This window comes from Tachyglossus aculeatus, chromosome X2 (genome assembly GCF_015852505.1).
Source record: "Tachyglossus aculeatus isolate mTacAcu1 chromosome X2, mTacAcu1.pri, whole genome shotgun sequence".
NCBI lineage: Eukaryota > Metazoa > Chordata > Mammalia > Monotremata > Tachyglossidae > Tachyglossus > Tachyglossus aculeatus.
In genome coordinates this window covers 29,332,763-29,460,911 of record NC_052100.1, presented here as the reverse complement: position 1 = coordinate 29,460,911, position 128,149 = coordinate 29,332,763, and the positions used below count along the sequence as shown (strand labels likewise).

General features: G+C 47.6%; 3 protein-coding genes and 1 non-coding gene across 5 annotated transcripts in view; 2 read left to right on the top strand and 2 right to left on the bottom strand.

Annotated features, from left to right (window-relative positions):
- MRS2 (magnesium transporter MRS2) overlaps positions 1-502 on the bottom strand; it is a 17,510-nt gene extending 17,008 nt beyond the window's left edge. The window contains exon 1 of the mRNA XM_038771081.1: positions 290-502. Coding sequence (XP_038627009.1) covers positions 290-425 — 136 coding nt within the window. The 5' untranslated portion in view covers positions 426-502. The remainder of the gene's footprint in view (positions 1-289) is intronic.
- Positions 503-7,028: 6,526 nt separating this feature from the next.
- DCDC2 (doublecortin domain containing 2) lies at positions 7,029-67,821 on the top strand. Of its 2 annotated transcripts, XM_038771546.1 has the most exons (12): positions 7,029-7,142; positions 12,963-13,369; positions 21,339-21,396; positions 43,502-43,516; positions 47,266-47,342; positions 47,645-47,776; positions 51,990-52,136; positions 56,191-56,245; positions 57,079-57,238; positions 60,452-60,552; positions 64,226-64,675; positions 67,268-67,821. In XM_038771546.1, the coding sequence occupies exons 2-12, from the start codon at positions 13,083-13,085 to the stop codon at positions 67,370-67,372; spliced, it is 1,587 nt and encodes a 528-aa protein (XP_038627474.1). In that variant the 5' UTR covers positions 7,029-7,142; positions 12,963-13,082; the 3' UTR covers positions 67,373-67,821. The 2 variants fall into 2 exon arrangements, with proteins under 2 accessions (XP_038627474.1, XP_038627475.1); XM_038771547.1 differs by lacking the exon at positions 43,502-43,516.
- On the top strand, positions 30,096-30,202 carry LOC119949748. The gene has a single exon (XR_005457286.1). It is a non-coding gene; the product is annotated as a U6 spliceosomal RNA (small nuclear RNA).
- A 3,652-nt stretch (positions 67,822-71,473) lies between the features above and the next one.
- NRSN1 (neurensin 1) lies at positions 71,474-79,417 on the bottom strand. Its single transcript, XM_038771561.1, has 4 exons — positions 79,308-79,417; positions 76,979-77,060; positions 75,599-75,796; positions 71,474-72,943 (listed from the first exon to the last, which is right to left on the bottom strand). Exons 3-4 carry the CDS (start codon positions 75,785-75,787, stop codon positions 72,545-72,547), a joined length of 588 nt encoding a protein of 195 aa, XP_038627489.1. The 5' UTR covers positions 75,788-75,796; positions 76,979-77,060; positions 79,308-79,417; the 3' UTR covers positions 71,474-72,544.
- Between the last annotated feature and the right edge of the window lie 48,732 nt (positions 79,418-128,149).

The following is a 128,149-nucleotide window of genomic DNA, read 5'->3' as shown; positions in this document are numbered from 1 at the left end:
GTCCAAGTTGGCAACATCTAGGGACAGTCCCTACCCCACAGTGGGCTTACAGTCTAGAAGGTTGCCAACTTGGACTTCCCAAGCGCTTAGTCCAGTGCTCTGCACTCAGTAATTGCTCAATAAATACGACTGAATGAATGATGAATTGATTGATTGATTGATGGCATTTGTTTAGCGCTTACAATGTGCGAAGCACTGTTGTGAAAGAGGGGTTAAAAGCCGTGACCTTGTGACCCCTAGGCCACACTGCCCCCCCACCCGGTGGTGGCCAATGGGAGGCCGGACTCACTCGTCACGTGGGGCCGCCGTGCGTCCGTGCGTGCCGTGCGTGCGCTCAGCGTCGCCCCCCACAGGCCGCGCACGGGACCCCCGACGTTGGGGGGCCCCCGCAGCAGGAGCAGGAGCAGCCCCGCCACGCTCCCCATAGCTCCCCCGGCCCACTGCGCAGGCGCCGCCGGCGGGGGCCTCAACGCCCTGTCTACTGCGCAGGCGCCACCAGGCGACCTTCTCCCCACTGCGCTTGCGCCGGCTCCCAGAACGCAACGCCATGCACCCCCCCCCCACCGCGCATGCGCTGACGGCACCCTTCCACTGCGCACGTGCCGGCGGCCCTCGGAACCCAACGTCGTACACTCCCCCCCCCCCCACCGCGCATGCGCTGCCGGCCCCCTTCCACTTCGCACGTACCGGCGGCCCAACAATCAATCAATCGTATTTATTGAGCGCTTACTGTGTGCAGAGCACTGTACTAAGCGCTTGGGAAATACAAGTTGGCAACATATAGAGACAGTCCCTACCCAACAGTGGGCTCACAGTCTAAAAGGGGGAGACAGAGAACACCACACTAACAAAATTAATAGAATAGAAATGTACAAGTAAAATAAATAGAGTAATCAATCAATCGTATTTACTGAGCGCTTCCTGTGTGCAGAGCACTGGACTAAGCGCTTGGGAAGTACAAGTTGGCAACATATAGAGACGGTCCCTACCCAACAGTGGGCTCGCAGTCTAAAAGGGGGAGACAGAGAACAAAACCAAACATACTAACAGAATAAATAGAATAGATATGTACAAGTAAAATAAATAGAGTAATCAATCAATCAGTCGTATTTATTGAGCACTTACTGTGTGCAGAGCACTGTACTAAGCACTTGTGAAGTACCAAGTTGGCAACATATAGAGACAGTCCCTACCCAACAGTGGGCTCACAGTCTAAAAGGGGGAGACAGAGAACAACACCAAACTTACTAACAAAATAAAATAAATAGAATAGACACGTACAAGTAAAATAGAGTAATCAATCAATCAGTCAATCGTATTTATTGAGTGCTTACGGTGTGCAGAGCACTGGACTAAGCGCTTGGGAAGTACAAGTTGGCAACATCTGGAGCCAGTCCCTACCCAACAGTGGGCTCACAGTCTAAAAGGGGGAGACAGAGAACAACACCAAACACACTAACAAAATAAAATAAATAGAACAGATATGTACATGTAAAATAAATAAATACAGTAATCAATCAATCAATCGTATTTATTGAGCACTTCCTGTGTGCAGAGCACTGTACTAAGCACTTGGGAAGTACCAAGTTGGCAACATACAGAGACAGTCCCTACCCAACAGTGGGCTCACAGTCTAAAAGGGGGAGACAGAGAACAAAACCAATCAATCAATCGTATTTATTGAGCGCTTACTGTGTGCTGAGCACTGTACTGAGCGCTTGGGAAGTACAAGTCGGCAACATATAGAGACAGCCCCCACCCATCAGTGGGCTCGCAGTCTAAAAGGGGGAGACAGAGAACAAAACCAAACATACTAACAAAATAAAATAAATAGAATAGCTATGTACAAGTAAAATAAATAAATAGAGTAATAAATATGTACAAACATATATACAGGTGCTGTGGGGAAGGGAAGGAGGTAAGATGGGGGGATAATGAGGTGGAACACAACAGCACTACACTGCAGTCCCCCTCCACTGCAGCCCCGCCCACCGCGCATGCGCCAACCCCTTCCGCTACAGCCCCGCCCACCACGCATGCGCTAACCCTTTCCACTACAGCCCCGCCCACCGCACATACACCGACGGGCCCCCTCCACTCCAGCCCCGCATACCGCGCATGCGCCGACGGGCCACCTCAACCCTCCACGCATGCGCCGGCATCCCGCCGCCACCCCCCACCAACGCCCGCCCACTGCGCATGCGCTCCAAGCCGGTTTTCAGCCTGGCCTGGGCCACGTGATCCAATCAATCATTCATCGTATTTATTGAGCGCCTACTGCGTGCAGAGCACTGTACTAAGCGCTTGGAAAGCACAATTCAGCAACAGATGGAGACAGCCCCTACCCAACAACGGGCTCACAGTCTAGAAGGGGGAGACAGACAACAAGACAAATAGGTGTCAATACCATCAAAATAATTAGAATTATAGCTCTAAACACATCATCAATAAAATAAATGGAGTAATAAACACCTACAAATAGACACAAGCGCTGTGGGGAGGGAGTGGGGGCGATGGGGAGGGGAGGAGGACCAGAGGGAAAGGGGGGGCTTAGTCTGGGAAGGCCTCCTGGAGGAGGTGGGCCTTCAGGAGGGCTTTGAAGCTGGGGGAGTGTGATTGTTCACCAACAGATTTTTGAAGATCAGACCAGAATCAATCAATCAATCAATCAATCGTATTTATTGAGCACTTACTGTGTGCAGAGCACTGTACTAAGCGCTTGGGAAGTACAAGTTGGCAACATATAGAGACAGTCCCTACCCAACAGGGGGAACACTGTTCCTTTGCTTCGAAGTTTTTAAAAATCCTGGGGTCGCTCCTTTCCCCCTCAGATGAATTTAGTCAAGGTGTTTCCATGAAATATCATCTATAGCTCACCCCCTTCTGGTCCATCCATCACTCTGTCAATCAACCAATGGAATGTATTCAATCAATCAATCGTATTTATTGAGCTCTTACTGTGTGCAGAGCACTGTACTAAGCACTTGAGAAGTCCAAGTTGGCAACATATAGAGATGGTCCCTACCCAATAGTGTGCTCACAGTTTAGAAGGGGGAGAAAGAGAACAAAACAAAACATATTAACAAAATAATGTATTGATCATTTACTACATGCCGAGCACTGTTCTAAGCACTTGGGAGAGTACCTCAGAATTTGCGGGCACATTCTCTGCCCACAATGAGTTTACAGTCTAGAGGGGGAGACAGACATTAATATGAGGTCGTGGGTTCTAATCCCTGCTCCGTCACTGTCAGATGCGTGACTTCGGGGAAGTCACTTCACTTCTCTGGGCCTCAGTTCCCTCATCTGGAAAACGGGGATGAAGACTGTGAACCTGATTACCTTGTATCTACCTCGGCACTTAGAACAGTCTTGGCACATAGTAAGCGCTTAATAAATGCCATTATTATTCTCTGGGCCTCAGTTGCCTCATCTGTAAAACGGGGATGAAGACTGTGAACCTGATCACCTTGTAACCTCCCCAGCACTTAGAACAGTGCTTGACACATAGTAAGCGCTTAATAAATGCCATCATTATTATTATTATTATACTCTGTGCCTCAGTTCCCTCATCTGTAGAATGGGGATTGAGACCGTGAGCCCCTCGTGGGACAGGGACTGTGTCCAACCCGATTTGCCTGTATCCACCCTAGTGCTTAGAACAGTGCCTGGCACATAGTAAGTGCTTAACAAATACCATTATTATTAATATAAATAAATTATGGTTATGGACATAAGTGCTGTGGGAGCTTGGGGGAGGTGAGTGAATAAAGGGAGCAAATAAGGGTGACGCAGAAGGGAGTGGGAGAAAAGGAAATGAGGGCTTATCAATCAATCAATCAATCGTATTTATTGAGCGCTTACTGTGTGCAGAGCACTGTGCTAAGCGCTTGGGAAGTACAAGCTGGCAACATATAGAGACAGTCCCTACCCAACAGTGGGCTCACAGTCTAGAAGGGGGAGACAGAGAACAAAACCAAACATACTAACAAAATAAAATAAATAGTAGGGAATATAGTAATAGTAAGGGAAGGCCTCTTGGAGGAGTTGGGCCTTCAGTAAGGCTTCGAAGGTGTGACTTCTGGGTTGGATTTAGCGGAAAGATTCAAAAAATATAAATCCAGAATTGGTAATCTCCCTCCCCATCTGTGAGTGAACCCCATGTGGAACAGAGACTCTGTCTGATCTGAGCAGATTATATCTATCCCAATTCTTAGCCCAGTGCTTGGCAATTAGTATTTAACAAACACTACAATTCTGTGTGTAGGGGTGGGGGAGCATCGTGATTGAGAAAACCCACCATTGGGCAAATTTAGAAACTTCTTTGGGGGTCTACAGATTATCCACCCGTGATGCCCAGGGTACCGTCAGGATCAGGGGGAGAAACTCGCGCCATTCTTAATTTTTCAGCCCCTGTCCACCTGCAGATGCTGGTTAATCATTAGAAGTGATTGCGGATGCAGGCGAGATGATAAATTACAGGATAAGTTGATCCGGTTGATTAATTTCAGAAACTGAAGGACCTGTTAATCAATAACCTCGGGATCAATGACATCATTTCCTTCCAAATCGCTCTCCTATTATTCATTCATTCCTTCATTTATTTCCGCATATTTGTTGAGCACTTGCTTTGTGCAGCACACTGTACTAAGCGCTTGGGATTGTACGACGCAACAATAAACGGACCCATTCCCTAACCACAAGGAGTTTACAGTCTAGAGGAATGAAATAATAATAATAATGATAGCATTTATTAAGCGCTTACTATGTGCAAAGCGCTGTTCTAAGCGCTGGGGAGGTTACAAGGTGGTCGGGTTGTCCCACGTGGGGGCTCACAGTCTTCATCCCCATTTTGCTGATGAGGTAACTGAGGCCCAGAGAAGTTAAGCGGTTTGCCCAACGTCCCACAGCTGACAATTGGAGGAGTGGGATTTGAACCCATGACCCACAAACCCGTACGATTGAATGACCTCTGACTCCGAAGCCCATGCTCTTTCCCCTAAGCCACGCTGCTTCTCCATATACCCATTATTAATAAAAGAACTGAGGCCCAGAGAAGTGAAGTGACTTGCCCAAAGTCACACAGTTGATAAGTGGCGGAGTCTGGATTAGAACCCATGACCTTTGGTTGCCAAGCCCGGGCTATTTCCACTAAGCCACACTGCTTCTCATAGGGCAGGGACCATATCTACCATCTGAGGATTCTGGCAGGGGATAACTAGGTTCTTCAAAGCTTGCATTGACCACCCTCATTTCATTCATTCAATCGTATTTATTGAGCGCTTACTGTGTGCAGAGCACTGTACTAAGCGCTTAGGAAGTGCAAGTCGGCAACATCTAGAGACGGTCCCTCCCCAACAACGGGCTCACAGTCTAGAAGGGGGGAGACAGATGACAAAACAAAACAGGTGGACAGGTGTCAAGTCGCCAGAACAAATAGAATTAAAGCTAAATGCACGTCGCTAACAAAATAAATAGAATAGTAAATATGTACAAGTAAAATAGATAATCTGTACATACATATATACATATATGGAGAAGCAGCGTGGCTCAGTGGAAAGAGCCCGGGCTTTGGAGTCAGAGTTCATGGGTTCAAATCCCCGCTCCACCAATTGTCAGCTGGGTGACTTTGGGCAAGTCACTTCACTTCTCCGAGCCTCAGTTCCCCCATCTGTAAAATGGGGATGAAGACTGTGAGCCCCTCATGGGACAACCTGATTGCCTTGTAACCTCCTCAACACTTAGAACAGTGCTTTGCACATAGTAAGCGCTTAATAAATGCCATCATTATAATTCATTCATTCATTCAATCGCATTTATTGAGCACTTACTGTGTGCAGAGCACTGTACTAAGCGCTTGGGAAGTACAAGTTGGCAACATATAGAGACGGTCCCTACCCAACAGTGGGCTCACAGGGGAACTGAGGCACAGAGAAGTGAAGTGACTTGCCTAAAGTCACACAGCTGACAGTTGGCAGAGCCGGGATTTGAACCCATGAATTCTGACTCCAAAGCCTGAGCTCTTTCCACTGAGACACGCTGCTTCTCCAATAATAACGATAGCATTTGTTAAGCGCTTACTATGTGCCAAGCACTGTTCTAAGCACGGGGGGGGGGGGGGGAGGGGCGGATACAGTGTAATCAGGTTGTCCCACACGGGACTCACAGTCTTCATCCCCATTTTACAGATGAGAAAACTGAGGCCTAGAGCAGTTAAGTGACTGGCCCAAGGTCACACAGCAAAGTGGCAGAACTGGGATTCGAACTCACTACCTCTGACTCTGAAGCCCGGGCTCTTTCCACTGAGCCACGCCACTTTCATTCATTCATCCAATCGTATTTATTGAGCGCTTACTGTGTGCAGAGCACTGGGCTAAGCGCTTGGGAAGTCCAAGTTGGCAACATCTAGAGACGGTCCCTACCCAACAATCAATCAATCAATCAATCGTATTTATTGAGCGCTTACTGTGTGCAGAGCCCTGGGCTAAGCGCTTGGGAAGTCCAAGTTGGCCACATCTAGAGACGGTCCCTACCCAACAATCAATCAATCAATCAATCGTATTTATTGAGCGCTTACTGTGTGCTTGGACTAAGCGCTTGGGAAGTCCAAGTTGGCCACATCTAGAGACGGTCTCTACCCAACAGCGGGCTCACAGTCTAGAAGGGGGAGACGGAGAACAAAACAAAACATATTAACGGACTAAAATAAAAAGAATAAATATGGACAAGTGAAATAAATAGAGTGATAAATACGTACAAACATATATACATGTATACAGGTGCTGTGGGGAGGGGAAGGAGGTAGAGTGGGGAGGAGAAAGGGGGCTCAGTCTGGGAAGGGGAAGTGAGCGCTCAGTACAGTGCTGAGCACAGAGTAAGGGTCCAATAAATGGGATTGATTGGTGGATTGAGGGCTTAGTGGGAGCAGGGCCGGGTGGCAGCCCCGGCTGGGCCTGCCCTCCTGGGCGGGCACGGTTGCCGGGCCAACGGAGAACGCTAACAACGCGGTTGGCTACAACGCCGGGGGAGGCCGGCCGGCCGGCCACCCCGGCCAATCTGCACGGCCTCCCCGCCCGGGACAGGGACAGGGACAGTCTCACCTGTTGTCGCTGCTGCCGCTGCCGCAGCCACCGCCGGGACAGGTGAGAAACCCCGTGCCCCCCTCTCTGCCCCCTGGACCCAACCGGCCAGCTCCCCCAGACGGGCCAGGGCAAGGGGCTCTCCCTCCTTCCCTCTCTCCCACCCAGCCGCCCTCTCTGTCCAGTGCAAAAAGGCCTCCCTTCCTCCCTCTTTCCTAGCCAGCTGCCCTCTCCGTCCAGGGCAAAGGGATCTCTCCCACCCAACTAGACAGTCCAAGGCAAGGGGCTCTCCCTCCTTCCCTCTTTCGACTCAGCAGCCCTCTCTGTTCAGTGTAAAAAGGTCTCCCTCCCTCCCTCTCTCCTATCAGCTGCCTTCTCTGTCCAGGGCAAAGGGGTCTTCGTCCCTCCCTCTCTCCCACCCAACTGCCCTGTCTGTCCAGGGCAAAGGGGTCTCCGTCCCTCCCTCTCTCCCATCCAACTGCCCTCTCTGTCCAGGACAAGGGGGGTCTCCCTCCTTCCCTCTCTCCCACTCAGCTGCTCTCTCTGTCCAGTGCAAAAAGGTCTCCCTCCCTTCCTCCCTCCCAAATACTCAGTTACCTTCTCTGTCCAGTGTAAAGGGGTCTCCTTCCCTCCCTCTCTCCCACCCAACTAGACAGTCCAAGGCAAGGGGCTCTCCCTCCTTCCCTCTCTCGACTCAGCAGCCCTCTCTGTCCAGTGCAAAAAGGTCCCCCTCCCTCCCACTTTCCTACTCAGCTGCCCTCTCTGTCCAGGGCAAAGGGGTCTCCGTCCCTCCCTCTCTCCCACCCAACTAGACAGTCCAAGGCAAGGGGCTCTCCCTCCTTCCCTCTCTCGACTCAGCAGCCCTCTCTGTCCAGTGCAAAACAGTCTCCCTCCCTCCCTCTCTCCTACTCAGCTGCCTTCTCTGTCCAGGGCAAAGGGGTCTCCGTCCCTCCCTCTCTCCCACTCAACTGCCCTCTCCGTCCAGGGCAAAGGGGTCTCCGTCCCTCCCTATCTCCCACCCAACTAGACAGTCCAAGGCAAGGGGCTCTCCCTCCTTCCCTCTCTCAACTAAGCCGCCCTGTCTGTCCAGTGCAAAAAGGTCTCCCTCCCTCCCTCTCTCCTACTCAGCTGCCTTCTCTGTCCAGGGCAAAGGGGTCTCCGTTCCTCCCTTTCTCCCACCCAACTTGACAGTCCAAGGCAAGAGGCTCTCCCTCGTTCCCTCTCTCGACTCAGCAGCCCTGTCTGTCCAGTGCAAAAAGGTCTCCCTCCCTCCCTCTCTCCCACCTAACTGCTCTCTGTCAAGGGCAAAGGGGTCTCCCTCCTTCCCTCTCTCCCACTCAGCTGCTCTCTCTGTCCAGGGCAAGAGAGTCTCCCAGCTGCTTTCTCTGTCCAGGGCAAAGGGGTTTCCCTCCCTCCCTCTCTCCCACCCAACTGCCCTTTCTGTCCAGGGCAAGAGGGTCTCCCTCCCCCCTCCCTCTCTCCTAGCCAGCTGTCCTCTCTGTCTAGGGCAAAGGGGTCTCCCTCCTTCCCTGTCTCCCACCCAGCTGCCCTCTCTGTCCCGGGCAAAGGGGTCTCCCTCCCCCCCTCCCTTCCTCTCACCCACTCAGTTGCCCTCTGTTTCTAGGGCAAGAGGGTCTCCCTTCCTCTCACCCAGCAGCTCTCTCTGTCCAGGGCAAAAAGGTCTCTCTCCCTCCCTCTCTCCCACCCAACTGCCCTCTCTGTCCAGGGCACGAGGGTCTCCCTCCCTCCCTCCCTCCCTCATCATCATCAATCGTATTTATTGAGCACTTACTATGTGCAGAGCACTGTACTAAGCGCTTGGGAAGTACAAATTGGCAACATATAGAGACAGTCCCTACCCAACAGTGGGCTCACAGTCTAAAAGACTGGACTCCCTCCCTCTCACCCAGCTGCCCTCTCTGCCCAGGGCAAAATGATCTCCCTCCCTCCCTCTCTCCCACCCAACTGCCCTCTCTGTCCAGGGCAAGAGGGTCTCCCTCCTTCTCACCCAGCTGCCCTCTCTGTCCAGGACAAAAAGGTATCCCTCCCTCCCTCTCTCCGACCCAGCTACTCTCTCTGTCCAGGGCAAAAAGTTCTCCTTCTCTCCCTTCTTCCCACCCAGTTGCCCTCTCCCTTCCCCACTTTACCAGCTCCGGACTTCTAAAATGATACATCTGGCCCACTGCAAAAGCCGAGGAGAAAGAGGAAGGGGTGACACTTTACAACCCCCCACCCCGGCCAAAACCCACCTCTCACCTCCCCCTTTCTCCCTTCTTCCTGCCACTTATCCTTCAGGCTGTCCTTTTTTTCCCTTCCTCTCTCACCCATTTTCTACCCCCTTAGTAACAATGATAGTATTCGTTAAGTGCCTACTATGTGCCAAGCGCAACTTTAGGTGCTGGGGGAGATCCAAAGAAATCAGGCTGTCCCACGTGGGGCTCACAGTCTTCATCTCCATTTTACAGATGAGGGAAATGAGGCACAGACTTGCCCAAGGTCACCCAGCAGATTAGTGGCGGAGCCGGGATTAGAACCCACGTCCTCTGACTCCCAAGCCCGTGTACTTTCCACTAAGCCACGTCTCCCTTCTTTCTCTTTTCTTTTTTCCTTTCCCACTCCCATCCTTAGTTTTAATCATTTCCCCCTTTTAGACTGTGAGCCCACTGTTGGGTAGGGACTGTCCCTATATGTTGCCAACTTGTACTTCCCAAGCGCTTAGTACAGTGCTCTGCACACAGTAAGCACTCAATAAATACGATTGATTGATTGATTGATTAATCCAGGCTCTGCCACCTGTATATACGTATATATGTTTGTACGTATTTATTACTCTATTTTACTTGTACATATTTATTCTATTGATTTTATTTTGTTAATATGTTTTGTTGTCCGTCTCCCCCTTCTAGACTGTGAGCCCGCTTTTGGGTCAGGACCGTCTCTATATATTGCCAACTTGGACTTCCCAAGCGCTTAGTACAGTGCTCTGCACACAGTAAGCGCTCACTAAATACAATTGAATGAATGAATGAATGTCCACTGTGTGACTTGACTTCTCTGGGCCTCAGTTCCCTCATTTGTAAAATGGGGATTGAGCCCCTGAGCCCCATGTGGGACAGTGACTGTGTACGACCTTGCGTCTACCCCAGTGCTTAGATCAGTGTTTGGCACAGAATAAGTTCTTAACATTCATTCAATCGTATTTATCTTTTAGACTGTGAGCCCACTGTTGGGTAGGGACTGTCTCTATATGTTGCCAATTTGTACTTCCCAAGCGCTTAGTACAGTGCTCTGCACATAGTAAGCGCTCAATAAATACGATTGATGATGATGATGATTGAGTGCTTTCTGAGAGCTCACCTCCTCCAGACTGAGCCCCCTCCTTCCTCTCCCCCTCCCCATCCATCCCCGCCGCCCTCCCTCCTTTCCCTCCCCACAGCACCCGTATATATGTTTGTACAGATTTATTACTCCATTTATTTTACTTGGACCTATTTACAATTCTATTTATTTTGTTACTGATGTGCATCTAGCTTTATTTCTATTTGTTCTGACGACTTGACACCAGTCCACGTGTTGTGTTTTGTTGTCTGCCTCCCCCTTCTAGACTGTGAGCCCGTTGTTGGGTCGGGGCCGTCTCTAGATGTTGCCAACTTGGACTTCCCAAGCGCTTAGTACAGTGCTCTGCATACAGTAAGCGCTCAATAAATACGATTGAATGAATGAATGCAGGGCGCTGCACTAAGCTCTTAGGAAGTACAAGAGCGACAGTCATCATCATCATCATCATCATCAATCGTATTTATTGAGTGCTTACTATGTGCAGAGCACTGTACTAAGCGCTTGGGAAGTACAAATTGGCAAGCCTTGAAGTCCCACGATTATTATTATTATTATATAATAATAATATAATTACATATAATTTTAATTATTTTAAATTATAATTACATTTTTATATAAAAATAATAATATGTAAATAGTATATAGCTATATATTATTATATCATACATAATATATATTATATATTACATATCATATATCATATATTATTTACATATATTATTATATATAATAATATATAAATATGCTTAATTGCAATCACATCACTATCTAATTATACAATAATTATATAATAATTAAATTAATTATTAAATATAATAATTAATATAATAATAGTAATAATGATAATTATTATTATTTTATTACTTTTTCCTCTTCCCATCCACCTCCCTGGTTAGTTTGTCTGGGAAAGGGAGGCCACGGGGGCTCCGGAGTCCTGAGACAGGAGGAAGCAGGGAGGGAGTGGGGAGTTGTGGTTTCTAGACAGTCCCCAGGTGCCCCCAACATCCCCTCCCTCCCCTGCCGTGAAGCAGCGTGGCTCAGTGGAAAGAGCCCGGGCTTTGGAGTCAGAGGTCACGGGTTCAAATCCCGCCTCCGCCAGGTGTCAGCTGTGTGACTTTGGGCAAGTCGCTTCACTTCTCTGGGCCTCGGTGACCTCGTCTGGAAAAGGAGGATGAAGACTGTGAGCCCCCCGTGGGACCACCTGATCACCTTGCAACCTCCCCATCACTTAGAACAGTGCTTGGCACACAGTAGGCGCATAATAAATGCCATCCTTGTTATTATTTAAGGGCTCTACCCTATTTGCCAGGTAATAATAATTATTATTATTCTATTTGTTAAGTGCTTACTATGTGCCAAGCACTGTTCTAGGTAGATACAAGGTAATCGGTTTGGACACGGTGCTTGGCATGGCCTAGTCTGGGCTGAGATAGGATGCCCAGTGTGGCTCAGTGGAAGGAGCCCGGGCTTGGGAGTCAGAGGTCATGGGTTCGAATCCTGGCTCCGCCACTTGTCAGCTGTGTGACCTTGGGCAAGTCACAACTTCTCTGGGCCTCAGTTTCCTCATCTGTAAAATGGGGACTAAGACCGTGAGCCCCACGTGGGACAACCTTGATTACCTTGTATCCCCTCCCAGCGCTTAGAAGGGTGCTTGGCACATAGTAAGCGCTTAATAAATGCCATCCTTATTATTATTTAAGGGCTCTACCCCGTTTCCCAGGTAATAATAATAATAATAATCATTATCCTATTTGTTAAGCGCTTACTATGTGCCGAGCACTGTTCTAGGTAGATACAAGGTAATAATAACAATAATAATAATAATGAAGGCATTTACTAAGTGCTTACTATGTGCAAAGCACTGCTCTAAGCGCTGGGGAGGTTACAAGGTGATCAGGTTGTCCCACGGGGGGCTCACAACCTTCAGTCTTCTAGACTGTGAGCCCACTGTTGGGTAGGGACCGTCTCTATACGTTGCCAACTTGTACTTCCCAAGCGCTTAGTGCAGTGCTCTGCAATCAATCAATCAATCAATCGTATTTACTGAGCGCTTACTGTGTGCAGAGCACTGTAGTACAAGTTGGCAACACAGTAAACCCTCAATAAATACGATTGATTGATCGATCCAGCCCCATTTTCCAGATGAGGGAACGGAGGCCCTGGGAAGTGAAGTGACTTGCCCGAAGTCACACAGTTGATTCAGCCCCATTTTCCAGAGGAGGGAACTGAGGCCCAGGGAAGTGAAGTAACTTGCCCGAAGTCACACAGTGGCGGAGCCGGGATTTGAACCCGTGACCTCCGACTCCAAAGCCCGGGCTCTTTTCCCTGAGCCACGCCGCTCGGACGCAGTGCTTGGCATGGGCCGAGATAGGCGCCGGGGCGGATGCCCACTGGGCAAGGGGGCAGAAGCCACGGTGACGGAATCGACCCGCCACGTGCGGCGGGAGTTGGGCGGCGGGCACGGTCACCGGCAGCTGTCTAGACGGGTCAGACTTTCCTCCATCCACCTCCCACCCCGGTGTTGGACCCCCTGTGTGTTGACAGAAAGAGCCCTGGGATCGCGGGCGGTGCCAGTCCTCGGGAACCACCGTCCTCCAGCCGGGCCGGAGGGGACGGGAAGAAGAAGAAGAGGAGGAGGAGGAGGAGGAAGTGGACTGTACTATCATGAGCGGCACTAGGCCCAACTGCCTGTCGCAGCCCGTGGTGAAGAATGTCCTGGTCTACCGCAACGGGGACCCCTTTTTCGCCGGCCGCCGCCTGGTCATCCACGAGAAGAAGGTGTCCAGCTTCGACGTCTTCCTGAAGGAGGTGACCGGAGGGGTGCAGGCCCCCTTCGGCGCCGTCCGCAACATCTACACCCCCCGGGCCGGCCACCGCATCCGGAAACTGGAGCAGCTTCAGAGCGGGGAGCAGTACGTAGCCGGGGGCCGGGAGGCCTTCAAGAAACTCAAGTGAGTCCCGTCCCCCCGGGGGGCCCGAGGAGGCTGTGAGCCCACTGTTGGGTAGGGACTGTCTCTATATGTTGCCAATTTGTACTTCCCAAGCGCTTAGTACAGTGCTCTGCACATAGTAAGCGCTCAATAAATACGATTGATGATGATGATGATACAAGGTAATAATAATAATGACGGCGTTTATTAAGTGCTTAATATGTGCAAAGCACTGTTCTAAGGTGATCAGGTTGTCCCTCGGGGGGCAACTATATGTTGCCAACTTCATTCATTCATTCAATCGTATTTATTGTGTGCTCACCGTGTGCAGAGCACTGGACTAAGCGCTTGGGAAGTCCAAGTCGGCCACATCTATCTATTCTATTTATTTTGTTTTGTTAGTATGTTTGGTTCTGTTCTCCGTCTCCCCCTTTTAGACTGTGAGCCCACTGTTGGGTAGGGACTGTCTCTATATGTTGCCAATTTGTACTTCCCAAGCGCTTAGTACAGTGCTCTGCACATAGTAAGCGCTCAATAAATACGATTGATGATGATGATGATACAAGGTAATAATAATAATGACGGCGTTTATTAAGTGCTTAATAATAATAATAATAATGTGGGCATTTGTTAAGCGCTTACTATGTGCAAAGCACCGTTCCAAGCGCTGGGAGGGTACAAGGTGATCAGGTTGCCCCACGTGGGGCTCACAGTCTTCATCCCCATTTTACAGATGAGGTAACTGAGGCTCAGAGAAGTTAAGCGACTTACCCAAGGTCACACAGCAGACATGTGGCAGAGCCGGGATTCGAACCCATGACCTCTGACTCCAAAGCCCGGGCTCTTTCCACTGAGCCACACTGCTTCTTCTTAATATGTGCAAAGCACTGTTCTAAGGTGATCAGGTTGTCCCACGGGGGGCAACTATATGTTGCCAACTATACGTTGCCAACTTCATTCATTCATTCAATCGTATTTATTGAGCGCTTACCGTGTGCAGAGCACTGGACTAAGCGCTTGGGAAGTCCAAGTCGGCAACATCTATCTATTCTATTTATTTTATTTTGTTAGTATGTTTGGTTTTGTTCTCTGTCTCCCCCTTTTAGACTGTGAGCCCACTGTTGGGTAGGGACTGTCTCTATGTGTTGCCAATTTGTACTTCCCAAGCGCTTAGTACAGTGCTCTGCACATAGTAAGCGCTCAATAAATACGATTGATGATGATGATGATACAAGGTAGTAATAATAATGACGGCATTTATTAAGTGCTTAATAATAATAATAATGTGGGCATTTGTTAAGTGCTTACTATGTGCAAAGCACTGTTCTAAGCGCTGGGAGGGTACAAGGTGATCAGGCTCACAGTCTTCATCCCCATTTTACAGATGAGGTAACTGAGGCTCAGAGAAGTTAAGTGACTTACCCAAGGTCACACAGCAGACATGTGGCAGAGCCGGGATTCGAACCCATGACCTCTGACTCCAAAGCCCGGGCTCTTTCCACTGAGCCACACTGCTTCTTCTTAATATGTGCAGAGCACTGTTCTAAGGTGATCAGGTTGTCCCACGGGGGGCAACTATATGTTGCCAACTATATGTTGCCAACTTCATTCATTCATTCAATCGTATTTATTGAGCGCTTACTGTGTGCAGAGCACTGGACTAAGCGCTTGGGAAGGCCAAGTCGGCCACATCTATCTATTCTATTTATTTTATTTTGTTAGTATGTTTGGTTTTGTTCTCTGTCCCCCTTTTAGACTGTGAGCCCACTGTTGGGTAGGGATTGTCTCTATGTGTTGTCAACGATTGATTGATTGATTACTCTATTTATTTTACTTGTACATATCTATTCTATTTATTTTATTTTGTTAGTATGTTTAGTTTTGTTCTCTGTCTCCCCCTTTTAGACTGTGAGCCCACTGTTGGGTAGGGATTGTCTCTATATGTTGCCGACTTGGACTTCCCAAGCGCTTAGTCCAGTGCTCTGCACACAGTAAGCGCTCAATAAATATGATTGATTGATTGATTGATCTAGAGACGGTCCCTACCCAACAGCGGGCTCACAGTCGAGAAGGGGGAGACGGACAACAAACCATATTAACAAAATAAAATAAACAGAATAAATATGTACAAATAAAATAGAGTAATAAATCCGTACAAACATATATACAGGTGCTGTGGGGAGGGGAAGGAGATGGGGAGGGGAAGGAGATGGGGAGGGGAAGGAGATGGGGGGGTTCATTCAATTGTTTTTATTGAGCACTTACTGTGTGCTGAGCACTGGACTAAGCGCTTGGGGAGACCAAGTCGGCAACATCTAGAGACGATCCCTGCCCAACAGTGGGCTCTCAGTCTAGAAGGGGGAGACAGACAACAAAACAAAACATATTAACAAAATAAAATAAATAGAATAAATATGTACAAATAAAATAGAGTAATAAATCCGTACAAACATATATACATATATACAGGTGCTGTGGGGAGGGGAAGGAGGTAAGGCGAGTGGGAGAGGAAGGAGGGGTCTCAGTCTGTCTCTATATGTTGCCAACTTGTACTTCCCAAGCGCTTAGTACAGTGCTCTGCACACAGTAAGCGCTCAATAAATACGATTGAAGAAGAAGAAGGAAGGGTTCTGCAGCCTGTTACTGGGTGTCCTTGGGCAAGTTCATTCATTCATTCATTCATTCAATCGTATTTATTGAGCGCTCACTGTGTGCAGAGCACTGTACTAAGCGCTTGGGAAGTACAAGTTGGCAGTCCCTACCTCAGTTTCCTCATCTGTAAAATGGGGATTCATTCATTCATTCATCCAGTCGTATTTATTGAGCGCTTACTGTGTGCAGAGCTCTGCACTAAGCGCTTGGGAAGCACAAGTTCAAGAGAAGCAGCGTGGCTCAGTGGAAAGAGCCCGGGCTTTGGAGGCAGAGGTCATGGGTTCAAATCCTGGCTCCACCAATTGTCAGCTGTGTGACTTTGGGCAAGCCACTTCACTTCTCTGGGCCTCAGTTCCCTCATCTGTAAAATGGGGGTTAAGACGTGAGCCCCACGTGGGACAACCTGATCACCTTGTAACCTCCCCAGCGCTTAGAACAGTGCTTTGCACATAGTAAGTGCTTAATAAATGCCATCATTATTAAAATGGGGATTCATTCATTCGATCGTATTTATTGAGCGCTTACTGTGTGCAGAGCACTGGACTAAGCGCTTGGGAAGTACAAGTACAAGAGAAGAAGCATGGCTCAGTGGAAAGAGCCCGGGCTTTGGAGTCAGAGGTCATGGGTTCAAATCCTGACTCCGCCGATTGTCAGCTGTGTGACTTTGGGCAAGTCACTTCACTTCTCTGGCCCTCAGTGACCTCATCTGTAAAATGGGGATTTAGACTGTGAGCCTCAACCTGATCACCCTGTAACCTCCCCAGCACTTCGAACAGTGCTTGGCACATAGTAAGCGCTTAATAAATGCCATAAAAATACTACAATTATTAATATTACGTATGACAGGTGGTCGGGAGCAGCAGTTTAGTCAGTGACACAGAGGGGAGACAAAATCATCTGCCCCTGATTTTAGTCTGGACCTCCTTCTCTGACTCTTTCTGAATATATACGCTTAATGTGTATCCAATAATTCATCCTGATAATAATTATAATAATAGTAATAATGTGTGTCAAGCACTGTTCTCAATACTGGGGTAGAAACAAGTTAATCAGGTCAAATAAAGTCTCTGTCCCACACGGGTCTCCCGGATTGAGAAGCGGTGTGGCTTAGCGGCAAGATCACGGGCTCGGGAGTGAGAGGACGTGGGTTCTAATCCCGGCTCCGCCACCCGTCTGCTGTGCATCCCTGAGGAAATCACTTAACTTCTCTGGGCCTCTGGGCCTCAGTGACCCGATCTGTAAAATGGTGAGCCCCGCCTGGGACAACCTGATGACCTCGTTTGTTCATTGCATCCTAAGAGCTGGATTGATGAGTGGTCTTCCTTATCATCAGATGTGAAAATTTGAAAAACTCTCCATATAACAGTTTATTTCTCGTGTCCCATATGAGAATGAAAGCTTTCATAACCACACATACCAATTTTCCCAGGCACTGCCAGACAAAACCAACATAGCTATTATATGAAAGTGCATCTATTTTCCCAATTTATTAGCAGCGCTTAGAACAGTGCTTTGCACATAGTAACTGCTTAACAAATGCCATTATTATTATTTTTATTAGAAGCCTTCCTGTTGCTTGAAGGCCTCTCATTGCAAGCGCAAAATATGGTCTATTTCAGTCAGACATCCTAGGGTAACTGAGAGGGGTTCTCTCAATAATAATAATTGTTATTATTATCATCATCATCATCAATCGTATTTATTGAGTGCTTACTATGTGGAGAGCACTGCACTAAGCGCTTGGGAAGTACAATAATAATATTATTATATTATATTATATTATATTATATTATATTATATTATATCATATCATATTATATTAATTATATTATATTATATTATATTATATCATATTATATTATTATATTATTAATCACATACATTATATATTATTATATTATATTATTATATACTATATTATTATTATATCATAATTATAATATATTATCATATTATATTATATATTATATTGCATACATGATATATTATTATATTATATTATATTATTATATCAGTATATTATAATTATAATATATATTATATATTATTATATTATATTATATTATTATTATATTATAGTAATATTATTATTATTATTATTATTCTGTATGGTACATGCTACACCCCCAAAAAATTGCCAGTTGGGACAAGACTAAACACTCTGTAATGTGGTATCAGATGTGTTGAATTGAACCAGGGAACAGTTCATACATTTAGTGGGGAAAATTAAAGCACATTTGTGATGGCTTGTGCAATGGACAAATGGTAAAAAAAACAACACATAGAAACCCCTCAGTAAAGCCCATTATTGTCAGGAAAGTATGTGTTTTTCTCAAGTGGCTCATCTGGGAGATTTTTCAAGATGCTAAGTGACGTTGTAAGTTTAGGCTACATTTTTTAAGAGAGTCCAGGCCACTTCTGTGAGATTTTTCAAGACGCTAAGTGACGTTGTAAGTTTAGACTACATTTTTTTAAGAGAGTCCGGGCCACTTCTGAGAGCTCGTGGGCATAGAGTTTGGATTCAACTTGTACTTCCCAAGCGCTTAGTACAGTGCACTGCACACGGTAAGCGCTCGATAAATACGACTGAATGAATGAATGAAAAATCTTAGAACAGCGCTCCGCACGTAGTAACGCTGAACAAATACCATCATGAGAAGGAGGAGGGAGAACAGGTATTGCCTGTCCATTTTACAGTTGAGGTAACTGAGGGCCAGGGAAGTTGCGACTTGCCTAAATTCACCCAGCAGCCACGTCCTCTGGTTCCCAGGCGTGGTCTCTCTCCACTGGGATTCCCTGCTGGATTTTAAGCTTTTCCGCTAAAGGAATATTTGCTCCCCTGGTCCTCTGGTTCCCAGGCGTGGTCTCTCTCCACTGGGCTTCCCTGCTGGATTTTAAGCATTTCCGCTAAAGGGATATTTGCTTCCCTGGTAACATTCAACACTTTGGCATTTCCCGGGCGAGTTATCCTTCACCTGGCTCCGTTGGCCATGCTGATGTTGGACTTGTTTGGCTTCCACGTGCTTCATTTCAAGGACTTGGAGATCAAAAATGGAGAGGGCGGACCGCTTCACATTTCTTCTACGGTGCGTGCTCTTGGCCCTACGTGATGGTGGATTCATCTTTTGGCTCCCCTATCCCTCCATCCCTACCATCAAGCACTGTGGGGAAAATGAGAAGCGGCAGCGGGTCCCCGTGGGGAAGAGTACAGGCCTCAGAGTCCAAGGAACTGAATTCGAATCCTGGCTCTGCCAGTTGCCCGCTGTGGGATCTTGGGCAAGGAACTTCACTTCTCTGTGCCTCAGTTACCTCATCTAGTAATCATGATAATAATAATGATGGTATTGTTAAGCGCTTACTGATTCTAAGCTCTAGGGTTTTTTAAAATCACGCTTTACCAGTTGCCTGCTGTGTGATCTTGGGCAAGGAACTTCACTTCTCTGTGCCCCAGTTACCTCATCTAGTAATCATCATCATCATCATCAATCGTATTTATTGAGCGCTTGCTATGTGCAGAGCACTGTACTAAGCGCTTGGGAAGTACAAATTGGCAACATATAGAGACAGTCCCTACCCAACAGTGGGCTCACAGTCTAAAAGGGGGAGACAGAGAACAAAACCAAACATACTAACAAAATAAAATAAATAAAATAAAATAAAAGTAATCATGATAATAATAATGATGGTATTTTTTCAGCACTTACTGATTCTAAGCTCTGGGTTTTTTTTAAATCACGCTTTACCAGTTGCCTGCTGTGTGATCTTGGGCAAGGAACTTCACTTCTCTGTGCCTCAGTTACCTCATCTAGTAATCATGATGATAATAATGATGGTATTTGTTCAGCGCTTACTGATTCTAAGCTCTGGGTTTTTTTTAAATCACACTTTACAAGTTGCCTGCTGTGTGATCTTGGGCAAGGAACTTCACTTCTCTGTGCCTCAGTTACCTCATCTAGTAATCATGACAATAATAATGATGGTATTTGTTCAGCGCTTATTGATTCTAAGCTCTGGGTTTTTTTTAAATCATGCTTTACCAGTTGCCTGCTGTGTGATCTTGGGCAAGGAACTTCACTTCTCTGTGCCTCAGTTACCTCATCTAATAATCATGATAATAATAATGACGGTATTTGTTCAGCGCTTACTGATTCTAAGCTCTGGGGTTTTTTTAAATCATGCTTTACTAGTTGTCCGCTGTGTGATCTTGGGCAAGGAACTTCACTTCTCTGTGCCTCAGTTGCCTCATCTAGTAATCACGATAATAATAATGATGGTATTTGTTAAGCGCTTACTGATTCTAAGCTCTGGGGTTTTTAAAAATCACGCTTTACCAGTTTGCCCGCTGTGTGATCTTGGGCAAGAAACTACACTTCTCTGTGCCTCAGTTACCTCATCGAGTAATCATGATAATAATAATGATGGTATTTGTTAAGTGCTTACTGATTCTAAGCTCTGGTTTTTTTTTAAATCACGCTTTTTTAAATCCCCATTTTACAGATGAGGTAACTGAGGCCCAGAGAAGTGAAGTGACTTGCCCAAGGTCACACAGCAGACAAGTGGCAGAGTCCGGATTAGAACCCAGGTCCTCCTGAATCCCGGGCCCGTGCTCTCTCCACTAGGCCATGGGACATCAAGCTTTAGGTGGAATCAAAGTGTATTTGAATATTCCCCCTTCTCGTTCTCCATTTGTGTTTTTCCTTTTTTTTAAAAAAATTGGTATTTGTGAAGCATTTACTACGTGCCAGACACTGTACTACTAGACTGAGCCCCTCTTTCCTCTCCCCCTCCTCCCCCTCTCCTTACCTCCTTCCCCTCCCCACAGCACCTGTATATATGTATATATGTTTGTACATATTTATTACTCTATTTATTTTATTGGCACATATTCTATTTATTTTATTTTGTTAATATGTTCTGTTGTCTGTCTCCCCCTTCTAGACTGTGAGCCCGCCGTTGGGTCGGGACCATCTCTATATGTTGCCGGCTTGGACTTCCCAAGCGCTTAGTACAGTGCTCTGCCCACAGTAAGCGCTCAACAAATACGATTGAATGAATGAATGAATCAGGTTGGACACGGTCCATCTCCCACAGAGGGCTTACAGTCTCCCCCCCCCCCCGCCATTTTACAGATGAGGTCCCTGAAGCCCGGAGAAGAGAAGTGACTTGCTCAAGGTCACACGGCAGCACGTGGTGGGGCCGGGATTAGAACACAGATCTAATTTGAATCAATTCAAATTGTATTTTGTAGTCAAATTTGTAGTTTGAATGCCCCACGTGGGACGGCCGTCGCGTGGCTGAACCGTTCTCACGGCTGTCTTCATCCCTCTTTTCCTTTCAGCTACCTGGACATCGGGGAAACCAAGAAGAAGCTTCATGGAGACTCCGCCAATGCTGAGGTAATGGAACGCCATCCAAAATGTCAATCAATCAATCAATCAATCGTATTTATCGAGCGCTTACTGTGTGCAGAGCACTGGACTAAGCGCTTGGGAAGTACAAGTTGGCAACATATAGAGGCAGTCCCTACTCCTAAAAGTTTCAGGGGGTGTTTCAGGCCTTACTCTGACCAGGACAGCTTTTGCACATAGTAAGTGCTTAATAAATGCCATTATTATTATTAGTATTAGTATTATCCAGATGCCATTCCCTCAGTTTTGCTCTTTTCGAGAACGGAAGGCTTAGGTTGACGGCGTCCTTGGTGCCCCGGAGCGTCTGCTGACAAATCAATGACAGGTTGATAAAACCATACAATCACAGAGCTCAATTTGTACTTCCCAAGCGCTAAGTACAGTGCTCTGCGCATAGTAAGCGCTCAATAAATACAATTGATGATGATGATGATGTTGACGGTGCCCTTTGACTGTGTTCTAAGGTGACACGGAGCTAATGTTGACAAAACCCTACAAAATCAGGTCGGCGACGAGGAGCGTTTGTGGGCAATCCTCTTCACTAAGGGAAGGTCCCGGGTTCTAATCCTGGCTCCGGCACTTAATAAATAATAATAATGGCATCTGTTAAGCGCTTACTATGTGCAGAGCACTGTTCTAGGCGCTGAGGGGGAATACAAGGTGATCAAGTTGCCCCGATCAAGTTGCCCCACGTGGGGCTCACAGTCTTAATCCCCATTTTACAGGTGAGGGAACTGAGGCTCAGAGAAGTTAAGTGCCTTGCCCAAGGTCACACAGCACACATGTGGCAGAGTCGGGATTCAAACCCTTGACCTCTGACTCCAAAGCCCGTGCTCTTTCCACTGAGCCTCGCTGCTTCTCTGTCTGTTGGGTGACCCTGGGCGAGTCACTTCACTTCTCTGTACCTCTTCTGTAAATTGGGGATTGAGACTACTCTATTTATTTATTTATTTACTCTATTTATTTATCTATCTACTCTATTTATTACTCTATTTTATTTGTACATATTTATTCTATTTATTTTATTTTGTTAATATGTTTTGTTTTGTTCTCTGTCTCCCCCTTCTAGACTGTGAGCCCGCTGTTGGGTAGGGACCGTCTCTATATGTTCCCAAGCGCTTAGTACAGTGCTCTGTAAGCGCTCAATAAATACGATTGAATGAATGAATGAATGAATGAATGGGGGACAAGGCCTGTGTCCAACCTGATTTGGTTTATATACTTCGTTGTCTGTCTCCCCCTTCTAGACTGTGAGCCCGCTGTTGGGTAGGGACCGTCTCTATATGTTGCTAACTTGTACTTCCCAAGCGCTTAGTACAGTGCTCTGCACACAGTACGCGCTCAATAAATACGATTGAATGAATGCATGAATGAATTTGCTTGTATCCACCCCAGAGCTTAGTACAGTGCCTGGCACTTAATAAGTGCGTAACAAACGTCACAATTATTATTATTGGTTCTATCCTACAGTGACACAGAGCTTATGTTGGCAAAGCCCTAACAGATAATAATAATAATGATGGCATTTATTAAGTGCTTACTATGTGCAAAGCACTGTTCTAAGCGCTGGAGAGGTTCCAAGGTGATCAGGTTGTCCCACGGGGGGCTCCCAGCCTTAATCGCCATTTTACAGATGAGGGAACTGAGGCACAGAGAAGTGAAGTGACTTGACCAAAGTCACACAGCTGACAAGTGGCGGAGCCGGGATTTGAACCCATGACCTCTGACCCCAAAGCCCGGGCTCACAATGACGGAGTTGGTTGACAATACCCTTCAGGAACAAATCAATGACACAGAGTTGGTTGACTGTAGCCTGCAGCGAGATGGAGCTTATGTTGACAGTGCCCTGCTCTGACATAGACTGTGAACTCACTGTTGCATAGGGACCGTCTCTATATGTTGCCAACTTGTACTTCCCAAGCGCTTAGTACAGTGCTCTGCACCCAGTAAGCGCTCAATAAATACGAATGAATGAATGAATGACATGGAAGGCCAAATATTCGACTGTGGAGAGTTATAGCAATCTTTTTTTTTTAATATTCATATCTAAAACGCACGAGCTACCAGGCGAGCAGAACTTCGTCAGAACCGCGAGGGCCCTTTCCGAACATCCCTCCCCTGAGCTCTCGACCATAGTAGAGTCTGTTCGATACCGTTAGTCTTCACTGATGCGATCAATGACAAGCGCAAGGCTTGGAACAGTCCCCTTGTGCACCCAAGTTGTTTTTTCACCTTTTTTATTACTGCAGAAAAATCCTTGCTTTCGGATGGCTACGCTTCACCGCTGTTGTCCCCGCAGAATTCACTCTCTTATCAGTTGTTTTGCTCAATGGGTCGTTCTTATTCATTCTAACTCAAGAATTTGTACTATGTGGCCCCCACGCATATAGATTTCTGGTCACGTGGCCTATTATTAGTAAAAATTTGGGCAGCCCAGACCTACAAGGGCCAATGTGATCTGGTGGGTCTCCAGACGGCCCCCCGCCTTTGGCCATTCCACTTCCAAAATGGTAGACCCTGATGGGGAGGAGGCTGGATACCTTTTTCCTTGAGCACACCGGAATCCAGGGGTCATTCTTGCTTTCTAGAAAAGCTCTGGCAGCCTTCGTTAATAACGAAGTGCCTCTATCCAGGCCACTAAGCAGTAGTTATTTTTAAAATGATGCTGTACCCACCCACATACGCTCCAGGGTACAAGCCCAGGGGGAATTTTGAAAGAGAGAGAGAGCCAAATCCCCAAGGGATTCGGGAAACAGTTGGCTGAAGTATAGAGTTTTATTTCCACTCCTCAATAGCCTAAAACTCAAGAATCACATCCCTTCTGATACAGGCTTGGGGATATTTTTTGAGCATCAAAAAATGGGGTGAAGGCCCCATCCCCTGTCCATTCTAAGTTTCTGGGGGTGATCACTCCTCCCCACCTCCCGCCGTGTGGGTACCTTTGTGTTTTTGTTCAAGAATGATGTCCCTAGTGTCTTGTGCCCCAAGTAGAGGTTGCCGGCCTGAAATAGGTTTGAAGGGACTCAATCTGGCATTTCAGAAAAGCCCACCTAAATGGCAGACTGTCTTCCTCCTCTACCTCTTTGTACTTTTTGCAAGAAGAGACAATCAGCGGTGTGATAGTCTGATAAATAATAATAATAATAATGGCATTTATTAAGCACTTAATATGAGCAAAGCACTGTTCTAAACATTTCCTGTCTCTGTCCTGGCCCTTTTGAATTGATTTCAGAATTAATTAGTGGAAGCAACTTGTAATTTCTGGGCGTTTTAAATGATGTGTATGTAGGGAGGCAAAAAAGGGTGCCTTTTTCACTTTGTTGAGCAATATCTAAACATTCTGGAAGAGATAAGACCCGCTTTTCAAGTTTTTGTTGAGCAATGCTTTGGCTCTCTGGAATCAATCTATTAGTCAGTTGTATTTATCGAGCGCTTACTACGTGCCGTATTAAGCGCTTGGGAGAGTATAATAAAGCAGAATTAGCAGGTACGTTCCCTGATAGAGCAAAACCTGCCACGGGGCAGCCGAAATGTGAGCTTTCCGATTTAGTACCGGTAGTTGTGGCAAGATGGGATTTAAGCGCATGTTAGGGAGGGGTGCCAAGCGCTGTGCTAAGCGCTGGGGGTAGACGCAGGAAAATAAGGCTGGTAAACCAGCCTTGTATTCAGCTGGGCAAAGTGGCCTGGTTGTTGCTACGGTAGTGCTTTGGGTTGCAAGGCTTTTAATTGAGCACTTATGAAGAGGGGAGGTTTAAAAGCAGCGTGGCTTTGTGAGTAGAGCGTGGGCCTGGGACCTAGGTTCAAATCCCAGCTCTGCTTCTCGCCCGCCGTGTGCCTTGGGGCAGTCACTTCACTTCTCCGGGCCTCAGTTTCCACATCTGTAAGCCCCATATGGAACAGGGGCCTGATTAGACGGTGAGCCCACTGTTGGGTCGGGACCGTCTCTATATGTTGCCAACTTGTACTTCCCAAGCGCTTAGTATAGTGCACACAGTAAGCACTCAATAAATACGATTGAATGAATGATTAGCTTGTATCCACCGCAGCGCTTAGTAGAGCGCCTGACACATAGTAAGCACCTAATAACTACCATAGAAAAGGGGTCAGGACCCGATGGGGATGAGGTGGACAATGAACTCTATAAATCGGGTGGTCACCAGGACCTCTGAATTTCACTAGATCCAGGTAGTGACGACACCACTACGGTGATGATTCAGGCTTGCTCTGTCAGTCAATTGCATTTATTGAGCGTTTACTGTGTGCGGAGCGCTGTACTAAGCGCTTGGGAGAGTTCAATACAACAATAAACAGACACATTCCTTGCCCACAAGGAGATTACCCTCTAGAGCTTACAGTCTAGAGCCTTGGGTAGATTCATCCGTCATTGGATAGGGACCATCTCTGTTTATTGCCAAATTGTACTTTCCAAGTGCTTAGTACAGTGTTCTGCACAGCGTAAGCGCTCAATAAATACGGGTGAATGAATGAATTCAGGTGCGAAAGAGATATTTTCACTGGACACACATCCTTTCCAGAAACACAGTCTTCCCCTGAGGGCCGAGTCCGTCAGCCCCGCGGAGGATCATCAAGGATTGGTAGTGTTGGGAACTGCATTAGCGGAGAAGGGGACGTTCTGAAAATCAACTTTTTTTTCAATAAATAGTATTTACTGAGCGTTTGGATTGTCAGAGCGCTCTACTCGGTGCTTGGAAGGGTGAGTAGACATGATCCCTGCCCTCGAGGGGCTCTTCCGTGGACTGTGGAATTGGGATTTGAAACCTGAGCGTCGTAGGGACCGTCTCTATACGTTGCCAACCTGTACTTCCCAAGCGCTCAGTACAGTGCTCTGCACACAGTAAGCGCTCAATAAATACGATTGAATGAATGAATGCATGAGAGGTGGACTAATCTAAAATGGTAATATAATTCCCTTTCTCGGGTTCTTATTGGGGCAGCGTGGCTTAGCGGAAAGAGCCCGGGCTTGGGAGTCAGAGGACGTGGGTTCTAATCCCACCTCTGCCGCTTGCCTGCTGCGTGACCTTGAACACGCCGCTTAACTTCTCTGTGCCTCAGTTCCCTCATGTGTAAAATGGGGATTAAGACCGTGAGCCCCACGTGGGACAACCCAATCAACCCCAGTGCTTAGAACAGTGCTCGGCACATAGTAAACGCTTAACAGATGCCATCATTTTTATTAGGATCATTTGGAATATCCTGATTTTTTTTTCTGCTGCCCCTCTCCCTGCCCGTGCCGGAGAATTCCCGGAGCCCGCTGGAGAGGAGGGCCTTTTTGGCCCTCCCTCACGCTCCCCACCGCCCCTGAGGATTCTGGAAATTCACCAAAGCCCTGGTTCCCGCAGGAATTCCGGGAACCCCCGAGTGACAGCCCTTCTTGCTCCCCTTAAGGGATACCGGGAACCCACCAGAGAGGAAGAAGAAGCGTGGAGAAGGGGGAGGCCGGTCCCCCTCCGAAATCTCAGAATCTGGCTTTAACCTCACATCCTGGGCTTGTTGGCTGGGCAGGAGTCCAGTGGCCTCCAAAGCTCCATATTAAAATTCCTCCGAAGTTCAACGTGAGCTCAACGATTCCCCTAAAATGGAGCTCCCACGGCGGGGGGCGGACTGGGAACAGGAGGGCTTTCTTTTGGGAACTGGGCTCGGGGTAATCATTAAACTGGCCTGGGGAGACGTGGGAGACCGGAGAGATTTTGCACACTAATCTAGCTCAGGAATTCCGGGTTCAGGGGGATAATTGGAAGTTCAACACTTCCGTAAAGCGAAGCCTCCATCCCGCACGGCCAAGGTTTCCCGTAGTTTGGGCTTTTATGGCCACCGCTGCTTAAAAAATGATGGGAAAAAAGAACTCGAAAACCCCCCTCCAATTATTAACTTCGTTGATATCCCTCCACCTTTAGCAGTCAACAAGAACGCATTTTTTCCAAGGCCGGTGGGGAAGAGGGGGGAGGCGGCCATGACCTTGGGTCAGACCAGACCTCATCTAGCTGGAATTTACACTAAAACGTAACTGATTTGGTTACAGCTGAGCAGGAAAAGGGGGAAAATGTAACGTAGTAGTAGTAGTAATAGCATTTATTAAGTGCTTACTGCGCAGAACACTGTACTAAGCACCGGGAGGGAATAAACAGGTGGGAATTAGAGGTGGTCTCGGCCCCTTGAGGGGGGTGGCTCACAATTGGAGATAATAAGAGGAGTCTGACTTTGGAGAGTGGCCCTCGGCGGTGGGTCACGATGCCACTTTGCCACTTTTCGCTGCGGGCACCGCTTCAGCCGGGGGCTCGGGGTTGTCGATCCGACGCCGGCGAGGGGTGACGGACAAGTCGACGGGCTCTCGGTGGTCCTGAATCGACGAGCCCAAGTTGATAAGAATACATTCCCTGGCTTTCTAGACTGTGAGCCCACTGTTGGGTCTCTATACGTTGCCAACTTGGACTTCCCAAGCGCTCAGTCCAGTGCTCTGCACACAGTAAGGGCTCGATAAATACGATTAATTGATTGCTTGATTGGCTTTCCGTCGTCTTGGCAGGGAGTCGGACGACGTGGATTCTAATAATAATAATAATGATGGCGTTTATTAAGCGCTTACTATGTGCAGAGCACTGTTCTAAGCGCTGGGAAGGTTACAAGGCTGCTGTGTGACCTCGGGCAAGTCACTTAACTTCTCTGAGCCTCAGTTCCCTCATCTGGAAAATGGGGATTAAGACTGGGAGCCCCACGTGGGACAACTTGATCGCCTTGTATCCCCCCCAGCGCTTAGAACAGTGCTCTGCACATAGTAAGTGCTTAATAAATGCCATTATTATTATTATTATGAACCCCAAGAGGGGCAGAAACTGTGACCAGTCTGTCACTGTATTATATCTACCTGAGGGCTTGGCACATACTGAACACTTAACAAATACTGTTACTATTATTCATTTGATGACGATGCCATCATCAATTCTGAGCTCCATCGCCCTTTTTTTTTTAATGACACTTGTTAAACTTTTACTATGTGCCAGGCACTGTACTAAGCCCTGGGGTAGATACAAGTTAATCAGATTGGACACAGTCCATGTCCCAAGGGGAAGCAGCGTGGCTCAGTGGAAAGAGCCCGGGCTTCGGAGTCAGAGGTCATGGGTTCAAATCCTGCCTCCGCCAGTTGTCAGCTGTGTGACTTTGGGCAAGTCACTTCACTTCTCTGGGCCTCAGTTCCCTCATCTGGAAAGTGGGGATTAAGATTGTGAGCCCCACATGGGACAACCTGATCACCTTGTATCCTCCCCAGCGCTTAGAACGGTGCTTTGCACATAGTAAGCGCTTAGCAAATGCCAAAATTATTATTATTATTATGATGTCCCATTTGGGGCTCGCAGTCTCAAACCCCATTTTCCAGATGAGATAACTGAGGCCCAGAGAAGTGACGTGACCTGCACAAGTCTGTAATTCGTTTATTTATATTAACGCCAGTCTCCCACGTTGGACTGTAAGCTCATCGTGGGCAGGGAAGGTCGGTTTATTGTTATACGGTACTCTCTCAAGCGCTTCTCACAGAGAAGCCGCGTGGCTCAGTGGAAAGAGCCCGGGCTTTGGAGTCAGAGGTCATGGGTTCAAATCCTGGCTCCGCCAACTGTCAGCTGTGTGACTCTGGGTTAGTCACTTCACTTCTCTGTGCCTCAGTTCCCTCATCTGGAAAATGGGGATGAAGATTGTGAGCCCCACATGGGACAACCTGATCACCTTATATCCTCCCCAGCGCTTAGAACAGTGCTTTGCACATAGTAAGCGCTTAGCAAATACCAAAATAATAATTATTATTATTATGTCCCATTTGGGGCCCGCAGTCTTAATCCCCATTTTCCAGATGAGATAACTGAGGCCCAGAGAAGTGAAGTGACCTGCACAAGTCTGCAATTCGTTTATTTATATTAACGTCAGTCTCCCACGTTGGACTGTAAGCTCATCGTGGGCAGGGAAGGTCGGTTTATTGTTATACGGTACTCTCTCAAGCGCTTCTCACAGAGAAGCCGCGTGGCTCAGTGGAAAGAGCCCGGGCTTTGGAGTCAGAGGTCATGGGTTCAAATCCTGGCTCTGCCAACTTTCAGCTGTGTGACTCGGGGCAAGTCACTTCACTTCTCTGGGCCTCAGTTTCCTCATCTGGCAAATGGAGATTAATCAATCAATCAGTCAATCAATCGTATTTATTGAGCGCTTACTGTGTGCACAGCACTGTACTAAGCACTTGGGAAGTACAAGTTGGCAACATCTAGAGACAGTCCCTACCCAACAGTGGGCTCACAGTCTAAAAGGGGGAGACAGAGAACGAAACCAAACATACTAACAAAATAAAATAAATAGATTAGATATGTACAAATAAAATAAATAAATAGAGTAACAAATATGCACAAACATATATACATATATACAGGTGCTGTGGGGAAGGGAAGGAGGTAAGATGGGGGGATGGAGAGGGGGGCAAGGGGGAGAAGAAGGAAGGGGCTCAGTCTGGGAAGGCCTCCTGGAGGAGGTGATTCATTCATTCATTCATTCATTCATTCAATCGTATTTATTGAGCACTTCCTGTGTGCAGAGCACTGTACTAAGCGCTTGGGAAGTCCAAGTCGGCAACGTAGCCTTATGCGAGACAACCTGAATAGCTTGTATCTACCGCAGCGCTTAGAACGGTGCTTGCGCTCGCTTCGGCAGCACATATACTAAAATTGGAACGATACAGAGTAGATTAGCATGGCCCCTGCGCAAGGATGACACGCAAATTCGTGAAGTGTTCCATATTTTTTATATATGTATATATGTTGGTACATATTTATTACTCTATTTATTTATTTATTTTACTTGTACATATCTATTCTATTTATTTTATTTTGTTGGTATCTTTGGTTTTGTCTCCCCCTTTTAGACTGTGAGCCCACTGTTGGGTAGGGACTGTCTCTATATGTTGCCAATTTGTACTTCCCAAGCGCTTAGTACAGTGCTCTGCACACAGTAAGCGCTCAATAAATACAATTGATGATGATGATTTTGTTAGTATGTTTGGTTTTGTTCTCTGTCTCCCCCTTTTAGACTGTGAGCCCGCTGTTGGGTAGGGGCTGTCTCTATATGTTGCCAATTTGGACTTCCCAAGCGCTCAGAACAGTGCTCTGCACACAGTAAGCGCTCAATAAATACGATTGATGATGATGATGATGATTTTGTTAGTATGTTTGGTTTTGTTCTCTGTCTCCCCCTTTTAGACTGTGAGCCCACTGTTGGGTAGGGACCGTCTCTAGATGTTGCCAATTTGTACTTCCCAAGCGCTTAGTACAGTGCTCTGCACATAGTAAGCGCTCAATAAATACGATTGATGATGATGATGATGATTTTGGTAGTATGTTTGGTTTTGTTCTCTGTTTCCCCCTTTTAGACTGTGAGCCCACTGTTGGGTAGGGACTGTCTCTATATGTTGCCGACTTGTACTTCCCAAGCACTTAGTACAGTGCTCTGCACATAGTAAGCGCTCAATAAATACGATTGATGATGATGATGACGATGATGATGATTATCCCCCTCCAGCCCCAAACATGCACTAAAACGCGGCCCACCCTGAGAGCAACGATTCTATCGTTGCTTCGAGGCGTCAGGGCCTCAGTTTCCAGTTCGGCCCCCATCCCGACAGCTTTTCGAGCGAGCGCGGATGTTCCCGACGGGTCACCTCTTTGGAATGTTTGGCTTGCCCAAATCCCGTTCACCTCCCCGCTCCGGGCCGCTTACGGAAAAGGGCAAAAATGCTGGGGAGTGGGCCGGTTGGGTGAGAATTCCTAAGGCGGCTAATATTTAACCGGGATCATTTCTCTCTAGGAAACGTATTTCCCGTCACCCATCCTTAGCTCTGCCGCTCCTCTCCGTCCGGAATTTATTTTAACGCCCGTCTCTCCCAGACTGTACGCTCCTTGCGGACAGAGATCGGATCTCAGTGGTGTGGCTTAGTGGGAAGAGGCCGGGCTTGGGATTCAGAGGTTGTGGGTTCAAATCCCGCCTCCGCCCCTTGGCAGCTGGGTGACTTGGGGCCAGTCACTTGACTTCTCTGGGCCTCCGTTCCCTCATCTGTAAAATGGGGATTGACTGCCTTGTAATAATAATAATAATAATAGAATAAGCGCTTACTATGTTCAAAGCATTGTAGCGCTTAGAACAGTGCTTGGCACATAGTAAGCGCTTAACAAATACCAATCAATCAATCGTATTTATTGAGCGCTTACTGTGGGCAGAGCACTGTACTAAGCGCTTGGGAAGTACAAGTTGGCAACATATACAGTCAATCAATCAATCGTATTTATTGAGCGCTTACTGTGTGCAGAGCACTGTACTAAGCGCTTGGGAAGTACACGTTGGCAACATTATACAGTCAATCAATCAATCAATCAATCAGTCAATCGTATTTATTGAGCACTTATTGTGTGCAGAGCACTGTACTAAGCGCTTGGGAAGCCCAAGTTGGCAACATATAGAGACGGTCCCTACCCAAAAGTGGGCTCACAGTCTAGAAGGGGGAGAGTAACAATACCATTATTGTTATTATTGGAGAAGCAGCGTGGCTCAGCGGAAAGAGCCTGGGCTTTGGACTCAGAGGTCATGGGTTTGAATCCCGCTCCACCACGTGTCTGCTGTGTGACCTTGGGCAAGTCACTTAACTTCTCTGAGCCTCAGTTCCCTCATCTGTAAAATGGGGATTAAGACTGTGAGCCCCCCGTGGGACAACTTGATCACCTTGTAACCCCCCCAGCGCTTAGAACAGTGCTCTGTACATAGTAAGCGCTTAACAAATGCCATTATTATTATTATTATCATTACTATTATTATTGAATAATCACAAGCGCTGTTTCTGGCTCCTGCTCAATAAATACCATCAATGGATTGATCATTTTCTTCTTTTAGAGAAGCAGCGTGGCTCAATGGAAAAGACCATGGGCTTTGGAGTCAGAGGTTATGGATTCAAATCCCAGCTCCACCAATTGTCAGCTGTGTGACTTTGGGCAAGTCACTTAACTTCTCTGTGCCTCAGTGACCTCATCTGTAAAATGGGGATTAAGACTGTGAGCCCCACGTGGGACACCTGATCACCTTGTAACCTCCCAGTGCTTAGAACAGTGCTTTGCACATAGTAAGCGCTTAATAAATGCCATTATTATTATTATTATTATTTTCTCGGCAGTAATTAATTTTGTTGGGGATTTGCAAACCTCATGGACCAAGCCATACGATCAGTAGGGCCAACTGATTCAACCTAATGTAACTGAGCTGCCCAGTTATCCTGTTTGAGAAATGGAAAAAAAAAACATGGATTCTCAATTCATTCATTCGTTCAATCGTATTTATTGAGCGCTTACTGTGTGCAGAGCACTGTACTAAGTGCTTGGCACTGTACTAAGCGCTTGATTATCATTGCTCTGGAAATCAGTGGAAAGCAGGTTAAAGTGACGACTCAGAACTCGGCTGATCTCCCGGCTCTGGTCTAGAGAATTGGTTCTGGGTTGAGAGAAATAATAATAATAATAATGATTGCATTTATTAAGCGCGTACTACGTGCAAAGCACTGTTCTAAGCGCTGGGGAGGGCACAAGGTGATCAGGTTGTCCCACTGGGGGCTCACAGCCTTGATCCCCATTTTACAGATGAGGTAACTGAGGCACAGAGAAGTAAAGTGACTTACCCAAAGTCACACAACTGACAGTGGGCGGAGCCAGGATTTGAACCCATGACCTCGGACTCCAAAGCCCAGCCTCTTTCCACTGAGCCACTCCGCTTCTCACATCCGCCCACATCCCGTCTCCTGATGTGTATTTTTCCCAGTCTTGTTGGATTCCAAACCCGCTGTTGGGTAGGGACCGTCTCTATGCGTTGCCGACTTGTACTTCCCAAGCGCTTAGTACAGTGCTCTGCACACAGGAAGCGCTCAATAAATACGATTGGTTGATCGATCGATCGATCCGCCAAAAGCCTTTGGAGGAATTTACCGAGGTGGGAAACTCTGATGGACAGTGGCGGACGCCGGCAGTAGCGCTTGGCCTTAGTCATCATCATCATCATCATCGATCGTATTTATTGAGCGCTTCCTGTGTGCAGAGCACTGGACTAAGCGCTTGGGAAGTACAAATTGGCAACATATAGAGACAGTCCCTACCCAACAGTGGGCTCACAGTCTAAAAGGGGGGGGGGGGGATGTCGATTTATTTATAGTATTTTATATGATTTATTTGTGTTATATGATTTATTTATCGAGCGCTTATCGTGAGCTCGGCGCTCGGGAGCGTCCAGTACAGCGATAAACAGAGTGGAGCCCCGCTGGCCTCCGCCGGAGGGGCTGATGGAAAGTCCCAGGCTGACTCGGTGGGCCTCCTCCAGCTCGTCGGGCCGATGCCGTCTATTTCGAGCGCTCTCGGCATTCGGCGCGATGGCTTCGCCTTTGTAATAAATCTCTGGGGAGCCGGGCCTAGTACGGCTCCTAATTGTTTGCGGCAGCCCCAGCTTGATCAATCATCACTGCGATATTTGTTAGGCGCTTACTAGGTGCCAGGTGCTCTGAGGTAGATGCCAACCAAGCGGGTTGGACACGGCTGCTGCTTCACCCGGGGCTCGCAGTTTCAACCCCCGTTTTACAGATGAGGGAACTGAGGCCCGGGGAAATGAAGGGACATGCATAACTTACACTTCCCAAGTGCTTAGTACAGTGCTCTGCACGCAGTCAGCGCTCGATAAATCCGGTTGATTGACTGATTGATTGACCTGCCTGAGGTTGGACACGAGGTAGGACTCTTCAGTCTATAAAGATGCAAACTGATAGGGGAGATGATGGAAGTCTTTAAAATAATCAAAATATGAACAAGGCCAACATCATCATCATCATCAATCGTATTTATTGAGCGCTTACTACGTGCAGAGCACTGTACTAAGCGCTTGGGAAGTACAAACTGGCAACATTGAGCGCTTACTATGTGCAGAGCACAAACTGGCAACATATAGAGACAGTCCCTACCCAACATTGGGCTCACAGTCTAAAAGGGGGAGACAGAGAACAAAACCAAACATACTAACAAAATAAAATAAATAGAATAGATATGGACAAGTCAAATAAATAAATAGAGTAATAAATCTGTACAAACATATATACATATATACAGGTGCTGTGGGGAAGGGAAGGAGGTAAGATGGGGGGGTGCACCATATCCCCCCAAACCAAGATGAGGTGGCACCTGCTAATATTACTCTATTTATTTATTTATTACTCTATTTATTATTACTCTATTTTACTTGTACATATCTATTCTATTTATTTGGTTTTGTTTTGTTCTCCGTCTCCCCCTTCTCGACCGTGAGCCCACTGTTGGGTGGGGACCGTCTCTAGATGTTGCCAACTTGGACTTCCCAAGCGCTTAGTACAGTGCTCTGCACGCAGTAAGCGCTCGATAAACCCGATTGATTGACTGATTGATTGACCTGCCTGAGGTTGGACACGAGGTAGGACTCTTCAGTCTATAAAGATGCAAACTGATAGGAGGGATGATGGAAGTCTTTAAAATAATAAAAATATGAACAAGGCGAACATCATCATCATCATCAATCGTATTTATTGAGCGCTTACTATGTGCAGAGCACTGTACTAAGCGCTTGGGAAGTACAAACTGGCAACATGTAGAGACAGTCCCTACCCAACATTGGGCTCACAGTCTAAAAGGGGGAGACAGAGAACAAAACCAAACATACTAACAAAATAAAATAAATAGAATAGATATGTGCAAGTAAAATAAATGAATAAGTAGAGTAATAAATATGTACAAACATATATACATATATACAGGTGCTGTGGGGAAGGGAAGGAGGTAAGATGGGGGGTGCACCATATCCCCCCAAACCAAGATGAGGTGGCACCTGCTAATATTACTCTATTTATTTATTTATTACTCTATTTATTGTTACTCTATTTTACTTGTACATATCTATTCTATTTATTTGGTTTTGTTTTGTTCTCCGTCTCCCCCTTCTCGACCGTGAGCCCACTGTTGGGTAGGGACCGTCTCTAGATGTTGCCAACTTGGACTTCCCAAGCGCTTAGTACAGTGCTCTGCACACAGTAAGCGCTCAATAAATCCGACTGATTGACTGATTGATTGACATGCCTGAGGTTGGACACGAGGTAGGACTCTTCAGTCTATAAAGATGCAAACTGATAGGGGATATGATGGAAGTCTTTAAAATAATCAAAGTATGAACAAGGCCAACATCATCATCATCATCATCATCATCAATTGTATTTATTGAGCGCTTACTATGTGCAGAGCACTGTACTAAGCGCTTGGGAAGTACAAACTGGCAACATGTAGAGACAGTCCCTACCCAACATTGGGCTCACAGTCTAAAAGGGGGAGACAGAGAACAAAACCAAACATACTAACAAAATAAAATAAATAGAATAGATATGTGCAAGTAAAATAAATGAATAAGTAGAGTAATAAATATGTACAAACATATATACATATATACAGGTGCTGTGGGGAAGGGAAGGAGGTAAGATGGGGGGTGCACCATATCCCCCCAAACCAAGATAAGGTGGCACCTGCTAATATTACTCTATTTATTTATTTATTACTCTATTTATTGTTACTCTATTTTACTTGTACATATCTATTCTATTTATTTGGTTTTGTTTTGTTCTCCGTCTCCCCCTTCTCGACCGTGAGCCCACTGTTGGGTGGGGACCGTCTCTAGATGTTGCCAACTTGGACTTCCCAAGCGCTTAGTACAGTGCTCTGCACGCAGTAAGTGCTCAATAAATACGATTGATTGATTGATCCTTATCCTACATGAGGCCCACAGTCTTAATCACCGTTTTACAACTGAAGGAACAGTGCTCAGCGCTTAGAACAGTGCTTTGCACATAGTAAGCGCTTAATAAATGCTATTAAAAAAAAAAAACTGACACCAGAGAGGTGAGGCGACCCGCCCCGGCAGGCCCGTGTCGGAGCCGGAATTCGAACCCAGGTCCCCTTCTTCCCAGGCCCGTGCTCTAGACGCTAGGCCACGCTGCTCCTCAACCGGGGCGAACGACGCTCCAGGTTTTCCGTTTCTGGAAAATCGTTTTCTTTCTAAATGCAAGGGAGCGGCCTATGATACAAGCCAATTGCAGTGTCTACATGAGGGTGATAATTCTTTTTCGGCGGGTGACCGGGGGGCAAATTAAAAATAATCTTTTCCCCTGGTGAAGAAGTTTTGTCTGTGTCACATTAGAGAAGCAGCGTGGCTCAGTGGGAAGAGCCCAGGCTTTGGAGTCCGAGGTCATGGGTTCAAATCCCGGCTCCGCCAACTGTCAGCTGGGTGACTTGGGGCAAGTCACTTCACTTCTCTGGGCCTCAGTTCCCTCATCTGGAAAATGGGGATGAAGACTGGGAGCCCCCCGGGGGACAACCTGATCACCTTGTATCCTCCCCAGCGCTTAGGACAGTGCTTTGCACATAGTAAGCGCTTAATGAATGCCATTATTATTATTAGAATGCGAGCTCCTAGAGGGCAGGGATCATGTCCACCGACTCGATTCAGTTGTACTCCGCAAAGCGCTTAGTACAGTGCTCGATACTCAGTAGGCAGCAGCGTGGCTCAGTGGAAAGAGCCTGGGCTTTGGAGTCAGAGGTCATGGGTTCAAATCCCCGCTTGTCAGCTGCGTGACTTTGGGCAAGTCACTTCACTTCTCTGGGCCTCAGTTACCTCATCTGTAAAATGGGGATTAAGATTGTGAGCCCCACATGGGACAACCTGATCACCTTGTATCCTCCCCTGCGCTTAGAACAGTGCTTTGCGCATAGTAAGCACTTAACAAATACCAACATTATTATAATTATTATTAGCACATAGTAAGCACTTTTAACAAATACCAACATTATTATTATTATTATTATTAGGCGCTCATTCAATACCTTTGTTAATGGAAGTGGTGATGGAGAAGAGATGAGACTTTTCACACGCCGAAGGGGGGTCCAGAAGGCAGGTGGCTGGTTGCTTTCTTTATCCATTAATGCATTAATTCCCCCTCTAGACTGTAAGCTTGATGTGGGCAGGGAAGGTCTCTGTGATTATTGTTTTATTGTCCTCTCCCAAGCACTTAGTACAGTGCTTTGCACGCATTAGGCGCTCAATAAATACGATTGAATGAATGAATGAATGAATGAGGCAGCTCGATAAATACGACTGAATGAATGAATGAGTCTAATGACGGTATTTTTCAGCGCTTACCATGTGCCAAGCACTGTTCTACTGAGGACGGGGCAGGGAATGTCTCTGTGATTATTGTTATATTGTCCTCTCCCAAGCACTTAGTACAGTGCTTTGCACGCATTAGGCGCTCAATAAATACGATTGAATGAATGAATGAATGAATTAGGCAGCTCGATAAATACGACTGAATGAATGAATGAGTCTAATGACGGTATTTTTCAGCGCTTACTATGTGCCAAGCACTGTTCTACTGAGGATGGGGCAGGAGGAGGGATTTAGGTTAGAGGAGAGGAGGCTGTCCCTGGACTGTTCTAAGTCTCTGGTCATTAAGAATATCTACCAACTAGGCTATATTGAATTCACCCAAGTGCTTAGCACAGTGCTGTGCACATAGTAAACCCTCAAGTAAGATTTGGTTTGGGGCCAGTGCTCTGGCCCTGAAATCAGGAGACCTGGGTTCTGTCGCTGGCCCACTGGGTGACCTTGGGCAAGCCACATAGCACACCTGGGCCTCAGTTTCCTCATCTGTAAAATGGGGGTGACACTTCCTGCCACCCCCCGTCTCTCAGGGACAGTGTGAGAATGAGATGGAGTAAGAAGGGAAGCAGTATGGTCTAGTGGAAAGATCCTGGGGCTGGCGATTAGGAACCCGGGTTCTAGTCCCGGCTCTGCCACTGGCTAGCCGTATGACCGCTTAGCCTCTCTGGGCCTCGGTTTCCTCATCTGTAAAATGGGGGTGAGATAGACTGTGATCCCTGTGTGGGCCCGGGGGACTGCGTGTCTGATCGAAGAACCTTTTATCTGCTTCATGAGAAGCGGCGTGGCTCAGTGGAAAGAGCCCGGGCTATGGAGTCAGAGGTCATGGGTTCAAATCCCGGCTCTGCCAATTGTCAGCTGGGTGACTTTGGGCATGTCACTTAACTTCTCTGTGCCTCAGTTCCCTCATCTGGAAAATGGGGATTGACTGTGAGCCTCCCGTGGGACAACCTGATCACCTTGTAACCTCCCCAGCACTTAGAACAGTGATTTGCACTTAGTAAGCGCTTAATAAATGCCATTATTATTATTATTCATCCAATGCTTGGCACATAGGAGGAGCTTAAGAGATGCCCCGAGCATTAATTTGGGGAAAAAGGAGGACCCTCCAAACCCACACGTGGTCATTCAGGCTTCCCTCAAGGCCGATGGCTGAACTCCAGTCCTCCCCGGCCCCCAAAGGGGTCACGCAGAGGTTCGTTGGGGGGCCGCTCAGGGGCCCATTGGCCCGTTTCCTTTCGCCAGGCCTCATTCATTCATTCAATCGTATTTATTGAGCGCTTACTGCGTGCACAGCACTGTACTAAGCGCTTGGGAAGTCCAAGTTGGCAACACATAGAGACGGTCCCTACCCAACAGTGGGCTCACAGTCTAGCAATAATGATGACGATGATAATAACATTTATTAAGCGCTTACTATGGGCAAAGCACTGTTCTAAGCGCTGGGGAGGTTACAAGGTGATCAGGTTGTCCCACGGGGGGCTCACTCACAGTCTAGCAATAATAACGACGATGATAATAACATTTATTAAGCACTTACTGGGTGCAAAGCACTGTTCTAAGCGCTGGAGAGGTTACAAGGTGATCAGGTTGTCCCACAGGGGGCTCACAGTCTTCATCCCCATTTTCCAGATGAGGTAACTGAGGCCCAGAGAAGTCCAAAGTCACCCAGCTGACAGTTGGCGGAGCCGGGATTTGAACCCACGACCTCTGAGTCCAAAGCCCGGGCTCTTTCCACTGTGCCACGCTGCTTCTCCAATAATGGCATTTAATAATGGCATTTATTAAGCGCTTACTACGTGCAAGGCACTGTTCTAAGCACTGGGGAGGTTACAATCAGCCCGGGTGGCACTGGTGACTGAGGAAGAGAAACGCCGTAGCTTAACGGAGAGCGCACTGGCCAAGGACTCTTAGTCCAGTGCTCTGCACACGCTAAGCGCTCAATAAATACGATTGATTGATTGATTGATTGACGCCATACTAATCCCGGCCCTGCCCCGTGTCTGCTGTGGGACCTCGGCCAAGTCGCGCCACTTCTCTGCGCGTCAGTTCCCTCATCTGCAAAATGGGGGTTAAGACTGTGAGGCCTAGGTGGGACCGGGCCGTGTCCAACCTGATCAGCTCGTACCTACCCCAGCGCTTAGTACAGAGCCTGGCACGTAGTAAGCACTGAACAAATACCCCAATTATTATATTGTTATTAAGACAGAAGCCCTCTGCGCTCTCGGCGTTGGACCCTCCCACCTCACTGGGCTTTTCTCCTCCGACTTCCATTCCAAAACTCCCATTCTGTATATATGTATATATATTTGTACATATTTATTACTCTATTTATTTATTTATTTTACTTGTACATATCTATTCTATTTATTTTATTTTGTTAGTATGTTTGGTTTTGTTCTCTATCTCCCCCTTTTAGACTGCGAGCCCACTGTTGGGTAGGGACTGTCTCTATGTGTTGCCAACTTGGACTTCCCAAGTGCTTAGTACAGTGCTCTGCACACAGTAAGCGCTCAATAAATATGATTGATTGATTGATTGATTGATTCTCCTCGTGGCGCTCCCAGGATATTCTCCCATGGGGGGATGTCCTGTCTTCCTCTTCTCCAGCCTCCCCCGCGGGCCGGGAAGGGACTGGCCAATGCTCAGTACACGTAACTCTTGCAAATACCCACACACGTGTGCACAGACACACACAATTCTGCCAATGCCACGATACCAGCTAAAACATTTCCTTTTCTCTCTTACGAATCCCCTTCATCATAAGATTAAGATCCCAGGATAATGAATCGTGCCATCTGGAGTCAAACAGGGGGTCAGTTCGGCCTTTCTGAGATCTCCTACACCCCCAACTTTTATCTTAACTCTCTCTAAATTCATTTTTGTACAGATTTATTACTCTATTTTACTTGCACATACTTTCTATTTATTTTGTTAATGGTGTGCATCTGGCTTTACTTTTATTAATTCTGATGACTTGCCATGTTTGGTTTTGTTGCCTCTCTCCCCCTTCTAGACTGTGAGCCCGTTGTTGTGTAGGGACCGTCTCTAGATCATCATCATCATCATCGATCGTATTTATTGAGCGCTTACTGTGTGCAGAGCACTGGACTAAGCGCTTGGGAAGTACAAATGATGTTGCCAACTTGTACGTCCCAAGCGCTTAGTCCAGTGCTCTGCACACAGTAAGGGCTCAATAAATACGATTGAATGAATGAACGAATGAACCATGATCTTACTAATATTAAGGGATCGTTAAGCATGAATAATAAGAATAATGGCAATGATAACAATGATCACCCCATTATTAATATGTTTTGTTTTGTTCTCTGTCTCCCCCTTCTAGACTGTGAGCCCACTGCTGGGTAGGGACCGTCTCTCTATGTTGCCAACTTGGACTTCCCAAGCTCTTAGTACAGTGCTCTGCACATAATAAGTGCTCAATAAAGACGATTGATTGATTGATTGATTGATTGATAGGACTCTCACGCATCAGGGTATCCAAACCCTTCTAGAGCCTACGCGTCTTTTCTACCTACCCAACTTCCCGGGGTGGGTGGATTTTGCATCCTTACCTCCCGCCGGGTGGAAGGCATATTTTCCTTTTGTGTTGAATCTACCACCTCTGGTGTCCAAATTCCCCTTTCTACAGAGCTGGATAAACGTTTCAAAACAAAGACTGCCCAACCAATCCAGCCCGTACTGGGCATGGAAACTTACTCTGGTTTATTATTCCACTTCCCCCCACGTGCGGACCTGGAAATTAATCTTCTGGTAGATATGGCAGGTCTCAGAGCGTCCTGTAGAAATCAGATCCTTCAAGGTATTGTTTGGTCCCTAGTATCTGGGCAACCTAATTAGCACAACAAGCTATCTAAACACAGTAACCCTTCTGAGCGCTCCTAATGAAAGCAAGGCCACGAGGGAATCCGCCTGGGTTGGCCAGACAGCCCGTGCAAACAAAACTGCCTTCGAGTTTGTTCGCTGTTAATTGGGGTCACCGGTGCCTAAGGCATCGCCCTTGTGTAATGGGATTTAAAAAAAAAATAATAATGATAATCCCAGGGACTCAGGTAGTGAGTTCGCCCGAAGAATTTTGCTGGGCGTCTTGGGCTGTTCTTTTCCACCCAAAAGGATGAGTAGCCCGTGACTAGGCTGTGAGCCCGTCGTCGGGTAGGGACCGTCTCTATAGGTTGCCAATTTGTACTTCCCAGGCGCTTAGGACAGTGCTCTGCACACAGTAAGCGCTTAATAAATACGATTGAATGAGTGAATCAATGAGTAGCGCAGTGGTTTTCCATTTTAAGAGACTCATCTGTAAGATCGGGTCAGGATCTTCGCTCTTCCTCCCCCTCGGACCGCGATCGTCGTACGGAACAGGGGCTGTGTCTTCTACCTCAGTGCTTAGCGTGGTGCTTGGCACGTAAAACATTCCTTCATTCTTACCAATCAATCAATCAGTGCTATTTATTGAGCATATACTGTGCACCGAGCACTAGATTAAGCCTGGGAAAGTTCCATATAAAAGAGTTGGTAGACATAATCCCTGCCCATGGGGAGCTTATAGTCTACTAGGGATTCTTTCTACTAATCATTCATTCAATCGTATTTATTGAGCGCTTACTATGTGCAGAGTACGATACTAATCCTATCGTACTCTCCCAAGCGCTTAATACAGTGCACTGCGAGCGGTAGGTTCTCTGTCAGTACTATTGATTGATTAATTCCAGCCCGTTGTCGGGTAGGGACCGTCTCTATATGTTGCCGACTTGTCCTTCCCAAGCGCTTAGTCCAGTGCTCCGCACACGGTAAGCGCTCAATAAATACGACTGAATGAAACGAATGAATCGATTGGCTAGTGTGAAGTCCTAGCAGAGAGGATTCATTCATTCATTCAGTCGTATTTATTGAGCGCTTACCGTGTACGGAGCACTGGACTAAGCGCTTGGGAAGTACAAGTTGATGTTGACTGTGTTAGCTGAAGTTGAATGTGTCTACCAAGGTTGTTGTATTGTACTCTCCCAAGCGCTTAGGACAGTGCTCTGAGCACAGTAAACGCTCAAAAAATATGATTCAATGCTAATACTATTGATTGAGCCTATTCAACCAGCACTGTGATAGGCGAGTTAAATATCGGTCGAATTTAGAAGATATACGTCACAGTTAGCGTTTAACAAATACCAGCATTATTATTATCATTAATAATATAATAATTTTGGTATTTGTTAAGCGCTTGCTATGTGCCAAGCACTGTTCTAACTCATGTTGGTGGGCTTAAATCGGTCACGATCGTGAACCCTGAAGGATTCCACCCCAGTGTAAGATCCCCATAAGTTAATAATAATAATAATAATGGCATTTATTAAGCGCTTACTACGTGCCAAGCACTGTTCTAGGCACTGGGGAGGTTACAGTGTGATCGGGTTGTCCCACGGGGGCTCACAGTCTTCATCCCCATTTTACAGATGAGGGAACTGAGGCCCAGAGAAGTGAAGTGACTTACCCAAAGTCACACAGCTGACAAGTGGCGGAGCTGGGATTTGAACCCATGACCTCTGGCTCCAAAGCCCGGGCTCTTTCCACTGAGCCACGCGGCTTCTCCAAGAGAGTTCCCATCTCTTCCGGAATGGTCCGAGCCCAGAAGTAAATCCACTCAACCGAAAGTAAAATCCTATTATTTGGTAGACGAAATTACATGGCGCCATCCCTCCCGGGCGGCAGCGCGTTCGAGCCTCTAGACAGTCTTGCCGCAAAGCCGTTGATTTAGCCACTAAACCTGTTGTTTTATTTTTGCTGACAGTCATCAGAGGAAAATGTGAGTATCCTGTGGGATCCATTCGGTGGGTTGTTGGGTGTGACGGCTGTGATCGACAGCAGTTAAAAAGAAAAGTCTCCCGGGTCTTTGGGAGTCAAGTCACTCCTCTATAATCACCATGGGGCCCATAAGTGTATCGATAAACCCTGAATTAATCTTTTACCTCTGCTGCTCATACCCCCGGCTCTAGTTCTGTGATGTTTGGCTTTCTGAGGCATCGATTAGGGAAGCAGCATGGCCTAGTGATAGTAATAACAATAATAATGGTATTTGTTAAGTGCTTACTATGTGCCAGGCACTGCTCTAAGCGCTGGGGTAGATACAAGCTAATCAGGTTGGACACAGTCCCTGTCCGACATAGGCCTTACAGTCTTAACCCCCATTTTGAAGATGGGGGAACTGATGCCCAGAGAAGCGGACTTGACCAGGCAGAAACTCCTTGGGGGAACTGATGCCCAGAGAAGCGAACTTGACCAGGCAGAAACTCCTCACCCTGGGCTTCAAGGCTGTCCATCACCTTGCCACCTCCTACCTCACCTCCCTTCTCTCCTTCTCCAGCCCAGCCCACACCCTTCGCTCCTCTGCCTCTAATCTCCTCCCCATGCCTCGTTCTCGCCTGTCCCACCATCGACCCCCGGCCCACGTCATCCCCCGGGCCCGGAATGCCCTCCCTCTGCCCGTCCGCCAAGCTAGCTCTCTTCCTCCCTTCAAGGCCCTGCTGAGAGCTCACCTCCTCCAGGAGGCCTTCCCACACTGAGCCCCTTCCTCCCCCTCTCCATCCCCCCTTCCCTTCCCCACAGCACCTGTATATATGTTTTTACCTATTTATTACTCTATTTTACTTGTACGTATTCTATTTATTTTATCTTGTTAATACGTTTGGTTTTGCTCTCTGTCTCCCCCTTCTAGACTGTGAGCCCACCGTTGGGTAGGGACCGTCTCCATATGTTGCCAACTTGTACTTCCCAAGTGCTTAGTCCAGTGCTCTGCACACAGTAAGCGCTCAATAGATACGATTGAAGGGAGGAAGGAAGACCAAGGTTACACGGCAGACCGGTGGCGGAGCCGGAATTAGAACTCAGGTCCTCTGACTCCTAAGGCTGTGCTCTTTCCACTGGGCCATGTTGCTTGGATAAAGGGGGGGTCGTCGCTCAGTTTGAGCCCCTCCACTTTCCGAAAGATAAAATTCCAGGGGCTTCAGCTTCATCCTTGGAAGGCTTCTTCTCTCCTTTGGCCTCTGGATCAGGGTGGCTCTCTCGGGTGGGCTGTTTTGCCTCTGTTTTCTGTCTCTGTCCTCCCTCAACTCCCATTTTTAAGATGCCGTGGACCCTGTCTGTCTGTCTGTCTCTCTCTCTCTGTCCTCCCTCAACCCCCATTTTTAAGACGGCGCCTTGTAGGGGAGGTTGGTTCACTGAGGAATTGGCTTTCAGGTGGGATGTAAATTATAATCATAACTGTGGTATTTAAGTGCTTCCTATGTGCCAAGTTTACTGCGTTTCCATCAGCCCCTCCAGCACAGGATAGCAGGGCTCCGCTCTGTTTATTGTTGTATTCCATCGTATTTATTGAGCGCTTACTGTGTGCAGAGCACTGTACTAAGCGCTTGGGAAGTACAAGTTGGCGCTGTTGCATTGGACTCTCCCAAGCGCCGAGTACAGTACTCTGCACATGATGAGCGCTCGATAAATAAATAATATGATATAAATAAATAATAGAAAATAATAGAAATGAATAAATCGACTAAGGGCAAGCGCTACTGCCTAAGAGGTGGGATGGATGCAAGCAAATCGTGTCGGACAGAGTCCCTGTCCCACGTGGGGCTCAGAGTCTTAATCCCCATTTTGCAGATGAGGTCACTGAGGCACAGAGAAAAGAAGTGACTTGTCCAGGGTCGCCCAGCAGACAGGTGGCGGAGCCGGGATTAGAACCCAGGTCCTCCTGATTCCCAGGCCCGGGCTCTATCCACTAGGCCACTGAACCTCCCGTAGGGATCTCTAAGGCCCTTTAATCATCCTCTGATTTTCCCCGCTTCCCCTCTGCGTCCCCAGTGAGAAGGAGAGTGGCTTTATGGGGTAGGGGGGCTGCAGGGGGGATAATCGAAGCCCCTTTCCAGCCCCTAGATCGTCCCAGGGCCTAGTCCGGCCTCTCTTCGGTGTTCCCGATTCCCAGATTCCCGATTCCACGTTCTCTACTGAAGGCCAGGCCCAGCCTCAGCTTCCAGGCCTCTGGGCTCCGGAACTCCATCCTCCTCCATCTCGGCCAGAGTTCCCCGGGGGGGTCAGTTAATCTGTAACGTTTTAACCGCGAAGGGTCACCCTGCTCCAGACTACGGAGCCCGGGTGAGAGTCCATTAACTCAAGCCGCGGGGGGCGGCGGGGTTTCGGAGATTAAAAATAGCCCTTGGGAAACGGGTCTCCGGCTTCAAAGGAGTTGGTTCAGAAGGTTCCCGGGAGAACCGGGGCTTAATGTTTCGCCAACGGCATCGGGGGCTACGGACGTCAAAAGTGCAAAGGCCAGGAGCCATGGTTCATTCATTCAATCGTATTTATTGAGCGCTTACTGGGTGCAGAGCACTGGACTAAGCGCTTGGGAAGTTGCCGCTGACCCTGGCTCTGTCAGGGGGCAGAGGTGGGTAGGGATGGGGGATTTGGTCACCAGTCCTAAGCCGGTGCTTAGTACGGTGTTGTGGAATGTGCTTAACAAATACCATCCTCCTCCTCATCATCAAAGGACGAGATAGCGCTTACTATGTGCCGGGCACCGGGTTAATCCGGTGACCAAATTCCCCATCCGAAGGACCAGCTTGTAGGAAGGAAATTCAACCCCTACTGGCTGTCAAAGTCAGCCATTTGGTGTTTCGGCCCTCCTGCGATACTGAAGAAATATTTCCAGGGTCTGGTCTGGCTCTTCGACCGATTTCCACACTTGCCAGTTTGCCCACGTGGCAGAGAGTCTCTCTTCAATCGATCAATTGGCGGTACTTATTGGTATTCATTATTTATTTGGAAATTCACTATTTACTCAGAGAAGCAGCGTGGCTCAGTGGAAAGAGCCCGGGCTTTGGAGTCAGGAGTCGTGGGTTCAAATCCCGGCTCCGCCAACTGTCAGCTGTGGGACTTTGGGCGAGCCACTTCACTTCTCTTCCCTCATCTGGAAAATGGGGATTGACTGTGAGCCCCCCGTGGGACAACCTGATCGCCTTGTATCCTCCCCAGCTCTTAGAACAGTGCTTTGCACATAATAAGCGCTTAACAAATGCCATCGTTATTTATTGTTATTAGTAAAGTGCCTGGCACATAGTGCTTAACAAATACAGTTATTATTATTATTAATAATAAATGCAAGAATTTCACAGAGTATCCTCAGCCCCTTTGGGTGCCCCAAGAGCCCTGCAGCCCCCGAGTCAAAGATAGCACCGACAAGGCTAGAGGAGAGTTCAGCTTTTGAGTGGGGGAGTGGGCTTGTTTCATCCGTTTGTGTTAGACGTGCAGCTTTGTGGGCCGGGAAAGTGAGGGAGTTAACAGACGCCTTTCATTCATTCATTCAATCGTATTTATTGAGCGCTTGCTGTGTGCAGAGCACTGTACTAAGTGCTTGGGAAGTCCAAGCTGGCAACATATAAGACGGTCCCCACCCAACAGCGGGCTCACAGTCTAGAAGACAAGGCGAGGCCTGAGCCGGCCGGACGGTCCAGAGACGACCCGGGGTCCACCGCGGGCGACTCACACGGCCTTTCTCCTCTCGCGCAGGTGAAACCAGTTGTCCACAGCAGGATCAACGTGTCCGCGCGCTTTCGCAAGCCCCTGCAGGAACCCTGCACCATCTTGTAAGTGGCCGGCCCCCTCCCGGAAAGCCAGACCAGCCTGGCGGCTTCCCTCTCCGCTTGCCCTGGGGAAAACAAACTAACAAATCAACAGAAAGGCAACGGACAACCAGACAGATAAGAAAAAGAAGTTGTAGAGCAGTGACAGTGCTCAGCACCTAGTAAGCACTTAACAGACAGCAGAATTATTATTATTATTCTTACTACCCTCACCCTGGGTTTGTGTCTCTGTCTCTCCCCCTCCTCTCTGTCTCTTCTCTCCCGCTCTGTCTTTCTCTTTCCCTCTCCCTTTCCGTCTCCCGCAGCTTGATCGCCAACGGAGACCTCATCAATCCGGCCGTGCGCCTCTTCATCCCCCGGAAAGCCCTGAATAAATGGGACTTGGTTCTGGAAATGGTGACGGAGAAGGTAGCCCTCCGCAGCGGGGCAGCCCACAGGTAAGGAAAGGGCGACTCGCTTCGTCTTAACCGTACTCATCGGGCGCTTACCGTGGGCAGGGCATTTGTTCTACGCTTGGAAGAGATTTATTTTATTTTCTAGTGCGGTGTTTGTTAATATTAGGTCCCTTGTTTCTGGCATTTACAGTGCAGGTTCTCACATTGAGCTTCGGCGTGTTTGTCGGTGAACGCTCTTAACTGGAAAGGTTTTTTACCGGTGCTGGGCTTCAGGCAGGCTCTCCGAACGAACTTTCTCCCCTAGTCTCCCAAGGCTCCGCACACCGTAAGCGCTCAATAAATACGATCGATTTCCCTTCGACCACCCTGCTGGCCCTTGCGGCCGGCATGGTGAAGGGACGGGGAATAATAATAACGACTGTGCTAGCTGTTAATGTGCCAGGCACTGTACTAAGCGCTGGGGTGGATGCAAGCAAATCGGGTTGGACGCCATCCCTGTCCCACGTGGCGGTCTGAATCCCCATTTTACAGATGAAGGAACTGAGGCCCAGAGAATCAGCGAGGTGTTGTGGGTAGAACCGGTGCCTGACAGTCAGAAGGTCACTGGTTCCAATCCCAGCTCCGCCACTTTGTCTGCTGTGTGACCTAAGGCTGGTCACTTCACTTCTCTGGGCCGCGGTTATCTCTTATATGTTGCCAACTTGTACTTCCCAAGCGCTTAGTCCAGTGCTCTGCACACAGTAAGCGCTCAATAAATACGATTGAATGAATGAATCTGGAAAATGGGGATTGAAACTGTGAGCTCCACGTGTGCCAGGGACCGTGTTCAACCCCATCTGCTTATATCCACCCTGGTGTTTAGCACAGTGCCTGGCACCTAGGAAGCATTTGTTAAAATGTTTTGTTAAGCGCTTACTAGGTGCCAAGCGCTTTGGGCAAGCCACTTCACTTCTCTGTGCCTCAGTTCCCTCATCTGTAAAGTGAGGATGAAGACTGTGAGCCCCACGTGGGACAACCTGATCACCTTGTAACCTCCCCAGTGCTTAGAACAGTGCTTTGCACATAGTAAAGTCTTTGCACATAGAAAAACAGTGTGGCCAGTGGAAAGAGCCCGGGCTTTGGAGGCAGAGGTCATGGGTTCAAATCCCGACTCCGCCAACTGTCAGCTGTGTGACTTTGGGCAAGTCACTTCACTTCTCTGGGCCTCAGTTCCCTCATCTGTAAAATGGGAATTAAGACTGTGAGCCCCAGGTGGGACAACCTGATCACCTTGTATCCCCCCAGTGCTTAGAACAGTGCTTTGCACATAGTAAGCACTTAATAAATACCATCATTATTATGCAGCGTGGCTCAGTGGAAAGAGCCCGGGCTTTGGAGGCAGAGGTCATGGGTTCAAATCCTGGCTCTGCCAACTGTCAGCTGTGTGGCCTTGGACAAGTCACTTCACTTCTCTGGGCCTCAGTTCCCTCATCTGTAAAACGGGAATTAAGACTGTGAGCCCCAGGTGGGACAACCTGATCACCTTGTATCCCCCCAGCACTTAGAACAGTGCTTTGCACATAGTAAGCACTTAATAAATACCATTATTATTATTATTATAGCAAGTGCTTACTAAATGCCATTATTATTATTATGACTATTACAAGCAAATCAGGTTGGGCACAGTCCCCGTTCCACACGGTCCAACGGTCTCAATCCCCATTTTCCAGATGTCCTGACTGTCAGGCTTCCGCTCTCTCTACTAGGCCACACTGCTCTTCCTGAGAGCCCCCAGGCCCCTTTTCCTACTTTTCCGGGGCTGGATGACGCCCCCACTCTCCCCCCCGACAATCCCCTCGCCTCCTCGTTCAGCCTCCCCCGCTTCCCTGCTTCCCCAGCCCCTCCACGGTGGACAGGAGGGACCAGTCCACCTGTCTTCTTGACCTCTGACCCCTGATCATCAATCGTATTTCTTGAGCACTTACTGTGTGCAGAGCACTGTACTAAGCGCTTGGGAAGTACAAGTTGGCAACATATAGAGACAGTCCCTACCCAACAGTAGGCTTGATGTCTTCTCACCCTCCAGCCACCCCCCCAATTACTCCTCCACCTTCCACCTCACCCCCAGTTCCTCCCCTCCACCCCTCTTCCCCCACCCGCCTAGGATGAACAGACTAGACTGTGAGCCCACTGTTGGGTAGGGACCGTCCCTAGATATTGCCAACTCGTACTTCCCAAGCGCTTAGTACAGTGCCCTGCACACAGTAAGTGCTCAATAAATACGACTGAATGAATGAACGAACAGGGAGAACCGGTCCCAGACCCAGCCCCAACTTGCCCCCCGGCCGTGCTGACTTGAGCCTTGCGGGTCCATTGGCTTCCTTGATTCCTATCTGGAGCCCAGAGGGAAAGAAAGAGGAATGGTAGGGGTCAGGAGAAGGCCAGGGAAAATCCCCAGCCAAGGCGGCAGCTTTATTGTCCGGACTGATGGGAACATTAGTTTCTGTCCACGTCCGTGCGTCTGTGTGGGTGTGAGAGACGTGATATTTCTTAAGCGCTTACTATGTGCCATACACTACACTAAGACCCCAAAATACTGATGATTTTAGACTTTATCTGCAAAACACAGTTGTTGTCTATGTGCGTTTGCTTGACTGCGTGGCCTAGTGGAAAGAGGGTCTAGGTCTTAATAATAATAATAATAATGATAATAAAGGTATTCATTAAGCTTTGTGCCAAGCACCATTCTAAGCATTAGGGGAGATACAAGGTGATCAGGTTGTCCCATGTGGGGCTCACGGTCTTAATCCCCTTTTTACAGATGAGGGAACTGAGGCACAGAGAAGTGGCTTGCCCAAGGTCACACAGCAGACAAGTGGCGGAGCCGGGATTAGAACCCACGGCTTCTGATTCCCAAGCCTGGGCTTTTAGAGAAGCTGCATGGCTCAGCGGGAAGAGCCCGGGCTTTGGAGTCAGAGCTCGTGGGTCTGTCACCTGTCAGCTGTGTGACTTTGGGCAAGTCACTTCACTTCTCGGCACCTCGGTTCCCTCATCTGTAAAAGGGGGATTAAAACTGCGAGTCCCCCGGGGGACAACCTCATCACCTTGTAGCCTCCCCAGTGCTTAGAACAGTGCTTTGCACATAGTGCTTTGCTTCTAGACCGGGAGCCTGCTGTTGGGTAGGGATCGCCTCTATATGTTGCCAACTTGGACTTCCCAAGCGTTTAGTCCAGTGCTCTGCACACAGTAAGCGCTCAATAAATATGATTGATTGAATGAATGAATAGTAAGCGCTTAATAAATGCTATCGTTATTATTATTATTAAGCCATGCCGCCTCTCCGCTCTGCCAAACGCTTGCTCCCCTCCTCCTCCTCTCCATCCCCGCCGCCTTACCTCCTTCCCCTCCCCACAGCACCTGTATATATGTATATATGTTTGTACACATTTATTGCTCTATTTATTTATTTTACTTGTACATGTCTATTCTATTTATTTTATTTTGTTAATATGTTAGCTTTTGTTCTCTGTCCCCTGCTTCTAGACTGTGAGCCCACTGTTGTGTAGGGACCATCTCTATATCTTGCCAACTTGGACTTCCCAAGTGCTTAGTACAGTGCTCTGCACACAATAAGCGCTCAATAAATACGATTGATTGATTGGTCGATCGATTGCTGTGCAACCTTGAGCAAGTCACTTCTTCCATGCTTCAGCTCTTCTTTTCTCCCTCCTACTTAGACAGTGAGCCCCTTATTCTATTTATTTTATTTTGTTAATATGTTTTGTTTTGTTGTCTGTCTCCCCCTTCTAGACTGTGAGCCCACTGTTGGGTAGGGACCATCTCTATATGTTGCCAACTTGTATTTCCCAAGCGCTTAGTACAGTGCTCTGCACACAGTAAGCACTCAATAAATACAATTGATTGATTGTCCAACCTAATTAACCTGTTTCGACCCCAGTGCTTCGAATCAATCATATTTATTGAGCGCTTACTGTGTGCAGAGCACTGTACTAAGTGCTTGGGAAGTACAAGTTGGCAACATATAGAGACACAGCGTTTGCCACGCAGCACTCCCTTAACAAACATCATAAAAGCAAAACAAACCCCCTCGGAAAAACTCACCGCCTCTGATTTTTTTTTCCCTCTATCCGCGGATTGCGGGAGCCCTTCAAGCGCTTAGTACAGCGCTCTGCGCACAGTAAGCGCTCGGTAAGTACGATTGAATGAATGAATATGGACGAGAATTCCCACCTCCGGCCCCTTAATCTTTTTCCAGGCTTTACACCTTGGAAGGGAAGATTGTGCAGAGCGGGTCGGAGCTGGAAAACGGCCAGTTTTACGTTGCGGTCGGCAGAGACAAGTTCAAGAAGCTGCCTTACAGCGAACTGCTCTTTGACAAGTCGACAGTGCGAAGACCTTTTGGGTAAAGAGGATAATAATAATAATAATTGCGGTAAATAATAATAATTGCGGTATTTGTGAAGCTCTTATTGGGTGCCATGCACTCTACTCTAAGCGCTGGGGTGGATACAAGCTAATCGGGCTGGACGCCGTCCTTAGAAGTGAGTTCGAATCCCGGCTCCCCTGCTTCTCTGTTGTGTGGCCTTGGCCAAGTTGCTTCACTGCTCTGGGCCTCAGTTCCCTCCTCTGTAAAATGGGGATTAAGACTGTGAGCCCCATGTGGGACAGGGACCGTGTCCAATCTGGTTAGCTTGTATCTACCCCAGTGCTTAATCAATCAATCAATCAATCGTATTTATTGAGCGCTTACTATGTGCAGAGCACTGTACTAAGCGCTTGGGAAGTACAAATTGGCAACACATAGAGACAGTCCCTACCCAACAGTGGGCTCACAGTCTAAAAGGGGGAGACAGAGAACAGAACCAAACATACCAACAAAATAAAATAAATAGGATAGAAATGTACAAGTAAAATAAATAAATAAATAAATAAATAGAGTAAAAAATATGTATAACCATATATACATATATACAGGTGCTGTGGGGAAGGGAAGGAGGTAAGAGTGCTTAGGACAGTGCGTGACAAATACTATTATTACTCTATTTTATTTGTACATATTTATTCTATATTTCTTTTATTCTCTTAATATGTCTTGTTCTCCGTCTCCCCCTTCTAGACTGTGAGCCCGTTGAGCCCACTATTGGGTAGGAACTGTCTCTTTATGTCGCCAACTTGTACTTCCCAAGCGCTTAGTACAGTGCTCTGCACACAGTAAGCGCTCAATAAATACGATTGATGATGATGATGGGTAGGGACCGTCTCTAGGTGTTGCCAACTTGGACTTCCCAAGCGCTTAGTACAGTGCTCTGCACACAGTAAGCGCTCAATAAATACGATTGATGATGATGATGATGATGGGTAGGGACCGTCTCTAGGTGTTGCCAACTTGGACTTCCCAAGCGCTTAGTCACGCAGTAAGCGCTCAATAAATATGACTGAATGAATATTATCAATCAATCAATCAATCAATCGTATTTATTGAGCGCTGACTGTGTGCAGAGTGCTGTACTAAGCGCTTGGGAAGTGCAAGTTGGCAACATCTAGAGATGGTCCCTACCCAACAGTGGGCTCACAGTCTAAAAGGGGGAGACAGAGAACAAAACCAAACATACTAACAAAATAAAATAAATAGAATAGATAGGTGCAAGTAAAATAAATAGAGTAATAAATCTGTACAAACACATATACAGGTGCTGTGGGGAAGGGAAGGAGGTAAGATGAGGGGGATGGAGAGGGGGACGAGGGGGAGAGGAAGGAAGGGGCTCAGTCTGGGAAGGCCTCCTGGAGGAGGCCTTACTGCTTAGTCACGCAGTAAGCGCTCAATAAATACAACTGAATGAATATTATTATTATTATTCCATACTTTCTCCTGGCTCTCCCCGCCCTGGGCACTAAAACAGCCTGCTCTCGGTTCTGGGGCATTGGGGGTGATTTTTTCGGCCCACTGAGGTAAGTGAACCCCTCTCGGGGGGCACCTGGAGAGTTCCAGTCCTCTTCTAGTCTCGGCTTTGAGAGGGAGAGTCAAGCAGAGGCCTGTCAATCAATCAATCAATCAATAAATCAATCATATTTATTGAGCGCTTACTGGGTGCAGAGCACTGGACTAAGCGCTTGGGAAGTACAAGTCGGCAACACATAGAGACGGTCCCTACCCAACAGTGGGCTCCATTCCTGGCTCGGGCGGCGGCTATCGAGTGGACGGCAGTCGGCTAAGCAGCGTGGCTCATTGGAAAGAGCCCGGGCTTTGGAGTCAGAGGTCATGGGTTCAAATCCCGGTTCCGCCAATTGTCAGCTGTGTGACTTTGGGCAAGTCACTTCTCTGGGCCTCAGTTACCTCATCTGTAAAATGGGGATTAAGACTGTGAGCCCCAAGTGGGACAACCTCATCAGCCTGTATCCTCCCCAGCGCTTAGAACAGTGCTTTGCACATAGTAAGTGCTTAACAAATGCCATTAAAAAAAAAAACTCTCCCACGCTGGGCATAGGTGGCATGGGAACTTCGGTAACTAAGTAGAAGCTCCCTGAGGGCAGGAACTGCCCCCCCTTCTCAGCGCTGTGCTTTCCCAACCGTTCAGTACAGTGCCTCGCCCCCCCCCACCAGTGGATACTCAGTAAATAACCTTCCTAACACTCTTGGGGACTAATCTCCTAATCGATCAGTCGTATTTATTGAATGCTTAGTACCCAGAACTAAGGAGCAGCGTGCTTAGTAGAACGAGCCCGGCCTTGGGAGTCAGAGGTTGTGGGTTCTAATCCACTTCAGTCATTCATTCAGTCGTATTTATTGAGCGCTGACTGTGTGCAGAGCACTGGACTAAGCGCTTGGGGAAGTACAAGGTGGCAGCAGTGTGACTTTGGGCAAGTCGCTTCACTTCTCGGTGCCGTCTGTAAAATGGGGGTGTAGACTGTGAGCCCCACGTGGGACAACCTGATCACCCTGTATCCCCCCCAGCGCTTAGAACAGTGCTTGGCACATAGTAAGCACTTAACAAATACCATCATCACGGGAGAGAGCCGAGTTTATTGCTTGGAAAGCAGTGATGGTTATCCACATCCGGATTTTGACCAGGAAAACTCTGCGGATCCACTACCGGAACGATTGCAGATAGAGAGCGGCGCGCCCTGGGAGAGATGTGTCCGTGGTGTCGCCGTGGGTCGGAAATCATCATCATCATCATCAATCGTATTTATTGAGCGCTTGTTATGTGCAGAGCACTGTACTAAGCGCTTGGGAAGTACAAATTGGCAACATATAGAGACAGTCCCTACCCAACAGTGGGCTCACTGTCTAAAAGGGGGAGACAGAGAACAAAACCAAACATACTAACAAAATAAAATAAATAGAATAGATATGGACAAGTAAAATAAATAAATAAATAAATAAATAGAATAATATTTATAGAGAAATGACTCGGCAGCCTAAGACAAGAGATAATAATAATAATAATAATAATAATAATGATGGCATTTATTAAGCGCTTACTATGTGCAAAGCAGTGTTCTAAGCGCTGGGGAGGTTACGAGGTGATCAGGTTGTCCCATGGGGGGGCTCACAATCTTAATCCCCATTTTCCAGATGAGGTAACTGAGGCCCAGAGAAGTGAAGTGACTTGCCCAAAGTCACCCAGCTGACAAGTGGCGGAGCCGGGATTTGAACCCATGACCTCTGACTCTCAAGCCCGTGCTCTTTCCACTGAGCCGCGCTGCTTCTCTGTGATTTCATTTTAACTCTCACCCAAGCCGTATTTGACCGAGCCCAGACTTGATTCACCTAGAATCAAAGCTTTGGCCTTCCCAAGCGCTTAGTACAGTGCTCTGCACAAAGTAAGCGCTCAATAAATACGATTGATTGATTGATTGATTAATAAAAGTGAGTTGGAAAGTGTTCAAATCGCATCCGCTGTGATGGACGCAAACGCAAGTGGAAGGGCGCCACTGAAAAATCCGAGCTCCGGAATGACCGGAAAACAGTGTTTTTCTCCCAGTAGACCAGAGGAGGTGGACACCCCACGTCTTCATACATAATAATAATAATAATGATGGTATTTGTTAAGCGCTCACTATGTGCAAAGCACTGTTCTAAGCGCTGGGGGGGATACAAGGTGATCAGGTTGTCCCACGGGGGGCTCCCAGTCTTTATCCCCATTTTCCAGATGAGGGAACTGAGTCCCAGAGAAGTGACGTGACTTGCCCAAAGTCAGCCAGCTGACAGTCGGCGGAGCCGGGATTTGAACCCATGACCTCAGACTCCAAAGCCCGGGCTCTTTCCACTGAGCCACACTGCTTCTACTTCTAGCAGCAACGAAATAGGAGACGTTGTATCGCTCGGTGTTGCCGCGCCGTTTTTTTAATGGCATTTGTTAAGCACTTACTATGTGCCGGGCACTGTACTAAGCACCCGACAATATTACTCTGAGACCATGTCCCCACTCCTAAACTGTGCTTTATTTCTGCAGTCAGAAAGCCTCCTCCCTCCCTCCCATCGTGGGATCCAGGAAATCGAAAGGGAGCGTAAGTATCGATCGCTGGAGTCCAGCCATCGTGTTTATTGAGAACTCGCGGAGTGCAGAACACTTTACTAAGCGCTTGGGAGAGTACAGTATCAATCAATCAATCAATCAATCAATCGTATTTATTGAGCACTTTCTGTGTGCAGAGCACTGTACTAAGCGCTTGGGAAGACCAAGTTGGCAACATATAGAGACAGTCCCTACCCAACAGTGGGCTCACAGTCTAAAAGACGCAATTATTTATCCCCTGTCCCCGGCCCACACTCCCACCCAAGCAAACACGCTGACATGCACACTGTCCCTCCCCGTATAAATGCAACATTGTTGTATTTATTGAGTGCTTCTGTGTGCAGATAATAATAACAATAATAATAATGATGATGATGGCATTTATTAAGCGCTTACTATGTGCAAAGCACCGCTCTAAGCGCTGGGGAGGTGACAAGGTGATCAGGTTGTCCCACGGGGGGCTCGCGGCCTTCGTCCCCGTTTGACCGATGAGGGAACTGAGGCCCAGAGAAGTGAAGTGACTTGCCCAAAGTCACCCAGCTGACAGTGGGCGGAGCCGGGATTCGAACCCACGACCTGTGACTCCAAAGCCCGGGCTTCCTCCGCTGAGCCACGCTGCTTCTCCGTGATGGCGATTGACGCCCCCACATGGGTCTCTCCGTGGCATGGGCGTTATGTGATGCCAACTTGGACTTCCCAGGCGCTTAGTCCAGTGCTCTGCCCACAGTAAGCGCTCAATAAATACGATTGATTGATTGATTGATTGGGTGGGGGGTCCGCCCTTCTCCGCCCGGTGACCCCTGTCCCCTTCCTCTCCACCCCCAGGGGAAGGACCGCCACTCCAAGTCGACGGTGGAGTCCAGCGATGGCTCGTCCCCGCAGCCCCCGAAGAGCAAGGGGAGGAAGAACGGGCCGGGCACAGACAGACCCCTTAAGACCAAGCAACGGGCACCGCAGGAGTCGGCCGCCGACCTCCCCGACGGCGGTGAGTGCCCGCCGGGTGGACGGGGGGCAGAGGGAGGCTACCCCATCATCATCATCATCAATCATATTTATTGAATCCAACATCGTGACGCTCCCACCATCCCACCCGTCCTTGCCCAGATTAGTATTCATTCAGTCATCAATCAATCAATCAATCAATCGCATTTATTGAGCGCTTACTGTGTGCAGAGCACTGTACTAAGCGCTTGTGAAGCACAAGATGGCACCATATAGAGACGGTCCCTACCCAACAGCGGGACAACCCGATCACTTTGCAACCTCCCCAGCGCTTAGACAGTGCCTTGCACGCAGTAAGCGCTTAACAAACACCATCATCATCATTATTATTATTGTTAAAAGGGGGAGGAAGAGAACAAATAATAATAATAATAATGATGATGGCATCCGTTAAGCGCTCACTGTGTGCAAAGCACTGTTCCCAGCGCTGGGGAGGTTACAAGGTGATCAGTGTGTCCCATGGGGGGCTCTTAGTCAATCCCCATTTTACAGTTGAGGTAACTGAGGCTCAGAGAAGTGAAGTGACTTGCCCAAGGTCACACAGCAGACGAGTGGCAGGGCCGGGATTCGAACCCATGCCCTCTGACTCATCATCATCAATCGTATTTATTGAGCGCTTACTGTGTGCAGAGAACTGCGCTAAGCGCTTGGGAAGTACAAGTTGGCAAGTTGGGATTGACTCCAAAGCCCGGGCTCTTTCCACTGAACCACGCTGCTTCACAAAACCAAACATACTAACAGAATAAAACAAATAGAACAGATATGTACAAGTAAAATAAGTAAATACAGTAATAAGTATCATATTTATTGAGCGCTTACTATGTGCAGAGCACTGTACTGAGCGCTTGGAAAGCACAAGTTGGCAACATATAGAGACAGTCCCTACCCAACAGTGGGCTCACAGTCTAGAAACGTCTATGCCACTCTTCCCGCCCGCAGACGGCCCAGGCCTAACCCCCTCCATCCCTCGCCGCAATCTGTTGGACTTAATGAGCCGCCAATTTTTTACATTCGGTTTTTAATCCGATCGAACGTTTTTACGAGGCGGCCTCGGTGGTAAATCACATTAAAGATGTTTACGGTCGCATTAACTTTCTTGCTTACATACCGGGCTTACAGTTAATAAATGCCTTAAATAGCCATAAAATATTCAGGCCGGGCCATTATTGCCGTGATTTTTTTTCTCTCTCCTGCTAGACTTCAATCAGCTTTAGATGTGAAATGCCTTGGAAAAAAAAGCCGGGTAAAATGTTGTCAGTTGAGCCCCAATTAATTTTTTATAGTCCTGGTTAGAAAGCCAGCATATGTAGGAGGCATTAATTGTTGTTGCTTAAATATTTAAATATATTGACGTGCAATCGGTCATTTGAATTTATCACTCAATTAGCTGTCGCCTACACGGATGTGATTCTTTTTTTCCCGGTTAGTTAGGATGCCCAAGGGATGCTCGGCCGGCGTGTCTGGACCTGGGAAAGGTTCTTCCCCTCCCGTAATCCCATACTGCGTGCGGAGCAATCAATCAATCAATCAATCTTATTTATTGAGCGCTTACTGTGTGCAGAGCACTGTACTAAGCGCTTGGGAAGTCCAAGTTGGCAACATATCGAGACGGTCCCTACCCAACAGTGGGCTCACAGCCTAAAAGGGGGAGACAGAGAACAAAACCAAATATACTAACAAAATAAAATAAATAGAATAGATATGTACAAGTAAAATAGAGTAATAAATATGTACAAACATATATACATATATACAGGTGCTGTGGGGAAGGGAAGGAGGTAAGATGGGGGGGATGGAGACTGTACTAAGCGCTTGGGAGAGTCCACTATGGTAGAGTTGGTGGATGTGTTCTCTAAGTTCAGCGAGCTTGCCTTCGGGGTCAGGATTTGTGTTAATGGGGAGCTAGATGTTGCCAACTTGTACTTCCCAAGCGCTTAGTACAGTGCTCTGCACACAGTAAGCGCTCAATAAATACGATTGATTGATTGATTGAGCTGGGGGGAGGAGAGGTAGGGTTTTTTTCCAGCTCTGTTTCCCCTCCACATGCCACATATGAAAGAGCCGATATGAATAATGATGGCATTTATTAAGCGCTTACTACGTGCCAAGCACTGTTCTAAACGCTGGGGAGGTTACAAGGTGATCAGGTTGTCCCACGGCGGCGGGGGGTAGGGGGGGGCGGCTCACAGTCTTCATCCCCATTTTCCAGATGAGGGAACTGAGGCCCGGAGAAGTGAAGTGACTGGCCCAAAGTCACACGGCTGACAGCGGCGGGGCTGGGATTTGAACCCATGACCTCCGACTCCAAAGCCCGGGCTCTTTCCACTGAGCCACGCTGAACCCAGGTCTTCTGGCGACCAGGTCTGAGCTCTTTTCACTGGGCCACGTGATTCCCAATGGGTCAGGAAGCTGCCGCTTAGTACAGTGCCGTGCACACAGTAAGCGCTCAGTAAACACCCTCAGTGATGCTGATGGATTATGAAGATGAGAGCTGCCCTATTGGATCTTCGGAGCGACGTGGCCTAGTGGATGGAGCCCCGGTCTGGGTGTCGGAGGTCGTAGGTTCTAATCCCAGCTCAGTCCCGTGTCTGCCGTGTGACCTTGAACAAGTCACTTCATCATCATCATCATCAATCGTATTTATTGAGCGCTTACTATGTGCAGAGCACTGTACTAAGCGCTTGGGAAGTACAAATTGGCAACATATAGAGACAGTCCCTACCCAACAGTGGGCTCACACTTCACTTCTCTGGGCCTCAGTTACCTCCTCTGCAAAATGGGGATTGAACCTGTGTCTTCTAGACTGTGAGCCCGCTGTTGAGTAGGGACCGTCTCTAGATGTTGCCAACTTGGACTTCCCAAGCGCTTAGTCCAGTGCTCTGCACACAGTAAGCGCTCAATAAATACGATTGATTGATTGATTGGTAGAGGTCGGGGCCCTCTCTAGGTGCCACCCTGAGAGGGGCCCATGGGACTAGCCCACAGATCAATTCACTAGCCCAGACTTTGCCAACGAGACCACAAGTTGGCACGGTTGGATTCCCATCTCCTGTGAGCCCACTGTTGGGTAGGGACTGTCTCTATATGTTGCCAGTTTGTACTTCCCAAGCGCTTAGTCCAGTGCTCTGCACACAGTAAGCGCTCAATAAATACGATTGATGATCTCCTCCCGGCGTTATTTTTCTCCATCCGATAGACGAGGGGATCTTCAAGGCGGGAGCGGAGAGATCCGAAATGAACGGAGCCGTGGAAATCCAAGAAGATGAAGACACTCTAGTGGAGGTTCCACTGGATCAGGTAACCCTTCGTCCCTCTTTCTTTCTCCAAGTCCCAACGGTAGCATCTTCTTGTTCATTCTGACTTACTGAACGCACTAATAATAATGATGGAGGTTGTTAAGCGCTTACTATGTGCCAAGCACTGTTCTAAGCGCTGTGTGGGGGGGATACAAGGCCATCAGGTTGTCCCACGTGGGGCTCACAGTCCTAATCCCCGTTTTACAGATGAGGGAACTGAGGCCCAGAAAAGTGAAGTGACTTACCCAAAGTCACACAGTTGACAGAGCTGGGGTTTGACCCCGTGACCTCTGAGTCCAGTATTTATTTTACTTGTACATATTTATTCTATTTATTTTATTTTGTTAGTATGTTTTGTTTTGATTGCTGTCTCCCCCGTCTAGACTGTGAGCCCGCTGTTGGGTAGGGACCGTCTCGAGATGTTGCCACCTTGGACTTCCCAAGCGCTTAGTCCAGTGCTCTGCACACAGTAAGCGCTCAATAAATACGATTGAATGAATGAATTCTGTAGATGAGGCAACTGAGGCACCGAGAAGTTACGTGACTTATCCAAGGTTGAGCAGCAGCGTTGCCTAATGGACAGAGCGTGAGCCTGGGCGTCAGAAGGATCTGGGTTCTAATCCCGGCTCTGCCACTTGTCTGCTGTATGACCTTGGGCAAGTCACTTCACTTTTCTGTGCTTCAGTTGCTTCACCTGTAAAATGGGGATGGAGACTGTGAGCCCCACGTGAGGCGCGGATTGTGTCCAACCTGATTAGCTTGTATCCTCCCCGGCTTTTAAAACAGTGACCGGCACTTAGCGCTTTACAAATACCAAAAAAAATCCCCCGAACAAGGTCACAAAGCAGAGAATAATAATAATAATAATAATCAATCAATTGTATTTATTGAGCGCTTACTGTGTGCAGAGCACTGTACTAAGTGTTTAATAATAATAATAATGGCATTTATTAAGTGCTTACTATGTGCAAATCACTGTTCTAAGCGCTGGGGAGGTTACAAGGTGATCAGGTTGTCCCACGAGGGACTCACAGTCTTCATCCCCATTTTACAGATGAGGGAACTGAGGCCCAGAGAAGTGGCGGAGCTGGGATTAGAACTCAGGTCCCCTGCCCCTGCTCTTTCCACTAGGCCCTGCTGTTTCCCACTGGCAGTCCAAAATGTAGAAACCATCTTTAAAACAGTCGAGAGTTGAAAGGGATGGCTTTAAAGCTGCTTTGGTTTTGGTTTCCATGGAAACAGAAATAGGGTAACTTGGGTAATGTTCATCATTAGTGCCAGAGTTCTTCCATTTGTGGAGAAAAGCCCAAACACCCTGTGTGACTTCCAACAGAAAAGGCTTCGACGTGGAAAGCGCTATCGGGAACGAACCCTTTGGATGACTATTCGGAAGCAACTCCAGAGCCTTTCTAAAAAATCCCAACTCCTCCAGGAAGCCATTCCTACCTAACCTCATGTCTCCACCCCACTCTCCCTCCCTTCTTAGAATTAAGATCGAAAGCACCCACGGACCGGGGCAGTCTTGAACTCTGTCCCCGTTGCTAGGATTTGGAGAAACCACGTCAGTGGAAAGAGCCCGGGCTTTGGAGTCAGAGGTCATGGGTTCAAATCCTGGCTCCGCCAACTGTCAGCTGGGTGACTTAGGGCAAGTCACTTCACTTCTCTGGTCCTCAGTGACCTCATCTGTAAAATGGGGATTAAGATTGTGAGCCCCACGTGGGACAACCTGATTGTTTTGTATCCTCCCAGCGCTTAGAACAGTGCTTTGCACATAGTAAGTGCTTAATAAATACCATCATCATTATTATTATTACCACCGGACCCCCATCTTTATGGTGGTTAAGCGTGGATCATCCAATACCCTCTCTACCCCTGTTCCCCCCCCCATTCATTCAATCGTATTTATTGAGCGCTTACTGTGTGCAGAGCACTGTACTAAGCGCTTGGGAAGTACAAGTTCCCTGTCTCTCCCCCAGCGAACCAGCATCCAACACCCCCGACTCTCCCCTCTCCATCCCTGATTCTCCCTGTAGCTCCTCCTGTAGACTGCAAGTTCCTCGTGGGCAGAGATCAAGCCTACTATTGTATAGTACTTTCCCAAGCCCTCAGTACAATGCTCTGCATGCAGTAAGCACTCAAAAAATACCATTGATTGATTAAGTGAAGTGACTTGTCCAAGGTCTCACAGTGGGATTAGAACCCAGGTCCTCCAATTCCCAGGTCAGCGCTCTTTCCTCTAAGCCATACTGCTTAATCTTCCCGCCCACCGATAACCCATCCACAGCCCTGACTCTCCCCTTTCCATCACTGCCTCAACACCCTCTTGCTGTGCACATAGTAAGCACTTAATAAATACCATTATTATTATTATTATTATTGTTATTATTATTATTATTCCCGCTGGTATTTTTGACTGCGGTTTCCTGCAGGAATAGATTCTAATTCCCGTGCCCTCCTCCCTCATTGGGAAGCACTGTGGCCTAGTGGGAAGAACATGAACCTGGGAATCAGAAGACCTGGGTTCTAATCCCCGCCCTGCCAGCTTTCCGCTGTGTCACTTCTCTTTGCCTCAGTTTCCTCAACTGTAAAATGGAGATTCAAAACCCATTGTCCTTCCTGCTGAGACTAAGTCCCACGTCGGACAGGGACTGGGCCCGGCCTGACGAATCTCTGTCTACTCCAGCTCTTAGAACGGTGCCGGAGATGTAGAAAGCACTTAAGAAATATCGTGAGAAAAGATGCATTTCCTTCTGTTTGGAGTCGGCCTCTCTCTAAGGGTTTCCGTTGGTGATTTTCCCACAGGTGGGATAAATCTTAAAGAAAAAAGTTTCCCTGCCAGGGGGTTGGGCAGAGAAAGATTCCCGGGGAGCCGCCCCACCTGTCACGCCAACCCTCAGCCATGATTGATCACCCCAACACCTACTGTTCCCTCTCCCCCAAACCTTTCGGAGCATATTTCCACCTCCGACTTCCCAGCCATGTGGCGGATAGGGTCAGGGGAACCAAGCCTTCCTTCTGGGGCCTATTTGATTGATGTTCGACCTGGAAACATCTTGAATAATTTAATGCCGGCTCCAGAAGAGATTACACCGACCAGCCCGGTGCTTTTCATTTATTCATTACAAATATGTCCTAGGAACAGTTTCTCATTCCGTGCTGTTGTGTTGCAGCAATCATACGTTTGATGATAGACTCAGGACATTTTAGAGGATTATGAGTCTTTTACCATCTCATTCTGATCGATCCCAGTGGCCTCTTAGCCTATCCCACATTTTTTGAAGCAGAGCATTCTGCGAATGCTGTCGGAATCTCCAGATGGGTTTTAGCCCGGAGAGTCTGAACCTCGATTCCTAAAGAAGCAGCGTGGAAAAAACTCTGGCTCTGGGAGGCCCGAGACCCACTTTGTCCTTTTGGATTGACCGGGGAGACGTGTCAATGGCAAACCCAGATTCCTAGCTGGGCTTGAGGGGGCTGAAGTCCAATTCCCAGATCCCGAAAAACCATTTCCCTCCCCCCAGCTGATTTTCACCCATTTTTGCTGAAGGGACAACCCCCTGAGAAATTCCCTGGGAGAAACCTGAATGAAATCAGATGGTCAGACTCCTGGGCTGAGGTCTGTGGAAAAAAACATCTCGGGGGGGGGAAAATGACATGCCACTGCTTGATTTCACCAGAGGCCTGCAGAGATGGTGGACGAGGAGGAAGAAGATAATGGAAGACCAGAAGGAGAGGTCGCTGAGGGGAGCAAAGAAGACCATTCGGGAATGAATGGTGAGGTGGAGGAGAAAGTTAATGGAGATGCTCATGATGCTGACGAGGGAGAGGCGGGGCCTGAAGAAGAAGGGTTGGGGCCTAAAGAGGAAGGCGTGGAGCCTAATGAGGAAGAGACAGGGCTTGAGGAGGGAAAGGAGAATCCAGACCAGGAAGAAGAGAATCCAGATCAGGAAGAGGACAATCCAGACCAGGGAGAGGACAATCCAGACCAGGGAGAGGACAATCTCCCTCATATAAATGGCACCAATGAGGAAAATGGGGAAGAACTGGAACGAACAACAGAGGACAAGCATCACGCGGACGAGGAGGACGAAACAAAGTCAGCGGGGGATGGCGGTGGACAGGACAAGGTATTCGTCGTGTTCTCTAAAACGGTATCTTATTCCTCGAGTTCTCGTTAGTTGGGTCCCAGTCGGACTTTCAGTCAATCGTATTTATGGAGAGCTTCCTGGGCGCAGAACACTATACTAAGCACTTGGGAGAGTTCAAGAGAACAATAAACATAGTCCCTGCCCACAGTGAGCTTGCTGTCCAGATGGGGAGACAGTCATCAACAGAAATCATTTCAGATATGGACATAGGTGCTGAGGCTGGGAGAGGGGGTGATTAAAGAGAACAAGTCAGGGTAATGCAGAAAAGCGAGAGAGAAGAGGAAAGCGGGGCCTATTTGGGGAAGGCCTCTTGAATGGGGGGAGTGTCATTGTCAGATTTGAAGATGGAGGGATCTCCAGGCTAGAGGGAGGATGTGGGAGAGGGGTCGACGGAGAGATGGACGAGTGCTCTGCACACAGTAAGCGCTCAATAAATATGATTGATGATGATGATGATGAGATAAAGGTACAGTAAGAAAGTTGGCATTAGAGGAATGAAGTGTTTGGGCTGGGTTGTAATGGAAGAGTAGCGAGGGTGAGGTAGATTGAGCACTCCGAAGCCAATAATGAGGAGTTTTTGTCTGATGCGGATGTGGATGAGCAACCGCTGGAGTTTCCTGAGGAGTGAGGAAACCCGTCCTGAGCCTTTTTGTGGGAAAATGAGCTGGGCATCAGAGGAAAATAGGGACCGGAGTAGGGAGAGATGGGAGGCTGGGAAGACAGCAAGGAGGCTGATACAGTAATCGAGGTGGGAGAGGATAATCTATTTATTTTATTTTGTTAGTATGTTTGGTTTTGTTCTCTGTCTCCCCCTTTTAGACTGTGAGCCCACTGTTGGGTAGGGACTGTCTCTATATGTTGCCAATTTGTACTTCCCAAGCGCTTAGTACAGTGCTCTGCACATAGTAAGCGCTCAATAAATACGATTGATGATGATGATGATAAGTGATTGTATTAACGTGGTAACAGTTTGGACGGAGAGAAAAGGGAGGGTTTTAGAGACGTTGTGAAGGTAGAACTGACAGGATCTAGTGAAGGATCGAACGTGTGGGTTGATAGAGAGGAGTCAAGAATAACTCCAGGAAGACAGGAAGAATGGTGCCACTGGTCTGCTGTGTGATCTTGGGCAAGTGGCGTCACTTCTCTGTGCCTCAATCCCCTCATCTGTAAAATCAATCAATCAATCAATCAATCAATCAATCGTATTTATTGAGCGATTACTGTGTGCAGAGCACTGTACTAAGCGCTTGGGAAGCCCAAGTTGGCAACATATAGAGACAGTCCCTACCCAACAGTGGGCTCACAGTCTAAAAGGGGGATTAAGACCTTGATCCCCTGGTGGAACAGGTATTGTGTCCAACTCAATTAACTTGTATCTACCCCAGTGCTTAGTACAGTGCCTGACACATAGTAAGCACTTAACAAATACCACAATTATTAGAGAAGCAGCGCGACTCAGTGGAAAGAGCCCGGGCTTCGGAGTCAGAGGTCGTGGGTTCAAATCGTGACTCCACCAACTGTCAGCTGTGTGACTTTGGGCAAGTCACTTCACTTCTCTGGGCCTCAGTTCCCTCATCTGTGAAATGGAGATTAAGACTGTGAGCCCCCCGTGGGACAACCTGATCACCTTGTAACCTCTCCAGCGCTTAGAACAGTGCTTTGCACATAGTAAGCGCTTAACAAATACCAAAATTATTATTATTGTTATTACAGTGCCTGATGCATAGTAAGCGCTTAACAAATACCAAAATTATTATTATTATTACTACAGTGCCTGTCACATAGTAAGCGCTTAACAAATACCAAAATTATTATGATTATTATTACAGTGCCTGACACATAGTAAGCACTTAACAAATACCAAAATTATTATTATTAGTATGGTTATTAGAGTGCCTGATGCATAGTAAGTGCTTAACAAATACCAAAATTATTATTATTATTATTATTGTTATTACAGTGCCTGACGCATAGTAAGAGCTTAACAAATACCAAAATTATTATGATTATTATTACAGTGCCTGACACATAGTAAGCGCTTAACAAATACCAAAATTATTATTATTATTATTATTGTTATTACAGTGCCTGACACATAGCTAGCTCTCTTCCTCCCTTCAAGGCCCTACTGAGAGCTCACCTCCTCCAGGAGGCCTTCCCAGACTGAGCCCCTTCCTTCCTCTCCCCCTCGTCCCCCTCTCCACCCCCTCCATCTTACCTCCTTCCCTTCCCCACAGCACCTGTATATATGTGTATATGTTTGTACATATTTATTACTCTATTTATTTTACTTGTACATATCTCTTCTATTTATTTTATTTTGTTAGTATGTTTGGTTTTGTTCTCTGTCTCCCCCCTTTTGTGAGCCCGTTGTTGGGTAGGGACTGTATATGTTGCCAATTTGTACTTCCCAAGCACATAGCGCTCAATAAATATGATTGATGATGATGATGATGATGATAGTAAGTGCTTAACAAATACCACAATTATTATTATTGTTATAATTGTTAATTCCGTCGTGCCCCACGCCAGTCCTGCCTGAACCCTTCGTTCCGTTCTTTCTCTCCGCAGGACGACTTGGATCCGGCCCGGCCGCCCCGGCCGGAGGTGAAAATCACCAGTCCTCAAGAAAGCGATCACAACGAGGCAGGCAAGGAGCGGGCGGCCGTGGCGTAGAGGAGGCGTCGCGGAAGCGGATCCAGGAGGAAAAGCAAAGACTTCTAAGACTTGGGATTTCAACACGAGCTCGGCCGGGACTGCCGACTCCGTCTCTCCGTGAGATCGGAGGCCGCCCTCGCAAATTACGAGGGCACTGGTCCACTGAGGCTCACAGCCCTGCCCTTAACCAAAAGGAAGGCCCGGTCCCTCCAAATGCGATTTTTCCAGGCCAGGCGGGGAGGATTTCGTTGCCCTACGGACTCTTCCCTGCCTCGTCCTGGGACGACACTCCTCGACGGGATCGATCCCTCTTTTAAGAAAGGTAGAAGTAGATCTGGTAGGTTTCGGAGGATCCTAAAAGACGTGTTGAAAAAAAAAAACAAAGAAAAGAAGAGAGGCTACTTTTGGTGAATCCGGTGAAATGTAATGTGATGTTTTCCTGAGGTGTGAATAAACCGTGGACGGCACGTCTGGGAGCTCCGTTTCAGAGCCGGAGGCTGGGGGTGGGAGAGAAGCGGCGTGGCTCGGTGGAAAGAGCCCGGGCTTTGGAGTCAATCAATCAATCAATCAATCAATCAATCGTATTTATTGAGCGCTTACTGTGTGCAGAGCAACACAGTACAAGTGGGAAGTACAAGTTGGCAACATATAGAGACAGTCCCTACCCAACAGTGGGCTCACAGTCTAAAATGGGGAGACAGAGAACAAAACTCCGCCAACTGTCAGCTGTGTGACTGTGGGCCAGTCACTTCACTTCTCTGGGCCTCAGTTACCTCATCTGGAAAATGGGGATTACGGGAGCCCTCCAGCGCTTAGAGCGGCGCTTTGCACATTGTAAGCGGTTAATAAATGCCACCATTATTATTATTATTAAGTGCTTAATGGGTCTGTGATGATGTTCTCTTGCAGTGGAAGATGAGCTAGTCCCCTGGAGGAGGAGGAGGAGGAGGGAGGCTCAAATGCTTTGCAAAAGGACCCAGCCTGGGGAATTTCTTAGACTGTGAGCCCAATGTTGGGTAGGGACTGTCCCTATATGTTGCCAATTTGTACCTCCCAAGAGCTTAGTACAGTGCTCTGCACATAGTAAGCGCTCAGTAAATACGATTGATGATGATGATGATGAATTTCTAGTGCTCAGAACAGGCACAAAGGGCCCGAAAAAACCAACCTCTTGCCTTCTGGGTGGGATGCGGGGAGAGAGGGATCACTCCTTCCTTCTCAGGTTGGAATTTTTCCCCCGGAATTAATTCACTTTCAAAAAAAAAAAGGCACCGGATCACCCTTTGGCAATGATTTGTGGCCAGGCAAACCTGGATGTAACTGCTAAAAGGATAGAGAGGGAGAGTGTGTATGTGTTTGTTTTTTTGAGTGTGAGAGGGTGTGCATATGTGCACGTATGAGTTTGTGCTTCCGAGTGTGATGTGTTTGTGAGTGTGAGAGGTGTGTAGGGCATGTCAGTGTATTTGTGAGGGGCTGTGTGTACGCAAGTTGGGTGGGTCAGTGGAAAGAGCCACTTCTAGACTGTGAGCCCACTGTTGGGTAGGGACCGTCTCTAGATGTTGCCAACCTGTACTTCCCAAGCGCTTAGTACAGTGCTCTGCACACAGTAAGCACTCAATAAATACGACTGAATGACTGAAAGAGCACGCGTTTTGGAGTCAGAGGTCATGCATTCAAATCCCATCTCTGCCAATTGTCAGCTGTGTGACTTTGTGCAAGTCACTTCACTTCTCTGGGCCTCAGTTCCCTCATCTGGAAAATGGGGATGAAGACAGGGAGCCCCACATGGGACAACCTGATCACCTTGTATCTATCCCAATGCTTAGAAACAGTGCTTGGCCCACAGTAAGAGCTTAACAAATACCATTATTATTATTATTATTACTACTTGTTAAGCACTTACTCTGTGCGAGGCACTGTTCTAAGCGCTGGGGTGGATACAAGCTAATCGGGTTGGACACGGTCCCTGTCCCACGTGGGGCTCGGAGTCTTCATCCCAATTTTACAGATGAGGTCACTGAGGCGCAGTGAAGGGACTTGCCCAAGGTCACACAGCAGACAAGTGGTGGAGTGGAATTAGAACCCAGGGCCTTCTGATTCTCAGGCCTCTAACTGCTGGGCCTCCAGATTAAGGGCTGCACTTGAGTATTTCACAGGAATGAGGAAAAAGGTCATTTCTGGACTGCCCTTTTAGGTGGCATAATAATAATAATAATAATAATAATAATAATAATAATAACAATAATGGCATTTATTAAGCGCTTACTATGTGCAAAGCACTGTTCTAAGCGCTGGGGAGGTTACAAGGTGATCAGGTTGTCCCACGGGAGGCTCACAATCTTAATCCCCATTTTCCAGATGAGGTCACTGAGGCCCAGAGAAGTGAAGTGACTTGCCCAAAGTCACACAGCTGACAATTGGCGGAGCTGGGATTTGAACCCATGACCTCTGACTCCCAAGCTCGGGCTCTTTCCACTGTGCCATGCTGCTTCCAAGACATGTACAAGTAAAATAAATAAATAATAAATAAAGCACCTCCAACGGCGTCGGATTGTGAGCCCACTGTTGGGTAGGGACCGTCTCTAGATGTTGCCAACTTGTACTTCCCAAGCGCTTAGCACAGGCATGACTCAGAGACCTTGGACAGTAGCATTTAATAATAATAATGATAATGATGGCATTTATTAAGCGCTTACTACGTGCAAAGCACTGTTCTAAACACTGGGGAGGTTACAAAGTGATCAGGTTGTCCCACGGGGGGCTCGCAGTCTTCATCCCCATTTTCCAGATGAGGTAACTGAGGTGAAGAGAAGTTAAGTGACTCGCCCAAAGTCACGCAGCTGACAATTGAGAGAGCAGGGATTCGAACCCATGACCTCTGACTCCAAAGCCTGTGCTCTTTCCACTGAGCCTCGCTGCTTCTCAGTTCATTCATTCATTCAATCGTATTTATTGAGCGCTTACTGTATGCAGAGCACTGTACTAAGCGCTTTTGAAGTACACGTTGGCAACATATAGAGACGGTCCCTGCCCAACAGTGGGCTTACAGCCTAGAAGATTGTACTTAGCAGTTGTACTAAGGGTATTTACTAAGCTCCTACTGGGGGCAGAGTGTTGAAGTAAACACTTGGGAAGCATAATGATAATAATAATGGTAATTTTTTAAATGATATTTGTTGAATTCGCTGCATGCCAGGCACTGTATTAAGCGCTGGGGTAATAATAATAGTGTTGGTATTTGTTAAGCACTTACCATGTGCCAAGCACTGTTCTTTGATACAAGGTTGTCCCACGTGGGGCTCACAGTCTTCCTCCCCATTTTACAGATGAGGAAACTGAGGCCCAGAGAAGCAAAGTGACTTGCCCAAAGTCACACAGCTGACCAGTGGAGGAGCCGGGATTAGAACCCGCGACCTCTGACTCCCAAGCCCGGGCCCTTTCCACTGAGCCACGCGGCTTCTCCCCAGATAAAGGGGGCAAGTCGGGGCGATGCAGAAGGGAGATGAAGGAAGAGGGCGTAATCCGGGAAGTCCTCCAGGAAGAGATGTGCCTTCAATAAGATTTGGAAGTTGAGGAGGGTTGTCTGTCGGATGTGAGGAGGGCGGGCATTCTGGCTAAATTGGCACAGGGGTCAAGGAGGAATTCACGCTGAGGGATCAATCAATCGTATTTATTGAGCACTTACTGTGGGCAGAGCACTGTACTAAGCACTTGAGAAGTACAAGTTGGCAACGTATAAATCAATCAATCGATCAATCGTATTTATTGAGCACTTACTATGTGCAGAGCACTGTACTAAGCGCTTGGGAAGTACAAATTGGCAACGTATAAAGACGGTCCCTACCCAACAGTAGGCTCACAGTCGCAGAGGGATGGCGGAGGAGCGGGCCGGGAATCTTAGCCTCCCCCGGGGAGTTCTCCCCCAAAGATCTGGAAATCGCAGGCTCTCGGGCCCGTCTCGTGGCGATCCGCTAATTTGGAGATGATCCGGGGAAAGCAAGCAGGACCCGTGGGGAGACTCTAATCAGCCATCCTTGCATTTCCCCTGAATCTAAAAAGACGGCCCACAAGATCACACGCTCCAGGGGAGGGGTCTCAAAGAAGGACAGCACCACTGGCTTTCGACTCGACTCTCTTTATTCCATCAAAAAAATAGACAGACCCCCACGTGGGGGTAGGGCCCGGATTTGGGGAGAAGACGAGACCTTGCACCTTCCTTTTAGCAGCCTAATTCAAACCCACAGATTAATTTAAAGTGCAGAGAGATGAGACAACGGCTCTGGAGGGGAATAAGATCCATCACTGGGAAAGAAATCCTCTCTCAGCCGAAGGGCAGGGCTTTCTCGGCGATCTACAAAAATATCACAGAAGTAGTACCGAAGCGTCTTTAGTTGGGAGCGGGTTGGTTTCTAGAAGGCTGGTTTTGGGTCAATAAATCTCATTTAAAACAGCAATCTGGGGCTTTGAAGTGACCGGGACACAACAAACTCTACCGGGCAGCCCGTCGTAATGGAGGAGGACAGAAAATAGGAAGTGAGCGGAAACAGGAAGCGCGTGGAAGGAGACGCGCTCGGAGCCGTAGTGGAAATGCTTCATTTTAAGACTCTTGACTTTGAATTTCAGAAATCTTGCGTGAAAAGTCGGGGGGGACCAGGTGGGGCGGGGGTTAGAGGAAGAGCCCCAGGATATAGTGACGAGGCAGAGGCCTGGAACTGATTAAGGAGATCGGTTTTTCCATGGAGGCACACGACACTATCTCATAATAGGACTGACGTTGGAAACGTTACCAAGCAGGAAAGATGGGGAGGAGGGCAGGAAGAGAGGAGACTGTGCCCGGTTTCTGGGATCAGAGGAGAGCTTGAGGATCTCTTCCTTTCCCTTCACCACGATCCCCAGATACTCAGAGGAGGGCGAGGGATCACTGTGCCTCAGCGTTGGCTTCGGAGGGGGATTCCACATCAGCACAGCAAGACGCACAGGGTGGGGGGCAACGTGAGCCCACTACTTTTTCTTGCTAACAGGTTAGAGCCGATCCAGCCAAAGGGTTCTGGCTCCCTGTCAGCCCCCCTTCCCGCCCTGCCTCCTCCCCTGGTGCCCCAATAACCCGATCCTCATTATGGAGGGGAAGGGGACCTTCCACGCTTGACTGATGCCCGGGTGTCGGCGGGACGGGGGGGAGAGGGAGGAATGTCAGGTCTCGGAGGAAGGCTGGACGTTTTGGACTTTGGACAAAGTGACAGGGATCTTGGCCTCCCCCGGGCCCGGAGCCCTGGTGGCGGGCTGGCCGTGCGCTTTAACGTCTGCTATTCTCTCCTTGAACTTCTGCTGAAGGAACTTTTCTTCTTTGGAGTAGTTCTTGGCGAAGGCGGACGTGAGGAGGCCCGCGGCCATGGCCGACCCGCCCAGGCAGAACAGGATGGCTCCCGCCAGCTTGCAGGCGTCCAGGGCCCCATTGAACTGGATCGCCTGCGGGTCCACCACCACGAAGTCCGCTTCGCCGAAGGCCTCGATCTTGGCGGGCACGAGGAAGCCCACGGCGAGGACCGTCAGACCGGTGGCCATGAAGACCATCCCGGAGATGAGTCCGACCTGCGGAGAGATGATGGAGGATGGAGACGGGCGGATTCTCCCCCACGGGCGGCGGCTAGAGGGGTTGACGTTCCTCTCCCTCCCCTTCTCCCCTCCACCCTTGGCCGCCTTTTGGGGCAAACAGAAACCACTGATTCAGCTGATTCTCTGGGCCTGAGGGACTGTATTGGGAGGAGAATCACCTGGTGGAGTGGGTAATTGGGAGCAGGTGAATCCAATCAATGGGCTTGGGTGGAGTGGGTAATTGGGAGCAGGTGAATCCCATCAATGGCCTTGGGCGGAGTGGGAAAGTGCTCCAGTTGATTGGCAACACCTGGAAAAGTCCTAGCAATCCCCTCATCTTGGGGATGGGTGAGAGGAGCTGGGAAGAGACAATCACCCAACAGCCATTTGCTGGCCAGCCTCTGAGCTGGGATGATTGAATGCGGTGCCTTGGAGGTGGAGGACTTGTACTTCCCAAGCGCTTAGTACAGTGCTCTGCACACAGTAAACACTCAATAAATATGATTGAATGAGGACAAGACTCAGGCATATATTAAATAGGCAGCTAAAAGCTGAGGCAGTTGTTCTTGTGGTCACCCCACTCGCAAAGAGCTGGGGTTGCAGAAGGAGCCAGTGGGCAAGAGCAGAAATGGCATCAGGATCAGCAAGTAACGGCTGCATCTGCGCAACTCCCCCTTCTAGACTGTGAGCCCACTGTTGGGTAGGGACCATCTCTATATGTTGCCGACTAGGACTTCCCAAGCGCTTAGTACAGACCTCTGCACACAGTAAGCGCTCAATAAATACGATTGAATGAATGAATGAACGGAGGGCGGCCTTTGTGAGGGTGCCCTGTGGGATCGGAACTAGGTGTCCCCCACTGGGTTTATCAGCCTCACTCACACCCACCGGTGAATTTCACTGTCAGGATCTTCCAATAATAATAATAATAATAATGATAGCATTTATTAAGCTCCCTTCCTCCCTTCAAAGCCCTACTGAGAGCTCACCTTCTCCAGAAGGCCTTCCCTCTCCTTTCTCTCCCCCTCCCCTCCGCCCTACCTCCTTCCCCTCCCCACAGCACCTGTATATATGCTTGTACAGATTTATTACTCTATTTTACTTGTACATATTTACTATTCTATTTATTTTATTTTGTTAATATGTTTTGGTTTGTTGTCTATCTCCCTCTTCTAGACTGTGAGCCCATTGTTGGGTAGGGACCATCTCTATATGTTGCCAATTTGTACTTCCCAAGCACTTAGTAGAGTGCTCTGCACACAGTAAGCGCTCAATAAATATGATTGAAGGAATGAATGAATTAAGCACTTACTATGTGCCAAGCACTGTTCTAAGCCCCGGGGAAGTTACAAGGTGAGCAGGTTGTCCCCTCGGGGTGCTCACAGTCTTAATTCCCATTTGACAGATGAGGTAACTGAGGCACAGAGAAGTGAAGTAACTTGCCCAAAGTCACAGAACTGGCAATTGGCAGAGCAGAGATTTGAACCCATGACCTCTGACTCCAAAGCCCAGGCTCTTTCCACTGAGCCACGCTGCTTCTCCAATACAAGTCTTTCTTACTCCCCAAAACACCGCTGATGGTGACCTTCACTTGTGAGTGCATTTGGGGCTGTAAAGGCAGTGATGGACCCCTGGTACTGGTCACATCGAGCATCATAGGGTTAACTCCAAGTTGTTTTTTTTGAATGGTATTTGTTAAGCGCTTAATACGTGCCCAGCACTGTACTAAGCACGGGGGTAAATACAAGCTAATTGGGTTGGACACAGTCCCTCTCCCTCATGGGGCTCGCAGTCTTCACCCTCGTTTAAATAGAAGCAGCGAAGAAGAGAAGCAGCGTGGCTCAGCGGAAAGAGCCCGGGCTTTGGAGTCAGAGGTCATGGGTTCAAATCCTGGCTCTGCCACTTGTCAGCTGTGTGACTTTGGGCAAGCCACTTCACTTCTCTGGGCCTCAGTTATCTCATCTGGAAAATGGGGATTAAGTCTGTGAGCCCCACGTGGGACAACTTGATTACCTTGTATCTACCCCAGCGCTTAGAACAGTGCTTTGCACACAGTAAGTGCTTAATAAATGCCATTAATATTATTATAACAGATAACTGAGGCCCAGTGAAGTGACTTGCCCAAAGTCATTCATTCATTCATTCAATCGTATTTATTGAGCGCTTTCTGTGTGCAGAACACTGTACTAAGCGCTTGGGAAGTACAAGTTGGGTAATTATGGCATTTGTTAAGCACTTACTATGTGTGAAGCGCTGTTCTATGAGCTGGGGGGATACAAGGTGATCGGGTTGTCCCCTGTGGGGCTCACAGTCAATCCCCATTTTACAGATGAGGTAACTGAGGCACAGAGAAGTTAAGTGACTTGCCCAAAGTCACCCAGCTGACAAGTGGTGGCGCCGGGATTAGAATCCAGGTCCGTACTCTAACCACTGGCCACGCTGGTTTTGCGACTGCCAAGGGCCCAGGGGCTGACGCGGGGTGCTTCTGCCCCGCTCTCCCCCTAATTTTCTGTTCCCTCCGACCCCCCCAGACCCCCGGCTGGTCTCGGGCAACTCCGCAGTGGCTGCCCTGGTCCCGTCAGGCTACTTCTGGGAAGACGGAAGGAGGCCTCCCCCGGCCGCGAGACACGGCCTCTCTCTCCCGGCCTTGACCTTCCACAGAGCGGAGTTCCACCGGTTGGGCGACGGCTGGATCTGGAAGTCGTCCTCGGGCTCCCAGATGGACGCCGTGCAGTCCTCGTAGAACTGGTGCAGGTAGGACCGGACCCCGTAGCGCGGGTAGCTTCCCTCGGGCCCGCTCGGGCCGGGCTTGGGCCCGCACGGGTTGGCGCACGAACTCATCTTCCTCTTCTGTAACCGGAGAGGTCACAAGGGTCAGTCCTCAGGTGGGCACCCCTCTGAATGCCTCGGAGCTTGCCCCATGCCCAGCGGCTCTTACGGCTGTACAGGCGCCCGATTATTCATTCAATCGTATTTATTGAGCGCTTACTGGGTGCAGAGCACTGTACTAAGCGCTTGGGAAGTACAAGTTGGCAACATATAGAGACGGTCCCTACCCCACAGTGGGCTCCCAGTCTAGAAAGCTAGATTATAATATCCTTGAGGGCAGGCCAACTCAGTGGTACTCTCCCACGCACCCAATACAGTAGGTGCCCAGTAGTCAAGTGCCCTTCGCGCAGTAGGTGGCCAGTATAGCATCCCACACCCAGCAGGTGCCCCGTAAAGCACCCCACAGCATTATCACTCATCAACATCCTCCATGGTACTGATTGAGCACTTACTATGAGCAGAGCACTGTACTAAGCGCTTGGGAGAGTAGCACACGACAGTCGGCAGATTCCCTGCCCGCAACGAACTTACAGTCTAGAGATGAACTCAGAGTCCAGAGTAGTACTAGCCATAGTCTAAGCATCCGCGTCTTTTGAATTGAGCTAGCAAAGGGACGGAGAAGGAAAACCAGGATAATCAGAGGGATGGAGAAATTTCTTTGTGAGGAAGGATGGAAAGAGTTGGGATTCTTCCAGAGGTGAAGGGGTGAGAGGGACATGCTTAAAGTTGACAACATCTTAAAGGACAAGGCGAACACAATTGTTGTCCATCAAATCCCACTGCACAGAATGAGGGGGTCCCCCCAACCCCAAACGTGAAGGTGGTAGGATCCAAATAAACAAACAGATGGAGACAGAGCCCTGAGCCAAATGGCTCGTGAGGCTGATCCAGGAATGGGTTTGTTTACAGCTTCACGTCTTTCCGAATCTATTTCCATCTTTTAAAATTCCCGTGGATCAGAGGATCTACCACCTATCCATTAGGTGCATAAAAAAAGTCCCCAGAAAAATCAGCACAAGTCCCCTCTAAGAAAACTACGCAGCGAACAGTTTGAGGAACTATTCTTATCATGCGACACCTGAATTTCAGGGGAAGAAGAGCTAGGAGGAATTGAAGAAGCGGTATCGATTCACTGTTACTTGGGCTCCCAAACCATCTCCACAGGACAAGGGGAACAGGCAGAACAAGGTGATAGATTCTTACCTTCAAAGTCTGCTTCCTCTCTTCCTCCAGGTGTTTACGCTTTGGCTTGTCTCACCTAAGGGTTCATCTTTCCAATCTTTGCCTATGGAAAAGTAGTCTTGGTCCTCCATCATCCGGATCAAATGACCCCAGTAACCAAAATACCCCTGGTCCATCTTCCCGGGGCGGGGGATTGGGGAAAATTACAGAATAGCGATGGGTGATTGTGCACACCCTGAAAACAGTGGGCCCTAAGCCTTATTACTTTCCACTTTAGCATTGCCCACCCAATTCCTTAAGACAACAGTCTTTTCTCCCTGGTGAATATTGTTGGCCCGATTAAGTGAGTTCTGCTGTACGTCTTATTCGGGGGAATCCTTCTTTCTTTGCTAGTTCAGGGAATGAAGAGGGAGATGTTCCCGGGCATCGCTCTTTGGGATTTGCTGAATTTCCCTCCCGGCTAGACGGTTTCCAAGGCCACCGCTAGCCCTGGGACCGGGACCAGAGAGGGAACGCGGTGCCTTTCTCCTCTCCTTCTGGGCACGTTTGACATCCTCCCATCTGCCAGGCTGAACGGACGCTTGGGCAGATTGGATTTCAAAGCCTCCTCAGCTTCCAAGTGGCGGGCTCCCCCCGGGCTCCAATTCTGGGGTCCGGGGCCGTCCGTCTGGTGGGCCAGATTCAAGGTGACCCTGAGGATGGAGTTTTTCTGCCTGAAGAGTCTGGTTTCGTCAGCCATCTGCCAAAACCTCTGAGGATGCTCGGAGGGGTGGGCGAGGGAAGAAGTCAAGCCACTGTACCTCGATTCCCCAGGGGCTGAGCTAAAACCACTGTCTTGTCAGTCACCTGCTCCTGTCCTTGCCCCTGGGTGAGGAGGGCTATTGATTGTGCTCTCCCAAGCGCTTAGTACAGTGCTCTGCCTACTGTAAACGCTCAATAAATACAATTGAATAGTACCCTTCTTGGGGGTGGGGGGATAATGGGAAAAGGGAAACTGGATGCCGGTGGCTTCTTTGCTCTGTGCTCGCTTATTTCTGATGTATCCTTGAATTTCTGCCTAAATCTGTGTGCGTCTGTGGTCCACCTATCTGTGTCTGCCTGTTTGTGTATCTGTGTGTACTCGTTCTGTGTCTGTTCCTCTGCGTGTACGTGTCCGCATCCGTCCGCCTGATGCACGCGCGTCTTTCGCTGCTTGTCTCCGTGTCATCCTGTCCGTGAGTCTTTCTGTTTGTGATGTGTCCTTGAGTGAACGCATCCACCCGTCTCTTGTGAGTGTGTGTCTGACCACCCATCTGTACGTGTCCGTTGCCTCAGTGAGCCAGTTGGCATGTAGTTGTGTTTGTGGCTAATTCTGCCTCTCTGGGCTGGAGAGGCGAGGGTCAGTGAAGGGTGGCGTCCACCCCTCTGTCCTTGCCCTGGGCTAGGTCGTCCATCCTGGTCCTCTACGTGGCACTGAAACCAGCCCCTGACCATCATCATCATAATAATAATAATATTAGCATTTGTTAAGCGCTTAAGGCACTGTTCTAAGCGCTGGGGTGGATACAAAGTAATCAGATTGGACACAGTCCCTGTCCCACATAAGGCTGACCGTAGTAAGCCCCATTTTACAGATGAGGGAACCGAGGCCAAGAGAATAATAATAATAGCGGCGCTTGTTAAACGCTTACTATGTGCCAAGCACTGCTCTAAGCGCTGGGGGGGGATACAAGGTCATCGGGCTGTCCCACGTGCCCCATTTTCCAGATGAGGGAACCGAGGCCCAGAGAAGTGAAGGGACTCGCCCAAGGTCACCCAGCAGCCCGGCGGCAGGGCCGGGATGAGAACCCACGCCCTTCTGACGCCCGGGCTCTGCCCACTACGCCTTGCTGCTTCTCTGTGATGAGGATGATAATGATGCTATTTGGTGGGCGCTTACTATGGAGCCAAGCCCCTCTCCGGGAGCCGGACCCCCCCTCCACCCCGTCCCAGAGCCAGGGGGAGACGCCCCCATCCCCCCTCCATCCCACCTCCCCACCGACTGTGGCCCGCGCCTGGAGGAGAAATGGGGGGCGAGGTGGGCCCCGGCCTGCCTCGCCTCCTCCGGGGAGCCCTCCCGCTCCGCCCAGGCCTTCCTCCCCCCTTTCCCCTTCTTCCCCCCTTTCCCCTTCTTCCCCAGAAGCGAGGCCAGTTGGGCTCAGGGCTGGGGGCTGCCTCCTCCCCTCCTGGTACCCGGCTGGAGAAGGGATGGGGATGGGGATGGGGATGGAGACGGGCGGGGGGGCAGGGGGCTTTGAGCCGGGAAAAAACCCCCAGAGCCCAAGCATGCAGAGGCCAGCGGGACCCAGGGGTCCACAGGCCCCCCGGCTACCTGACTGTCCGGTCCCCTCGCCCCGCCGAGCAAATGCGGCCGGCTCAGCCGCAGATCTCTCGCCGGGAGCCCATCGCCATCCTCCTCCTCCTCCTCCTCCTCTGTGCGCTGTGCCAGCCTGGGCGCCCGGGGACACCGGGGTTCTGGTCTCCCCGCGCTTGCGCACTGGCCACCAGCTCCCCCAGGAGCCCCCTCCCCCCCTCTCCCCCCCCCCACCCCCCTTTGGACCCCCCATCCCCCCCCGACCCCCTCTGCGCCTTGGAGACGGTGGCTCAGCCTGGAGAGCATCACTGATGCAGATGTGGAGGATGGGGATGAAGGACCGGGGCTCATTCATTCATTCATTCATTCAGTCGGATTTATTGAGCGCTTACTATGTGCAGAGCGCTGGGGTTGATTGGGGGTGGGGGGTTTTGGGGAGGGGGATTCACCGAGCCCCTGGGGACCCTGTTGCTTTTCACCAGGGCCTCGTTCAGCCCCTGGGCGCAGCTGCCTCTCCATGGCGCACTTTCAGGGGCCTGGGGAAATGAGAATAATGATGGCATTTGTTCAGCGCTTACTATGTGCCAAGCCCTGTTCTCATAATGATAATAATAATAATAATAATAATAATAATAATAATAATAATGATGGCTTTTGTTAAGCGCTTACTATGTGCCAAGCCCTGTTCTCATAATGATAATAATAATAATAATAATGATGGCATTTGTTAAGCACTTACTATGTGCCAAGCCCTGTTCTCATAATAATAATAATAATAATAATAATAATAATAATAATGGCATTTGTTAAGCACTTACTATGTGCCAAGCCCTGTTCTCATAATAATAATAATAATAATAATAATAATAATAATGATGGCATTTGTTAAGCACTTACTATGTGCCAAGCCCTGTTCTCATAATAATAATAATAATGGCATTTAAGCGCTTACTATGTGCCAAGCCCTGTTCTCATAATAATAATAATAATAATGATGATGGCATTTGTTAAGCGCTTACTATGTGCCAAGCCCTGTTCTCATAATAATAATAATAATAATGATGGCATTTGTTAAACGCTTACTATGTGCCAAGCCCTGTTCTCATAATAATAATAATGATGGCATTTGTTAAGCGCTTACTATGTGCCAAGCCCTGTTCTCATAATAATAATAATAATGATGGCATTTGTTAAGCGCTTACTATGTGCCAAGCCCTGTTCTCATAATAATAATAATAATAATGGCATTTGTTAAGTGCTTACTATGTGCCAAGCCCTGTTCTGATAATAATAATAATAATAATAATCATAATCATAATAATGATGGCATTTGTTCAGCGCTTACTATGTGCCAAGCCCTGTTCTCATAGTAATAATAATAATAATGATGGCATTTGTTAAGCGCTTACTATGTGCCAAGCCCTGTTCTCATAATAATAATAATAATGATGATGATGGCATTTGTTAAGCACTTACTATGTGCCAAGCCCTGTTCTCATAATAATAATAATAATGATGGCATTTGTTAAGCGCGTACTATGTGCCAAGCCCTGTTCTCATAATAATAATAATAATAATGATGATGGCATTTGTTAAGCACTTACTATGTGCAAAGCACTGTCCTAAGCGCTGGGGGGGGGGATACAAGGTGATCAGGTTGCCCCACGTGGGGCTCACAGTCTTCATCCCCATTTTACAGATGAGGTCACAGTCTCAGAGAAGTTAAGTGACTTGCCAAAGGTCACACAGCAGACATATGGCAGAGCCGGGATTCGAACCCATGACCTCTGGCTCCCAAGCCCGGGCTCTTTCCACTGAGCCACGCTGCTTCTCAAGCCCTGGAGCTCGCTGGGGTCCCCTCCCTCATTTCCAGGCGGGGGAGGGCCAACCCATTTTGGTTGACCCCCTTTGCACGTTTCTTTTGGGGTCTTTGCTTAGGGCCAACCTCGCCCAGGGGGAGCGCAAGGCCAACGAGACCCATAGATGACACCAGGCCCTCCAAACCACCAACCAGGTGGGAAACATTCATGCAATCGTATTTATTGAGCGCTTACTGTGTGCAGAGCATTGTGCTAAGAGCTTGGGAGAGGACACTATAACGATAGACGGACACATTCCCTGCCCACAATGAGCTTACTCAGAGTCTCAGAGCATAATAATAACAATTGTGAAATTTAAATGCTTACTATCAGTGCTTAGAACAGTGCTTTGCACATAGTAAGCGCTTAATTGTTTAGAACAGTGCTTTGCACATAGTAAGCACTTAATAAATGCCATCATCATTATTATTATTATTATGATGTGCCAGGAGCTGTACTAAGCTTAGCAGCAGTGTGGCTCAGTGGAAAGAGCCCGGGTTTTGGAGTCAGAGGTCATGGGTTCAAATCCCAGCTCCACCAATTGTCAGCTGTGTGACTTTGGGCAAGTCACTTAACTTCTCCGGGCCTCAGTTACCTCATCTGTAAAATGGGGATTAAGACTGTGAGCCCCGCATGGGACAACCTGATCACCTTGTATCCCCCCAGTGCTTAGAACAGTGTTTTGCACGTAGTAAGCACTTAACAAATGCCACTGGAGCTGGATACAAGCAATGAACAGTTATCTCCTTTTCATTTAACAGAGGAGGAAACCAAGGCACAGTGCGTGACGTCTGAAATCATACAGTAGGCCAGCGGCATAGCTGGGACTAATAATAATAACAATGGTATTTACTAAGCATTTACTATGTGCCAGGCACTGTACTAAATGCTGGGGTGGAATCAAGCAAATCAAGTTGGACAATATTCATTCATTCAATCGTATTTATTGAGCACTTACTGTGTGCAGAGCATTGTGCTAAAAGCTAGGGAGAGGACACTATAACGATAGACAGACACATTCCCTGCCCACAGTGGGCTTACTCAGAATCTCAGAGCATAATAATAACAATTATGAAATCTAACTGCTTACTATCAGTGATTAGAACAGTGCTTTGCACATAAATAAATGCCATCATTATTATTATGATGATGATGTGCCAGGCACTGTACTAAATGCTGTAGTGGAATCAAGCAAATCGTTGGACAGTATTCATTCATTCAGTCGTATTTATTGAGAGCTTACTGTGTGCAGAGCATTGTGCTAAAAGCTTGGGAGAGGACACTATAACGATAGACAGACACATTCCCTGCCCACAGTGGGCTTACTCAGAATCTCAGAGCATAATAATAACAATTATGAAATCTAAGTGCTTACTATCAGTGCTTAGAACAGTGCTTGGAACATAAATAAATGCCATCATTATTATGATGATGATGTGCCAGGAGCTGTACTAAGCACTGGGGCTGGATACAAGCAATGAACAGTTATCTCCTTCCCATTTAACAGAGGAGGAAACCAAGGCACAGTGCGTGACTTGTCTGAAGTCATACAGTAGGCCAGTGGCATAGCTGGGACTAATAATAATAACAATGGTATTAAGCATTTACTATGTGCCAGGCACTGTACTAAATGCTGGGGTGGAATCAAGCAAATCAAGTTGGACAATATTCATTCATTCAATCATATTTATTAAGTGCTTACTGTGTGCTGAGCCCGCTGTTGGGTAGGGACTGTCTCTATGTGTTGCCGACTTGTACTTCCCAAGCGCTTACTACGGTGCTCTGCACACAGTAAGCGCTCAATAAATACGATTGATTGATTGATTGATTGCAGAGCTTGGGAAGTACAAGTTGGCAACATATAGAGACGGTCCCTACCCAACAACGGGCTCATGGTCTAGAAGGATAGACAAATATCCTTGTCCCATGTGGGGCTCACAGTCTCAATCCCCATTTTACAGGTGAGGTAGCTGAGAAGTGAAATGGATTGCCCAAGTTCACGCAGCGGACGAGCGGCAGAGCTGGGATTAGAACCCAGAACCTTCTGTCTGCCGGGCAGGTGCTCTATCCAGTAGGCCGTGCTGCTTCTCATGGAATCCCCTGGCTCCTCATTCCCAGCCCATGCTCTTCCATGGAGCCAGACTGCCCTCCTTTTGGGGCAGTTGGGAATCAGTGAGCCGAGCTGGAGAAGTTTTAAAGTCTGCCATCAATCTTTCCCTCCCTTTACCCCAGCTAAGCCTTCTTATTTTGACGAGGGAACGTACGTGAATAAGAATGAAGTCATTGACTCCTACACAAATCTCACTATATATATTCCCTGGGTTACATCGTGTCTCCTCTACTAATAACCTACTAATTAATCAAGAACTCTCTGGTTTATGAGGTTGCTGTGTTTATTCCCCAGAAAACATCTCTAGGGTTTGTTTTCCTCTTGGCTTTGGCAGTCTCAGACTCCCATCTTTCATTTCTTCCTGCCCCTTTCCTTCAATGACCCGCCTTAAAAAGTCACCTCCGGGAGGCATTCCTGGCTTACCTTCTCCCACTTTCTTGGCCACCCCTTCCTATTTTCAGATTACGAGCCCCCAAGGGACGGGATCTGTGTCTAATTCCCGGCTGGGTTTTCTTTCCCAGCTCTCTTTTCAGTGCTCTGCATAGTAAGCGCTCAAAAAATATCATTGATTAAGTGATTGATACTACTACTATCATTTGCCTCAGAAAAATGTGTCGGTATGGTGGTATTTCATGGGGTGACCCACAAAGGGGCATAATTCTTTTTTTGTGTGTGAGTGCATGGGAGGGAATTCTAAATATTTCATTCAATCATATTTATTGAGCGCTTACTATGCACAAAGCACAGTATTAAGTGCTTGGGAGAGGACAGTTTCACAGCACATTCCTGCCCACAACGAGCTCACAGTTTAGAGGGATGAACTCACTTCCCAGGAGACAGAAGGTAAATTGCTTCTAGGTAAGTGCCACTTCTGGGCGTTTGGAGCTGTGTTGGGTGGCAGGGATTCCAAATTGCTTCTGAATGTTCATCCCTATGGATGGATGATAATATTAATTGTGGTATTTGTTAAGCACTCATTACATGCAAGCACTGATCTAAGAGCTGGGGTAAAGACAAGAGAAACGGGTCCCATATGGGGCTCACAGTCCAAGGAGGAGGGAGAACAAGTATTGAATCCCCCATTTTTCAAACGAAGGAACCGAGGCACAGAGAAGTTGGGAATTTGCCCACGGTATTTGTTAAGCACTCATTACATGCAAGCACTGATCTAAGAGCTGGGGTAGAGACAAGAGAAACGGGTCCCCTATGGGGCTCACAGTCCAAGGAGGAGGGAGAACAAGTATTAAATTCCCCATTTTTCAAATGAAGGAACCGAGGCACAGAGAAGTTGGGAATTTGCCCAAGGTTACAGAGCAAGTACGTGGCGGAGCTGAGATTAGAACCCAGGTCCTCTGATTCCCAGGCTCAAGCTCTTTCCAATAGACCACACGGCTTCCGGATGGATGAAAGCTATGGATAAGGACATCAGCTCGGAGAGCTGGATTTTTCCAGGGTTTCCATCGTTGCTTTCTCCTCTTGGTGAATGGCTTCGGCTTGCAGGGCTCCCCCCGCTACAATGCAAGCTTCTAGAGGGAAAGGGCCATGCCTCTTCCTCCATTGTGCTTAGCCCAGTGTTCTGCACACAGTGAGTACTGCACCCCTATAATTGATTGATCAACCGAAGGAATGAATGATTCCGGGCTGAGAGAGACTCTCGCAATTTGGCCAGGACCAAAGCTGGGCAGCAATTTTGGCAAATATTCCGCTCCACTAAGGGAGGAGAGAGGTTCTCCATGGATCCTCTTTAGGGTCAGATCAGGTAGTGGCCTCACGTTCTTTCTCCCTCCCCCCACCACCGCACCTGTATATATGTTTGTACGTGTTTATTACTCTATTTATTTATTTTACTTGTTCATATGTATTCTATTTATTTTGTTAATATGTTTTGTTCTCTGTCTCCCCCTTCTAGACTGCGAGCCCACTGTTGGATAGGAACGTCTCTATATGTCGCCAACTTGTGCATCCCAAGCGCTCTGCACACAGTAAGCGCTCAATAAATACGATTGATTGATTGGCACAGAGTCCTAGCTATGTGATAGCCACGTTTCCATGGCCCGGCCAGGAATTTTCCGGGCCTTCTTGGCTCTCGCTTTGCTTTTCCAGGAGAAGCTAATGCAGGTCAGAGTATCTTTTTACTCAACCCATGCTAAATAATTCATTAGGGTTTCCAGCGAGGCATAATTGTTTCATTTTCTCTTGTATGATAAATCACAAAGGAGCAAATTAGCTGAACAGAAAAGCCAATTAAAACGCTCTTCCCTGTGGCTGGAGGGGCTCTTCAGTGCGTGATTAACTCCACTCTGGCCTTTGGTGTCCGGATAATGGATTCTAAACTCTGCTTTGGCCACTACCAAGATTCAGGTGTTCACATTTTGTGTGGAACTAAAGGGGCTGGGGGTTCGAGGTGGGAAGACACATTGATGGGTCTGGTGTTTGAGGCTGCTGTGCTCAGGAGGAAAGAGAGGACAAGGAAAATACCATGGAAAATTTGGGACTTCCTCTCACTTTCCTATCTCTGACCTTCTCACCTGTCCAGCGTGGCTCAGTTGAAAGAGCCCCGGCTTGGGAGTCCGAAGTCATGGTTTCAAATCCAGGCTCTGCTGCTTGTCAGCTGTGTGACTTTGGGCAAGTCGCTTCACTTCTCTGCGCCTCAGTTACCTCGTCTGTAAAATGGGGATTAAGATTGTGAGCCCCATGTGGGACAATCTGATCACCTTGTATCCTCCCCAGCGCTTAGAACAGTGCTTTGCACGTAGTAAGCGCTTAACAAATGCCATTATTATTATATTATCCATCCATTCACCACCCCCCACTTATCCTCCCAACCGCCCCTTCTCCTGTCCACTCATCCATCCATCCATATTTATAGAAGACTTATAACGTCCAAATCACCGAACGAAGCCCTTTTACAATATAAGGAAAAGACATGGTCCCTTCCCTCAGAGAGCTTACGGACAGGCACACATTTTATACATTCTGTGGAAGCAGAAGGAAAAGCACAGATACAAATAATAACAGCAAGAGCTTGGAAAATGACTATATTTATTTTAGATGGAATAAATGCAGCTATAGATACGTAAATGCCGAGAGAGAGGCTGTTGGTATAACCTGTCCTGGGGAGGTGGTAATTAGATGGGGAAGGCTTCCTGGAAGAGATGGAGCGAGAGGTGTGATCTGACAGATCTGAGGGAAGATGGGGGCCTGGAAAAGGGGTGGGGAGAGTGAAGAGCAAGGAATATGGCAGAGGTTAGCATGGGAGGAGTGGAGAATTGGTGTCATATAATCTCCTGTTGGGCAGGACATTATTGCTTGGTGTATTGTACTCTCCCAAGCACTTAATATAGGGCTCTGCAAGCAGTCAGCACTCAATAAATGTCACCGATTGATTAATTGAAGAGAGCAGATATGCAAGAAAGAGGCAGCCAATCATTTGCATTTCTATTGACTGTAGAGGAAACTGGAGATTTCAGAGGAAGGGAGCTGTGCATTCTGGATGATGTTTTAAAGCTGATGATTGGGCAGCAGTTTTATTTAATGGTATTTGTTAAGCACTTACTATGTGCCAGGCACTGTGTTAAGCTCTGGGGTGGATACAAGTGCAGTAGAGAAGCAGCGGAAAGAGCCGGGGCTTTGGAGTCAGAGGTCGTGGGTTCAAATCCCCGCTCCGCCACTTAATAATAATAACAGTGGCATTTATTAAGCGCTTACTATGTGCAAAGCACTGTTCTAAGTGCTGGGGAGGTTACAAGGTGATCATCTTGTCCCACAGGGGGCTCACAGTCTTAATCTCCATTTTACAGATGAGGGAACTGAGGCCCAGTGAAGTGACTTGCCCAAAGTCACACAGCTGACAGTTGGCGGAGCCGGGATTTGAACCCATGACCTCTGACTCCAAAGCCTGGGCTCTTTCCACTGAGCCACGCTTCTTCTCCTGTCAGCTGTGTGACTTTGGGCCAGTCACTTCACTTCTCTGGGTCTCAGTGACCTCATCTGTAAAACGGGGATTAAGACTGTAAGCCCCCCGTGGGACAACCTGATCACCTCGTAACCTCCACAGCGTTTAGAACACTGCTTTGCACATAGTAAGCGCTTAATAAGTGCCATCATTATTATTATTACTACAAGTTTATCAGGCTGGATACAGTCCATGTCCCACGTGGGGCTTGCAGTCTTAATCCTCATTTTGTAGTTGAGGAAACTGAGGCCCAGAGAAGTGACGTGAGTTGCCCCAGGTCACACAGCAGACAAGTGGTGGAGCAGAGATTGGGACCCAGGACCTTCTGACTCTCAGACTCACATTCAATCCCCTAGGCCACCCAGCAGAAAGCTGGGAGGAGGTGGAGGCAGGGAGACCGTACTTCCCAAGCGCTTAGTACAGTGCTCTGCACACAGTAAGCGCTCAATAAATACGATTGAATGAATGAACGCGACCAAGGAGGAGGCTGAAGTGGAAGTTCAGCCTGGAGAAAGCTTAGCGCTTATCTCAGGGGGTGGAACTTGGCCAGGATGGAGCCTCGCTCTCAAATCTCCTACCTCTGACCTCTTGTTCTCCCTCCCCTGGAGCTTCCTCCTTTTTCAAATATGCTGGGCCATAGCTCTCCCCATCTTCAAGCCTCCTAAAGCCCACCTCCTCCAGGAAGACTTCCCCTGCACTCAAGGTTGTGTCAACTCAACAGCCATCCTCGGCGCTATGTTTGTACAACAGCCTTAGGCCTTTTTTTTTCCAAGCACTGATTCATACGAAGCAGTCGTTCTTTCATTTTACTCAGTTACTCATCTTTCCGTACTCTCGTTAATCCCACGTGAAGATTTATCCCCTCTTCTGCTTTAGAAGGCTTTAGAAATAATTTGTCTGGCCGCAGTCTCCATCTGATTGTAACCTCCATGAAGGCCGCAACTGTTTTTGCATTTACTGGATGCTCCCAGGCATTCCCTAAAACACACTGCAGATGCTTAACGAATGCCACTGTTTGATGGACTGAGAGGAAGGGATAGATCTGGGAAATCTTGCGGAGGATGACCTGGCAGGATTTTGAGGCAGAGGGAACGTGGGAGGTGAAAGACTGAGAGGAGTCGGTTACGGCGTCGAGATGGCGAACTTTAGGGCCGGGGGGATGGTGGTGTCCTGAGATGGAAAATGTTGGAGGATGTTTGGAGTTAGGGGGATGGATGAGGACTCAATCCATACACTTCGGGAAGAAGATCTCACCACTCTGTGGCAGAGGGAATATCTCAACTGGCCCAGAGAAGTGAGGAGGGAACCGTTGTTTTTTTTTTATGGTATCTGTTAAACACTGGTGACTTTGGGCAGGACTTCTCACCATTCCACGCTGACCCCTCCTCCCCACTGGACTTTAAGCACCTCGAGGGCAACTTCTTGTCTCCCGTTCATTTCCCTAGCCCCTGGACAAAGCCCAATCAAAACTGCTGCCACTTTGCTCAGTGCAATGGAGAGGCATGCTACTTCTCTTTGCCCTGTGTCGGGGGTGGTTATGTCTATGCTGAATGTCTGTTTTTCCTGGAAACAAAGTCCCAGTCACCCCAGGTTAGACTTTGGAGCGGTGTCCTCTCTCCTGCTTGGATGCGAATTCCCCACCAAAACCTGGAATTTGTCATTTCCCCATCAGTTTGACCCGGCCCTTTCCCAGCTGGGGTGTCCTTGTGTTTCCCCGGGCTTGGGGCCCCGCGTCCTTGCTTGCCCAATCTGGCCCGTCTCCAGAGGGTGTCCGGCTCGCCAGTTCAATACGGCCATTCTTTAAACGAGGGCCAATGCCAGCCACCCCCCGTGCCAGTTGAAAAGGAAGAAGAGAAACCAGCCAAAGGCTCCTCAGAAGCAGATCCCTCTCAGCCAGACACACGAGTAACAGAAACAGATATTCCCCAGACGAGCATTCGTTCATTCAGTGTTGTAGTCGTTCAATCAATCAATCAATCATATTTATTGAGCGCTTACTGTGTGCAGAGCACTGTACTAAGCGCTTGGGAAGTCCAAGCTGGCAACATATAGAGACAGTCCCTACCCAACAGTGGGCTCACAGTCTAGAATGCATTCATTCACTCCTGTTTGTTCAGTCGTTCATTTCATTCACTCCCGTTTGTTCAGTCGTTCATTTGTTCATTGTTTAGGGCAGGGAACATATCTACCAACTCCCAAACAGCGTTAGAAGCAGCATGCTCCAGGGCCTGGGTTCTAATCCCAGCTCCACCACAAGTCTGCTGGGTGACCTTGGGCAAGTCGCTTCACTTCTCTGGGCCTCGGTTATCTCATCTGGAAAATGGGGATTAAGATTGTGAGCCCCATCAGGGACAGGGACTGTATCTAACCCGATTTTCTTGTATCTACTCCAGTGCTTAGAACCATGGCTGGCACATAGTAAGTACTTAACAAATACCATAAAAAACACTTAGCACTGTGCTCTGCACACAATAAATGCTCAATTAACTACCATCGATTGATTAATTTTGCTCATTCATCGTTTGTTCATTCAGTGGTGGTTTTCTGAACACCTGTTTTCCGTGCATTGTAACAGTGATGATGATATTCATTAAGTGCTTACTATGTGATAAGCATTATGCTCCGTGTTTGGGTAGCTATGTAATAATCAGATGGGACTCAATCCCTATTCCACCTGCTGATCACAATCTGAGAGAGATCTTCACTAATCTGATTATCTTGTGTCTTCCCTACCGCCTAGTAGGGTACGCGGCACACAGTAAACGCTTAACAGATATCACAATTATCATAATTAGTTGAAGAAACTGAGACTCAGGGAGGTTAAGTGACTTGCCCAAGGTCAACAGCAGGCTAGGAGCAGAGTTAGAAGCAGAAACCAGGTCTTCGGATTACCAGACTTTCCATTAGGCCACGCTGTCTGTCCTGAAACACTGAACAATTACATTTGACAACTCGTGAGAACAAGTATCTCTTTCTTCAATCTCTCCGTCTGCCTTGAGATAAAGTTTTAATAATTTTTCCCGCATGTAAGCGGAATTTTATTGCTGTTCCCACAGTTCTCCAATATTTTATATAACGATTGCTTTTGTATTTTCTGGCACCTTATCTTTTCTTTATTGTTACTTAGACATCTCACCTTAAAATTCATGGTCTACAGACTTAAGTCATAGCACTATTCTCTCCACCTTTCTTTCACTCTCATCCTCTCAGGTGCTTTGGCAATGTTGTGTGTTGGGAGGTGACTTTTTTTAGAATCGGGCAGTCCACTCATTTTGTCTAATTTTCCTTGCTGACTCACTGATCATCCAATGCTTAGAACAGTGCTTTGCAATAGTAAGCTCTTAATAAATGCCATTATTATCAGGGCACTTTCTCATGTAAAATTTGTCATTATAAGATTCTTTTTCCTCCCGATAGTTGATTTTACGTTTTGACTCCAGCAATCGTTTTCCCAGTGTTTAGTCCGTATCTGGTTTGATCTAGGTATGACCTCACTTTGCAATTTAATCTGAAACTCACTTAATCCTTGTCGCTCAATAGATGCAGATGACTCCTCCCCCCTGCCATCTTAATCATCCTGGAAACGTTGGGTCATGAATAAAAGAACACAACAGCTGCTCCACCACACAGAGCCCTCCGAGAAGCTACTGTCAGATCACTCTGCCCTTGATTCTTTGCGAGCGAGCGAGAGAGAGAGAGAGAGAGAGAGAGAGAGAGAGAGGAACATCTTGCAGATGGGGTTTTTTGGTTACTGCTGAGGTCTTCCCAACCTTGGAAAGCATCTAAAATCACACACGTCTGCCAAACCTCCGAAACCCAACATCAGAGACACTCAGTGCAATGTCGTCCTTGATGGAGGTTCTCAATACAGTGCTATATGACCAGGAGGTGTTCTCTACAGAGCCAGGCACAGAGTGGCCACTCAACTTTGGAGGGTGCTAATAGGAATTGTGCCTTCCCTTCTTTTTTTTTTTATTTTTTTTTTTACCAACCTTTCCTCTCCTCCCTCTTTCACCTCCACTTCTTCTTTCTCCCACTCTTCACTTTTTTCTGCTTCTCTCCCTCTCTACCTTTCCTCCTTCCCTCTCCCTCATCCCCCCTCATCCCACTCCTCCGACCCCATCCCACCCCTATGTTCCGGCTCTGAGTTCTCTCCGCTGCCCAAGCCCATCGACATCCTCTGTGTGGGTAGCTTCTGCATCCTGAAGCTATGACACATCTTCCCCTGGCCATCCGCGCCCCCTCCCCTCGCCCCCCTCTCCCCCCCAACCCGGCCCCCTTGATGGCTGTGATTCATCCCTACTCCCTGGCTGGCACGAAAGCGAGATATGTTGTTGACATGTGTGCCGACTCTGAGAAGCTTCCAGAGCAGAAACCAAGCTCGCTGTCACTCCCGATGTCGTCGGGGCTACCGGGGAAGACGGGGGGTAGAGACGCAGTTCTGCAGCAGAAAAAAGAGCCCTAGTGGAAAGAGGACCGGTCTAGGGGTCAGAAGAACTGGGTTCTAATCCCGGCTCTCTCGATCGCTTGCTGTGCGACCTTGGGCAAATCTCTGTGCCTCTTTTTCCTCAGCTGTAAAATGGGGATTAAATGCCGGTTCTCCCTCCTACTTAGACTGTGAGCCCGTTGTTAGGTAGGGACCGTCTCTATATGTTGCCAACTTGTACTTCCCAAGAGCTTAGTACAGCGCTCTGCAGACATTAAGCGCTCAATAAATACCACTGATAAATACCATTGAATGAATGAAAGAATGTGAGCTCCAAGCGGGACAGGGTCTGTGTCTGACTTAATTCACTTATTATAATAATGATGGCATTTGTTAAGCACTTACTATGTGCAGAGCTCTGTCCTAAGCGCTGGGGGGGGGGGGATACAAGGTGATCAAGTTGTCCCACATGGGGCTCACAGTCTTAATCCCCATTTTCCAGGTGAGGGTACTGAGGCTCAGAGAAGTGAAGTGACTTGCTCAAGGTCACACAGCAGACATGTGGCAGAGCTGGGATTCAAACCCATGACCTCTGACTCCAAAGCCCGGGCTCTTTCCACTGAGCCACGCTGCTTTTCACACCCCTACCCCAGTGTTTAGAGCAGTGTTTGACACATAGTAAGCAATTAACAAATACCATAAAAAAGCCTGTATATCCTTTGCTACCCGGGGTACAGAACAAAGTTCTCAGGAAGCAGCCCTGGGTGGGGTATTGGCAAGATCTGAATTCTGAATCTGAGAAATAGCTGAACCTTAATTTACAACTCCAAGGATGACAGAACCCAAACTCCAAACCACAGGGAAATGCCACTATCTGATCTCAGAGCCCCAGGAAATGGCAGAACCTGATAATAATTGTGGCATTGGTTTAGCACTTACTATGTGCCAGGCACTGTACTAAGCGCTGGGGTGGCTACAAGCAAATAGGGTTGGACACAGTCCCTGTCCCAGGCCGGCTCGCACTCTCAATCCCCATTTTACGAATGGGGGAACCGAAGCCCAGAGAAGTGAAGTGACTTAACCAAGGTCACACAGGACTTCAGAAATGACAGAACCTGAACTCAGAGCTACAGGGAAGGGCAGAACCTGAACTCAGAGCCTCAGGAATGGCAGAATCTCAGCTCAGAACCTCAGGGAATGGCACAATACAAACTCAGAAGCCCCAGTCCTACAGAGACAAGGTAGCAGGATTGAATGGGTTTCCTTGGGAATGTGGCTTTTAGGGGGAGAGGAGGGGGTGAGAGGGTGGAATGGCAGATAGAAATGGTCGAAGACATATAAGGCCTGATAAATTCACAAAGTGTGGTTCCTTAATGGTCTGCAAGAGATAACACACCTAGCTTACTGCCAAGAAATGACAGGAACAGGAGGGAATGTGTCCAGTAATTCCTCAATAGATTTTCTTCTCTGCCCCTAATTGCCATTTTAACACACAGATGACTCAGGCTTTGGAAGACCTTCTATTTACGTTGATCGTACAAAGTCCTTTTATTTGTCCCTTGAAGTTTAATGCCTATCTGCTGCAAATAACCCTTCGAGGATATTCCCCTGTGGGGTGGCATACGTCACGCTGGTCGATAGCTTGAAGATGTTGCTGGTTGAAAGCACTAAGTACCTTGTAAGTTGGGCGTCATTCATTTCACCCTGGCTGCGGGAGTGGCCGAATGCATCTTGCTCGATGGAAAAGGCTCTCGGACCCAAGTCGGAATTCATTCATTCGATCGTATTTATTGAGCGCTCATTTACGTTTCACTGCAAAACTCTAGTAAAGTCACATCTCCTCCAGGAAGCCTTCCGAGGCTAATCCTCCATTCTCCTCGCTCTATTTTCCTGCCCCACTGCTTCAACTATGCACTCAAGTTTACACTCAAACTCTAATCCCCTTCACCCCCGCAGACCTTAAGTATGTATTTTTATACTCCATTTCTACAACCTGCAGGTTATTTTAAGCACAGTGCGTTGCACAGGCTAAACCCTCAATAAATAGCACTGAATGATTCACTGTAAAGTCTGGAGAGTTTCCTCCTCATCTTCATTTTCCGCAATCTTGACCCTTTAAGTGAGTCAATCGATCAGTCGGTGGTACGTATTGAGTGCTTACTGCGTGCAGAGCACTGTACTAAGCACTTGGGAGAGGACAATCCAACGAAGTTGAAAGAGGGGTTCCCGGCCCACAGCTTAGAGGCCGCCTGGACCCTCAGATTGAAACTGCGGTCGTCACTGGAAAATCTCATAAGAGAAGCAGTGTGGCCTTGTGGTTAGAGCACGGGCCTGGGAATCCGAAGGTCCTGGGTTCTAAATCACCTGTCTGCTGTGTGATCTTGGGCAAGTCATTTGACTTCTCTGTGCCTCACTTACCTCCTCTATAAAATGGGGATTAAGACTGTGAGCCCCATGTGGGGCAGGGATTGGGGCCAACCCAATTTGCTTGTATCCACCCCAGCGCTTAGTACAGTGCCTGGCACCTAGTAAGCGCTTAACAAATGCCACAGTTGAGCAGTTCCCGGGAGCTCATTTGGGCTGAGTCCGTACAGCTTCAGTCAGTGTCTTCTGGTTTCCCAACTCTGAAAGATAGTTCTTGTTCTCTCTCCGAGTCCAGCCTCTTAGGTTGGAGCTGAGCAGGGATTCTAGTTAGTGTCCTCATGAGACGTTCCCATTTTCCCTTCATGCGCACTTGGGGCGGGGGATTTCAGATTGGTTTCAGAGGTCCAGGCAGCTCCTTAAGTGCTGGAAATGGGCTGAAGACCCATTAATCAGGCAGCAATTAAAATGTCGGGTTTGGGGTTTCCTCCAGATTGCTGGTGGCATCCTTTGTTCATTATCCTTTCCGACGTAGTTTGAGCGCCACTGGGAGGATTATTGAGCACCAGTGAGGTCAAGGAACAGAGCTGCGACTAGAACCTAGGTTTCCAGACTCCCAGTTCCCTCTTCTTCTTCCTGGACCAAACAGCCCTCCCCCAACCCCTCAAATTTCTAACAGGGTGAAGCTGAAATGGGATTAGATGCCTTAAGGCTCTGTTTCGGGATATTCCTAAATCCAGAGACGCAACAACCCATAAGTCACCTCTAGCGTTCTCATCATAGTATTTCCAACTCTGTTGTATTGTGCTCTCTCAAATGCTTAAATACGGTACTCTACTCACAGTAAGGTTTAATAAATACCATCATTCAGTCGTATTTATTGAGCGCTTACTGTGTACAGAGCACTGTACTGAGAATAAAAATAAACAGACACACCTGCCCACAACAAGCTTACGGTCTTGAGTGGCTTAGTGGAAGGAGCACGGGTTCGAGAGTCAGAGATCATGTGTTCTAATCCCAGCTCTGCTACTTGTCAGCTTTGTGACTTTGTATTAAGTGTTTGACACAAACTTCTCTGTGCCTTGGTTCCCTCATCTGTAAAATGGGGATTAAGGCTGTGAGCCTCACGTGGGACAACCTGATCACCTTGTATCTATCCCAGCGCTTAGAACAGTGCTTGGCATATATTAAATGCTTAACAAATGCCATTATTATTATTATTATCAATCTACACTGATTGATTATTTATACCCCTTCTCAGCACTTACATATTTCAATGGCATCATTTTGTTTTGATTGCTCTGTTGGATTGTTCTGTTTGGAAAAATGTTTATACCTGTTGCCCTTTTAGAATGTAAGCTTCTTGTGGACAGGGTATATATATATATATCCATGTATTGATATATGTAGATATATAGAGGTATATAAATATAGATATATGGCATTTGTTAAGCACTTACCACGTCCCAGACACTATTCTAGATAAAAGTTAAGGGTATTTGTTTCTTGCTTCAGGAGTAGTGGTTTTTTACTAGTCAGTCAATTGTATTTATTGAGCACTTTTTTATTTATTATTATTATTATTATTATTATTATTGTTAATAAATATTATTTATTTATTGAGTATGCAGAACACTATTAAACACTGAGGAGAGTACAGTATAACAATACAACAGACACATTACCATCCTCAATGAGCTTACATCTAGCGGGGGAGACATATTAAAATAAGTAAAATTACAGATATGGACGTAAGTGCTGTGGGGCTGGGATGGGGGATGAATAAAGGGAGCAAGTCAGGGTGACACAGATAGGAGTGGGAAAGGAAAGGAGGGCTTAGGGAAGGCCTCCTGGAGGAGGTGGGCCTTCAAAAAGGCTTTGAGGGTGGGGAGAATAATTGTCTATCTCCAGTTCCCCCTCACTTTTATATGTAGATTGTGAGGGCCAGGAAACATGTCTAATTTTACAAGGACTGTGTATTCTTCCCTAGTATTTAGAACAGTGCTCCACACACAGTAAGTGCTTAAAAATACTATTACTATTTCTACAACCGTGACTTCTACCGCTAGTGATTTAGTGTTTTTCAGCTCATGATTAGTCTAAAACCTCTTTGGATTCTCCACTGCATGATCAATTATTAGGCATTCTGGCAGAGTAGACAAAGACGCTGGAGAGTCATATCAGGTCTGCTTGGAATAAAAGAGCCTCTCACCAGGCCAGTTTTGTATTAAGACCTCGTCCTTTTTTCATAATTCACGTAGCCTCAGTACAGTCAGGGAAAGCGGGCAGTAGCTGACAGTCTCATGGAATATTCAATGGGAGCGTTGGAAGCTTCGGGAACAGAAATAGTTCCTCCAGGGCGGAAGCGAGTGAAGGAAAGGAGGCGTCATGAATCGGCTGATTTCCGCCTGACCCAGAATGTGTCTTTTATATTGTTCTATTGTACTCTCCCAGGCGCTGAGTACAGTGCTCAGCCCATAGTAAGCGCTCAATAAATACCACTGATTGTCTGAGGGAGCTTTGAGGTGGGGAGACAGGAGAGCAGGCGGGAGACCCAGACCGTCCAGCCAAGTCTGCCAAGTTCGTTACATTGAACTCTCGTAAGTGCTTAGTACAGTGTTCGCTACATGGCAAGCGCTCAATAAATATGATTGTTTGAGTCAAGGGTTTCAACCTTGAAGATCTTGGTGATGGGTGAATGGCGGGGGCATCTCAGTTCTGCCTCGTTCCAGGCCGATTTTAGGAGTCCCGTGAATTTTGCAAATGGCCCTGGTAGCCAGGTGAGAAATGAAGGAGCTAGGTATTGGAAAGGCATTGCTCTATTTGAGTGGACTCACCATATGTAGGGAATGTGTTCTGCTGCCGTTTTGTACTCTCTCACACAATAAGTGCTTAATAAATACGATTGTTTGATTAACCATGCCTTTAGCTAGACGGAGATCGCAGGCAGGGAGTTCTCATTGTCTTCATTTAGTCAGTTATCGATTCAGCTACTTAATTCACAATAATACCGGTATTTGTTGTATCACTTTTTGCTTTAGCCCTGCTCCTCCCTCTGCTCCTCGACTTTGCAAATCATTTGTGTAGGTCGGTCTCTTCTAATCATGATAACTGTGGTATTTGTTAAGGGCTTACTGTGTGCCAAGCACTGCATTAAACTCCGGAGTAGGTACAACGTAATCAGGTCTCACATGGGGCTCACAGTCTATTCATTCATTCAATCGTATTTGAGCGCTTACTGTGTGCAGAGCACTGTACTAAGCGCTTGGGAAGTACAAGTTGGCAACATATAGAGATGGTCCTTACCCAACAGCGGGCTTGCAGTCTAGAAGAAGGGAGAATAGGTATCAGATCCTCATTTGGCAGATGAGGGAAATGAGGCAGAGAGAAGTTAAGTGACTTGCCCAAGGTCTCAGAGCAGGTAAGTGGAGGAGGTGGGATTAGAAACCAGGTCCTCTGACCCCCAGGCCTGGGCTCTTTACATTTATTTATATTAATGTCCGTCTCCTCCTCTAGACTGTAAGCTCGGTGTGGGCAGGGAAAGTGTCTGTTTTATTGTACTCTCCCAAGTGCTTAGTACAGTGCTCTGCACACAATAAGCGCTCAATCAGTATGATGGACTGACTGGCAATGGGGCCATGTGACTTTTCATTGCTTGGCCACACTTCTATTAGACTGTAAGCTCCCTGAAGGCAGAGATTGCACTTCTTGCTTCTGTTGAACTCTGCCAAGAATTCAGCATGCAGTGAATGCCAGTGATGGATGAGGTTTGCAAGATTCCTTTCTTAGCTTCTGACTTTATATTCTGGGTGTTACCATAGGTACCGTTGGAAGGAAATGAGTGCCAAAAGGAGGAAGAAAGGAAGACGGATGGGGGACGGGAGATAGAGGAGAATCATATAAACTCAGAAACAAAAAAAAGGCAGGGGAGAGTTTTAAGATAATGAATTTCTGCAGTCTCTCAGTAATCCACTGACCTTTTGGAAACAATGCTTCAGGAAATAATATGCTCAGGTCTCCTATAATGCAATAGCTCTGTCCTAAAAGAACCCCAGCTTGAGGGAAAAAAAAAATCTTGCTTATAATCACCATTCTTTTTTTTTTATGGTATTTGGAAAGCACTTGCTATGTGCTAGGCACTTTACTAAGCGTTGGGGTAGATATAAGCTTATCAGGTTGGACGCAGACCCTGTCCCACATAGGGCTCACAGTCTTAATCCCCATTTTACAGATGAGGGAACTGAGGCACAGAGAAGTGAAGTGACTTACCAAGGTGACACAGCAGACAAGTGGGGAGAGCCGGGATTAGAACCCAGGTCGGTCCTCCTGTTATATTGTAGTCTCTCGAGCACTTAGTACAGTGCTGTGCACATGGTAAGGACTCAATAAATATGATTGATTAATTGGGAAGGGTCTGGGTGAGCTGAGTGTGAGTGTTCTCCCCCTCTCCATCCCCCCCACCTTACCTCCTTCCCTTCCCCACAGCACCTGTATATATGTTCGTACATATTTATTATTCTATTTTACTTGTACATATCTATTCTATTTATTTTATTTTGTTAATATGTTTGGTTTTGTTCTCTGTCTCCCCCTTCTAGACTGTGAGCCCACTGTTGGGTAGGGACTGTCTCTATACATTGCCAACTTGTACTTCCCAAGCGCTTAGTACAGTGCTCTGCACACAGTAAGTGCTCAATAAATATGATTGATTGATTGATTGTCAGTCAGGAGTTTCATTCAGCATTGAAGTTGGTTGTTGGGAATTTTTTTCTTGAAGCTGTAAGCGGCGGGGAACCCATCAGAAGTTTCTGAGGAAGGGAGAGAAGTGTAACCATCAGCCTTTGGGAAGGATGGTCAACACACATGTCCAAATGCGAGAGAGGCCGCAGAGGGGGCGAGGCTGGAGTCTGGGGGCCAGTGATTGCCAAACCCCCCATTTCTGTAGAGTCCCTCGCTCAGCCTTCGACATCCATCACCATCATAATTATAATAATAGTAATGAAGCACTTACTACGTACCGAACCCTGTCCTAAATCCCGTGTTAGCTAGACGATAGGTCATACCCCTCGTCCCCCTCTCCATCCCCCCAATCTTACCTCCTTCTCTTCCCCACAGCACCTGTATATGTGTATATATGTTTGTACATATTTATTACTCTATTCATTTCACTTGTACATATCTATTCTATTCATTTTATTTTGTTAGTACGTTTGGTTTTGTTCTCTGTCTCCCCCTTTTAGACTGTGAGCCCACTGTTGGGTAGGGACCGTCTCTATATGTTGCCAACTTGGACTTCCCAAGCGCTTAGTACAATGCTCTGCACACAGTAAATGCTCAATAAATACGATTGATTGATTGATTCACAGTTCCCATCCCACCCGGGACTCACAGTCTTAGGGGAAGGGAGAAGGGGTATAGAATCTCCATTTTCCAGATGAGGAAACTGAGGAAGTGAAGCGACTTGTTCAACAGCGGGGCCGGGATTAGAACTCAGGCTGTTTATCCTAGGCCATGCTGGTACTGGTCATCTTTTGGTTCTGACCGGACGGCCAGTGTCCCCTATGGGGACACACCTGTTTCGGACACATTCTGCCCTTCTCCAGAGGTTTGCCCCAACCTAGGGGTCTGTCCTGGGGTCCTCAGCCTCCCTCCCTTCCCTGCAGGAGCTCAGCGCAAACACCGACTGGGGCCCCGATCCAACCTCATGACATTTTCTTCACATCCTGGCTTTCGGAAGCCCGGGCCAGACCTGCCCTACATTCTCTCTGCCCTACTTTACTTTCCCGAAATACCCAGGACAGAAGCAGGAGGAGGATGCAAATGCTAGGAATGAACTGGGATGAGACGGGAGAGATCCTGGGTCGCGCGTCAGAGCCCTAATTACCCAGCAAGGAGGGAGTCAGGCCGTTTGTACGCTCATGTTCGTGGATTTGTGTTCGAGTAAGAGGGACAGACTGCATTAGGGGCAAGCAAAATCTCAGTCGTCAGCAAGAGGATGACTTTGGTAAATTCATTCATTCATTCAGTCGTATTAATTGAGGCACATACTAAGCGCTTGGGAGAGTACAGTGCAACAGAAAACAGTCACATTCCCTCCTCACAATAAGCTTACAGTCTAGAGGGCGGGAGGCAGACATCAAAATAAATAAATACAATTACAGGTATAAGATGGATGAGAAGTCTTCAATCCTGGGATGCCGGCTTTGGTGGAAGAGGGAAACAGCATGGTCTAGTGGAAAGAGCGTGGACCTGGGAATCAGAAAACCTGGGTTCTAATCCTAACTTGGTCTGCTGTATGACCTTGGGCAGTCACTTCACTTCTCTGTGCCTCAGTCCCCTCATCTGCAAAATGGGGATTCTGTACCTGTTCGCCCTCCTACTTAGACTGTGAGCCCTGTGTGGGACCTGACGATCTTCAGGTCTACCCCCAGAGCTTAGCACAGTGCTTGACACATAATAAGACCTTAACAAATGCCGTGGTTATTATTAAGAGATGGGTCCAATAATAATAATAATAATAATAATGATAATAATGATGGCATTTATTAAGCACTTACTATGTGCAAAGCACTGTCCAACCCCACTGGACCCCGCTGCTCAGTGAAACAGAGAAGACTGAAAAGACAACCAGAGACCCAAACAACTCAGCACTCAAGGTATTTATTAAGTGCCTACTATAAGAAGCAGCATGGCTCAGTGGAAAGAGCCCGGGCTTTGGAGTCAGAGGTCATGGGTTCGAATCCCCGCTCCATCAATTGTCAGCTGGGTAACTTTGGGCAAGTCCCTTCACTTCTCTGAGCCTCAGTTCCCTCATCTGTAAAATGGGGATGAAGACTGTGAGCCCCCAGTGGGACAACCTGATTACCTTGTAATCTCCCCAGTGCTTCAAACAGTGCTTTGCACATAGTAAGTGCTTAAAAATTGCCATTATTATTATTACTATTATCTACCAGGTACTGTACTAAGCACTGGTGTAGAGATGAGCTAATCAGGTTGAACATAGTCCTACATGGGGCACTCAGTCTCAATCCCCATTTTATAGGTGAAGTAACAGGCACAGGGAAGTTAAGCAATTTGCCCAAGGTCACACAGCAGAGTTGGGATTAGAACCCAGGTCCTTCTGACTCCCGGGCCTCGGCTCTAGTCCCTCCCTGGTCTCGAGGACCCCCAACTGACCCCGTTGGAAGGCGACAAGCCAAACCTGCTGCAGATATGGGGAAAATCTTTCAATGGAGGAACGTCAGCCTAAAATGGAGTCCCGTTTGCTTTGAGGTGGGGATATGAGGGGTTGTATTCTTGGTTTTTGGTAACACGCATGTGTCTGTGCTCACTGAAATGCATGACTAATGTTTAATCCCCGGGTGTGGAAATAGAAGGAAGAGTTTGAAGGAGCGTGAAACAGAATTAAAGAGCATTTACCAACTGGGGAAAGGGTGGGTGTATAGAGCCCGAGGGCCCCCCTTGGTCGCCAAAGAAAATGGGGGGACTGCATGTGGCTAATTAGCAAGATTTATGGTCTTGTGAGCGGAGATATGTTTAACTGAGGTAACAGGTTTTCTCTGGGGGGGTGTTCGGATATTACTTCCACAAGGAACTTGCCAACTCTGTCGTATTGTACTCTCTCTCAAGCTCTTAGTACAGTGCTGTGCACATGGTGAGCACTCAGTAGTTACCACTGATGATGATTCTCGTGGCCACCTGTGAGGAGAGTGCCACGGGCCCACTGCGAGTCCAGCTGCCCCAGTGGGGTGGGAGGATGGGACCTTGGGTGGGGATGGGGGATGTCTCCCCCTTTTAGACTGTGAGCCCACTGTTGGGTAGGGACCGTCCCTATATGTTGCCAACTTGTACTTCCCAACCGCTTAGTACAGTGCTCCGCACACAGTAAGCGCTCAATAAATACGATTGAGTGAATGACCACTACTCTGGGATCAGAAAACAAATGGGTCCTCCTGCCTCGGTTTGTATCGGATCAAGTGCCGCCTCAGGATCGGGTGATCTGAAAGGAAAATTAGTTAACTGGCACTCTGTCGTGGAGAGATGGGAGCTTGGGGGCTTTGTACAGTCAATCGTTCTATCAATCAATCAGTGGTATTTATTGAGCAATCTACTGTGTGCCGAGCACTGAACTAAGCACCCGGGAGAGTCCGGTGCAGTAGAGTTGATAGGGGTGATCCCTGTCCTCAAGGACTTAGCAACTGATGGTATTTATTGAGCTCTTACTGTGCGCAGAGCACTGTACTAAGTGCTTGGGAGAGTATAACATTGGTAGATACTTTTTTTATGGTATTTACTTACTATATGCCAGGCTATGTACTAAACACTATGGTAGATACAAGCTAATCAGGCTGGACATGGTCCACGTCCCACATAGGCCTCCCAGTCTTAATCCCCATTTTACAGATGAAGGAACTGAGGCCCAGAGAAATGAAGTCATGTGCCCAAGGTCACACAGCTGACAAGTGGCGGAGCCGGGATTAGAATCCAGGCCTTCTGGCCCCCACGCCCATGCTCTATCCACTAGACCACACTGCTTTCTCTACCCTAACATCGAGAAGCAGCGTGGCTCAGTGGAAAGAGCCTGGGCTTTGCAGTCAGAGGTCATGGATTCAAATCCCGGCTCGGCCACTTGTCAGTTGACTGACTTTGGGCAAGTCACTTAATCAATCGTATTTATTGAGCGCTTACTGTGTGCAGAGCACTGTACTAAGCGCTTGGGAAGTACAAGTTGGCAACATATAGAGACAGTCCCTACCCAGCAGTGGGCTCACAGTCTAGAAGACTTAACTTCTCCGGGCTTTGGTTCCTTCATCTGTAAAATGGGGATGAAGACTGTGAGCACCTCCATGGGACAACCTGATCACTTTGTAACCTCCCCAGCGCTTAGAACAGTGCTTTATTATTATCATTATTATTATTATTATTACCTTCACACATTCCCTACCATCAAGGAGCTTACAGACATCCATTCATTTTACTCTCTTGGTAAACACTCCCCCATTAGAGCGGGAGTCCCTTGTAGACGGAGAAAGCGTTTTCTCTTTCTGTTGTAATTTCTCAAGCTCTCAATACAGCACAGCCTTAGCACATAGAGCCGCAACCCGGCCGGGCCTTCCAAAGCCACCCGTGTGGTCTTTCCCGCCCTCGTGATCCAGTTCTGACGTGTCCGTCCTCCTCGTGGAGGAATGTGTGAAGGTAATAATAATAATAATGGCATTTATTAAGCACTTACTATGTGCAAAGCACTGTTCTAAGCGTCGGGGAGGGTACAAAGTGATCAGGTTGTCCCATGGGGTGTTTTTTGTCCCGGTGTCACAGCTCCAGCTGGCAGAGCCAGGACTAGAACCCAAGTCTCCCGATTCCCAGAGCTGCCTGCCTTCTCTCCAGGGGACCGACAGGAGGGCTTCCCGGAGGCTGCATCGGCTTATTCGACATCGTGTTGGGCAAGCTCTCACCGTAGTTCCTTCCAGTTGGGAACGAGCAAGGCCCAGAGGATAGAACCCGGCCCCGGGAGTCCCTGCTCCGCCACTTGTCTGCTGGGTGACCTTGGGCAAGTCGCTTCCCCTCTCCGTGCCTCAGTTACCTCACCTGGAAAATGGACTTTGAGCCCCATGTGAGACAGGGACTCTGTCCAACCCGCTTACCTGTATCCACCCCAACCCTCAGGATAGTAATTGCTTAACAGATACCATCATTCATTCATTCAGATGGAGTTAGAAGAGTCTCATTCTCAGCCAGGTTGGCTTCTGCTTCGGGTTGATGGATGAGATCGGAGTCCTCGTCGGAAAACCCGGCGAGAAATAATTGCTCAGAGCCACTGTAGGATGGAAAAAGCAGCGCCTTGGTTTATGGACCTTCTTAAAGCCAAAAGCCGCCTTGTTATCATCAAGAGACTATCCCATCCATTACCCGCAGAGGTTATTGTTAAAGACCTGCCTTAGAAAAGCTCAAGAGAGAGCTACGTACAGAAAGGTTTCTTTCTCTTGATTTTCCTTCTGACAACTTAAAGGGCCTTTTCAAATTGCCAGGAGAGAAGGTTCCTATTTTTTATCATTCCACCTGCATAACATTTTAGACACATTTATATTCCTGAAAGCATAATAATACATAACATTTAGCATTTAATTTATGACTCCTGCCACATCTGGTATAAAATTCCTTCTGAAGCCATAAATCACCTCTCCCTGTCAAATTGCCATTCATTTTTTGACCTCCTCAATAATTTATGGTTTATGTGCACAAAATGGGAGAAAGGCGCTTAAATCAAGGAGATTTTAATTAACAGTCTCGTAAAATCCAGAGGAATAGTTGCCATTCAGTCACGGGAGGGAAGGGCACCATTAGTAGAAGGGGAAAACAACAACAACAAACAACAGATTGCTCCCCAGAATCCGAATCTGGGAGACTGGGAAGTCCCAGCATGAAGAATTTTGTCCTCTCGGAGAAAGAAATATTAAGCGACTTTGACCAGAAAATCTGCAGGAGCGAATTCAGCAGAAGAGATTTCAAGGAGAAAAGGACGTAGGGAGAAGGCATGCGACTCTCCACCTCCTCTCGGCTCTGCCTTTAACAGGGTCGCCGACTTCTGACACGCAGCCTTTCATGTCAAACAGTTTTATTCCTGAGCTTTTCACAGTGTGTCCTAAGTAGCTCCTATTAGCACCATTCCATCCATTTCCCTGGCAACGGAGCCGGCCAATTTAGACCCCATTTAAAAGCTGTGGAAAAAGCAACAAGCCGGCCGCGTGATGGGTAAATATTACGGGGAACAGGCAGAATTCAATTCTGGCTGGCGGAGATCTATTTTCTTTTAGGGCCCGTTTTATTTTAATTAAAATCGAAAGGCTCACTTAAACAAGGCACGAGATCAAAGCTGGGGTCATCTTCGCAAGGGTCTGAGACGGAGCATTATTTTATGGTATCTCTTTCGCCGTATTGGATTGCTTGCGCTTTTTCAAATAAAGGAAGACCAACAGTGGGAAATGGGAAAGGAGAGAATGAACGTCCTCTCCAAAGAGAGGGCAGAGAGTCTTTGCCAACCCTTACATGGTACTCAACCGAGCGTTTAGTACAGTGTTCTGCCCACAAGAAATGCTCGATAAATACAATTGATTGACTGGGGCATCCTTTGTGTCTCTTTGGGCATTTCTAGAGATTCTGAAGTTTGGTGGTTGGTACGACAATCTTTGTGTGGGACCCCTAGTTTCATCAGCACTTAGTACAGTGCTCTGCACACAGTAAGCGCTCAATAAATATGATTGATGATGATCAGGATTGCTTGATGAAAGATCTGATATTAGACTCTTAGGGTTTTGTCTTTTAAAATTCACTTCTTGCCTCCTGGCTTACTAGTGGGGGGCTCTGAAAAGTGGCCGTAGGGGAAAAGGGTTTGTAACCCTTCCTGAAATAAGCTACGGACGGGCCCGTACCACAAAGCACAGGGAAACAGCTCCTTTAGAGAAGCAGCGTGGCTCAGTGGAAAGAGCCCGGGCTTGGGAGTCAGAGGTCGTGGGTTCAAATCCCGGCTCCGCCAATTGTCAGCTGTGTGATTTTGGGCAAGTCACTTCACTGGGCCTCAGTTCCCTCATCTGGAAAATGGGGATGAAGACTGTGAGCCCCCCCGTGGGACAACCTGATCACCTTGTAAACTCCCCAGGGCTTAGAACAGTGCTTTGCACATAGTAAGCGCTTAATAAATGCAATTATTATTATTATTATTATTATCTTTAAAATGGGGATGAAGACTGTGAGCCCCACGTGGGACAACCTGATCACCTTGTACCCTCCCCAGCACGTAGAACAGTGCTTTGCAAATAGTAAGCACTTAACAAGTGCCATCATTATTGTTATTATTATTCTCTGCGCCTCAGGTCCCTCATCTGTAAAATGGGGATGAAGACTGTGAGCCCCACGTGGGACAAATCACCTTGTGTCCTCTCCAGCGCTTAGAACAGTGCTTTGCACATAGTAAGCACTTAACAAATGCCATTATTATTATTATTATTCTCTGCGCCTCAGTTCCCTTATCTGTACAATGGGGATATAGACTGTGAGCCCCCTGTGGGACAGCCTGATCACCTCGTATCCTCCCCAGTGCTTAGAACAGTGCTTTGCACATAGTAAGTGCTTAACAAATGCCATCATCATCATCGTTATTCTCTGCATCTCAGGTCCCTCATCTGTAAAGTGGGGATGAAGACTGTGAGCCCCCCGTGGGACAACCTGATCTCCTTGTAACCTCCCCAGCGCTTAGAACAGTGCTTTGCACATAGAAAGAGCTTAATAAATGCCATTATTATTATTATTATCACCCTATATCCCCCCAGCGCTTAGGACAGTGCTTTGCACATAGTGAGCGCTTAACAAATGCCATCATTATTATTATTATTATTTTCCACACCTCAGGTCCCTCATCTGTAAAATGGGGATGAAGACTGTGAGCCCCACGGGGGACAACCTGATCACCCCCCAGCGCTTAGGACAGTGCTTTGCACATAGTAAGCGCTTAATACTATTATTTATTATTCCCAATTAATGTTATCCCACCTTAATGCAAAGGCAAGACAAGTGTCAATCTAGCGATGTTTCTTCCAGTGACCAGTGGGGGGCGCTAAGTGCCTAATGCTTTGGTTGCTTTATCCAGGATTAATAATGTTTTATTTCTTTACAAATTCATCTCCGACTACTTGCCTAGCTCTCCCCATACCAAAGATTTCTTGAAATTACCTGTCCGGCTCATCCCTTGTACTACTGACGTGCCTCAGTGGAAAGAGCCCGGGCTTTGGAGTCAGAAGTCATGGGTTCAAATCCTGACTCCGCCAATTGTCAGCTGGGTGACTCTGGGCAAGTCACTTCACTTCTCTGGGCCTTGGTTCCCTCATCTGGAAAATGGGGATTAAGACTGCGAGCCCCTGTGGGACAACCTGCTCACCTTGTAACGTCCCCAGCGCTTGCAACAGTGCTTTGCACATAGTAAGCGCTTAATAAATGCCATTATTATTATTATCATTATTATTATTATTGACCACGTGGAAGAGTTGAGAAACACCGATACTGCGACGCTGCAGAGATGCAGCGTGGCCTAGAGGGTAGAGTACAGGCTTGGGGGGCAGAAGGACCTGGGTTCTAATCCATGCACCGCCACTTGATTGCTGTGTGACCTTGGGCAAGTCACTTCACTCTCTGTGCCTCAGCTGCTGCAACTGTGCAAGGGACTTTGAGACTGTGAGTCCCATGTGAGACAGGGACTGAATCCAGTATTCATTCATTCAATCGTATTTATTGAGCGCTTACTGTGTGCAGAGTATGGTTAGCTCGAATCTACCCCAGTGCTTAGTGAAGTTCCTAGCATGTATGAAGTGCTTACTAACACATATATGTATATATATATATCTATAATATAATATAACACAATATAATATAATATAACAAAATATAATATAACATTATAATATAACATAATATAACATAACATAATATAATATAATATAAAATATAATAAGTTGGCAACATATAGAGACGGTCCCTACCCAACAGCGGGCTCACAGTCTAAAAGGGGGAGACAGACAACAAAACAAAAGAAAATAGAATGAATATGTACAAATAAAATAAAGTAATAAATCCGTACTAACATATATACACATATTCAGGTGCTGTGGGGAGGGGAAGGAGGTAAGGCGGGAGGGATGGGGAGGGAGAGAGGGGAAGAGGAAGGAGGGGGCTCAATCTGGGAAGGCCTCCTGGAGGAGGTGAGCTCTCAGTAGGGCTTTGAAGTAAGCCTTTGAACCCTAGCCTGTTAGCATCCTCCACTGCCCTTCTTGCCCTTGGTTCGGTGGCGATCCCTTGGCCATCCAAGTCGGGATGCACCTTTGAAGAATTCAGTGAGATCAACCCAAGGGGGAATTCTGGAAACTGGATGACCTGTCCCACCTCCTTCAGATCCCCTGAGCTTTATGGGATGATCAATTGTTGACGCCTATACCTATCTCTGGTGTGTTTTGAGGCGACAGAGCCGAGATGACAAACGGCGTTTAATCACCGCCTCCAAATGCCGTTCAGAAAGCTCTAAAATAGCAAGGTGCTCTAGAATGAATCAGCCCGGTTTATTTTAGAGTTCCGCTCTCCCCGGGACCCTTCATCAGGCTGGGGCGAAGCTCAGAGGGTGGCGGGATATGACTCGACGGAAGGCAGAGCTCCTGAGAGCAAATCCACATCACTGATCAATCCATCGATCAACGCGATTTTTTAAAAATTCATTCAATCGTATTTATTGAGCGCTTACTGTGTGCAGAGCACTGTACTAAGAGCTTGGGAAGTACAAGTATAATGTTATAATAATATAATGGCATTTGCTAAGCGCTTATTATGTGCAAAGCACTCTTCTAAGAGCTGGGGAGGCCGAGAAGCAGCGTGGCTCAGTGGAAAGAGCATGGGCTTTGGAGTCAGAGATCATAGGTTCGAATCCCGGCTCCGCCACACATCTGCTGTGTGACCTTGGGTAAGTCACTTAACTTCTCTGAGCCTCAGTTACCTCAACTGGGAAATGGGGATTAAGACTGTGAGCCCCCCATGGGACAACCTCGTTACCTTGTTTCCCCTCCCAAGCGCTTAGAACAGTGCTTTGCACATAGTAAGCACTTAACAAATGCAGTTATTATTATTATTATTATTACAAGGTGATCAGGTTGTCCCACGGTGGGCTCACAGTCTTCATCCCCATTTTACAGATGAGGTAACTGAGGCCCAGAGAAGTTAGGTGATTTGACCAAAGTCACCCAGCTGACAATTGGCAGAGCCAGGATTTGAACCCATGACCTCTGACTCCAAAGCCCGGGCTCTTTCCACTGAGCCCCGCTGCTTCTCTATGTGTTCAATGCTTACTATGTGCCAGGTACTAAGCGCTGGGGTCGATACAAGCTAATTAGGTTGGACACAGTCCCCGTCCCTCTAAGGGTCACAGTCCTGATCCCTGTTTTGCAGATGAAGAAACCGAGGTGCAGACAAGTTCGATGACCCACCCAAGGACACACAGCAAGCAAGCGGTAGAGCTGGAATTAGAACCCAGATCCTCTGGGAGCCCGTGCTTTTACTGCTAGGCTGCACTGCTTCTCATTGGTTGAGTGCCAATTAATAATAATAATAATAATGATGGTTTTTGTTAAGCGCTTACTATGTGCCAAGCACTGTTCTAAGCGCTGGGGTAGATACAAGGTGATCAGGTTGTCCCACGTGGGGCTCACAGTCTTCATCCCCATTTTACAGATGAGGGAGCTGAGGCCCAGAGAAGTGAAGTGACTTGCCCCAAGTCACACAGCTGACAAGTGGCAGAGGTGGGATTAGAACCCATGACCCCTGACTCCTAAACCCGGGCTGTTTCCACTAAGCCACAGCATTGTGGTAAGCACTTGAGGGGATACAATAGAAATAAGTCCTTTAACCCTGATCCAGGCTGATATCATAATAATAATGATGGCATTTATTAAGCACTTACTATGTGCAAAGCACTGTTCTAAGCGCTGGGGAGGTTCCAAGGTGATCAGGTTGTCCCACGGGGGCTCACAGTCTTCATCCCCAATTTTACAGATGAGGTAACTGAGGTGCGGAGAAGTTTAGCGACTTGCCCAAAGTCACACAGCTGACAACTGGCGGAGCTGGGATTTGAACCCCTGACCTCTGACTCCAAATCCTGGGCCTCTTTCCACTGAGCCACGCTGCTTCTCATAATAAGTATGGTACAATAATGATAATAATAATAACTGAACCAGTCCCGGATTCTATCTCCAACAGAGGCACCAGAATGTTTGTGTCCAAATCCCCACTGGATACCCTCCCTCCTGGTTAGGGATGAGCAAACCAGCACCTCAAAATCTACTTCCTCTCCATTTTTGCTCCTCTCTTTCTCTCTCTAGTGACCCAACCTGGACCATTTAATAGCTCTTGCTGTCTCCTCTCTCCCCCAACTCTCTCTCCAGTGACCCAGCATGACTCTCCCCTCTCAATCCTAACTCTGCGACACAGCACAGACCATCCCAAACCCCCGACTTTCCCCTCTCCATCCCTGATTCTCCCCCCAGTTCCCAGCATGGACCATCCAACACCCCCTGACTTTCTCCGCTCCATCCCTGACTCTCCCCGGTGACCCAGCACGGACCACCCAACACCCCTGATGGTCCCCTCTTCATCCTTGTCTCTCCCCACCCATCCCACCCTAAACATCCCCTCTGCACCCCTAACTTTAAAACAAAAATATTCCTCGTATTTATCCCTAATTGCTCTGATTTACATGTGCTAGATGCTACCGCCCAACGAGGATCCGGGGAGAATGTGAAGAGGGTGGAAGAAATAGAAACCATAGCTGTGTAGAATTAATTCTGATTCAGAGTTGCGTGGAACAGGTCGATACAAATGAAAATCAATGGACAGCCAAGGCCAGGCAGGAGAAAGGGGTATTCAAGGGCTCCTTTAAAGTTACTGAATGGAGACTGGAACTGTATAGCTGCAATCGAAATAAGGAGCTAAAGGATTCAGTTCTCTTTCTTAATTACATTAGCGCTGGGGTAGTAATGAATGGACGATATGCACTGGGTGAATGTTCTGCTTGTAGGGCTTTTTAATTCACCAAGTGTCAAAGAGACCCTGCGTCTACGGAAAGCTAAATTGTATTGCTCGGAATAAAATCTAATTGACTAGTTTAAAGTTGATGACCTCGAGCATGGAATGCTTCCAGGAAATGCAAACAGAGCACTTTGTAACTCAGAGACCTTTTTATAGAATATGCCGATTATTTAATAATCCCATCCAGTGCCTTGTCCCCCTCTCTTTTTCCCCCCACATTGGGCGGTGCCGATGGAATGGATACATTCATCCCGCAGTTATTTGAGCCGAGCTCAAGGAAGCCCAGGAGGGCAGGAATCTAGACTGCAAGCTTGTTGTGGGCGGGGAACGTGTCTGCCAAGTCTTCTGTATTGTAATAATAAATATGGTATTTGTCAAGCACTTACTATGTGCCAAGAACTGGGGTAGATACAAGGTAAGCAGGTTGTTGCACATGGGGCTCACAGTCTTCATTCCCATTTTACAGATGAGGGAATGGAGGCACAGAGAAGTGACTTGCCCAAAGTCACACAGCAGACAAGTGGCTGAGCCGGGATTTGAACCCACGACCTCTGACTCCCAAGCCTGGGCTCTTTCCACTAAGCCATGCTGTATTGCACTTTCCCAGGGTCTTACTGCAGTGCTTACTCCCCCTTTTAGACTGTTAGCCCACTGTTGGGTAGGGACTGTCTCTATATGTTGCCAATTTGTACTTCCCAAGTGCTTAGTACAGTGCTCTGCACACAGTAAGCGCTCAATAAATACGATTGATGACGATTGATGATGATGATGCTGTGCTCCTAGGAAGCACCCAGGAAATACTGTTGATTGATTTGTTTTGTTGTCTGTCCCCCCGCTTCTAGACTGTGATCCCATTGTCGGGTAGGGACCATCTCTAGATGTTGCCAACTTGGACTTCCCAAGCGCTTAGTACAGTGCTCTGCATACAGTAAGCGCTCAATAAATATGATTGAATGCATGAATGAATTGAATCTGAAATGAATAGTAGCAATAGTGTCTTTTCTTATGCTGTGGAGTCATCTGATGGATAGCAACTCCATGGACGCTTAGCACATGATGCCCAGTAATAATAATAATAATAATAGGAGCCCCAATATTGTAAGTAGGGCCCTCCTATGTACAATAAGCCTTCAACCTGGCTTCCATCCCCTATATTCCACTGAAACCGCCCTCTCAAAGGTCACCAAAAACCTCCTTCTTGCCAAATCCAGCGGCTTCTACTCTATTCTAATCCTCCTTGACCTCTCAGCCACCTTCGAAACTGTCAACTTGTACTTCCCAAGCGCTCAGTACAGTGCTCTGCACACAGTAAGTGCTCAATAAATACGATTGAATGAATGAATGAATGGACACATCTCTCCCGGAATGCCTCACCTCCATCTGCAATCGTTTTGGTAGTGCATCCGTAGAGTTTTCTTGGTACAGATAATAATAATAATGATGGCATTTATTAAGCACTTACTATGTGCAAAGTACTGTTCTAAGCACTGGGGGGATACAAGGTGATCAGGTTGTCCACGTGGGGCTCACAGTCTTAATCCCCATTTTCCCGATGAGGTAACTGAGGCCCAGAGAAGTCAAGTGACTTGCCCAAAGTCACACAGCTGACCATTGGCGGAGACGGGATTTGAACCCACGACCTCCGACTCCAAAGCCCGGGCTCTTTCCACAGAGCCACGCTGCTTCTCTACTAAGTGTTGGGGTACATATAATCAGGTCTCATGTGGAGCTCACAGCCTAAGCAGGAGGGAGAAAACAGATATTGAATCCCGGATTTACAGATGAGGGTTCTGAGGCACAGAGAAATTAAGTGAATTGCCCAAGGGGTCACATAGCAGCTAAAGGTTGGAGCTGGGATTAGAACTCAGGTCCTCCGACTTCTAGGCCTGGGGTCTTTCCACAAAATTAGAGTAGTACTGGGGGAGTAAGCAGTGTGGCTCAGTGGAAAGAGCCCAGGCTTTGGAGTTAGAGGTCATGGGTTCAAATCCCAGCTCTGCCAATTGTCAGCTGTTCACTTCTCTGGCCTTCAGTTACCTCATCTGTAAAATGAGGGACTGTGAACCCCCCGTGGGACAACCTGATCACTTAGTAACCTCCCCAGCGCTTAGAACAGTGATTGCACATAGTAAGCGCTTTATAAATGCCATTATTATTATCCAATAAATTGTAAGCTCCTTGCAAGCGAGGATCAAGTCACTCAATAAATACTGTTGATTGACTGATTACTACTAGATATTCAATACCTACAAACTCACTGACTGATGCTTTCTGGAAGAGTTATGCCACTCATATTGAAGATGCTTTTGTCTTCAGAAAGAGGCAACAATATGAGATTATTGAGCTCTAGGATACAGTCCCCATCCGGGGTGACTTTAGATCAGGATGGCGGATTCCTCTCAAAGTCCCGGCCTACCTTGTTCAATAGTTCAGTCAGCATGTTAGCCCGCTTTCCCATAGCGATCCTTCTCCCCCAGGTCACAGGCTTTTAATGGCTTTTCCATCAGAAACTGGGCTGTGTTGGAAACCAGAGCTGCTTAACTTCTCTGGGCCTCAGTTTCCTTATTATAAAATGGGAATTCAATTCCTGTTTCCCTTCCTATTTTGACTGTGTGGGGCAGGGACCTTGTCTGACCTGATTACCTTAAATCAGAGAAGCAACACTTAATACAGTGTTTGGCTAGAATAAGCTTAATATACTCTCCAATTACAACAACAATCATAATAATGGTCATTATTATTATACTAAATGTCAAGTTACCAAGAGGATGACTCTTTCCCAAGTTGTGTCCTAAGGAAAGCTGCCTTGCATTCTTCAGACTTACAACAAATGTGCTGACGGAAAGAAAAAATACCCACGCTGACCTCTCAAGGGTCAGATTAGGTGATGGTAAAATCCATCCTCCGCCTTCCTCTCTGCCCTCTCTGAGGGGACAATTTCCCTGAATTGGTATTATTTTCTCTAGGTGCCTCTGTCAACAGACCAGACACTCTTGGGAGGCTGCAGGGTTGATGGAAGTCTTAATAAGCCAGAAACTGGCCCTCGTGTTCCTTTGGCTTGAAGGATAGGGGTTCTGTCCTCTTGGAGGGAAAGGTTTAAGTTCACGTATTTATTAGTTGGATTTATCTCAAGCCTTCCCTCCAAATGCTTCTCAGGCCCAGATTTCGAGTTACTGGAGCTCTTTCAATTTGCTAAGTGCTCTGGGCGATGGATGTGCGTTCCTCTCACCGGAACTGACCTACATTAGGACCTCGCTGGCTAGCAACAGTTCCCACTGATTCCAAGCCCCATCCCTATCCAACCAACACAAGCCAATGGCATCAGAATGATAGGCTCCCGGCTGAAATCGGGATCAACCGAAGCCCAGTGGGTCTACCGTAACGAAAGCTACCCTTTCCATTAGATCCAGGACCTTCTCATTTTAATTTTGTGTTTGATTCTCAGACATTCATGTGAGAAGCAGTGGAAAGAGCACAGGCCTCGGGGTCTGAGGGCCTGGGTTCTAATCTAGGCTACGATGCTGCTTTCTTTTTTCAGGGTTTTTTGTTAAGCGCTTACTATGTGCCAAGCACCGTACTAAGCTCTGGGGTAGATGCGAGCTAATCAGGTTGGTCATAGTCCATGTCCCCGATGGAGCTCACAGTCTTCATCCCCATTTTACAGATGAGGTAACCTAGGCACAGAGAAGCAAAGGTCACACAGCAGGCAAGTAGCAGAGTCAGCATTAGAACCCAGGTCCTCTGACTCCCACACGTATAATAACAACCAATCGGGGCGTAGTTTAAACATTTACTACGTGCCAAGCAACATACTAAGTGCTGGATACAATCAGATTCAGTCCCACATGGGACTCACAGTCTAATGGGGAAGGAGAAAAGACATCTTATCCTCATTTCGCAGATAATAATAATGACGGCATTTATTAAGCACTTACTATGTGCAAAGCACTGTTCTAAGCGATGGGGAGGTTGCAACGTGATATGGTTGTCTCACGAGGGACTCCCAGTCTTAATCTCCATTTGCCAGATGAGGGAACTGAGGCGCAGAGAAGTGACTTGCCCATAGTCACACAGCAGACAATTGGTGGAGCCGGGATTTGAACCCATGACCTCTGACTCCAAAGCCCGGGCTCTTTCCACTGAGCCACGCTGCTGCTTCTTCGCTGCAGATGAGGACACTCAGCTCCAGAGAAGTTAAGTGATTTTCCCAGGGTCACTCGGCAGGCAAGTGGCATTGCTGGCTGGGAATAAAACCCCCATCTCCTGACTCCCAGGCACGAACTCTTTCAGATAAGCCAGGCCGCTTCTGACTTATTTGGGTCTGGGTTATTTGGATAAAGCACCGCCGTGTTAAGAAACTAGCAATGAATGGCTCTCAGATGCCTTTTTGAGACGCCCAGAGCCATTTCTCGTAGAAATAGAACCCAAGGTTACTGCCTGCGGTTGCCATTTCTTTGAAATATAGCAGCTCGAGGACCACCAGGGGGTTCCATCTGTCACCCTAAACATCCCTCCAATGATTGATTATTTCTGGGCCGGTGCTTTCCCAGCCTCCAGCGAGATGCCCTACTCCAGCGTCTCAGGGAAGGCATATACACTCCTGCGAATCGCCGGACAACTTTTAATAATAATAAAAATAATAATGATGATGGCATCTGTTATGCGCTTACTCTGTGCCAAGCACTGTTCTAAGTACTGGGGTAGACACCAGGTTATCAGATTGGACGTAGTCCCTGTCCCACGTGGGGCTCGCAGACTTAATCCCTATTTTACAGATGAGGGACCTGAGGCCCAGAGAAATGAAGTGATTTGTCCAAGGTCCCGCAGCAGACCAGTGGCGGAGCGGGGATTCGAACCCAGGTCCTTCTGATTTCCTGGCCCGTGCTCTTGTCCTCCTTCCTACTTAGACTGTGAGACCCCAGCAGGACAGGGACTGCGTTCAACCTAAAGAACTCGGATCTACCCCAGTGCTTAGAACAGTGTTTGACACCTAGTAAGTGCTTAACCAGGACCAAAAGAAGTCGGGGAGCTGGGATTAGAACCCAGGTACTCTGAGTCCCAGGCCCGTCCTCTTCCCACTAGGCCACACTACTTGCCGATGGATTGATGGCACAACCTAGGAGACAATTCCCTGCAGGCAGAACTGGGATCAGAACCCGGTTGTCCTGACCTAGAGCCCACCACTGGACCGACAGCAGGGTGAGTCTGGGAACGGAATGGTTTCTGCTTCCTCTCCTCCCATGCTGAGCTCTGCTAGGGGCTATCTTTGCTCTCCCGACTGTCTCTTTCTCCTGAATTACGGGATCAATTCAGCTGGGCCTAGAGCTTTGTCCAATTGAATAATTTTAATTGCCTTATTTGCAATGGGAAAACGATTTAATATTTCTTTCGGCCCCTCAATAAATTGTATTTTCTCATCTGCAGCAGCTTCCCTTTCCTTCATTGGTGACACAGAAAGGCCTCCAGCAAAATCAGCCTCCCCTCTCCCTGACTCACAAATGTGATTTTTTTTTCCACATGCATATTCTCCATCTCTTTCTTTCACTCTCCATCCTTCTCTCTCTCTCTGTTTCCCTCTGTCTCTTCACCTCCCCCCCTTCTCAGTCAGGAGAGGGAACATTCTTATGCAAAGGGTTCAGAAAGATGGGGAGAATGAGGATCATTTTGGAAAATAGTGGTGAAGGTGTTAGTCCAGCGAAGTACAGTCTTTTTGTGTATAGAATTCCACCTGATGGGATATCAGTTTCTCATCTATCAGTCAATCATATTTATTGGGCACTTACTATGTGCCAAGCACTGTACTGAGCACTTGGGAAAGTACAACCTAACAATATAAAAGACACATCCATCTTCTCAGCCTCACCCAAATCCCTGGACAAAATCTCACTGTTTGTAGCTTCACCCTCAAGCATCAAGACAGCTAGCATAACCTTCTGTATTTGAAATTGGGTCTTTTCAGACTCCAGATCTTCACACATTCCCAAACAGGCAAAAATTAAACTCTTGGGAATGCTTACATCTGCAGCAATAGCAGCCAAAGCAGAGTAATAGTAGCAATAGTGTTTATTAAGCTCCTACTGCATGCAAAACACTATACTAAATGCTGTTAAAAAAAAGTGGATCCTTGAAAATTGGACCTGACTCTTGGTCCAACATCTATTAGAGTGAGGGGAGGGTTGGTGTTGGACACATTACCAATCAATCAGTGGATTTACTGAGCGCTTACTGTGTACTAACAGTAAGCAATCAGGCTCCATGCAGTCAGTACAATCAAAATAAATAATTGAATGTGGCGCATTCCCTGCCCTGAAAGAGCTTACACTCTGAGCTGTTTGCTAAGCATTGGGCCCCTCTGATAATAATAATAGAAGTATGGCATTTGTTAAGTGCTATGTGCAAAGCACTGTTCTAAGTGCTGGGGAGGATACAAGGTGATCAGATTGTCCCACGTGGGGCTCACAGTCTTCATCCCCATTTTACAGATGAGATAACAGGCACAGAGAAGTGAAGTGACTTGCCCAAAGTCACGCAGATGACAAATGGCAGAGTGGGGATTTGAACCCATGACCTCTGACTCCAAAGCCAGGGCTCTTTCCACTGAGCCAAGCTGCTTCTCTCTGATGAGTCTGTTCATAGCTGCGACCAGTCTTTTAGTGCTGTTTTTAATGATAATAACGGGTTGCGACAGTCCGGCGTCGGGGCCGGTGGGGAGGGGGCGGCAGATGGGGGCTGGAAATGGGGTCTGACAGTTCCAGAAAAACGGGAGAGAAGCAACAGGGGATTTCCCCTTTGAGAGCAGGAGAAACAGCTCGTCTCAGCCAGCCGCTAACAAGCACCCGTGGGCTCCACCATTTCCATATAAATGTGAAATTTGACATCCTGAAGGGGTCAGGAGCAAAATCAATCCATTAAAATTCTAGGAGGATGTCATCCGTCTGGAAGGTTCCTGTCAGAAACACGCACTGCCTGCTCCTCCTTCCCGTTTCTCTTGGCCTCTTCCCTGACTCTGATTCCCAGCTTTCTCTTCAGGGTCGGACAGATGCACTCGGGCCCTCTGGAGGACTGGGTTTCCTTGGGCCTGTTTTGGAGGAGGAAGCAGAAAAGAACAGGTTTGCGGGTGAGAGGAAGAGGGTCCCCTCAACCTGCACTGCAAGGGGGCTGCTTAGGTCCAAGTGTCTCCAGTGGAAAGCGTCGGGCAAAATATCCACAGCTGAGAAAGTTGCTTCCCGGCCTTCCTTTTCCGAGGGGAAAGGAAGCCGTGAGGGATTTGGGTCTGATCTTCGCCGGATGCTGTGGGGTGGCTTTCCATTCTCTTTGAATCATTTTGGTATTTACTGGGTGTTTGCTAGGTACTAAGAAGAGCAGCGTGACGCAGTGGAAAGAGCCCGGGCTTTGGAGTCAGAGGTCATGAGTGCAAATCCCAGCTCTGCCAGTTGTCAGCTGTGTGACTTTGGGCAAGTCACTCAACTTCTCTGGGCCTCAGTTACCTCATCTGTAAAATGGGAATTAAAACTGTGAGCCCCCGTGTGGGACAACCTGATCACCTTGTAACCTCCCCAGCGCTTAGAATAGTACTTTGCACATACTAAGTGCTTAACAAATACCATCACTATTATTATTATTACCAAAGCATTGTGTTATGCATTGGGACAGGTGTATGATAATCAGATTGGACCAATCCCTGTCCCACTGAGGACTCACAGCCCAAGAGGGAGGGAGAACAGGTATTTTAACTCCATTTTACAGGTGAGGAAACTGAAGTCCAGAGAGATTAAGGGACTTGCCCAGGGTCACACAGCAGGTTAATGGCAGAGCTGGAACCAGAACTCAGGTCTCTTCATCTCTTTACCCATGCCCTTTTCCAGTAGACTAAATAGCAACTAGGCCAAGAGGGTAGAGCGCAGGCTTGGGAATTAGAAGGACCTGAGTGCCAATCCCACTCCACCACTTGTCTGCTTGTGTGTCTTTGGGCAAGTCATTTAACTTTTCTGGGCCTCAGTTACTTTATCTGTAAAATGGGGATTAAGACTGAGATTCTCCATGTGAGACATGGACTATATCTAACCCGATTAATTTGTATTCATTCAGTCAATCCTTGTATCTACTTCCATCGCTTAGTAGAGTGCCTCGCAAATAGTAAGCACTTAAATACCATAAAAAAAATCTAACTCCTTTCTTCCCCCAAACTCACTCCATCTGCCTCTCCCACCCCTGAGTCACATTCCTCCAAAACATTCCTTTTCACCCCATCTCCCACTTTCATTTTATAATGGGATCTTTAGACTAGATATGGCAAAAAAAAACAAACAAAACAGGACTCATTCTTCCCGATCATTGTTCCTGCCCCATTCCCACTTGTCTGTTTCACCTATTTTTTAGGGTTGGGTGGAGATTCTGCTACCAAAGACTTGTTTCTTCCTCCAGAAGTCTCTCCTGTTCACTTCAGATCACGTTAAAGCCTCCGTGGAGGTAATTTTCCGAGGAGATTTGAAGGAGACAGCCCAGTCCCAAAGGTGGCCCCCGCCATCATCTTTACTGCTTTATTGTCCCGCTGATGGGCTCGCTGAAGCAGCGTGTGCTTATTTCATTTTCTTGGGGGAAGTTTTGCCATTGAGATGAGCTGTTATATCTGCCGCCCATGTCAGAGTGGACAAATCAGAAGCGGGGTTCCCACCTCACCTTGCTCTATCAAAGCAAGCCTTGTTTCTAGGCTTGAAAAATGTCCCTTTAGATCCAATTTGGAGAGAATCTGAGAAATGCAGACAGGAGAGCTCACCCACGACAGATTAATGGGCCTATCTGTTTGCTGATGGGGTGCAGGGAAGCCAGGCTGTGAAGCTAATTTTCCCCCCTAAACCACTAATTAATTGCCAAGTCCCCTGCTGCGATTTAACCAAAGAAAGGAAACCCTGAGACCTCTTAAAGAGAGCAGATTTCTCATAGGAGGTAGGGGCTTTTCCCAGTGGAAGCGGCGTGGCATAGTGGGGAGAGCGAGGACCTGAGAGTGAGAAGGTCCTGAGTTCTAATCCTGGCCCTGACACTTGTCTGCTGTGGGCAAATCACTTCACTTCTCTGTACCTCAGCTGTAAAATGGAGATTAAGATTAAGATCTCCATGATTAAGACCATGCCTAACCCGATTTCCTTGAATAATAATAATGGCATTTATTAAGTGCTTACTATGTGCAAAGCACTGTTCTAAGCACTGGGGAGGTTACAAGGTTATCAGGTTGTCCCACGGGGGCTCACAGTCTTAATCCCCGTTTTACAGATGAGGGAACTGAGGCCCAGAGAAGTGAAGTGACTTGCCCAAAGTCACACAGCTGACAAGTTGGCGGGGCCGGGATTTGAACCCATGACCTCTGACTCCAAAGCCCGGGCTCTTTCCACTGAGCCACGCTGCTTCTGCTTGAATGAAAGGCCGTGTCACCAAGTTGAATTTTTCAGTTTGGGGAGAACTTGTAGTTTAGTGTTCTTGCAGGCCAGTTTTCTATGGTAAAGGGTTGTTGTCCCGCCTTAATTTTTTGTTGGGTCTCCAAATCTTTGTGGATGGGAAAGTAGAAAGTAATCGCCCCGAGTTCGGCCCAGACTGTGAGCCCGCTGTTGGGTAGGGACCGTCTCTATATGGTGCCAACTTGTACTTCCCAAGCGCTTAGTACAGTGCTCTGCACATAGTAAGTGCTCAATAAATACAATTGAATGAATGAATGAGGTCATTTTACTAGAATACGATTAGAGAGTTTGGGTGTGTTGGCTTGACAACACAAGCTTGATTAATGTTAAAAATGGAGTTGTGGAACCGTTGAAGTTTTGGAAAGAAACCAACAGACTCCTGAAAGTCCAAATGCCGCTTTAAATCGTGGTTCTTATCCCCAAGATAAAGAGAAGGTTTGGCTCCTGCCTTAGCCCGGCTGGCTTTGTTGTTCAAATGTCTTGACCTTCAACTCTTACCCAGGGTTGGTCTCTGAAGTAACCAGCCAGCTGGAGAGCGACGAACAAATGGAGAAACCAGACAAAGATCAAGTCAAATCTACAGAGCCTTTCTCATCCTGCCCCTAAGGACCCTGGCACAAAGCGGACCCCGAGGGAGTAGCTTGGAAGAATTCAAACAGAAAACCCAGGGTGGTCAGCGTCTTCTGGTGGAAAAAATTCTATTGGTGGCCGTTGAAATGGGGGTCATACTTTATTATATTTTATTATTATTATTATTATTATTAGAGAAGCAGCGTGGCTCAGTGGAAAAGAGTGCGGGCTTTGGAGCCAGAGGTCATGGGTCCAAATCCCCGCTCCACCAATTGTCAGCTGTGTGACTTTGGGCAAGTTACTTCACTTCTCTGGGCCTCAGTTACCTCACCTGTAAAATGGGGATGAAGATTGTGAGCCCCCCATGGGACAACCTGATAATAATAATAATAATAATGATGGCATTTATTAAGAACTTACTATGTGCAAAGCACTGTTCTAAGTGCTGGGGAGGTTACAAGGTGATCAGGTTGTCCTATGGAGGGCTCACAATCTTAATCCCCATTTTACAGATGAGGGAACTGAAGCCCAGAGATGTTAAGTGACTTGCCCAAAGTCACACAGCTGACAATTGGCAGAGCCAGGATTCGAACCCATGACCTCTGACTCCAAAGCCCGGGCTCTTTCCACTGAGCCACGCTGCTGCGGCAACCTGATCACCTTGTAACCTGCCCAGCGCTTAGAACAGTGCTTTGCACATAGTAAGTGCTTAATAAATGTCATTATTATTATCCTTGTCTGCCAGGAGCAGGTGTCCGAATCATTCTTTGACTTTCCGTGTCGTGGTAGTAATAGAATCAGTCCATCAGTGGTATTTACTGAGCACTTATTGTGGTCAGAACCCTGTACTAAGCACTAGAGAAAGTACAGTATAATAGAGTTGGAACACATAATCCCTAGGAGAATTTCCTATGGATAGAGTATGGGCCTGGGATATACATATATGTATATATGTTTGTACGTATTTATTACTCTATTTATTTATTTTACTTGTACATATTCTATTTATTTTATTTTGTTAATATGTTTTGTTTTGTTCTCTGTCTCCCCCTTCTAGACTGTGAGCCCACTGTTGGGTAGGGACCATCTCTATATGTTGCCAACTTGGACTTCCCAAGAGCTTCGTACAGTGCTCTGCACACAGTAAACGCTCAATAAATATGATTAAATGAATGAATGACCCGGATTCTAATCCCAGCTCTGCCACCTCTCTGCTTTGTGACCTTGGGCAAGTCAGTTAACATCTCTGTGCCTCAGTTACCTCATCTGTAAAATGGGGTTTAGGACTGTGAACCCCATGTGGGACTGTGTCCAACCCGATTAACATATATCTACCCCAGTGCTTAGTACAGTGACTGGCACATAATAATAAAAATAATTATGGAATTTGTTAAGCACTTACTATGTGCCAAGCACTGTTCTAAGTGCCGGGGTAGATACAAGGTAATAATAATAATAATAATAATAATAATAATAATAATAATAATAATAATGGCATTTATTAAGCGCTTACTATTTGCCAAGCACTGTTCTAAGCGCTGGGGTAGATACAAGGTAATAATAATAATGATGACATTTATTAAGCACTGACTATGTGCCAAGCACTGTTCTAAGTGCTGGGGTAGGTACAAGGTAATAATAATAAGGATGATGGCATTTATTAAGCACTTACTATGTGCCAAGCACTGTTCTAAGCGCTGGGGTAGATACAAGGTAATCAGGTTGTCCCACATGGGGCTCACCGTCTTCATCCCCATTTTACAGACGAGGGAACTGAGGCACAGAGAAGTGAAGTGATTTGCCCAAGGTCACACAGCAGACAAGTGGGGGAGCCGGGATTAGAACCCTTGACCTCTGGCTCCGAAGCCCGGGCTCTTTCCACTAAGCCACATAGTAAAAGCTTAACAAACACTGTAGAAAAAGGAGGTAACAGTCTACAGTCTGCGGGATTAATAGAAATAGTAGTAGTAAGGGTATTTACTGAGGATGCTCGAATGCACTGGGGAAAATATGACAGAAGCTGCTTCCCGGCTGACTCTTTAACAGGTTAGAACTGGCTAAATGACCACCAGGTTGAACTATCGTGATGTTCAACAACTTTGGGCAAGTCACTTCGCTTCTCTGGGCCTCAGTTACCTCACCTGTAAAATGGGGATGAAGACTGTGAGCCCCCCGTGGGACAACCTGATGGCCACTCCACCAGGATTATAGAGGACTATGCCTTTCCCTTCCCCTCATGGTGAAGGTCTGAGCCGGACCTCCTCCCCCCCACCTCTGAAAATATCTGATATTATATTAATGCCTGTTTCTCCCTCTAGACTGTAAGCTCGTTATGGGCAGGTACTGTGTTTATTGTTCTAGGGAGCTCTCCCAAGCGCTCAGTACAGTGCTCTGCACACAGTAAGCACATAATAAAGATGACTGATTGACTAACCTGCCAAAAAGACTACTGGCTCCGTACCAGCCTCCTTATCCTTTATTCCTCTTTCCCTCTAGCAAGCTGATATGGACTGCTCACCCAGAAATTTTTCCAAATCCCCCGTGGCCCTCTGCTAATTCCAGCCTGTGGGATGTATCCTGTAGGGCCTGGACTCCAGGGATTCAACCCCACAGGGGGAAGAAATGTTTCCTCCTGTTGGATTTCAACCTGCCTCAAATGGAAGCCCCTCACTCTGAGAGTTTGGGATTTGGGGAACAGCAAATCTGTGTTTTCCCCATCCCAGATTTTTTTTTTTTTTTACAAGCCCCAATCCCGTCTCTTCCCAGCCCGCACCCCTCCAGATGGCAGAGTCCTAGGTTCACTTCCCACGGGTGTTGTGAGGAGATGAGAAAATATCCATGGAAACGCTCTACGGAGGAAAGGTGCCACATAAACCCAAGGTTAATTTTCCTCTATTACCATAACGGGTCCATTGTGCTTGACACATTAAAAACAATTGTGACAGAGGAGGGCGAAGCCGTCTCGTTACCGGATATTTAATACCAACGCGATTGGACAAAGCCGCTCACGGGGGGCCAGTGGGGAAATGTGGGGTGCCAACGGGGAAACGGGAGGTAGACGACAGTGGCCCGGGACTGGAAATGCAGGGAAAAGTCCAGGTGTAAGGGGCACAGCCTGAGCAAGCTATAAATTAGATGCTCGGGGGACTCCAACAAGTTCCTCTCCGGCCTCTTTTGCAGACCTTGGTTGTGTCACTTCCACCGGGGTCCCTCGTCCGATTGAGTTCAGTGCACTGACTCTGAAGCAGTTCTTCCACACCTTCCCACATTGGCGTTTGGGAAGCGGACAGGGGTGAGGACCGGCTGACTCAGCCTTCATCCCCGGGGGTGATGGGTGTGGAATCTCCGAAAACGGTGGACAGTGAGGATGGTGGATAATGTGTCTGTTTATTGTTCTATCGTCCGCTCCCAAGCGCTCAGTACAGTGCCCTGCCCACAGTAAGCAGTCGATAAATAAGATGGAATAAAGGAGTAAGTGAATGGAGGGCAGTGAGGATGGAGGATAGGAGTGTGATGGACAGCGAGGAAAAGTGGACAGAGAGGATGGTGTATTGTGATGACAGAGCAGAGTTAGGATGGCGACAACCTATCCGATTTGTGTGTCCGGGGAAAGTTGGATGGGGAGGGTGTGTTCATCCGTGTACGTGTGAGAATGTGTCTCCATGTGGTTGTATTCTCACACGTGTGTGTACTCTCCCCAAGCGCCTAATACAGCTCTTTGCACACAGTAAGCGCTCAAATAAATTCGACCGAATGAATGAAGAATGAATTAAGAGAAGCAGCGTGGCTCAGTGGAAAGAGCCCGGGCTTTGGAGTCAGGGGTTCGAATCCCAGCTCTGCCAATTGTCAGCTGTGTGACTTTGGGCAAGTCGCTTCACTTCTCTGGGCCTCAGTTCCCTCATCTGTAAAATGGGGATGAAGACTGTGAGCCCCCCGTGGGACAACCTGATCTCCTTGTAACCTCCCCAGTGCTCAGAACAGTGCTTTGCACTTAGTAAGCACTTAATAAATGCCATAATAATTATTATTATTATTATTAATGAATAAATTTAGGTCCTTGTGTGGGCCTATGCGTGTTGATTTTACATGAGCATATTCTCTCTGTGGGTGAGCGTTTTCTCTGTGACCTTCATCAAGTTAACCATCAAGATGCCGGTTTCCCAGCAAAGGCAGTATCTCCCTTACCCATCGGCACACCCATCAAGCTCATCTGACTCTCCGAAACGGCCCGACTTAATGGAACTGAAAACCATAACGATGGAGGCAAAGAATCCATTTTTCTCCCATCAAGCAGGCGCTAGACTTTCGAATCCCCCTCTGGGGAAGGTCAGGTCTCATTTCCAAGCCCGCACGGAAGCTGTTCTCTCACCGAGGGTTTATTTATTTATTTGCCCCATCGCTCACTTATTTATTTATTTTTATTAAAGCCACCCGCCCCGGGTCTGCCGTCTCATTAGCAGACAGCCTCACAGCTGATAGATGGTTTTCATTACCCAGATTCTTTGAAGGCTCTTGTGGGGCTGGAAGGGCCCTTTCCTAATGAGATTCTCATTATCCGAGCGGGGCCCTTTGTTGGACGGTTTTTGGCATTTGATTAATTAGCAGTCAGGGGCAGGCCTCTTCCCGCGGCTTCATTCATAAATCATCCCCCCACCGTCCCCGGCTGATGCTCCGACACGCCGACGTCTATTCTGACATCGTGGAGGAATGTGAACTAGGCCTCTCAAACGCCCCAACCCACGGTGGGCCGGCAGATGTGCTTGGCTTAGTGGCTAGAGCCTGGGCATCAGAAGGTCATGGGTTCTAATCCCCACTCCGCCACTTGTCTACTGTGTGACCTTGATCGAATCGCTTCACTTCTCTGTGCCTCAGTTACCTCATCTGTCCAATGGGGATTAATGCCCTGAGCCCCAGGTGGGATAGAGACTGTGTCCAACCCGATTATCTTGTATAATAATAATGGTATTTGTTAAGCACTTACTATGTGCAAAGCACTGTTCTAAGCACTGGGGGGGATACAAGGTGATCAGGTTGTCCCACATGGGGCTCACAGGCTTCATCCCCATTTCGCAGATGAGGTAACTGAGGTACAGAGAAGTTAAGTGACTTTGGGTGAGTCACTTATCTGACAAGCGGCAGAGCCAGGATTAGAACCCATGACCTCTGACTCCCAAGCCCGGGCTCTTTTCCACTGAGCCACGCTGCTTCTCTGTACTCCAGCGCTCAGTACAGTGCCTGGTACATGGTAAGTGCTTCACAAATACCTTTTAAAAAACAAAAAAAATTATTTATTTATTCATTCAATCATATTGAGCACTTACTGTGTGCAGAGCACTGTACTAAGTGCTTGGAAAGTAGAATTCAGCAGTAAAGGGACACAATCCCTACCCACTTCACGTTTACAGTCTAGAATAACCGGCCTTCCAAAAGTCTGAGAGACAGCTGCAGGTTTCTGGAGTTGTGGCTATTAAAAGTATTTCTCCGCTTGCTCCCGGAGGAGCAAACCATTGCCCGGTGCCTGTGTCCGCCTTTCTCTGGCCATGTTCCTGCTGCCAATCAATCAATGCTATTTATCAAGCGCTTCCTGGGTGCAGAGAAGGTGCTGGGAAAAGTACAGTACAAAGGAGTCTGAAGTCACAATCCCTGTCCCTCGGTAAGCTTACGATCTACCGGGATTTTGGACACGGCAGGAGCTGGTTAAATCTTTTCAGGAAGGGGTTCGGTGGTCTGAAATCACGCCGGCCCTTAGAGATTCATCATTCTTTCTCCTGCGCCGGCTAAATCCACTAGAGTAGCAGGAAGCCCCTGAGGCAGACCAGCATCCCAGCAGAATTTGATTAGCAGTTTCCGTTTCAGAGCTCTGCTCAGTGAGCCCACCAAGCCCCACTCTCAAATATCCTGATAATCGCAAACAAGGGAAGCAGGATGGAGGAAATAAATGACCCAGAGGGAGAAATAAAGAACCCAGAGGGTTGTTTTTTTTCCAAAGTTTGGTGGGGGAGGACGGACTCTTCTTGAGGTCATTTGTAAGGCCCGTGATTTTTGAAAAACAAGTGAAATGTCAGGGTGACCTTGGAAATGATGAATATTCTGTAATTTTGAAGGTCATTAGCCATCTCAGTGCCTCTCCTGGTCTGGGACTCGCTTTCAATAGCCCACACAATGTGCCTGCATTTTTCAAAGAGCCTGAGTTTCTGTCTTTGTTGCTGTGTTTCCAATTTCTGAAGATATGCGATCGGGGTTTAGTCCTCTAGATCTGGTAAATCATAGCAGGAAAATCTGGGAACTGTTCATCTCAGAGTTGGGTGGGAACAATGGTGATGGCTTATTAAAATCCCAGTGCTCCCCACAAAGCCTTCCTCAAATAAACCCTCATTTCCCCTTTCCCTTCTGTGTCACCTCTGCCCTTGGAGCCATACCCTTTAAGCCCCCTCACCCGCACAGCATTTACAAATGATCCATAATTTATTTTTATGTCTTTCTCCCCATCTGGACTGGATGCTTCTTGTGGGCAGGGAATGGATCTATCAGCTTTGTTGTATTGTGTTCTCCTAAGTGCTTAGTACAGTGCCCAGCACACAGTAAGTGCTCGGTATATACAATTGATGGACCGATTGATGCCCTATGTTCAAAATGATCTAGCAGTTGCTTTTAGCCATTTTTATGGTATTTATTAAGTGCTGCCTAAAAGCTAAGCACTGGGTGGATAAAAGTTGAGTCTAATCAGGGCACAGTCCGTGTCCCAAAATCTAAGAGTTAGTTGAGAAGCAGCATTGCCTAGTGGATAAAGCCCGAGGGTGGGGGGGGTCAGAGGACTTGGATTCTAATCCCAGCTCTGCCACTTGTTGGCTGTGTCACTTTGGATTCACTTAACTTCCCTCTGCCTCAGTTTCCTCACCCGTAAAATGGTAATTAAGCCCATCAGCCCCAAGTGGGACATGGACTGTGTCCAACCCAATCTATCCCAGTGCTTAGAACAGTGCCTGGCACAGAGTGCTTTTAATGAATACCATAAAATGAAAATATAATAAGTCTAGCACGGGACAATCAGGCTCTGTACTAGGACCACAATACTGGCTCCTGAAAATATTCCTAAGAATAAAAATTAAATTGGAGTATTTATGAAATGCTTACTTTGTGGCAAGCACTGTACTAAGTGGGGTAGATAATATTTAAGCTGATCGGACCCAACCCCTGTCCCCCATGGGGCTTCCAGTCTAAGCAGGAAGGAAAACAGATATCATCTCCATTTTACAGATGAGGAAGTGGAGGCACGGAGAAGTTAAGTGACTTTCCCAAGGTCATCAGTGACCTCCTTCTTGCCAAATCCAATGGACTCCACTTCATCCTAATCCTTCCAGACCGGACAGCTGCCTTTGAAGCTGGGGGCCATCCCCTTCCTACTCCTGAAAACACTATCTGAAGGAGGAAGGAAATCTCCTCAGGAGAGAAGGCAGGGAAAGATAAGAGTCAGTGAGGGAATAAGAGAAAGGTGGGACTGCCATTAAGCCCCTAG

Excerpts from the sequence above, each read along its gene's own strand:
- DCDC2 (XM_038771546.1), top strand. The coding sequence starts at position 13,083 with ATGAGCGGCACTAGGCCCAACTGCCTGTCGCAGCCCGTGGTGAAGAAT. Across the intron at positions 13,370-21,338 it reads GAGGCCTTCAAGAAACTCAA|CTACCTGGACATCGGGGAAA; the intron begins GTGAGTCCCGTC and ends TTTTCCTTTCAG. Across the intron at positions 64,676-67,267 it reads ATGGCGGTGGACAGGACAAG|GACGACTTGGATCCGGCCCG; the intron begins GTATTCGTCGTG and ends TTCTCTCCGCAG.
- NRSN1 (XM_038771561.1), bottom strand. The coding sequence starts at position 75,787 with ATGAGTTCGTGCGCCAACCCGTGCGGGCCCAAGCCCGGCCCGAGCGGG. Across the intron at positions 72,944-75,598 it reads GGAACTCCGCTCTGTGGAAG|GTCGGACTCATCTCCGGGAT; the intron begins GTCAAGGCCGGG and ends ATCTCTCCGCAG.